At 47.9% G+C, this 142,847-nt stretch overlaps 3 protein-coding genes, 1 non-coding gene and 1 pseudogene across 9 annotated transcripts; 1 reads left to right on the top strand and 4 right to left on the bottom strand.

Moving 5' to 3' along the window:
* Positions 1-35,629: 35,629 nt before the first annotated feature.
* Med9 (mediator complex subunit 9) lies at positions 35,630-50,796 on the top strand. Of its 2 annotated transcripts, XM_076936726.1 has the most exons (3): positions 35,926-38,557; positions 39,569-39,650; positions 49,109-50,796. In XM_076936726.1, the coding sequence occupies exons 1-3, from the start codon at positions 38,410-38,412 to the stop codon at positions 49,323-49,325; spliced, it is 447 nt and encodes a 148-aa protein (XP_076792841.1). In that variant the 5' UTR covers positions 35,926-38,409; the 3' UTR covers positions 49,326-50,796. The 2 variants fall into 2 exon arrangements, with proteins under 2 accessions (XP_034362872.1, XP_076792841.1); XM_034506981.2 differs by lacking the exons at positions 35,926-38,557; positions 39,569-39,650 and adding an exon at positions 35,630-35,900.
* Positions 50,797-51,761: 965 nt separating this feature from the next.
* Positions 51,762-60,307, bottom strand: Rasd1 (ras related dexamethasone induced 1). 2 transcript variants are annotated; one of them, XM_034506979.3, is made up of 3 exons: positions 55,639-60,307; positions 53,084-53,660; positions 51,762-52,962 (listed from the first exon to the last, which is right to left on the bottom strand). In XM_034506979.3, exons 2-3 carry the CDS (start codon positions 53,559-53,561, stop codon positions 52,406-52,408), a joined length of 1,035 nt encoding a protein of 344 aa, XP_034362870.1. In that variant the 5' UTR covers positions 53,562-53,660; positions 55,639-60,307; the 3' UTR covers positions 51,762-52,405. The 2 variants fall into 2 exon arrangements, with proteins under 2 accessions (XP_034362870.1, XP_076792839.1); XM_076936724.1 differs by having other exon boundaries at positions 52,671-52,888; positions 53,084-60,307.
* A 145-nt stretch (positions 60,308-60,452) lies between these two features.
* Positions 60,453-133,653, bottom strand: Pemt (phosphatidylethanolamine N-methyltransferase). Of its 4 annotated transcripts, none has more exons than XM_034506315.2 (7): positions 133,484-133,651; positions 118,959-119,066; positions 73,902-74,017; positions 66,446-66,591; positions 63,818-63,929; positions 61,022-61,096; positions 60,453-60,708 (listed from the first exon to the last, which is right to left on the bottom strand). In XM_034506315.2, exons 1-7 carry the CDS (start codon positions 133,577-133,579, stop codon positions 60,651-60,653), a joined length of 711 nt encoding a protein of 236 aa, XP_034362206.2. In that variant the 5' UTR covers positions 133,580-133,651; the 3' UTR covers positions 60,453-60,650. The 4 variants fall into 4 exon arrangements, with proteins under 4 accessions (XP_034362206.2, XP_034362208.1, XP_034362207.2 ...); XM_034506317.2 differs by lacking the exon at positions 133,484-133,651 and adding an exon at positions 124,033-124,199; XM_076936725.1 differs by having other exon boundaries at positions 60,584-60,827; positions 133,484-133,653.
* LOC117711811 (dnaJ homolog subfamily A member 1 pseudogene) lies at positions 89,015-91,664 on the bottom strand (annotated as a pseudogene).
* On the bottom strand, positions 92,751-92,857 carry LOC117712252 (U6 spliceosomal RNA). The gene has a single exon (XR_004607300.1). It is a non-coding gene; the product is annotated as a U6 spliceosomal RNA (small nuclear RNA).
* Positions 133,654-142,847: the final 9,194 nt, after the last annotated feature.

Here is a 142,847-nt window from a genome sequence, read left to right as displayed (position 1 = left end):
TAGAAACAAACAACAAGCAAAATACTTCAGGCGAAGGGTGTGAGGAGCTGCACTGTAATGACACACTTTCCATGTCTCAGCATGTAACATTATTTGAAATGGGGCCATCGCAGCTGAGGAAACAGATTGTGATTATCCTTGTGGGCCCTAAACCAAATGACAAGTGTCCTTGTGGAGATGAAGCAGACAGACAGACACAGGAGAGTGTTGGGAAGACAGAGACAGAGGCAGACGCGGTCACAGTCTTCAGGGACGAAGGGGTAGGAAGGTCCATCCCAGACAGCTTCCAGAGCAAGACACCTTGATCTTGGAATTCTGGCTTCTAGAACTGCTATAAAGGTACTCAGTGGTGATATAGAGGTGACCTTTCAGACCGACAAGGAAGAAACTTGCGTAAGAAGTGACCAGCCAGCCGGGCAGCACTTGGGAGGCAGAGGCAGGTGGATTTCTGAGTTCAAGGCCAGCCTGGTCTACAGAGTGAGTTCCAGGACAGCCAGGACTATACAGAGAAACCCTGTCTTGGGGAAAAAAAAAAAAGAAGTGACCAGCCAGCGGCACTCACAGGTCTCAGTTTAGCTCCCAGAGTAGCCAACTTTCTCTAGCCCATTTCTTTATTTCTTTTTTTTAATGCTCCATAAAACCCAATGACAGTTGGGACCTAGGGCACCGGAGCTTGTATGATCACCAGACTGTCAAAAGCTCCTGAATGGTTCTTTCAAGGTCCCAGAAGTAATTTGGTTATTTATTTTAAACCAACCTTGTTTGGAAAGTGTTTAAAGCAATTACAATAAAGCAAAGCGAAATTGTATTTCAACTGCTGAAGTATCACATAAAACCAGATGACATAAAGCCCTTTGGCAAATGACTTCATAGCAGGTTGTTTTTTTTTTCCCCCCTGAGTTTGGACAACTACACAGTAAGTTAATTTAAAACCATTTTTACTGCATTTTATTTATTTTGTGTGCAGTGTTTGTGTGTGGGCATGCTTGGATCTAGCATGCATGTGCCACAGCAGATGTCCTGAGTTCAAGTCCCCTGGACCCACGTGATAGGACAGAAATGACTACTGTAAGTTGTTATTTGATCTTCACATGAACAAGATGGCACACATGAGGTCACACACACTGCAAGTGCACACACACACACATACACATTCACCACAAATATATGTGATAAAAATAAATTAGACACAGTTAAGAGATTAACTGTAATAAGTAACCATAAAAGAGATCAATTACAGCAATATGGGGTAACTCAGCAGCATTCTCCTCCTGCTCTGGGGCAGCATTATTAAAGAAAATACGGCCACTGTGGCTGACAGCTTATTTGGTAACAGAGGTAGCTACTGAGTGACTAAGATTTCTGGCTAGAGATGAAGAAATGACTCACTTCCCAGGCAAGACTGAGAGGTACAGGGATAGTCATGCTTCTCGGAATAGCATGTGGTCTGAATCTTACAGATTATTTATTACTACAATGTTCTGTTTAAGATTTTCAGGGCTCCTGTGGGTTCAGAGAACATCTGATGACCAGGCCTCTAGCTTCCGCAGAACCAGAGAGCACTTTGTGACCAGGTCTCCAGATGAGTTGCCTCAGAGGTCAGTGAAGAACTGAGCTTTGGCTCCACTGCCCTGGGTCCCCTGAGAGATGGAGCTTTGGTCCCAGTGGTCCTGAGATCAATATGGGGTAGGTTTCTGATGTCTGAGATGTTAAACATCACTGCAGGACCCAGAGTATGTATTTCTGTGGCCCCAGAGGTTACTTTGGGCCTTTGGCTCTAACCATGGCATCTCGGTAGTAGACTGGCTTCAGTGGGTCTGAAGTTAGGTATCCTGTCTTTGGTAGGTTCATAGGTCACCAGGGTGACCAAGGATTAGACTCCATCAGCTCAGCTCAGTGTTTAGTGTACAGCTCCACCCTTGGTCCTGTTGGCACATAGCCAAGACAGGATCACTTCAGCAGCCCATTCCAAAGTCAACACCAACTTTCTCCAGTCCTCATGGCTGAACTTTGTGCAGCTATAAGAGACACAAACACTAGAATATCCAAATAAAAGAGGAAGTCAGAACAATGGCACTCCAGCGATAGTAAAATATGACAAAGTGATACAAGGAATATGACATCATCACCCATCATGACCCATCACCAACCAACCAGCTCCCCATAAGAGAACCCCAAATTACACAAATGGCCAACATACCTGGGAAAGAAGTTAGAGTCCTACTGTTCAAAAGAATCAATGATCACTCCTGGGGACTCTGCCTGTTGGTGCAGACCCAGCTTAGCTCTTTCCGGTGGACCTCACCCTTCTCTTCTAGCCCATCCTCATTCCTTTGTGTCAGCTGCTCAGACCTAGAAACACTTTGTACAAGGAATCCCCAGTGGGCTGGAGCTCACTCTTCTTCCTCTCCTCCATTGCGATCTCTCCTGTCTCACACTGAACCCTGTAGCAAGCAGCCTGGTTGAAGGTTCCCCTCCTCTGACTCCCATTGCATCCACTGGTACAGACCCAGATCCCCCAGCTCTTTCACCCCTCTCTCCAGACGTATTCTTTGTACTACTGCAGCCTACTTGCAGGCGTCCCTCCTTCCACCACATCTCCAGCTCCTATGGCACCTTGCCACATTGGTGTAGACAGGATCCCTTAGCTCTTTCCATCCACCCCCCTGCCTCAGCATTTACTCCTAGTCCATTTCTATTTCTGCCACCCACAGACTCTTCGCCAAGGAACCCACAGCTACCATCCTTTCCTAAGATTCAGAGAGGGCAACAGAAATCAAGGAATAGAATACTCATCCATGCCCAACAAAGACAAGAACAGTTGTCAGCAGCTAGAATCACCTCGAACATCATAACTCCAAACGCCTAGACTCCAAAACAAAAACATAAACATTAACAGCTAAGATAATATGCCTTTACCAGAACCCTCTAGCACTCCTAGTAAGCAATATGGCTGAAGTACCAGACAAGGACTTCAAAATAACAATTGTGCATATGTTCAAGAACCTTAAAGAAGGTATGAACAAACCACTTAATGAGACTTCGAGAACAGAAATAGCTGAATGAGATAGTGAAAACAATTTAGGGCAAGAAAGTAGAAGCTAACAAAGAGACAGAATCACTAAAGAACACCCAAATTGAAATAAAACTGGAAATGAAAAACTTTGGAAATCAAACAAAACCCTCAAAGGTAAGGCAGAACAACCTTTCACCTGTATCTCTGTCAGCTAAACATTCCTTCACATGTTTACCCCAGCAAAACACCATCCAACCAACTTTCCAAAGAACCCTTAAGTTTCCACTTCAAACAATCAATAAACAGAACCTCATAAGACAGAAAAGCTTCATCACAACGAAAGACACAAACATTCAGGCAGGTGTCAGAGCACAGAATGGGTAAAGATCTTTACTAATTACGCATCTGACAGAGAGTTAGTATCTAAAATATATAAAGAATTTAAAAACCTGAACATTAATAATGATAATAATAATAATAATAATAATAATAATAATAATAATAATAATAAAATGAGGAACAGAACTAAACAGACTTCTCAAAAGACAACTCACATATGGCTGAGAAACACCTAATGTTCAACATCTGTGTAGGAACAGGAAGGAACATCAGAAAGCTAGGAATAGATCTAGCTCAAGATCCAGCTATACCACTCTTGGCCAGACACCCAGAGGACTCTGGATCCTACTATGTTCATCATCTGGATCCTACAATGTTCATCCATGAACATTGCTGTTCTGGTCATAAAAGCCAAAAACTGGAAACACCCTAGATGTCTATCAACTCATGAATGGATAATAAAAATGAGATACATTTATATAATGTAATATTTTCATCAGCTAAAAAATTAAATTTCTGGGTAAATGGATGGAGCTAGAAAAAAATAATTCCAAGTGAGGTAACCTGGACTCCAAAAGACAAATATTGTATGTTTTCTCTTATATGTGGTTATGAGCATTTAAGCCTTCACAGTATGTATGCTATAGTCTGTATAACCGCAGAAGAGGTATTGAGTTAGGAATCAGGGGGAGAAGAGGATCTCCCAAAGAAGTAGAAACAGAATATACAGTTACGGAGAAATGAGGATCCTGGAGAGCAAGGATTTAGTGGAAAAGGGGATGAAAGAAACAGGTAAGGAGGGAAAATGAGGAGGAGTGATTAACATAAAGGGCCCTATGGAAACACTCTACTGTAGAAGCTTCCATATATAGTATACATATGTCACATATAGTCAATATAATCAAATATATATTATATATAATATATATTAAAGAAATCTAAATGGAGTTACCAAATAACAGGGAGGCGATGGCCCACTTATACATCTTTGTCATGAAGTAAAACCCCAGCACCAGGAATGGATTGCATCTAGTTGAATTGTTGGTCAAAGGAGCCTATGGAAACCTCCAAACATCTCAGGCTATTACCAAGGCTATTGGTTTTTCTCCATAAATTAATGGTCAGGCTCTACTGGTGAAGATAATACATAGCTCACTGAACATGGATTTGTCAAGCTCGTGTTTAGTTAGAGGCTTCACCCATACTGATCTGTGTTCGTGGATCTGGAACGACCTCTGCACACTATGAGAGGAGAAAGGTAGCCATCAACCCTACAACGATCTGCAAACCACGGCAACCCACAACAGTGACTTGCTCACAGGCTATTCTGGTTTAATAGTAGCATGAAGATTATAGGAGTAACTAACTACTCCCTAACTGGATTTAGGGCCGACCTCAAAAGATGGAATCCATAGAGGACGCTGCTCAGATAGCCAAGCACCTGAGACAGGGTAGTCCATTGGATCCAGAGGTGGGTGACTCCAAGGAAACTGTCTTCCAGACACAACATATCGATGACATAACATATGAACTCACAGGCACAGAGCCCGCACAGGTTCAAGACAGATAGGGTCCCACTGCAGCGATGGGGAGGTGGGCATGAACTCTTACCCCTAACCAAGAAGCTACACTGGCTTGCAGAGGAAAAATTAGCTTTCTCCAATGGAGTTTCATGGAGTACATTAACCACACTTAAGGCTAGCCGCAACGCTCAGCAGTGGATGGCCAACACAAAAAGAACTCAGTGGTATTATTGTGGACATTTTGTGTCTTATTGTTTTGTTTGGGCATATTTTTTTTTGTCGTAGTGGTCTTTTGCTTGTATATTATGGTTTCTGATTTTGTGAGTTGTTTTTTGTTTGTGTATGTGTGTGTGTTGCAGAGTTTGATACCACTGAGACCACCAGACAAAATTTAAATTTAAAAGATAAAAAAACAAGTTTATTTATAGCAATACTGTGTCAACAGTCACTTTGACAAGCTGAGAGCTGCTTCAGAAGAGGAAAACAGGAACTGAAGATTTTAAAGGTACAAATCACAGTTGCCTCAACTCTGGGGAATTTTTGCTCCATGAGGCATTATTCTGGTTTTTTGTTTGGTTTTTTTTGTTGTTGTTGTTGTTGTTTTTGTTTTTTTGAGCAAGCAGTCATTACGTGAGATTACAGAAGCAGAATGCATATCTGGTCAATGTCTTAGGATAAGAATTACACAATAATGGGAAATGAGCCAGGTGACTCTGAGACCAGTCTCCTCTTTGGATTGCTGTCAAGACTCAACTGCTGATGGAGCTGACCTTAGGGTCGTGGTCCACACACATCCTGTCAACAATCCTTAGACTAAAAGTAAGGTCCTGCTGACTTCTAGGTTTTTCTTTTTTCTACACTGTAACTTAGTTTGAAACTTAAGTTTTAAATGGAGCTAGTTTTTAACCATTTTGTGTGTGTGTGTGTGTGTGACACATATATGAAATGAGTTCATGGTGTAGGCGAATGATCAGAAGTAAAATTGAATGAAACACACTATTTAGTGAAACAATATTTTTAAAAAATCCCAAATTTTCAAAAAGCATGTTTCCACACATAAGAACTCCAAGTAGACATGACCAGAGAAGAAATTGACCACAACATATTAAAATCAGGATGTCAAAAGTACAAAGTCTTGGGGGGGGTAGGTGGGGGCACACCCTTGTGGAGGAGGCAGGAGGGGGGATGGGATAGGGGGTTCCTGGGTGGTGAGGGGAATGGGGTGAGGGGATAAAATCTGAAATGTATTTTAAAGAAATATATATACATATATATAAAAAAATGACACACCCTAAAAAAAAGTACAGAGTCAAAAGTAAGCCCGTTAACCCAAGAAAAAGCGCTCACACACAAAGGCAGCAATGCCAAATCACAAAGATTGATCACCAGCAACCAGAAAAGCCAGAATAGCATGGAATGAGACATTTCCAACTCTAAAGTAAACAACTGTGATCCAGAAATGCCATATTCTACAAAATGATCTTTCAAAAATTGGTGGAGAAATAAAGGTATTTAAAGACAAACACAAATTAAGGCAATCCTGCAGCAAGTCCTCAGTGGAGCAAACACATCACATGGGAAGGCAAACAAAGACCTGCCTACAGATTGACAAGCAAGGCTTGGGAAAGAAGCAACCACATCTGACATGGCAGCTCAGCAAAACTTCAGAACTATTATGGGAGCCGAGAGAAAAAGCAATAACCTAGCAGAACAGAATGCCACCTAACACATTTACAGAAAAGAGCGAACCCCTTTCTACAATAACCTTAATACAAATGGCCTCTGTTCACCACTAAAAAGATATAGATTAAAGAACTGGATTTAAAGAACTATATGCTCTCCCCAAGAAACACACTTAGCCAACAATATATCAAGAAATTTCATATCAAAGTATGGAAAAACTACCAAGCAAGTGGACAATGTAAACTAAAACTCATTAGAAGGGATAAAGGGGCACTAGATTAGAGGTCCTTTTTTTTTTTTTTTTTTTTTTTTTTTTTTTTTTTTTTTTTTTTTTTTTTTTTGCAGACTAGTGGTATTGGGTTTTCTCCTAGGTCCATGGGATAGAACAGAGAATTTGGAAATAAAACAGCCAGGCTGGGCCACTTGAATTGGCAAAGGAGGCAAAAACATGCTTTGGAAAAAGAGCTGTACAGTCAATAAACAGCGCTGGCCAAGCTGGCCTCACCTGTGGGAGAATTAAATTAGATTTATATCTTTTGCTTTGTACAAAATCCAGTTCAAAATAGATAAAAAAAAAAAAAAAAAAAACCTTAATGCAAAATCTAAAAGTCCTGAAACTTTAGAAGAAAATACGGGCTACAGATACCCCTCAAGATATTGGGGAAGGCAAGACCATTTTAAACAGAACACCAGCAGCACAGACACTAACTCCACCATCAACTGATGGAAACAGGAAAATAACAATTCTCTGTACAAGACACAGTCAGCCCAGAGATGGGGAGAAAATCGGTACCCGATACACTTCAGACAAGGAGCTAATGTCCAGAACTTAGAAAGAATTGTGGAAATTAAATGCCAAGGGAATAAAACTGTCAATCAACAAACAGACAAATGAACTGAATAGACTTTTTTTTTTTAAAGGAAGGAAGAAAGGAATGAAGAAAGGAAGGAAAACAGATGACTAGCCAATTAAATATTTAAAAAAGAATCCTATACCCCAGTCCTCAGGGAATGCCAATCAAAACTACTTTGAGGTACCACCTCACCCCCGTCTGTTGGGGTGTTGTCAATAAATCTGACAACAAATTGAAGAGGATGTGGAAAGACAGGAACTCTTATTCATAGTTGAAAAGGATTCACTGTTGAGGATGCAAATTGATACAGCCCTGTAGAAACCAGTTTAGAGATGTCTCAAAAAATAAAACCAGAACTAGCACATGATCCAACTATTCCACTCCTGAGTATATGTCCAGCAAACCACACCCACCCTAGAGATATGTGCATCACTGTGTTAATTACTGTTTAATTCACTATGGCAAAGAATTGGAATCAACAGAGGAACAGACAATGAAATATATATGTGCATACATATATATAATATGTTATATATAATGAAATATAATTACAATGGAATATAACATATATTAAATATAATGGAATATTGCTCAGCTCTAAAGAAAAATGAAAGAAAATAAAAATATTAGAATGTATAATATCCAGTGAGGTCACACAGTCTCAGAAAGAAAAAAACCATGTCCTCTCTTGTATGGTGAATCTAGGGAATATTGTAGGTACACATGAAACAAATGTACCTGTGGGTATGGTATGACATAGAGAAGAGAGAATGAGAAAGAGTGAACACTAGGGGGAAGAAGAGCTGAATGCAAGAAAAGGACGTGAGCTATGAGAGAGAATATAAAATTGTTTTTCTAGTTCTAACTTGGTCATAGATCTCTCTCTCTCTCTCTCTCTCTCTCTCTCTCTCTCTCTCTCTCTTTGGTTTTGGTAGTGGATAAATAAACACCTAAAGTATATTTGATAAAGTATATAAAGTTTACTAAATCCTGCAGCTTTCTTAGTTACAGTTATTATTGCTTGTTATAAAAATACCAGGACCAGAACCAAGTTGGGGAGGACAGGGTTTATTTGGCTTACATATCTTTAAGCACAGCCCACTGAGAGAAACCAAGGCAGGAACTCAAGCAGGGCAGGAACCTGGAGGCAGAAGCTGATGCAGAGACCATGGAGGAGTGCAGCTCACTGACTTTCCCCTCATGGCTTGCTCAGCCTGCTTTCTTCTAGAACCCAGGAGCACCTGCTGGGGTGGCCCCACCCACAGTGGGCTGGAGCCTCCCACTTTAATCACTAATTAAGAAACTGCCCCATAGAATTGCCTAGAATCAGATCTTCCGGAGGGTTTTCTCAGGTGAGGTCCCCTCCTCTCAGATGACTCTAGCTTGCATCCGATCGACATAACTAGCCAGCAGAGCTTCCTTTCTGAGTGCCTATTGAGCTAGCTGTGAGTTGTTTAAACTCAGGGTCTGGTTAATTTGGGTATGTGATGTTCTGATTTATTTGTAAGTTACTTTTCTACAATAAAGTTTTAAAATGTTTAAAAGATTGTTTTCAGACCATGGTTACCACGAGTCATGGTTACTACGCGTGCCTGACAGGGAGGAAATCAAAGCCAGACGTGAGGGATGCTAACTCCGAGCCTTAGACTTGAACAGACAGAAACTGATTGCACAGGAATGCTGGGGACCTAGATTGACCCCCTTGAAACATTTCTAGGATAAAAAAAAAAGACTCATAACCATAAACCTCAGCTCTGACTCAAGCTTGGAATCTTCGGGGGATTCAAAACAAATGAAGGCGATGTTCCCAATTCTCCCTAGGCCAGACTCTCTGGGGCACTGCGGAGTCTCAAGCTCAGCGTGTGGAACCCACTTGATCTTTGTCAAGGCCTATGCCAAGGCCAGGGAGCAAAGCACCCCAGCCCTGAGCTTGGCTGCAAGGAGTGGGGACCAGATCGTCAGTGAAATGCCTGATAGTAACAGAGGAGCCACAAGCCTTGTCTCCATCCAAGTCATGACTGGGAACACTGTTCTGGACCATGTGTCTCTTTTGGGCCTCAACTCTCTAATTCCCAGATTGTCCAAGAGCCACTTCACATACCCTTTTAACAATTTCAAACTCGGGGCCAGTGAGATGCTTCTGTAGGTAAAGGTGCCTGAAACCAAGCATGATGACTTACTTGCTTGATCCCTGTAACTCCTGTAACTTCGATGGTGGGAGAGGATTGATTCCTGTGGGCTATCCTCTGACACACACACACACACACACACCACATTAACTACATGAATAAAAAATTTCAAACTCAGACTTAAATTTAAGTATCATATATACATTCATTGAACTTCCTATTAGCAAATTCACCCATGGAATCAGAAGGCAGACTTGAAGCCAGAAGGCAGCACCCGACTGTTCTGGGCCTCTCTGCCCTCCAAGTGCAATTGCTGACTGGGATTTTACCTGTTTTTGAGCTTTATCTGTAAAATGGTGTCTTAGTCAGGGTTTCTATTCCTGCACAAACATCATGACCAAGATGCAAGTTGGTGAGGAAAGGGTTTACTCAGCTTACACTTCCACATTGCTCTTCATCACCAAAGGAAGTCAGGACTGGAACTCAAGCAGGTCAGGAGGCAGGAGCTGATGCAGAGGCCATGGAGGGATGTTACTTACTGGCTTGCTCAACTTGCTTTCTTATAGAACCCAGGACAACCAGCCCAGGGATGGTACTACCCACCACAGGCTGTGCTCTCTCACCCTTGATCACTAATTGAGAAAATGCCTTTCAGCTGGATTTCATGGAGGCATTTCCTCAAGGGAGACTCCTTTCTCTGTGATAACTCCAACTTGTCTCAAGGTGACACACAAAACCAGCCAGTACAAGTGGGTTACCAGTTAACATGTTCATGATGAAGCTAGCTAGGGCTGGGGAAAGCAAGCTGAGAGCAGTTCTCCGAGCTGCATGAAGAGTGCTGGAGTCAGGGTCCATAGGTCAGCTGGGGTGCAGCCATGTAAGTGCCTACCTTTTTGGTAGATGAAGGAGGCTTCCTTTCTGGGAAAGGGTATGCTCCCAGGCCAAACAGGGCAGTATTCTGGAAGTTACTAAACTGGCCGGTGGAGGAAAGGATTTGTGATGGTAAATTCTGGTCAAATGGACTGAACAAGGAGAATCCTAGAAAATCAACAGAGCTCTGCTGGGTCGGATCTGAAATGTCCCTCAAGGCCCGTGTGCTGAAAGTCCTGTCCCAAGCCTGGGGCAGGACCAGGAGATGGTGGAACCTTTAAGAGATGTGGCCTAGTGGGTGGAAATGAGGTCACTGGGGATGTGCCTTTGCTCCTCCCCTTTTTGGTCACCTGTAGCGCTTAGGGGGCGTGGTCGCGTTTCTTAGTAAGCTACACAACCACAGGCACAAGTCAGCAGCAGCAGCAGCAGCAACTACAAGGGATTGAATCTCCTGAAATTTAAGCCAAAGTAGGTCTTGCTGTCTTTAAGTTGAATTTTCTCAGGTCTTCTGTCACGGTGGTCGAAGCCCAACTGACACAAACATGCTTCTGGTAGGTCTGTGACAATTGGCATATGGGTCAGTAAACTGAGCGATGACCTGCCTGAACATCGGCGGAGTTGGATGAACAGGAATCGAAAGAAGCAGGAACTCAAACATGCTTATGCATTGACTTTTCAAACGTAGGGTGGTGCATCTTCTGCCACTGCCTGCAGATGTCAAACTCCAGGTTCCTCAGCATCTGACCTAGACTGACAGCAAGCCTGTGAAGCAGCACTTGGTAGAGCCAGTCTAATATCTCCATCTTTAATCGATTTATTTAGTGTGTATTTATACATGTATGTGGGTATGCATACATGTATGTTCGTATGCATGTGTATTCATTTGTGCAAATGCAGGTCTGTTCATGGCGTGGCTCCTGCATGGATGACCTCTGCAGTTCTCACCTTCCACCTTGTTGGAGATAGGTTCTCTTATTTTTCCAATGCTTGCTGGCCTGTGAGCTTCTGGGAGTTCTCCCTGTAGGAACACTAGAGTTACAAATGTTCAAGCCACCTGTCTGGCTTTTACATGGGCTCTGGGGATTTGAACTTGTGTCCTTGTGGTTGGTTTTACCCACTGAGCCATCTTCCCAGCCTTAACAACCTCTTGTTACGGCTGCTCATACGTTCTGTTGGTTCTGTTCTTGCTCATGAATACCAAGCATGGGAGTGCAACTTCCATCCACCAGCAGCTCGATTGGCCGCTGATTGTCTTACTTCCTCCAGACTTGGGAACTGTCCCAGCCACTCAGCACTACAACTGGCAGGTGGCAGGTAGTGGCAGAAGGAAGGACCCAGAAGGAGCCACTACAGATCAGCCTCAGTGATGAGTCCCCACAGCACATGGGAACAGGACTGTATCCTTTTGAGTAGAAACCCAATGGCATCTCTCAAGCAATGGCTATAGGCCTCCACTACAGCCCTCTGCAGTCAGCTTTGAGTCAGATTTCATGTCCAGAAATCAAGGACCAGTATCCATGAGACATGTCAAGCATAGAGACATGTGTGTTTGGGGTGAGAGTGGGGGTGCCAGGCTCTACGTAGAGCAGGTCACCGAAGCTAACAAGGAAGCAAGCAAGCATGCTGGGAGTATGGACACAGTTCAGCCCCTGTATGTATGAGGGAGTGCCATTATCCTATATAATCTTTGGCTGGTAGGGGCAGCAGCAGCTAAAAACTTGTTCAGAATGCAAATGTTCAGGCTCAGTCTGAACCAGAAGTGAGACAAGCGGGGCTCAGCACCACACAGTTTAATAAGCTCCAGGGAATTAAGATACAGGTCTCAAGTGTGCAAGCCAAGAAATAAAGACTATAATCTGTCAGTCTCAGATCCAGAGATCATACTCAGAAGGTTTGGGTCTGTAGGCCAAGAGTGCAGGTGAGTGGGAGGGACTTATTATAGTTGAGAGTAGGAAGGGGTAATAGGAAAATGAGGCTGTAATTGGGGGTGTGGGAGGGAAGTCAATTAAAGATATATATTATATATATAATATACATACAGTGTGTGTGAGTGTGTGTGTGTGTGTAGTTTAAATGAAATTAAGCCACTGTAGAGAGAATCTCATATGTAATACCTGTCAATAAAAATGCCCACAGCCAATGAGCTGAGACATAAAATAGGAGGTGGGACACTGGCAGGAAGAGAGAGGATTCTGAGAAACAGTGAGAGAATAGAGATTTGAGCCGGAATAAGAGGGATGTTGAGGGAGACGTGAAGGAAGAAGCAGCCCGGACTGCAGGAGAGGTAACTAACCATGTGGAAGACATAGAATAGTTTGAGTAAGTTAAATATGTTACTAGATAGTCAAGGAATAAGGTTAAGCTTGTGGCCTAGGCATTTATTAATGGATACTTAGTTTCAGAGTCATCATTCCAGGAGCAGGGGCTGGGAAGGAAAAATGGGTTATTTTGTTTTACAAGCCGCTTGGACTAGCGATGCTTCCCCTAAGAGCCATAGACTATCTAACAAATACCCCAGTACCAAGCATGAAAAGCTTCCTTTCGAGATGTTGGTTGGAAGAATTCAAGAGATTCTCCCAAACAATACAGGCTTGCACTTGGTTGTTTCTGAGGTTGAAGGTCAGTCCTTATTGCTGAAACACCATGAACTTAGGACAAAGGATGTGGAGGAGCTGAGCTGGACCTTCTGAGAGCCTCCTCCCAGCGGACCAGCTTCCACAGCCTTGGAAGGTGCTATGGGAGCTGCTGAGGGAAGGAAGCAACCAATAGTCCTACCCAGCTGTAATGCCTTTTAACCATAGCAACGACCAACATGGCAAGATCCTACTGCGTTAGTAGTACTGATATCTTGGCAGAAACCAACAACTGTCTAATTGGATTTAAAGCTTGCTCAACAGGACGGAAATCATACATGCTGCTGTAAACCTAGCCCGCTACCCCAGAAGAGTGAGGTCACAGATCTTAGAAGAGAATCTACTACATACCACTTGATTAAACTAGCCTAATTTGTAACAGTGTTGTAGTTATCCTTATACCCACAGGTAAGAGTGGCTACCAGCCCTTACCACAGAAGCTTCTCTTTGCGGCAGACAGATGTCTGATGATAGACATTACAGAAAAAAATGACAACTAGTCAAAATGCAGAGAACAATGGACCATGGTGTACCCAGCCCCAGTAGATATATCTCAAACACAACTCATGCACCAGACCCTCAGGGAGCTTTGTGGAAGATGGCTACAGAAGAATGTAAGAACCAGAAGACTAGGAATCATGCTGTGAGATTATTATCTCCTAAAAATAACAGAGAAACTTTACCTACAATAATTCAACCATACAGCTGCCTAAACAAGACACAAGCAAGCACAATACCAACAGACATGCTAGCACAGAAGGAAGCAGGGGAATCTCACAGGGCACCACCGTAGACAAAAAACTATAGTCAAGTAAGTGATGCCAAAAAGGAAGAAATAATTTTCCCCAGGGATGAGCCCCTTATCTGGTTATCCAATATCAAGTGGTCAGCCGTAAAATCATGTGTGTGCAAGCAACACAGAATGGACTCTGGAGGCTGTATTTATATTTATATGTGTGTATGGAACAATAAGAATTAAAGAAAAGGAAGCCAGGAATGAATGAATCAGTTTTTTAAAAAATCAATAGTGATTTGAATAGAGAGAGAATTCTTTAATTAATATTGATTTTCACAGAGAACCATTTATTCACAAGGCGTTAATAATAAAGTTGTCAAAATGACACTGCAATCAGAAAGCAAGCTTAAAAAACTGAGCAGTAAACATTCTGACTCCAGATTAGGAGCAGGAAATTTAAATCTTAGCTTTCAGATTTTCTAATGCAAAAAGAAAACGAGCAGCCAGTGAAAGCCAACATGGCTGCCTTGCTGGCTTTTGCTCTCCGGCTGAAGCTCAGCTGCTGTAGGTAGTGTGCGTGCGTGCGTGTGTGCGTGCGTGCGTGCGTGCGTGCGTGCGTGCGTGCCTACGTGTGGGGGTTTGCTCATGCATTTTGAGTGGGGTTTGTTCCCCAGCCTGGGAAAGCAATGAGCCAGATGGAGAACACTGAAGTGGTGATTCCCCCTTCTGAACCCAGCCTGGGCGTCTAGAACAAAGCCTTGTTTGGGCTGCTGTGCAAGTGAGGCCATTGTGGTGAGCATTTCAGTCCCTCCTGATTGTCATTCTTGGTTCTGGTCCCCAGGGTTCCAGAAGCAGAGAGGCTTGCTCCCAGTATCCACCCTGGCTCCCCATTTTCCCTCTCCCTTAGCCTGGTTTTGCCAAACTGGGTCAGGCAGGATGAGGACAGGAGAACTGTTAGAATTGGCTGGTTTGCTGTGCCAAGCGGTACGGGCTGACTTAATCTCCAAACTACAATTTAACATACATCTTGACATTTGGACTAAGGTAAAAGGGTTTTATTCAAAAGCAAATGGTCTGTGTGTGAAGCCGAGGAGCAGGTAGAGGCAGGCATTGTTCCAGAACAATTGTCCTGATTATGGAAAAACTCTAATTTTGCAGCAGGGTAACTCAAACTTTTAGAAAGAATTGCTCTGTCTTTTTTTTTAAATGCTGAGTTGATGGGAGTTCATTTTATTCACTGATACAATAGACCAGATCAACTCCTGAATGTCAGAGCTCTCACGTCCACATGCTCCAATAACTCAGGAGTGAAAGAGGGAGGAGAGAGGCCAGAGAAATGGTTCAGTGGCTGAGAACACTTACTGATCTCCCAGAGTACCAGAGTTCGGTTCCCAACACCCATCAGGTCCAGAGCATCCCAAGGCCTCTATAGAAACCTGTGTTCCTGTGCACATCACCCACATGCACATAAACTAGTAAAAATAAATCCATAAAGGGGAGAGATACAAGGGAAATGAGGTGAGGTTTGAGGAATTCTTCACATGGGGTTATCAAAATAATCCTTTAAAAAAACCTTTAAAGTAGAGGGGTGGGGGGTAGTTTACTCAGTAGAGTACGTGCCATCAAAGCATGAGGACCTACCTTTGATGTCCAGGACCCACATGAAAAAGTTGGGTGTGTTGCCACCCATCTCCTTGGAATCCTAGCACTGGGAGGTTAAGATGGGAGCATCCCTGGGGCTTTGTGCCAGCCAGCTGAGCTCAGTGAACTCCCAGCATTAGTGAGAGACCCAGTCTCAGAAAGTGTGATGAATGATGCCTGAAGAACAGCTGCCTCCACAAACACACACACACACACACACACACACACACACACACACACACACACAGTAGAACTATGCGTTCCCTGTGCTTCCAAGTGGGTCATGATCCTCCACCCTCTGAAGCTGTTGTCTATGCCCATGCTCTGCTTGCCCCTTTGCCAAACAGGGTCATCTCAACCTTCAGATGGAAAGAGAGCTGTCACTATAAAGTGGGGACATGACAGCTCCTAGGTATGGTTGAGGAGAAGGTTTTTATTGTAGATACGAGGGAGAGCACAGCCAGAGGCATCTGGAAGAGTCCAGAGCAGGGAGACAAGTAGACCAGATATGACCAGGAGACTGAACTGGACCATGATAGGAGAACAAGAGAGAGAGAGAGAAAGAGAGAGGGTGGGGAGGGAGGAGGAGGAGAAGGGCAAGAGGGCAAAGAAATGGCCAAAATGGCAGGGTTATATAGAAATGAGAAGCTAGGGGAAGGGAGGCCATGAGCTGGAGATATTTAGGGGTGGTGTTGGAGAGAATTGCTGACAGGAGCCACAACTACTGAGTGAGCCTGGAGGCCAGCATGCACTTGGGCATATTAATAGGCATCTCAATTAGCCATTTGTCCTGAGTTTCTTTCAGACTGGCAACCACGTCCTTCAGGAGGAGTGACAATCCCTTTCCGGTGCTCCTTTAAGATCCAGCCCCTATCGGAGCTGCTCCTGAGTACTGCCCATCTTCGTATTGCTGTTTGCAAGGTGTGTCTGCAATGGAAGAACTGATCCTGTGTTGTTTAGTGCCGAACAGTCCGGGACAAAGAAGTGTGGTCACAGAGTATACAATCCACAGTCAATTCTGGATTCCGAGATGCCACAGAGTGATTAGACAAGGGACTGGTTAAAGCATTCAATATTATTTGAACACTGAGGGCAGAGGCAGAATGCTAGGTCCAGACATAGCTAGAGCAGTTGTGTAGAGTAATGTTTGTGGTTCCTGATCCCTAAGGACCCAGATCAGGTATGTGCACAGTGACTGGAGTCTCTGGTCCTTTGTTGTTGCTTGTGACAGGGTCTCACTGCAGTTGGCTTAGCTGGCTTGGAACTCGATGTGTAGACCAGGCTGTTCTTGAACTCACAGAGATGCACCTGTCTCTGCCTCTGGGTACTAGGATTAAAGTCACGAATCCCCATGACTGTGATATCTAGAGCCCTTGTATCCATAAGTACCTAGAGTAGATAATATGGAACAGTGCCTGGAGTCTTTGTCCCTAAGTACCTGGAACAGGTGTAGGAGCAGTGCCTGGAGTCCCTGGTCCCAAGGTACCCATGCAAGAGTGCATAGAGCCCCTGATCCCTAAGTACCTGGGCCATGTATATGGAGCTGTACCTGTATTCCTAAGGTCCTTAAGTGGCTTTGCTGAACACTGCCCAGAGTCCACACACTCTAATTTCTTGTAGCATCTGTGTGCCACCTCCCTTTAAATAGCTGGGTTACTTTTGCTCCTGAAGCATATGTGATAAAAGATTTTCTTTCTCTTATAAAAAGACTTTTATTTTATGTGACTGTTTTGCTTGTGTGTATGTGTGTTATGAGTATTCTGTGCCCCTCAAATCCAAAAGAGGGCATCAGATTCCCCCTGAAATTGGAGTTACAGATGGTTATAAGCAACCATGTAGGTGCTGGCAGCTGAACCTGGGTTCTCTGCAAGAGCAGTCAGAGTACTTAACCACTGAGCTACCTCTTTGATCCTGTGTTGTGATAGTTTCTAATTAGTGGAGTGTTTCTTAGGTTAACTGCTTCTTGGAGGCTGGGGGCTTACAGGCAGAAGTTCCTGACAGATAAAACTACCGCATCACCTCAATGAAGATGTAGCCTTTCCTCTGTAGAAAAGACTTGGGTCATCCATGGCCACACTATTATTGGCCATTGCAGGGAGGGCCACTCTGCCTGGGTGATCTCATTAAATAGCCCAGCCTGGCCTCAAGTTTGTTTTCCTTCTACTATAGCCTCCCAAGTGCTGTGACTGCAGGCTTGATCCACAACACCCGTCTGTCTGCTTTGCTACATCCTTCCGTGGATATTCTGGCCCTTGGGGCCTTCCCCAGACTTTCTGCTTGGGGACCTGGCCTTGAGTAGCTGTGGCTTAACTGGAGGCAACTCTGTACTGCACAGATTCTACAGTGACTGGCCAGGCTCAGGAGAGATCCAGCACACACAGTGTCCTCCATCAGGGTCTTCCAGTGAGGCTGGCAGTGTTGACAGGAGAAGCACAGAGGGAGGAGCCCCTCCGGATTATGTCCTTTGGTTTGTCACTCCCTTATCTGTCTTTTGTTGGGGTTTTCCTCTCTCCTTTTCAACAGCAGCCCTCTGGAAACCAGTTCCACACATGCCTGGCTGGCTAACGAGTATCCTCTTCCAGGGAACCTTGGTGATCGTGTTTGAATAAGAACCCCAACCTCCTGCCCAGCTGTGTTCAACGAGCAGGTTATTAAAGTGCATTTGAATGGAGGCCTAGGTTTTATAGCTGCATTATAGAAAAAAGAGCCTGGTGTGCCTGCTGACTTGGGAGTCCTTACACAGGAATGGCCGACAGCTGGTCTAGTGCTTTGGCCTTGCTTTGACAGGCCACTTCTCTGCAGAAGGAGCTGTGTCAGTGTCTCTGGGTAGCCAAATAGGAATAGAGAGGTGCCAAAGGTAAGCAGATGTCCCTGCCCCATTACTCAGACCTAACTCATTCAGCACAAATAACCCCATGCTTCCAGGGGAAGATAGCATATGGGGAGAGAGGACAAAGGATGTCTTACATAGTTTGGTCCTAATGAAGTGATGACGTTGCTGACTTAAGACAGAACCGCACCTAAGAGCAGAGGCTGGCTGACATGCTGAAAGTCTTCGTCCTCTGCCCAAGGGCCACCTGCTCCCCAAGCCAGAATATTCCTATTCCTTCAGAGAGGAGAGGCTGACTCAGGAGCCAGCAGCAGCTGCAGGGTCCTCTTTCCCAGCAACATCCACAGGCCGGACTCCATCTGACTGTGTTGCCTCCTCCATCAGGAAAATCTGCAGTCATAGCCATGTCGAGACATAGACATTGAAAGCTGGACATTTACACCATCAGGTCACTAGCATGTGCTGGGCAGGAGCCAGTGCCCAGCCACTATAAGCTGCCGTGTGACCAGCACTGAGTCACTGATATCTGACCCATCAAACCCCAGGCTTCTTCTGGAGAGCCAAGATTACTGCTCACACATGTGTATGTATATGTACACACACAGAGACAGGCAAGTATACAGGCACACACGTGTGCACACGCACATACACATACCCTGTCCCTGTAGCATTATTGTGGGAATTGTGGGAAAATGTTCCTGTCCAGTGCAGAGTTACCTCCCAGGTTCTAGGAGGCCCAGCTCTTTGAGGAAGAGCAAGGACAATTGTAAAACTCAGTGACTGACATAGACAAGATCCGAGCCTCCTGAAGTCACCCTCCATAGTTGCCTGGCCTCTCTCCCTGCCCCTTGTATAAGTTCCCTCCATCGAGAAAATGTGGCTGAGCCGGGCAGTGGTGGCGCATGCCTTTAATCCCAGCATTTGGGAGGCAGAGGCAGGCGGATTTCTGAGTTCGAGGCCAGCCTGGTCTACAAAGTGAGTTCCAGGACAGCCAGGACTACACAGAAAAACCCTGTCTCGAAAAACCAAAAAAAAAAAAAAAAAAAGAAAAAAAAAAAAAAAGAAGAAAAAGTGGCTGAGACCCTTACTCCTGGGAAAATGGACTTAAACAAAACAAAAAGCTATCCCCCCATCTAATGCAGTTGGAGCCACAGCAAAGGAAGGGATATGCTAGTGATGGCCTTCCTCCACAGGGAGCTCTGAGCACCCTGGCAGAAACTAGTATGGGCCAGAAAAGAGCATTTGGAGAGTAAAGACAGCTGTGGCTGTTTGCACTGTGGGGAGCAGACTGTAGACTTGGCCCCACGACTTTCACCTGCGGAAATCAGTACTTTTCCGCTGCCTGTTCCAGACAGAATCAGCAAAGACTAACCTTGGGAAGAATCAACTTCAACACCTGTTTTACCTGCTGCTGCCAGCAACACACCCTGCTGAGGGTACCTGTGGAGAGTCCCTTTGCTGTGCTGTGACTCCTGCTGCCAGTACTGGGACAGGCACAAAGGGTTGGCTTGTTTGCCCCACCATGACTAGATCCAGCCTGGAAGTCTCACAAACTTATTGCCACCCCTCTTCCACCGTGCGTTTCCTATGACTCTGGGTGCATTGCCACTCAGAACTCTGGCCTTGGTGAGTGTGAGGTCCTCTGTAAGGTGACATCTCACTCACAGCTCCCAGGTTCTCAGGAGAAAGGTCCCAAGGGAGTCAGGGAGAGGTTGATGTTCTTTTCTTCATTTAGTTAGTTTGTGTAGCTCAGCATTGTCAGGATACAAATACCAGAGCTACCAGTGGATTTATGGTGCTGGAGGCCTCAGCTTGTGACCCGCAGCCATTAAGCCCAAGGCAAGGTAGCATATCCTAGTGGGAGCACTGGGGCAAAGCTGCTCAGCTCATGGCTACACAGGCAAACAGGAAGAGACCAGAGTCCCACAATCTAGACTGACTAGAGACACCATCTGCTAGTTCCCACCACCTCTCAGGAGGGCCAGGCTGAGGATCAATCTTTCGTGGATCATTTTGATGTAAACTCTGCCTTCTGGGCTATTTTTAGGTCCAGGTCTGTAGTATAGAGTCTGCTCACATCACTGTGAAACAGATCTCCAGATTTCATCTTGCAGATCTGAACTCTGAACTCAATATACATTCTCCATCTCCCCTTAGGCCCTGGCAACCACCGTACTCCTTTCTGACCCTATGAACTTGAGCAGATCATCCATGTGAGTACCACCTCAAGCACATGACAGGACTTCTTTCCTTTATACAGCTAATACCCTCATATACATACACATATATACATATATGCATATATATGTTGTGGTAATTATTTAAATTGTCGGCATCCAATCTGGCTTTTCTTACTCAGCTGCCATGTTCCCAACTAGCCTAGGCTTGCAGCCAGGAACGGCTGTACAGACCCCACAGCTCGAGTCATCCACTCAGGCGGTCAGAGACACTGGCCCTGCCACCCACGAGACGCCAGCGTGGGAGGTGGCTCTGCCAATCTTCCATGCTGTCTCCATGGAAGATTGTGTCTCTCATGGGCTTAGCCCAGACCATCCCGCCATCCACGTGGGCTCGGTACAAATGAGACTCTAATGCTTAAATTATCCAAAGGCTTTATATGTTTGGTAATGCTTAATAACAAGATGCCCATACAATCAGAAGTGTAACCCAATACCCAACCTAGATATAACAACTACCTTTGACTGCAAGAGACACATGCACATCTGCTTCCATGTTCCCCTCTCTCTGGTCTCTCCCTCCATGTTCCCCTCTCTCTGGTCTCTCCCTCCATGTTCCCCTCTCTCTGGTCTCTCCCTCCATGTTCCCCTCTCTCTGGTCTCCCCTAGCTCCTCTTCTTCCTTCTCCTCTTCCTCTCCTTACTCCTCCCACCTTAGCTCCTCCCAACTTGTGGGAAAAATATCCCGCTACACACACACACACACATTCCCATGTCTCTCTCCTTGGTCATACTGGGAATTGAATTGAAACCAAGTACTCTACTGCTGGGTATCTTCCCATATGTTTTTCCCCCCTTTATTTTAAAGCTTTAAGATATGGTCTTATTAACTTGTCTAGTCCTGCCTTGAACTTGCTGTATAGCATAGACTAGCCTTGAACTTCCAAACTGCCTGCCTTGGCCTCCTAAGTAGCTGGGATTACAGACCTAGGCTGCCAGGAACTGCTGCTTGCCTCCCCTCGCTGACTGCATTGAAGCTCCTGAGCAGGTGCACCCCTGATTCTGGGCATGCGCAGCCCTGCTCTGCTCCAACTTTTGGTTATATAATCAGAAGTAGGTTGCTGATGGGTAGCTAGATTTTTTTTTTTTAATAAAAGGTTTTAAAGTTTAGTGTGTGTGTGTGTGTGTGTGTGTGTGTGTGTGAGAGAGAGAGAGAGAGAGAGAGAGAGAGAGAGAGAGAGAGAGAGAGAATGAATGGTTGAGCACATGGAGGTCAAAGGACAATTTGTGAAGCTGATTCTCTCCTTCCACGTTTCCACGAGTTTGGGAGATGCAGCACAGGTCACCAGGCATTTGCAGTGAGTGCCCTACACACTGGCCCATCTCACAGCCCTGGTTTTTTGTTGGTGGTGGTGGTGGGGATTTTTGTTTTTCAACACAGGGTTTCGCTAAGTAGCCTTGGCTGTCCTGGAATTTGCTCTGTAGATCAGGCTGGCCTGATCAGGCTGATCAGGCTGGCTACAGTGCTCCACCTGCCTTTGCCTCCACAGTGCTGGGATTAAAGGTGTGCACCACCAGTGGCCCACACAGCCTCCACGCTGTGTTCCTGGGAATCTGCTCCACGGGTGTCCCTAACAGTGTCCCTAACAGTGCAGAAGATTGCTGGTTTGCGGCAGCTTCAGCTGTGTGAGGGTATTGCTCTCTGGAGTAGCCTGCAGCTTTGTTTGGGGCCTGCTCTGATGTAATGCACTCCACCAGAACCCGAAGCCCTGGCCTTTTTGTGTTTTAAAGGCAGCTGTGCTTCGGTTTGGTCTGAGTTCCTCTGTAGCTGGAGACTCAGCAGTAGTCCAGTGCCCTTCGGCTTGCATGCTGTTCTAGGAGATAGCCAAGCCCCTCGCTGTTCTTTGTTTTTATTTTGTCATTGTTGAGGATGGAACGCAGGACCTCTCATTTGTGGTGAGCACTCTGCCATTAGGCTGTGGGCCCAGGTCTTGCCCATTTTCCAATTATTTGGTCTCTACTGCTGTAGTTCTTTTGTCTACTCCCAATGTTTGCTGCTGTCTGTTATCCTATTTGCAGATGTTCCAACCATCCACAGCCTGCCAGCAGGGGTACCTGACCACAGTGAGCTCAGCAGATGCCCTCAGCTCCAGGTGCTCTCTTTCCTACCCTCACCTTGGGACTGGCAAGCCAGCTCCACAGCAAACAGAACGAGCCCCTTCATCACTTCAGTGGTGCCTCTCTCTGCCAGATGGTTCCTTGCCATGAAAGTCAAAGAGCAAATGCTGGCAGTTGGAGCTTCAAACTGAGTGTCAGCCTCATACCATCCCCTTCCCCACTTTCCTCAGGAGCCAGAGCCTCTGCTCCCACAGGGCCCCAGTCTGTGGAGATGGGGTGTGTGTAGGTATCCAGTGGGACCACAGACACAAGGCTGAGAGAGGCCATTGCATTTCCATACTGGTTTTGGGGAACTTGTGCTTCAACTAAAAGATGGGACCATTTGCCATGATCTCATGTTATATCAGGTGCTTCTGAGGTGAGTGAGAGAAAACCAGTGAGCTCTGGGGCTCTAGCTTGCCCCATTTGCTGGATTTGTCTCTGAAATGTTCCCCAAAGCCTCGAATGCTAAAGACTTAGCCACCAGCCTGTGGCACTATCTAGAGGAAAGGAAAGCTTCAGGAGGCATAACCTAGTGGGAGGAAGTTGGGTCTTTGGCCATGTTCCCTTGATGGGGATACTGAGATCCTGCCTCTTCCACGTTCTTGGCTTTCTGCCCATCATGAGCCTACAGCATTTTCCACTCAGGATCCCTGCCATGGCTCTGTGCCTTAGCATGGGCTTAGCGACACCAGTGTCAGGTGACCATGGACTAAAATGTCTGAAATCATAGATCAAAAGGAACTCTCCCTTCTTTAAACTTGACCCTCTGAGGTTTGCCACAGAGATGAGACAGCCTGTCACTGTTCCTCACAGCTTTGGCAGGGCTGGGCACAGATAGCCCTTCAAACAGCCCTGGCTGGGAACTGCCAGAAGGGGAGCCATGGTAAGAACCCGACACTGTGTGTTCCAAAGGATGGTATAGAGGCTGGAGAGATGGCTCAGTGGTTAAGAATGTACTACTCTGACATGGGTCAGGGAAAGATGGACCCCACAATAGGTGGGAGAGCTAGCCCCAGGGTCATGAAATCAGGAGAGCTATCCCTGGCCCCTCACCAGCTGTAGCACCCAGAGGAGAGGGACTTGCACCCAGTCAGCACAATAGAGCTGACACTAACGGCAGGGGTGAGGGTGAGCTGTTCCTGAGGGTGAGCATGGAAGAGCTGGTTCCACTACTTGGCCACTTGTTGGCTGTTTAGTGTCATGGATGAGGGAGAGATGATGTTCCCCAAACCCCAGGTCATGAGAGCGGGAGCTGGCTCTGCCCTTGCCAGCTGCAGAATTGAGTGAGCTAGCTAGGGTAGTGCTAGAGAGCTCGCCCTGGTGGTGTGGGTGCAGGACAGCTGGGGGGCTGACTAACTCAGCTAACACCCAGGGCCAGGGCCAGGGCCAGGGCTTTGAGTTGGCCCAACCACTCCAACATCTACCCCGTTGATGAACTGCCAGAGCATGTGAAGGGGCCAGTTCTACAGATGCAAAGCTGCAGGATCTCCATGACAGGGCAGCAACAGGATATCCAAGAGGAGCCTGGTGAGGATCCAGTATTGATAACGTGTCCGAAGCCAGAAGCCTAAAACCAGACCAGTGACTCATTGCAATAAACATTTGCAAGTAAAGAAGTGTGGACAAAGGGTATATATATATACTGTGTGACACAGTGTGACACACTACAGCTTCTGCAACGAGATGTTTTTTCTTTTGACGGGGAGGTTACAAGGGTGGAGGGTAGGTATGAAAGGATGGGGAGATGAGTTGGATTAGGGCACGTGATGTGAAATTCATGAAGAATTAATAAAAAGTTAAATAATAAAAGAAGAAAATGTAACACTCTTAATTCCCAGTACTCACATCTGGTGGCTCATAACAGCCTAGAACTCTAGCTGCAGGGGATCCAATGCCCCCGTTCTGGTCTCCATGGATACTCGCATGCATATACACACACTGACACACAAATAAAGACTCACAGGATGTCAGCATATTGGGCAATGACATTAATCTTGATACTGGCAAACCAGGAACTCAGCACTATAGCTGAACATCCCCTTCATCCTCATCCCAGGCATGGCCCACTCTGCACCAGATGCCGTGCCTTTGTCCACAGATCTAGCTTCTGTTGCTCTGTGGAATATGGGTGGGATTGGTCACTTGGAATGTTTCTATGGAGATCAAAAACAGAAGGGAAGGGGTGTTTTTTTCCCCTTGTTGTTTGTGTGTTGGGGGGTTGTTTTTGTTTTGTTGGTATGTGTGTGTCTGTGTGTTGCCTGCTTGTACATTTGTGCACCACATGCATGCCTGGTGCCCAGGGAGGCAAGAGGAGGACATCGGATCCCTTGGGACTAGAGTTACAGAATAGTGGTAAGCCTCCATGTAGGTGCTAGGAATCAAACTCTTGTCCTCTGAAAGAGCATCCAGTGCTCTTAACCACTGAGCCATCCTCACTCCAGCCCCAAGAACAAGTTTTTGATAGCATTTGTTGAGCCAAGCAGCATGTGCCTTTGTCCCAGTGTGTGAGCTCCGTGGGGATGAGGGCTCCATTGCTGTTGTTACATCACACAGTATTAGAGGCAATCTGGGACGATTGTCAAAGTCAGTGTAAAGGGCTGGGGTGTGGCTTGGGGGTAGTAAGCCTGCTCTTTTTATATAAAACTTACTTTTAGCCAGTGCATTGTTCCTCCACCCCACCCTGTCTTATGTGTCTGACTATCTATGTATTTGCTTCTATGTGTCTGTCTGTCTGTTGCTCTACCCCATCCCCATTGGTCTGAACTTTATTTTTCCCCTCTTTAAAACCTAGAACTTTGATAATCTTGAAACTATTGAAGAATTCTAAAGGCTTGATTTTTGTTGTTGTTTAATTTTAAAACGTTTTTCTTCAAAACAAAACACCTTGATTTTAATTCTAGGAAGTGAACACAGCTATGTCCTTGAGCGTCATTTGTGACCTTCCCTTCCTCATGTTTGGCTGTTTGGGCTGTTGGGAGCTGTGCTCAGATAATCTATCTGGGACAGTGTGTGAGGGTGTGAGGAGATGCCCTTGACAGCCTTTCTTGGGCCCTTTGGCCCTCCCTCCCTCCCTTCAGCAGGGGCTTGTGTTTTCTGCCCACGTCAGGGTTACACCAAGGTGCCCGTTTCCAGGGATGCAAACAAAGCTACAGATGTAACCAGGGAGAAGCCCTGTGGTGTGTGTTGGGGCTGTAGTAAAGCCAGGCTAGGCAGTGGCAAGACTGGTCTGTCAACAGCCCCAGCTAAACAGGCAAAGCCCAGGAGACCCGGAGACAAAACTGTCGAGGGTGGTCCTTTCTCTGGTTACCCTTCCCCCAGTCAGCACACAGAACACAGTCTCAGGTCTGGGCCTATATCCTTGCCAGCAGTGACTCCTACAGAAAGCTGTATGAAACATGTACATGGGGTAACTTTCAAAGCTGAGTGTTTTTCCCCTTTGGTAAAAAGAGATCACCAATAATAAAAATTTCACTTTTGTTTAGGAAGCTGAAATGGGATTGCAAAACAGCTTGCAAAATGGAAACCCCAACCAGCATGGTAGCAGGCAGGTTGTAACCTCATGGTCTCAATATGGCTGCATATCTCTAGTCTTCACTGACACATTCCATCAAGGAAAGAAAAGAAGGAAGAATGTCTATCTTTTGTGGTTTTTTCCTAGACAAATGAAAATTATCCTGCAAATGCAATCAACTGATTTCTGTTGCTGATGCTAGGTCATCACCTAGGCACCTCTGGCTGCCTGGAGACTAGTTATGAGCCATGAGGAATGTGATGGTCACAGCTTGCTCCCATGTTGTAATTGTGTTCCTTTGCCTGGGACTGGAGTGGGGGTGGATAAAATATACCAGGCACAGATGATCTTTGACAAAAGGAAAAGCCAGAAATGCCCACATTGTTCTCTGGAGTGTTTAAATCTCCCTCTGCCACCTGCTCCTCTCAATACGTCCAGCATCACCAACCCATCTCAGGAGCACCAGACAGACTCTGGAGGGCTGTTTTGGAAAGTGCTCTGTGTGTGTGTGTGACAGTGTGAGGATGATGGCAGCCCTGCTGTCCTGCAATCCTGGGGATGGCTTAGGGAGCCTCTGTGTCTGCAAAGGTTGGATCTGGTTCCATGAGCCTCTGGGTTCGGCAGTCGCCATCAAGTGCGCCTTGCTTGAATGGGCGTCTTTGCCTTTGCAGAGGCGTGTTGGGGGCTGTGGAGCAGGCTTGGATCTCAGCTTTAGATGTTGGAGGATTGTCTTATGTCCATAGCCCTCTTAGGCTTCAGCTGACCCATGTCAGCCCTAAAGTGGCTTGGCTACCTCCTGCCACCTAGGGTGGCACCGCTTCCTGTGGGTGATGCTTCTCTACTGTTGTCTCACTGAAAAAATCTGCCTTCCTGTCCTGCAAGCTCGTTCTTACTGACCCTCCTGCAGGACTGGCCAGGCTCCTGGGCAAGGCCCTTACCATTAGACCAGATGAGGGCATGCACTTGACTATGGGACATAATGAAGGGAAACAGACAGCTGTTCCAGAAAGATGGATATTGGCCACCACCATCCAGCCTTGTCATTCATGGAATGTTTTGTCTTCTTGACAGATCCATATCTTTATGGTGACACACCCTCCTCATAAGCCCCCACTTACCCCCAACCCCCAGCACAGGGAAACATGGCATTGTACAGAGCAGGTCTGGTGTCTTGATCTCTCGTTCCTGAGGCAAGGGCTGGATCATCCATGTGAAGTGGTGAGTCTGGCTGTATATGATGCCGAATGCTGACATATGCCAGGGCAGGAAAAGAATTGTGGAGAGTGGAAAGGAGGGGAGGGGAGGAGAGGAGGGGAGAGGAAAGGAAAGGAGAGGAAAGGAGAGGAAAGGAGAGGAGAGGGGAGATTGGGAGAGAAGAGAAACAGGCACTGAGTGTTGTGTAGCAGTTTCTTCTGAGACTAAAGCATTCCATCTCCCAGGAAAGCTCTTTAAGACAAAGGTAAACAACTCAAAATAGCTTCAGGAAGTGTCTGAAAATGACCAGATTCACTGCTTTGTCCCTCCGTTCCCAAGGGTAGACAATGGAGACTATTAAGAGTCTCTCTCAGACAAGCCAAGCTGCAAAGAAGACTCAGACCAGATCAGAAGATTCTCCATCCAACTGAGTCACTTGGACCCTCTCTAACTGTTGAGCTGCCTGCAGGCTGTGCAGTGAACGCCAGGTTCCGCTCCTGTAAGTAAGTAACCCTTGACCCATATTCCTGTAACTAACACCAATAACTCATTGATTCACCGAGTTGGCCTTTGGTGATGTCCAGACGCTGGTCTGTTGTGGCTCTCTATCTGGGGTGAGTAGATGTGAGTTTCTCCCAAGAAAAGTTTTGTCATACACAAGGAACAGGAGGGGAGGAAGGGAAAAGAGGAAGAGGAAGGAAGGAGCAGAAAGAGAAAGGAAGAAGAGGGGGAAGTGGAGGAGAAGGGCATTGGAGGAGAGGGGAGAAAGGAAGGAGTAAAAGGAAGGAGAGAGGGTAACAGGAAGAGGGGAAGAAAGGAGGGAGAAGGCTCGCATAATCAAGGCTTGGCTCTCCCTCAGCCTGGTGTGCTGACGGCAGCCTAGTGAGCAAAGGTTAAGTTACCAGTGTGCCCTTTGAAGGGGACACTGGGACTCCATTTCCTCCTCCCTGCTCCCCAGCTGCCATGAATGAGCAGAGTCTTCCATCCCATGCTCCTGCTGTGATGCCTAGCACCACTGCAGGCCTAAAGCAACAGGACCCTGGAACTGGAGGCCAAAACAAAGCTTTCTAAGCTGGTTCTCAGCTACTTGCTACACTGACCACAGATAGTACAAGTCATTATCTGTGTCTGGCAGGTGCGTGCCTTATAATTTCTCCCCGATTTTGTGCTTAGGGAGCCTGGCCCAGCCCAGTGCTCTCTATCACCAGAGAGCAAGTGACCATGACTGGCTTCCCCATGTGGCTTCCTGTCTCCTCTCTTTCCTTACCCAGCTTTCATCTGAATTACTCTTACTCTTTTTGGGCTGCTGAGGCAGAAAGAGCATAGGCTGGACGTTTATGAACAGTAAGTGTGTTGCTCACAGCTCTGAAGGCCAATGGCCCAAGATCAAGAATATGCTGGCACATTGGCTATCTATTACACCCCCTGAGTAGGACACTCTGTCAACATCGGAAAGGGACAAAAGAGCTCCCTGGGACCTCCTTGATAAGGACACTTAGTTTCCTTATCCTTTCCTTTCCCTGTTGCTGTGATAAGATATTCTGTTCAAGGGCACTGTCCTTCACGGTGAGGAAGTCCGAGGTGGCCACTCACGTCACATTCATAATCAGGAGATAGAAACATGGATGCACGCTGGTACTCAGCTCTCCTCTTCCATGTATACAGTCCAGGATCCTGTCCAGAGCACGAGGCCTTCCCACCTCAGTGAACAGTCAAGATGATCCCCCACAGATCTGCTCAGAGAGCCATCTCCTGGGTGATTCTAGATTCCAGTCAGGTTGACAGTTGGCACCAGTGATCACTTGCACTAACCCCAGTTTGTGGACTGTCTTGTCCTGCCCAGTTGCCTCCTAACACCATAGCCTTGAGAGCTAGGATTTCAGTATTCCATCTTGTGATAAATGCATCATCCCAGAACCACCTGCTGGGCCTATGCTTGGCTGTGCTGAATTTCTCAGGCAGGAGGCTACCTCACTCCCTGCACTGAGGATGGCTCTTCTCACACTTCCTTCTCCCTTTGCAGTTGTAGTTATCCCTGGCCAGGTGGTTACATAAGAGTCCCGCTTGCCAACTGTCGCCAAAGCCACCTAGAAAATCAAGACACCAGTGCTAGCTGGCTGCAGGCTAGCTGAAGCTCCTCCCACTTCTTTCAATGAAGAAAAACCAACAACATGCATTTCCTGCAAAATTAAACTGAGTTAAGAGGCCAGAGAGAAGCACGGAGGACAGCACATCCCGGCCTCTCTGAGGAGCCGTTGGCAGCTAATGGCTGTTGGGAGACAAGCCCATTTTCTTTAAGGGTGTGACCCCTAGTAGTTCCACCATGCTCCAGAGCAGGCTCCACCCCCAAGAATATTTGGGCTCTACAAATTAGACTTGATGGGTTTAAAAAAGAGAGAAAAACATGAAATTCAATTGGTAGAGAGGTGGAGGGGCTGGGAGGAGCTGGGGTAGGCAGGTGAAGATGATAAAAATACACTGTATGAAATTCTTGAAGAATTAATAAAAATATTCCAAAAATGAAAAATGCGGTGGGGAAGAAGTGCCCACTTTGGAAACACCTCCAGTGCTGACATTATCTGGGTCTGGTTTCATCCAAGGACAGTATCATGCAGGTGTCCTGTCTCTGTGTCTGCCCTCTCTCTATGGAATACATGATGTCAAGTGACTCATTTAGTCTTTGGAGGCTTTGGCTTCTTCATCTGCAGGGTGAGATGAGAACCCCAGGCATCCCCATCCCCACAGGCTCCTCAGAAACACTCCTCATTCCCTCTCTTCACTCCTTCCACAAGAAAGGCTTGGCCAGGCTTGAAATTGAGTGCCAAGGGGCCAGCCTAGGTCATGTCCTTACCTCTAGATATGGATCACACTGGATCAGGATTCATCCTCTAGTTAGAAGGTAGCCAGACTCTAGCTAGGGCTTTCTGGGCCCTTGGTTTGCCTCAGTTCATCTGTGACATCTTCACAGGAACAGCAAAAAGTGTTCCCGATGTGTCCCTAAGGAGAGTGTACCTGGGAAATGGTAGACCCAGGGACTGCGGTGCCCTCAGCCAGAGCCCTGTGGAGTTCAGAGAAATGGGGGTAGAAGTGCTAGCTCTGTCCAATGGTCAGCCAGTGCCTGCTCCAAAAAGCTCAACTTTGGGGCCCAGATGTTCTAAGCCTCATGTTTGTCCCTTCTGCTCACCTGGGTGTTCCATTCACTGCCCCAACACCTCAGAGCCAGCAGTTCATCTAGATAGAACCAGAAGATGCACACAGATGAGGACAAGCAAACTTAACTGAAGGACAAAGGGCTTGTGGCTCCTAAGTCAGAAAGAACTGTAATGTGAGTGGTAGAGAGAGACGGGGATCCTCTTGAGTCTCCAGCCCTCCTGAAACCCCAACCTGGAGAAGTGCAGACAGTTCAGAGCTGTCTGAGAAGGAAGTAAGCCTGTGTAAAGCTCAAAGCACAGAGCATGATCTCTGGCAGGGTGCCCCATGGCCTGGGAACCCGGCCCAGGGGAGGCTTGAAGCAGGAGGATGAGGAAAATTCAAGCTTCCCTGGGCTCTGTAGCAAGCCCGTCTCAAAAAAGAAGGGAGGAAGAAAGTAAGGAGGGAAAAAGAGGGAGAGAGAGAAAGAAGGGAGGGAGAGACTGTAATAGAAACAATACACCTTCCCACTGAGAAATAACTCTGTACATTTAGAGATAATAAAGGAATAGCTCAACTGAAAAAAAAAAAAAAAGAGTGAACACATGGGCCAGCTGTGGCTAATACCCAAGGAAGAGCTGGCCTGGAATAGATTTTACTAACTTATATACACTTTAGGTACATGCATCCCACATGTGCTGTTATTTTTAAATATCTTTCAAGCCCTGGCCCCAGTTTATATTTATTTAAATAGAGACAGGAGACTGCAAATCTGGCCATTTGGGCAAACTGGAGATTTACACAGTAAAGACACTGCAAGAATTATTTCTTAAGTTAAATTGTTGTTACCCAGGATCAAATTGCTCACCTGGCAGAATATCCTGATAAAAGCACAGGGGACTTGATGGCAGACCAGGACTTAATGATGGTTGACACTCTGTGCCACCCCATCCCACCCCTGCTGCAGCTTCTAGTTTCAGGCATGTTCTTTGATGTAGGTATGGACCTAATGGCTGGTCAGTCCTGGAGAATAAACATTTACATTCTAGCATCCTTAAACAGGCCTTGTGAACATAATTCTTATCTTTGGGGTACTTTGAAGGCAGCAGTCAGTCCCTTAGCTAAATTCTATTTTGTGTAAGCACCCCTTCCAGTCCACTCTCAGCTAGTGTATTCCACTGTGCCTTATAGAGGACAGGGTGCTCACTGCCCTCTCTCCACACGGTCACTTTGTTTTATTCTTGGTGTGCAAGGGGAGGGACAGGCATCCTGAATGTCACACAGAATGTGTGGTGCCCTCCCTTCTTGCATGCCTTTCTCCCTTCTTCTTTCCTTCCTTCCCTTTCTCTCTTCCTCTTCTTTTCTCCTTCATGGTCTTGATGTAGAAGAAACTCCAAGTAATAGAATTAATGTTATAAAGGATTATAATAAATTTGTTTAACAAAGCAATTGGTCTGTCATTTCTTTACTATCATTTCAAAACTGGAGTTAATAATCAAGGGGAAATATTTACAGTGAGTCCAATGGGAAAATACTTTTTAGAAGGGGTTGTCTGACAAGTGAGAAGAAACAAGAAGACAAACAAGAAGATTTTTTTTAAGGGGTTAATAGAAGGGATGAAGGCTGAAGCTTTGGAATGGCTGGCAGACAGAAAAAAAGGTTTGGCTGACCAATAATTTGCATGAAAATGTCTTGGTAAAAGCTCAGGAGGAGTATGGCCTGGGAGCAGAGATGGACCACTTCAGACAGTTGGTTTCTGGAAGGGTCTGCCTTGCTTCCATCCTACCAAAGGCTGTTTGGTGATTTATAGGGACACAGATTGAAGAAAAGCAAAAAAGGAAAACAATGGATAAAAAGAGATTTTTTTTTTTCTGCGCTGATAGGCTTCCACAGGAGTGTTTCTGGGAGAAGTCTGGATGTGGTGGTCTCTCTTTGGTAAGGAGAGGTGATTGTGAGGAATAGAGAGGGGAAAAAAAGAAAATGGCCTTTAGAATACCTCACTAATGGGTTTTGTTTTGTTTTGTTTTGTTTCCGAGACAGGGTTTCTCTGTGTAGCCCTGGCTGTCCTGGAACTCACTCTGTAGACCAGGTTGGCCTCGAACTCAGAAATCCGCCTGCCTCTGCCTCCCGAGTGCTGAGATTAAAGGCGTGCGCCATCGCTGCCCATTCCTCACTAATGCTTTTAACGTTCTTGTTTGTTATACTGGCTTAAACAATGATGTCACTTGTTTTTGTTTTTGATTTGACTACTAAACAGCCTGAAAGGACCCATACCTCACATCCGCGGTGCATGTTGTGTTTCTACAGGAGAGTGCAAATAGAGACCATTTTTCTCTTTTTAAAATGAAATCCTAGTTGAGTAATTAAGACGATGTTTCAGGAGCATTAACTTTTTAAAATTTTTACTTGAAATTTATTTTATGTATGGTGTATGGGCGTTTCGCCTGCTGTATCTGTGCGTCACTTGCATGCCCAGTGACCATGCGTGCCAGAAGAGAGCATCATATCAGATTGGAGTTTCACACAGTTGTGAGCTGCCTACCTCAGCTGGGACTCAAACCAACATCATCTGGAAAAGCAGCCAGCGCCCTTAACTTCGGAACCCTGGAGCACATTTTAATCTGTGGTCAGCCTAGGTTTCTCACATCCAAATAAGAATATCTTTTATATTATTTCACACAGATAATCATCCCCAGTATTATATAGGCTTCTTAGAATGTTTGTATTCTATCATGAGACCACAGATTGGATGATTGATAATGAACAGAGATTACTTACATACACAGTTGCAGAGGCTGAGGAGGTGGTGGTCAAGGGGCCGAGTTTGGCAAGGGGCTCATGTTCCTGTCATAATATGACAGAGGTGTTGTGTAACTAGAGAGCAAGAGAAGGAAGGCCTTGCTTCTACAGCAGACCTGTTCTCTTCATAGGAATTCACTCCTAAAGGAACATTGAATCCATTCATGTTACGCAACTCATAAAGGGGCCACCCCTTGACGCTGGAGTTTTGTTTCTCAAATATGAACTTTGAGGACACATTCCCACTCTAGAAAAATGAAAAAAAAAAAAAAACCTGCTTAGATTTCCTATTTTGCTATGGAGGTATTCAAAGTAAAGTTAAGCAATGATTTAAAGTCATATCATTCCCAAGAGGCGGAGCCTGGCTTGAAGGCAAGCAGGCTGCCCCAAGCCTGACCTCTCATCCACAGATCTGATGGGACATGGTACCCTGAGAAGCCATGGAAACCTGCCCAAGACAGTACAGTGGCAGCTTAACTGGATGGAGCCTCTGACTCTGGAAGAGTCTCCCTATATCTCAGTGGCACCCTCCTTTTCTGACTTTGATGAGCATGGCTGTACAGACATACACTTATTTGCAGTAATCAGCTTTACAGAAGCCAGAATAGGGGGCATTTTTCTGACATCTGTTTTCAGTGTTGTGAAGTCAGCTCTATTCTTTGTCACTAATTATATTAACTATTTTTAGGGCAAACTGTCAATGCACCATACTTATTCATGCTTCCTACATTACCAATTTGTTTTGTTTAGCCGTGTCTATTTATATCTCAAGAGCTTTTAAAGAGATGCCCTCATTCTGCCAAAGATAGATATGGGGCTTGTAATTAAGTTATAAAACACATTAAGGGAGAAAGATGATGTTTGGTTGCTATGAGGATATTATCAATGGCTACTAGATGCTGTTTGAATTCTGAATAAAACCTCACATTAACATTTTGAATCAAAAGTTACAGATCAGGGAGGAGCCTGACATCACCTACCTGTAGATTTTAGATTTACACTTGGTATCAAGGAAGCTCTGTGACCTTGTGATCCTGGGGCTGCTACTTTAGCCCTGTAAACTTTAGTTTCCTTCTCTATAAAACTGAAAACTAAGATATACCTTCCAGAATTTCTTGGTGAATTAAATGAGGGTTGTAGTGGTTTCTCATCACTCTCATTCCACAGCAGTAGTGATAGCTACTGCCTGCTAACACTGCTGTTTTACAATGCATTTCCCCAGATGTCTCCAGGGATGTCTAATCTTTTCTGGCACACCTGGTTCCATTTTAGGCCATTCTCTTCTCCATTCTCCCTCAGGAATCATGGCCTCTCCCCTTAGGTGGAGAGGTCCTGGGTTAGAAGGAAACCCTACAGTTTTCTGTGGTGAGATGCATTCTTCTGTCAAAGATACTTGGTCCCACAAGGGCCTATATTTCCTGACCCCCCCCCCCCCTTTCCTTTAGGTGATTAGTCCCGAGTCATACTGTGAAGTTGTGCTCTATCAGTGGGATGAAGTGCACCTACGTCAGAGATAGAAGATGGTGGGCGTTTTGTTGAGTGGTTTTTTTTTTTTTTTTTCTATCGTAGCTTGGTTCATTTTCAAGAAGAACTAAATCACCTTGTTTCATTTTGTTTCAGTCTTCTTTTGAGCAACACTGAAATTATTCTTTCCTGGATAGTACCTCTGTTTGCAGAACTATCTGCAGCTCTGAAGAAAACAATTCTGAGACCCGTAACTAAAAACCTCAAAACACCATTGTGAAGTTCCACATTCCTGTTCCTTTTTGCTTCCAAGATGTGGATTCTTTGCCTCTCTTTACTGACATGGATCTTGTCACCAAGGACAGATGTCCTCTCCCAGTTGACAGCTTTCCTAATTCCTGGCTTTTGTTAGTCAGGATTAGGATTACTGCTACCTGTATCCAGAAATTTATAATAGAGCTCATTTGCTTGAAATGAATAAATACAAGCCTATCAGAAAGTTCTCCTATTTGGCCCAAGGTCTTAGTCTGATATACATATATAGCCTGGCACCTCCTAGATGCAAACTAAATGGTTGACGAACGATTAGTTTTTCCCTTGGTAGCCATGTGAAACTAGTTTGTATGTCGTGTTTTGCTGTCGCTAGTCCAGGGCCCTCCTGGAGGCTAGCGTGACACAAAGACGTGTAGGTCCTTGTCATCAGGATGCTCGCTGCCGCAGAGCCCCAGTTTCACATGGAGCTCACCAGCGTCATTCGTTCTTCCTGCCAGTCCCGGGGGTCGTCGTTGGCGTTTTAACCTCTCTATGTCATGCGAACTAGAAAAAGACACTGAAATAGATTCCCTAATCCTGGCTACTCAATTTAGCTGCCCCCCCCATCTGTCGCCTAGCAACGCTCGCTCGGGGCGCAGACTCAGAGCCTTTTCCCGCCCGGCCTCCCGGGCGCGCGGTTGTGACGCAAGCATCCCGCGACCCGCGGCAGCCGCAGGACGCGTGGTGCTATGGCTTCCTCTGGGGTGGCGGGTGGGAGACAGGCAGAAGATACGCTACAGCCACCGCCCGAGTTGCTGCCGGAGTCCAAGCCGCCGCCGCCGTCTCAGCCTCTGCCGGTCGCCGCGCTCCCGCCGCCGGCGGCTCCGCGGCCTCAGTCCCCCGCTGGTGCGAAGGAGGAGAATTACTCTTTTTTGCCGTTGGTTCACAATGTCATCAAATGGTAAGGGCCTAGGAAAGGTCAAGACACCACTTTTTGTGGCCTCTGGTGTCCGTGGTTCCGAGCTGCCAAAGCCTATGCGCTCTGGACCAAGCCCCATTTTTTCCCCAGAGGGACAACATAGTCGCCTTGAGAGTTACACTTTATTCCCAGGTGAAGCCCACATACTGTCAAATGCATAGGTTCTACAGTGCACTGTCCTTGGTCCCATCCCAGATCCTGCAGTGACTTGGGGATGGATCTCAAGTCCTTACACACATAACCTGAAGGCAATTTTATACAATAGTTTTAACCTTCGTTTTGACTGTTCATATGAAGCCTAGCGTGGAATTTCCCACTTGTAGCATTATGTGAGCCCTGAAAAGTTTTCGAATTTTGGTGGACCTCAGTCAGATGTTCAGACCCAAGATTTTCATCTTATACACAGTTTAGTTCCCATTTCAATGCCAGGCAGCATCTTACCAGTGTGGCTTTGTTAAGTACTAGGGTTGTACACAGTAAAGCCATTTACCCTTACAGGGCTTAACGGTTAGAAGCAAAGAAAAACAAACATAAAAAAAATTTTTTTAAAGTGGAGAGGGGAGAAGTGGTGCTAGAAAACATTTGAAACAAAGACACAGAAGTTGCTCCAAATGATTGTGTCCCCCTATTAACTTTATTCTAATAGAATATCCAAGGATGTGTCATCTTTTAGGCCCAAAGTCTCCAGTCTCCATGATGGTCTTTGTTTTTGTTGTTCCTTCTATATACATTTGGGTCATTTCCAAGAGGTACACTGTTTTATGCAAGCATTCTCAAGTGTGCTTTGATACACTTAGGTGGTGCAGAACAGTTACTGCCTGGTGCCTTTGGGTGCAGTCAGGATTCTTAGCAGCATTAGGAGATGGACAGCTTGGCAGGCACAAGGACCTGAGTTTGAATCCTCATAATTTACATAAAAAGTAAGAAAATGCTCTACAGCCTTGCTCTTGGGGAAGCATTTTCTCAATTGAGCCTCCTTCCTCTCTACTGACTCTAGCTGTGTTCAGTTGCCATAAAACTAGGATAGCACAGTGGCCATCTGCCACTCTTCAAATGACTGCAGAGCTCTGGTTCTCACGTTAACTCCTCTTGGCTTCAGACAACTCGAACCTCCTGTATATAGGGTAAGGCAGGCTGTCCCCTCTGTGTCAGCTGTTGGCAAATACATTATGAGATGGAAGTGAGGAAAATAAAAACCTCACCATCTCAGGGCAGTGCCAGAGTATTGGGTTATCCAGAGTAACTAGATATACATACAAACATTAAAAACATGGAGAATTAAAATGCAAATGGATACACATTCACCCATACCTCAGGAAGCATGCCCTAAGCCAGGAGAGCAGTTGGGTTGGGCCAGCCTCAGTGACAGGAAGTGAATTTACCAAGAACACTCTGTGAAGTTGAAGGGTCTGAGTTCAAGTCTCTGCTGAAGCTTGCTTTATCATCTTTTCAAAGCTTAGTTTTCCTGGGCAGTAATTTTCTGTCTTGATACATCAGTAGTAGATCTCAATGGTGGTGCACACCTTTAGCCCCAACACTCAGGCCACTGAGGCAGATCTCTGAGTTTGTGGCTAACCTGGTCTACATATCTATTTCCAGCCAACTAGGAACATTAGGTTCTAACTACAGCTGTGTGACTTAGGCTTGGGCCGGTATCTGACTTCTCATAGAACTGGGAGATAACTCTAAAGTGCAGACTGTGAAAGATGGCAGGTTGATCACATGGCTTGTCTAAAGGATGTACAAGAGATTTTTTATTTACCGTATAAGAACAGAAAGAACAAGCAAATGATTGCCAGAAAACAGCTGGCAAGGGCTAACTTACCTACTGACCCTGAAGCATCAGCCTTGACCATGGCCTTCTCCACACCTCAGGGCCCAACAGTGATAGAAACCTCTATAAGCAGTATGAAAGAAGGTGGTCTAAACAGGGAGAAGCTACTAAGGACGTGCCCACAGTCCCTGCTCCCTTCCCTGCCCTACACAGTTGGATAACCACCCTCTTCACCTTAGCAAACAGTGAAAGCATTGTTCTGCCCAGGATTGATCCTTTAGAACCATGGTTCTCACCCTTCCTAATGGTGTAACCCTTTGGTATAGTTCCTCATGCGGTTACCTCCCAAACAAAATTATTTTGTTGGTACTTCATAACTGTAATTTTGCTACTGTTATGAGTTGTAATGTAAATATCTGATAAACAACCCCCAAAGGGGTTGTGACCCACAGGTTGAGAACTACTGCTTAAGAAGGAATAGGCCAAAGTCAGTGTAGGACATAAATAGCATACTTTGGGGCCGAGAAGGGAAACAAGGGTTATGGCCCCTTGGCCACCCCTCACTGTGTGACTGCTAGCCTGGTAGAGAGAATAAGGTGCCTTGCCTCGAGTGTCTGACCAGCAGAAGAGAAAAGACACTGGGAAAGAAAAAGACCCTGGGGAGAAAAGACTTCTTTCTCAAAGAAAAACCAGGTCCATTATCCTACAAGAGTGAAGATGTGGCACTCCTACTCCGAGCCTTTAATGTTCACTTGTAAGGATGTGACTGGCAGTGCTGGCCATGAGGCATGTAAAAGAAACTGTAAGAAAGACAGGACCCAAGAGAAAGCAGCACGCGCAGTATGGTACTGTCTGCATGAAAAAGGTAGGTCCAGTTTGAAAGCTCTGGGATGTTGTGTGAGTTTGTAGGCCATCAAAGACATGAGGGCTGTGGCAAGGGAAGGGGAAGAAGGGACTTAAGAAGCCTGGAGTCGCAGTTCATAGTGGATGAGGCCACTTATGGTCCTGAATTGTAAGAGGGAGAAGGTAGGGTAGAAACTTGCTGGGTAGGGAAGAAATGCTATACTCTAGTACTGACTCCTGAGGTCACTGCTCAGAGGAGACAGGAAATCGAGGGCAGCACCTTTGGAGGTAAGCCTTGATTCTTGGAGGACTAAGCTGCTGGCAAATCTTAACAGCAGGCCTAGTGGTCCAGGGTGATGGTTCTGCCAGCTTCTGATACCTTGTTCTGTGCTTTCCTCAGCAGTCCATGAGCTGTGGCCTTTCCTGGGATGAGTAAGGAAGCAAAGCCTGAAGTAGAGGATGTCACCTTGTTTTAATTAGTAAAAGGAACAGTTACAACAGGTGACTGCTGGGAATACCTTAAGTTTCTTCTCTGGGTTTATTTTAGAGATGTGTGTCTTTTCAGAAATGGAATGCCATAGAAATGGGGACTAGGCTGCAGTGTGCCATTTCCTTGGGCTGCTATCCATCCCATTCTGTGCACATGGAAAAGTCCGGCTCCCTATGGGGGCTGTAAAGAATTCTGTGTGAGATGCAGCCATCTTCACATGTAGGCAGTTTGGTATTTCATTTTTGCAGCAGGCACCATGCTGGGATGCACAGCCCTTTGCTCAAGTTTATAGTGAGGTAAATCCTCTGCTGTGCAACCACTGAAGCAGGGACATGCAGTTTCTGTCTTGATAACCATTACTTGTTTCATTTTTTTAGCTGACTCTTCCAAACTTCAGATAAGGCTACTTCAGTTAACTTGAAAATTCTATTAACCTGAAATGGCCCATAAGTCCGCCACCTGTGAAGCAGAAAGACAAATTAAAGACAGATTGCATAGATGAAAAGTAGGAAGTAATCTGTCTCCCACTCTTCCCTCTCCCAGATCTGTACATAATTCCACAGAAGGCCAGCTGTCCGTCCTTGAAACTTTCCATCCAACATGTGCTCTGCTCCTGTAGTTGGAGGTGAGACAAGTACCTGGGTCTGCAGTGTCTCAGTGAGTTCTCTAGACACTTTCGAAGAAATTTCTAGTGTTGTGGTGTGTGAATATAACACTCCAGTCACTGTTAGCAAAGTTGGAAAGAATGCATCAATTTATGCTTCCATTACCAGTGTATTTCTCTCTTTTCTCCCATACCTCTGCTGCTGCTACTAAACTTTTAACCAGGCTGTTCTGATAGGTAGGTTAGAAATGATAGTTGATTGGTGTCTTTATTATTTAAGTATATCATCTTTTCATATGCAATCTTAATTTTAAGACAGGGTCTTACTGTATAGCTCTGGATGGCCTGGAACTTATGTAGACCAGGCTGGCCTTGAATTCAGAGACTTATGTGTCTGCTTCCTGAATGCCAGATTAAAAGGTGTGCACCATCATGCCTGGCTTACAATTTTAATTTTTTTGGTTTTGCTTTATGTACTCTTCCCTACTAGCTTCCTGTACTTTATTGAGCCATGCTTCCTGTCTCTGCCTTTCCAATGTAAACTCCCAGGTGGTTGACTTTTCTTTCATCTTTGAAATGGTCATGGTGGTTTTTTCCTCCTTAAAATTGTGATTTCATGTAGTCAGATTTGTTCAGCTTTTCTTTGACTGCTTCCGAATGTGAGCCAGAGTCATGTGACAAAAACACCTGTTAGAAAAACCTATGGGAGAATGTCTGTTTCCACTCACTGTTTGGGAGTGTTAGCCCATCCTGATGGAGTTTGGCAAAACACAGTCATATCATGGTGGCTAGGAAGAAGAGAGAAGGGAAAAGGGGGCAGGGAGGACATGCTCCCAGTGCCCTGTGCCTGCCTCCTAATGTCTCTAGAAATTCCCATTAATAGTGTTTAAAATATGAGCCTTGGGGAGACATTTTATATCAAAGCATAAAAGATTCTTGCTTATTAATTAAGGCCTTGAGACTAGGGTATGGCTCAGTGTTGGAGCACTTGCCTAAGGTCTGCAAGGTCCTGGGTTCTATCCACAATGCTACAACAGTAAAACTGAGTCCGGTTTATTTTTGGTTTCTAAGACAGGGTTTCTGTGTGTTGTAGTGTTGGCTAGCTGTCCTGGGACTTGATATGTAGAGCAGGCTGGCCTTGAACTCAGAGAGTTCTGCCTCTGCCTCTGGAATGCTGGGATTAAGGGTGTGGTACATCCAGGGCAAAAGAAAACGTCTTACATAGTGATCACTTTTTCCTAGAACACTTGTGCTTCCAGGTTTTTCTTTTAAGTTTTCGATGTTTGCAGGCTGTTTGTGGAGAGTAAAGAGTAGGCGAACTGTCTCCTCTTCCTCCTCTTCCCAATTCCAGCTATAAAGGTTATGAAATACTGTTGTTCATGTTTGATGCTGCCTTCTAATCATACATTCAATCTCCAGGTGTTTTTTGATCTTCTAGACACCCTAGTCTCTAATCCCGAGGTATTTTAGTCCTGAGCTCTTTATGGTTTGTTTATTCCCGTCTGAAGGTAGTTTTCCTTCTTGTTTCTACTTTTGCTGCCCAGCTTCCTAGTGGTCATGTGCTGTGGTTAGTGGGACATTTCCTTTTAACCTGTACTTCATTCATCCAGGTCTGTAACCTCAGTTTTGGATCTTACATCTTATAGTCACCTTTTTCCCCCCAAGACAGGGTTTCTCTGTGTAGCTTGGCTGTTCTGGAACTCACACTGTAGATTAGGCTGGCCTCGAATTTAGAGATTCACCTGCCTCTGCCTCCTGTGTGCTGGGAATAAAGGTGTGCACTGTCACCACCTGACTTACAGTTGCTTTTTAACTAGTTCCTTCTTTGCCTTTAAAGCCTCTGGAATTCATTCTGTGTGTATTATCACGTTTGTTTTTCTTTTTCTGAAGTTCTCTAGAGGAGTAGTGTACAGTATAATAACTCTACTGGCATTCAGGAGGCTAAGATGGGGCAAATCTCATTTGAGGCGAGGCTACATGGTAAGACCTATCTCAAAGAAAAGATCCTCTAGGGTTCCCTTTTCTTCCTAAACTGAGCTCATATATTCAGCCCTTTATTCATTGGTCACAGCAGACCACATCAGATGCCCTGTCTAGGCATATGCAGAGCCCAGTAGTTACAAGTGTCTTTAACTGGGCAGAACACTGTGGAACCTGTGTGTCTTTAAGGCCATTTCCTACACTGAAGAGTTCAGGGAGCCAGAACCTTCCACGGCACCCTGTAACTTTAGTTTTTTTTCAAACCTTATTTTTTACTGGATATTTTATTTATTTACAATACAGATGTCATCCCCTTTCCCCATTTCCCCTCCCTAGAATCCTCTTTCCTATACCCCCTCTTCCTTTATGCTTTTATACCATTTTGATTACTTGCATGTTTTAAGGTCAGTTCTAGGTTGAGGGTCTAGCAACACAATAGATGCAAATAGTCAAGGAACAAGCAAGACAATAAACACAAATAGTCAAAGAAAAAGCAAGACATTAAACCCAATTACATGAACACTCCCGTGATCACTGTTTCTAAAGGCTTATCAGGCTGACCAAAGTATCTGAGCCTATTTCCCTGTCCTAGCCCAATGTCATTTTCATGTCTGAAGCCTACTTCCTTGTTCTAGCCTAAGATTTAGATTCCTACCTGAAATTACTTCTTTGTTCTAGCCTAATATCAGATTCCTGCCTGAAGCCTACTTTCCTTGTCCTTGGCCAGTGTCATATTCCTGCCAAGCAGCCCATTTCCTTGTCCTTGGCCCATGTCAGCTTCTTGCCAAGCAGCCCCAAAGGCTCTCCCCCTCTCCCCGTTTTTTATTTCATTAACAAGACTGAACCTGTCTTAGGTCGTTCTGACAAGAATGCCTTTTTTACCCATCATGGAATATGCATTATCAAAAGCAATGCTCTTACCTGTCCTTGGCTTGCCAGCCTGTTAAATGAATAACTCTGTCTGGGGGTCCATTATCAGTTTCAAGTCATGTACTTTGGCTGCCAGCCTGTTGATGTAGTTAGAGACAAGTTTAAACATGATGGACAGGAATAAAAGTATTCCCAGGACAAGAAAGGCTAGCCTGATCAAACTATATATGTCATTCCTTAGGTTTGTCCAAAATGGAAAGCCTGACCTTGGGCCATGGATAATTTTATTGGCATTATCTGCAGCATCAAAGCTCAACAGAGCAGCATTCTTTAAATTCATAATCTCACTATGCAGAGTTAACACACCCAGAGAGGTGTTAGGATTATGCCAAATATCCTACAGGTGTCTTTAAACTTTTTTCTAATTATAATGACAATCATTGTGAATTTCAAAAGTAACACTACTCCTTTGTCATGATACTTGGGCTGGCTCCTAACTCTTGAACCCTTGAACCCTGATCCTCCTTCAGATAATTTGAATGGGTTATAGAGCATCATCTGTTGTTCCAGATACCTATATAAATCCTTTTGTATACTCAATACATCAGTAACATTTTTTTTTTTTTTGCTAGATGGTTAACAAAAATAGTTGTCTTAACCCCTTGTGTCAATGCTATTGCAGAAGCAGTGGTGCTAGCTGTTATACTAGCAATAATCAAGCCTGCTACCCTCTTGCTTCTGCATAAAGCCTAACTCACTTCTTCCAGCACTTTCAAGCTTTTTTTCATCAAATCTAGGTTTTCTAATACTCAAGGCAGTAAGACAAAAGCTGGTTGATAGACCCCTGTTACAGACATGCCAGGTGTCAACACACTAACACAATTGGAAATTATATAGTCAATGCAACTTACAATAAATGCTGTAGAAGAGACAAAACCAATTTTAGCTTGACAATTAAAAGAGCCTTGAAACATGCACTAACCCGTTTGAAATCCAGATCCTCTCCCAACTTTACTCTTGCTATCCTAACATATCGAGCTACAGCTAGCTTCCAAATATGTTCATGACGAAGTCCAGATCCAGTCTTCCAAAAGTAGACTGTTATTTCCCATATTGTATTGATTTCTAGACCAGTACATGATTGAGTCCTAATAGCTGGTCACCTTTAAGAAGAATACAAGAGACATTATAATTTCTCTTTTTGATTCTCTATTCCACAAGATCTAAAAACTTGAGGCAAGGCAGCTTGTCCCATCTGGGATATAGTCAAGCAAAGGTGGGTCAGGAGCATATGTCCAATACAGCTCCCCAGTCACCCTTGTCAGGGCACTCAGCAAGTTCACAGGTCAGCATCATTCTTTGTCTCAGCAACAGTATGTCTCACCAATCTTTTTAGAGTTCTATGGGCCTCTTCCACAATATCTTGTCCTTGAGGATTATATGAAATCCCCGTAATAAATTGTTGACAGAAAGTCTCAACTGCTTGACTACAATTGCCAGACCCATTATCTGTTTTTTTTTTTTTTTTATTGGACATTTTATTTATTTACCTTTCAATGTTATCCCCTCTCCCATTCCCCCACAAAACCCCTTATCCCATCCCCCCTCCTCCTACTTCTTGGCTCAAGTCAGCAGGAGGGAACAGGAGAAATGCCAGAAGTTGTAGGCTGTACCTTTCTGAGGGAAGCAATGATCAGCAAAGACTCGGAGACCCAAAAGTTTTGCAAAGCTAGTTCTATAAACAAGCCTAGCTCAGCCTCCATCATTGACAAGTCCTTTCTCTCCAAACATCACATGTCCTCTATGGGTCTTGCCTCAACACAAGTCTTGCTGCAGCACATGTGTCTGTCTCAGCTGACATCATTCTGCCTGTCAGCCCAAGTCCGTGAAAATGGCAAGAAACTGCAGCATACCACTAGAAGTTTTTTGGTGTGTTTCTCTCTATGGAGTCCAGACAAATAGAGCTCAAGTAGGCATTGTAAGGTGGACCAATACATGCTTGTCATTAGCAAAGATTCTTTCATCACGTGTCCTTTCAAAGCGTGCTTTAGCAGAACATCCTCTCTCCTGTGTCTGCTTCAGCAAAACGTTTCTTCATGAGTCTGCCTTAGTCTTTCACCTGTGTCCACTTCAGCTAAACCTTCCTTCACGTGTTTGCCCAAGCAAACACATGGGCAAGAGAAATTAGAAAGAAGACTGGGGATGTAACTTAGTGTTTGTGTGTTTGCCTGTCAATCATGAAGCCCTAGATTCACTTCCCTACTAGAATTGACAGGCTTTTCATTCATGTTTTTTTTAATATTTATTTGTTTGTTTATTTATTGTTTTGAGATAGGGTCTCTCTATATAGTTCTGGCTGTCCTGGAACTACTATGTAGAGTAGGCTGGGCTTGAACCCATAGAGAAATGCCTACCTCTGCCTCAAGTGCTGAGATTCAAGGTGTGCACCACCACACGCAGCATGTTTTCTGAAGCTTCAAAGAATGAAGAGAGGAAATGCTTGTAAGAACGATTATAAATTCTACTTTCTGAGGCCTCTTTTTGTATATAGTGAAGCTACAAGGGACATAGACTGGAAAGGAGGAGAAAAGCGAGACCTTCAAATTCAGCTTATCTCATCTGAGTTTGGAACTAAGTGTCCCAGCCTGTCAGTCCTGAAGTGAGCTATCCCTGCTGTCTCCCTGCTTGTTTGCCACCTTTTGGTCCACCCAGTTAGTAGTCTGTCAATTTGGGAGCTTAAGCAATGTGGTTTTAATTAAATTGTCATACTTTTACCAGATGTCTTAGGTTGCTAGTGTACCCACAGGAGAGCCATCCTTGTTGACCCAGCACAGGGAGTTCAAGTGTGGAGCTCGAGCATCCCTCCCGCCTGCTCATCGCAGGTCAGCGAGACCTCTTTTATGGGAACAGGGCGTTGCTGACCTGCCTCATCCCACACACGGGCTCCTCGCCAGCTGAGAGCTGCTGGGCTGTGTAGGAAGCACCCACAGGTCATGTTTGGGATTTGCTGTTCGGCCCTGTGTCCACCTTGTGCCCACTGTCTCCCTCAGCTGTGTCCTGGAGCAGAAAAGGTGCCCTTAGTACCTGTCTGAAGACTGCTTGGAAGAGCTGCTTCCCTGCTTCTGTGCCAGGTGTTTGTAGACTCACAGTACCCAGGCCCTGCTGGCCTCCATGACATGGGCAACCTCCCTTCCAGCAGAAAATACAGTAAAAGAAAAGCTGCCAGGGAAGGGGTCCTGGGAAGTGAAAGTTAAAAGTACTTGGAATGACCCCTGCAGCCTCTCACCGTTGAATCTGTCCTGTGGGTATTGGGGTGGAGGGCCACCACAGTTCTTAAGAGGCATTGTGACCTGCTCAGACTTGGATTTCTAAAAGTGGATAGGACAGAGGGTTTGGGAAGAGGAGAGGACTCTGTGCCTGAGAAGCAGTGGCAATGGTTGTCTGAAGTAGTCTGGAGGAGGGGGAATTAGCTGGACACATAGCTGGGAGAATCAGAGAGGGCAGCCTCAGTGGGTAGGGGCTGCTGTCCCCCATGGATGAACACAGAGACAGGCAGATGGCTGTTCCACTGTGGATGCTTGCAGGCTCCTCAGACTTCAGGGAGAAAAATCTTGATGCTGGAGGAGGAGCTAGACTTAGGAGAGGGGGGTGTGAACGTTGCTGAGAGTGAGCAAACAAGCCTGAAGGCATGCTGTAAAACAGTTGTTTGGGTTTTTTTTCAAACTTCTTTAAGTAGCAGAACCTTCCATAACTTGAAGAGGATGGAAACAGGCAATCCTGTGGCAGATGAAAGCTAGTGTGGGAGGTCCAGAGCCACTGGATCAAAGACCTGGTGGGTGCTGGCAGAACTCCAGAGAAAACAGACCACTGCGAGACAGGGAGGAGCCACGGACACAGTCAGGGGAGGCATCTGGGAGTTTTGCAGACGTGCATGTTTATGTTTGGGATGGGGTCTTAGTGTGCTGCCTCAGTCTCCCAAGAAACTGGGATTATAGGTGTCTGTGTGCCTAGCTAAGGGCATTCTGGCAGTATCTGTCAAAAATTATATAAAATCTTTAATCCAGATTTCTCCTGGTATGGCATCTTTCCAGAATACTTGCACAGTTATGTAAAGATGCAGGTACACAATGTCCATTGTCATTTTGATGAGTTGCAAACATTACAGATAATCATTTGTAAATAATTTCACAATGTAATGAAATATATATTAATGTGGAAAGACAGGAATGAGAGCCACATTTGATATGCTTCTGTCAGAATAACAAAAGTATACATAGGGTTGTCTGTAATTGCACATTTTGAAATGATCTACAACAGTTTATATCATATGCTAACACAGGTGTCTCTGAGACTTGGAACTAACAAGACTTCACTTTTTAAACATATTTATCACTTTGAATTTCTTCCCTTCAGCATCTACTAAATAAGAGAAAAATTGCTCTGGGGAAAGTGAAAGCCACTGGAGTCAGTGGTGGAGGAGAAGCTGTGAACAGAGGAGACTGAGGGGCTAGTCCAAGGTGGTCAGCAGGGACAGAGTGCATGCTTCTGAGGCGGATGGACAGTTGATGGAGAAAAATAGAGGCCCCCAGATCAGGTTACCAGAGATGAGGGGCGTGACTGGCTTGCTGGCCCATGCCTTCCCTTGCTTTTGCATTGCTGGAGGACACACTGCCCATTGTTGCCAGTTTGCTTCTGTGCAAAAAAGAAATTGGGAAAAATCAGGGCATGTTCTTAGGTGCACCCATCTTTCCTAGGCTTTATCCAAGAGCCTGGGACACATGTCCAAGTGCCTATGCTAGCTGCTAGGAGGATGCTCTGCTCTTCCTGCCCCCGTGGCTATAGTATTTCTGCCCACTCTTTAAGAAAGCACAGTAGAAGGGGCCACGATGCTCTGACTTTGTCCTTGTTTGTATGATTTCCATCGATCCTGACCTAGTCTCGCTCTTTCCCTTCTAAAGTTGGATGGTGACTAACACTGAGCACAAAGGCAGGCCCATTTAGAGCTTTCTGCTTTTATTCCCTCACTGTCAAGTCTGACCCTGTTCTTTAGGCCTGGGGATTTCACTGTTTTACAGTCATCCTGGCATAACAGGTTCCCTCTTGGTTCGAGCAGGTTCCTGAATAGATGCTTCACCCCAGACTTCTGTGCTCTTTACCACTACCAGCTAGGGCAGGTGAATGGCCCACTGCAGAGGTCTGCAGCCCAGCTCTCCTCCCTATGGGTTCTGTTTCTTGTCTGAAGGCTATCTCCTTTCCTCAAAGTTCACCCTGTAAAGAATGGGTATCTGGAATTTGGAGAGTTTCAGAAGTGAGTATCTGAAACATGGCCCACCTGTTCTTTCTGAATTAGAATTCTTTGGGGCTGGGTTATGTTTACTTCAAGAATTATTATTACTATAAACCTCCTTCCCCGTTTTAATTTTATGAGTTTTTTGTTTGTTTTTATTATTTGTTTTCTACACTTGTGATGTAAACCAGTTTTGTTAAAAGCGTACTTTAAATTCTGACAGCAGATCAGTGACGGTCCTCAATCGCACACTGAGCAGGAATTGGTCCAGAGCTCCTCTGCTTCCTGCCTCGGGGCAGTGCCTTCCTTCCTTCCTGGGGTTTGGGCTCTTTAGCTTTAGTTTGATAGCAGGCGTGGGGAATCTGCCATGCCAGGGCTGTGAGAGGTCAGGGATGACCTACCTGCCTTCAAAATGACCTCAGTCCAGAGGAAGGTGTCTGCAGAGCTGTGCCAGAGGAGAGCCTGTGTCTGCTGAGCATGTTCCAGTAGCGTATAGCTGGTTTAAAGTGCTTAACTAGCTTTATGGGAGTTCATCTTTATGTTAACAGGCCTAAGCAAGCGCCACAGCTCAGTGAAATGAAGGCCCTGCTAACTGGCAAAGCCTCCTGGTTGGCCTACAGATGGCTCAGGTCAGGTGAAATGAGTGTTTCAACAAGTTTGTTTTTCTTTGGTTTTGGAAGGGTCACCTGATGATTGGTAATGGTGATTTGTTTAGCACAGCTGAGCCTTGCTTTCCAAGCATTCATTCTTTTGGCAGGTGGTGTTTTGGAAATGTTATTGGGTTTGTGTATGTGGTGTGTGCACACGTGTGAGTGGTGGGGGAGGCGGAGGCGGGCACTTGTGGTGCCTAGCTTTATCACTCTTCCCTGTGTTCCCTTGCACAGAACCCGAGACTTGCTGTTTCAGCTTCTGAGGTCTGCCTGTTTGTACACCCCCATCTCACCCAAGCCTGAGCTGGGTTTATAGGCGTGTGTGCCCCTGCTTTTACACGGGTGGTGGAGCTCCAAACTCAGGATGTCATACTTGTGCAAGTGTTCTTGATCCACAGGTGTTTGAGCGTAGTGTCCTATGTGTAGAGCTAGGTTGGTCCCTGCCATCACAGAGAATTTAAGTATCTGACTTGTCAAGTGTGCTAGTCGGGAGTGTTTTTATGAGCTTAAAGCTAAAGAACAAAGCAAATAAAAGATCAATTCCTGTCTTCTGAGGAAGGCAACCTAGTCAGGGGACAGACATATCTAACAACATTCTAGAAGGTATCAGAGGGTGTAGAACAAGGAAGTCATTGTGGAGATGAGCTACACATGCTAATAACTGACTGCCTTCTACTCCCCCTGTCACCCAGCATGGACAAGGACAGCCCAGATCTCCACCAGGACCTGAACGCCCTCAAAACAAAGTTCCAGGAGATGCGGAAGCTCATAGGCACCATGCCTGGCATCCACGTGAGCCCTGAGCAGCAGCAGCAGCAGCTGCACAGCCTCCGAGAGCAAGTCAGGACCAAGAATGAGCTTCTGCAGAAGTACAAGAGCCTTTGCATGTTTGAGATCCCCAAGGAGTAGGGCCAGCTTCTGGGAAAGCTGCCAACAGACTGAAAGCTTCACACCTGTGCTGTCCAGCTCCTTGGGAGCCCAGCTCTAAACTGAGGCCACATGTGGCTGGTGTGGGGCCTCAGTGGCTGTACTCAGCCTTGACTATCTGTGCCCTGGACCCCATCAGCAGATCTACAGGGCACAGAGGGAGAGGGAGTAGCTGTTTCCTTCTTTCCCTCAGCTCCTCCCACTCCTGATAGCATCAGCACAGTATCAGGTACATACTGTTCCCATTAACAGCAGTTTCATGTAGCATTTGCATAGAATTCATGGGGTAAATTAGGCCTGCACTCAGATGGCATGGATTTATTATAATTAAAGAAGGCTGTGAGAATATGAACATTGTTTTGAAAGGCCAGAGGGTGGGTGGCTTCTCCTTGAAAACAGTTCACTTCCTTTTTTGTTTGAACTACTGAATGAAACTATATCTCTGGGGGCGTCAGCCCAGAGCTCTGCGAACCAGCCACCAACTCCAGCCTCCTGCTCCTTAGCCTTATCTCCCTTTTATCTCCATCACTTCTGGCAGTGCTCAGAATAGCACAACACTGCTTGCCTGGGGCCCTTTGTCCTTCCCACGCTGGCTCAAAGAGGCTGTTAAGCAAGTGGCTCTACCCTGATTCATATGCCTTGGCTTACCTCGTCATCTCCCCTCTAGCCGAGGAGTCAGTCACATTTGCCGCCCTGCACATGGTCCCTGTACATTTCTGGTTTGGAGCAGAGTAGCTGGCAGAAGCAATTAGGGCAGTTTCTCAGCCAGGGGTATGTATGGCTTTAAGGGTATGGGGAGCTAAGTCTGGAGGTGCCATAGCTGTCTGTGTTCTACTTGTTGAGTGTGCCCAGTGAGTCCCAGGTAGAACACTGTGTTCTCTGTCTCCCAGGCACTGTTACACTGAGGGCACCACGGCTCTTTCCTTCTCTCAGGAGGAAGGCGAGAAGTACCCAGTATTGTTTGGATCTTGAAATGGGCACAACCTGGGCTGACCAGCTTAGGACTTAGCAGGTGCCTGCCAACTGGCTTTGTTGGCAGGAGCGCTGGCTGGGGATGTGTTTAGCAAGCGTTCTGGTGCATTGTCTATCCAGGATGCTTCACACTGGGACCTGGAATGTGTGAAAGAGGGTTCTGACTTCCAGTGGTTTGGGCAGAAAAGTGGGCTGTTTGAGTAGAGGGTGCCAATTAAGCCACCTCTGCCTTAGGACTGTTATTTAACTGAATCAGTTACTTTCTGCAAAGTTGAAGCTGTGGCTGGGCCAGTTTTAAGGCTCTGACCGGTCCTGTAAGCGCAGAGCACATGGAATTCGGGAGCTTCAGATCTTCCTGATAGGGAAGAAAGAAGAAAGAAGGCTTCCTCAAAGGGCTGGAGGCTTGGAGGCTTCTCTGTTCCAGTGTGTTGACCTGTCACATTTTCAAATTCATAATTAAAAGTATGTTCTGCTCTCAGGACACATGATTTCCCTGTTGTCTCTGTCTCTCTCAGTGCTAGGAGTCAGACCCTGGAATTGCAGGTCTTTATAATGAAGCATTAGAATGGTATGTTGAGTAGGTGGTGCGGAGGAAAATGTTCACTGTGCTCCTCCTTCCACCCAGCATGTGCATCTGTTAAACTAGCACAGCAGCCTACATGTCTCCTGCAGGGAACCCTGGGAGCCCAGCCATTCATTGTTGAAAAGTGAGGGCCTTTCTGAGATTTGAGGAGGTGCAGTTCCTTGGAAATGGTCCTTCCAAAGCAGAGTTGACAAGACCTCACTCCCCCCAGGATAATTTTGAACATCCCTTGAAGGTCAAGAGCCTCTTGAAAAGCCAAGTATTGCCTCAGTGGCTATAGCAGTTGTGCTGACTCCTTAGAGTCCATGTTGACCCCTGCACAGAGTGCCTCTGTTTGTCAGCTGCAGAATTGGAGGCTTGGAAGGTGACACTTGCCCTAAGTTGACAGGAGTGGCAAGAAGATCTGGGTCAAATATTATGAGCCCTTAGCCATAGAAAGAATGGAAAGTGCAGAGGAGATGGGCCCCACCTGCTTGAGTGCTTCTGGGACCTGCGCTACAGGCTTTCTACTTTCCCTGTCTATGTCCTGGGGCAACCCTGGGACAAGGGATAAACATCCAGGGTAGCCATCTTCCACACACACCTCTCCAGCTCGCCTCCTTAATTGTGGTAATCAGAGTCAGAGTTTCAAGTGTGACAGCTTCCTGTCGCTGGCCATGATTAACAGATGGGCTGTGTGGAGGAGAGTATGACTAGTCTCCAGAACAAGGCTCCCTGTTACTGGCCAGGCTAGGCAGCGGGTAGACAGAAAGCCAGAAGTTAGCATGCTAACTTGGAAGTGGGAGACCATTTTCTGAAAGCCAGGTCCCTCTCCAGTTCTTGACCACTGACACTGAGGCAGGAAGCCTAAAAGCAAAGTACCATTTTCCATTTTAAAATTATTTTATTTTAAATTAAAAAAAAATAATAAAGACCTCACACAATAGAAATGTAGAGATTTTGTTCATGTCACATTGACACTGGAACTATTAAAGTGCAAGTTACGTGTTTTGTTTTTCTTTTGGGTAATTGCACACACACATGTAAACAAGTCCCTTGGCTATGATTGAACCCCCACCTCGAACCAAAGTTTCCAGTTTTCTGAGGACAGAGGTGGCTGACAGCGGTCATGGCAACACCAATCACAGACAAGATAATGCCCTGTTAGTCCTGGCCCTGACACAAGCAGGACAGTTACTTGAAGTCTCACAGGCTGATGAACTTCTCACATTCTCTCAAATCAGAGAAAAATGACAAGTACCCCTCTGCTGAGTCCTGGCATCCCAGAATCAGAGGCAAAAGTCCCAGTCTTAGCTAGTTCTCTTTCCTTTCACAGCAGATGACTGTCCCTTACTGGCTTGGCAGCGTCTCCCTGTGCACAGGGCTGGGTCTCAGGGAGGGAGGGAGGGAGAGAAGGAGGAGGCCAACTGGAGCTCCTGTGGCACAGAATGCGCAGGCTAGCCTGGGAATCCGATTTGACTTTTGAACAAAAAGGGTCCTCAGGTTGTGTAGCTGACCCTGGGGGCTCCTAACTGATGACACAGCGCTCTTTGTCCTTAGCCTGGCTGCCAACACTGGTTTTTTCACGAATGTACATGAGGTCGCTGTGCACGCTGGGTCTGCGAGCAAAGGGCGCCAAGATGCCAAAGGCATCCCCATGGTCGCCCCCGCCTCCGCTGCCCGCACGCAGTAGCTTCTTGTTCCTCAGCGCCTTTTTGTGCAGTACGTCGCAATACTGCACAGACACCTTGCGGTGCAAGTCGGGGCTCATCTCGCTAGGCAGCTTGGCCATGGCAAAGAGCGCACGGAACATCTGGTCTAGGCTACTGTTCTTCTTGGCCGAAATCTCGAAGTAGGCACAACGCTGAGGGTCGTCACCCACCAGCTGTTCAATCTCCCGCTGCTCTACTTCGCGGTAGAAGTCCCTGTCACCTTTGTTACCGCAAATGACCAGCGGGACGTCCACATTCTCTTTGGTTTTGTTCTTGAGACAGGACTTGGTGTCTAGGATCTGCTGTTTGAGCCTTTGCACCTCTTCAAATGAGTCGCGGTTGTCTAAGCTGAACACCAGAATGAAAACGTCTCCTACAGAGGAACGAGAGGGAAAGGTGAGGGCAACTGCCAGGCACCGAGGCGCGCCCCCAGGCACGACACACCAGCCCCATCCGCTCCCCGCAAGACTCCGGCCCCATGGTCCCCAACTCACCTGTGAGGATAGAGAGGCGCCGCATGGCGGGAAACGGATGATTGCCGGATGTGTCCAGTATGTCTAACTGGTAGACTTCACCGCGGATCGAGTAAAACTTTCGGTGGAAGTCCTCGATGGTAGGGGTGTAAGCGTCCTCGAAGCGGCCCGTGAGGAAGCGCGACACGATGGCCGTCTTGCCCACTTTGGATGAGCCGAGGATGACCATCCTGTAGCAGTTCTTGGCCGGGATACTCAGTTCAGAGTCGCTCGGGCACATCTTCTTGATCATCGCGGCCAGTTTCATTGGGCAGAGGGGCCCTGGGGGCGGATGCGTGGCCGAGAGAAGGTAGAGGGCTGCAGAGGACTCCGGAGTGGCGGAAGAGCTTGGCCTCGGGACGCGAGAGCTGATCTGGGCTCTTGGGTACAGACTCTGGCGTTCTGCGCCCCACACCGCTCTTATATGCAGCTGGCTGAAGCCCCGGCTGGCACCTCCCATGCAAGGTGCGTCACGTCCCGCCCCCGGACGCTCCCGGCTCCTCCTAGAAGCAGCGACCTCCGCCTTGGAGCCTGAGGCTCAGCTCCAGACCTACGTGCGCTGAAAGGAAAACAAATCCAAACTACCGCCTCGCTTCCCACTGCTTTGGCCACAGAGGTCCTGGGATCCCCATTCTCTCAACACTAGTGCACAGACGCTCACTTTTCCTGAGCCTCAGTTACCCCAAAAATGTGACCTGGTGATAGCAACAGGTTTGCTGGCCATTTGCTCCAGCGCCGTTCCCGTAGCCGCCCCCCGCCCCCCAACCCCCTGCCCGTGGTGCTCTTCTGGGCTCAGTGTCCCGTGTTTGTGGGTTTCCTAAGTTACAGTCCGCGCTTTGCACTTTCGCCACCAGAGGGAAGCAGGGAGCCCCACGGACACACTGGGATTCTTAAGGTTGTGGCCACTCTAGAGAGAGGCAGGAGGCTGGCTGGGGAGCCAGACTAGGGGCTTTGTCATGGACTTCCATTCCTGTGCTCTATTCTCCCAACTAGAGATAATCTGGTCGGTGGGGACCTCGGTAAAGGAGAGTCTGTCCTTGACTTCATACTTAGAGACAAGCCCTTTAAAAAAAAAAAAAAAAAGAAAGAAAGAAAAGAAAAACAGGCCAGCGTCCCCTACAGTCTCCTATAGCTTTCTGGACTTTTCCCTCTCGTGGGCCAATGATCGTCATTTTGCATTGAGGGAGCAGACGGAGACCAATGATCTCAGAGGAGACCTGGGAGCACAACCTCTCTGTAGTTCAGTTTCCCTTTCTGGAGGATGACACCGGTTCCTTAATTGTGAAAGAATAAGTGCAAACACTTTCCAAGACCAGGGCCTGGTAGGAACAATAAAAGTATCGTATCAGGGAGGCTACCCAAGGGAGGAAGCCAGTAGCAGGTTGATCAGTAACCAGGCTGAGCAATGCTGGAGGAGAAATAGGTCTGCTGCTTGAAACTGATGACAGTCTATCTTTGCTTTTATTCTGCTTTGACCTTGTCTGATTTAGGAGAGGCCCAGAGACACACCGGCTGACACCATTCAGGCAGTCTTGGTGTCCCACAGGCAGGGCTAAGATTATTCCCACCTATGGAGATGCTTGTGCTGTGTTCCCAAGGTTTCATCCCTTCCTTGTGACCCAGGATCTTAAAAGAAACCCAGTCTCTAGATCAGCAGTAGGCATCCTGCCTGGGGCCCACAAGACCTAGGTGTGTTGATTTGGTGGTCCCTGTGCTAAGTGATAATGCCCTCCCTGGAGACAGCACTGGAGACAGAGAAGCAGCACTCTGTATTTAACGGATGAGGGACGAAACCACTGGGAAGCACGATGCTAGCCTAGTAAGTAGGCCACCTGGCTCTCAGTTGTCCTTTCCTCCCCTCTGCCTGTGCCCCACAACAGCACCCACTACAGAGGCTGCTGCTGTTGTCTGGCCCGTTTCAATCTAGTGAGAAATCCATATTTACTGGCCTCCCCCCTGCTTCTACATCCATATCAATTGAGTAACCGGGACTCATCAACTCGATCTAGGACAGGCCAGTTGGGGTGAGTCCTTTACCACTCTTGCTTCTTGCCCTTGTTGCTGCTTCCCTCCCTTCTCCATCTGGGGTATCTGCCCTCATCTGTGAGGAGGACCTGAGCCGGCCAAACACAGAGCTGCTGTGTTCAGTAAGAAGCATAGAGCGATCACTGCAGGAAGAGTCCTCTTAGCGGGGTATGCAATGGCTGCCCACCCCAGACTGAGTCCCTATTCTTCTGGCTCTGGAAGGCATTGTGTGGAAGGCTGGGGCTCTGACTCAGGCTGGGCAGAGCCAATGTCACCATTTCCAGTCCAGGGAGATCCAAAGAATAATAGAGGGACGGACAGCAGGATCCAAGGTATGGCCCGGCTCTACCCACAGACACCCAGGTGGCCAAGGCACAGCTTAGATTTTGGCTTTCTCTACTTCCACGGTCAGTGTCATGGCTGGGTCTGACATCACACCTCAGTCCCTTCTAGATACAAGGTGACTGACTGGCAGAACTGGTGGTTTCCTGACTCCCTCGAGGTTCATTTACCCAGCTCCACACACTGTGAGGTGGACTCTCTCCTCCAGGCATCACAGCCGTCTCCAGTCGCATGAACACTGCGGGGTCTGGAAGACAGGCAGTACAGTCCCACACTATCCCAACTACCATCGTGCCCCACAGGACACTGCCCCACACGGGACAGCATGTACAGCCCTTTCCCAGAAACTCTGGAAGCCACCATGGAGCTTTCTTACCACTCAGGCTTGTCACAATGCTGTGCTTCCTGCTCAGAACTCTTACCACCTGATCAAATGCAGAGGGGAGCCCAGCAGAAGACAAGGGTCTGTGAGCCGGAAATGCCAGCCACAGCCCCATCCAGAGGCAAAGAGGATTCAGAAGGTTCTTTGAAGTTGGGTCACAGAGAAGGGTACCAGGTACCACCATGTTACCCACAGGGGCCAAGCCCACTCCTGCCAGCAAGAGCCCACAGCTTATCTGTGCTCCACTTCCTGTGTGGTCCCATCCCAGTCATCAGATCTGGTGGTGGGGAAGCTTCCCAGTACATGGTGGAATCCAATCAGAGAGGCCCTGGACAAGACAGCTTTAGTGGCTTCCCAGGCTCTGAATGAGACAGATTCCAGAAACAAAGCAAGAACCTTGAGCAGCTCCTGGTGGCAAGGAAGGCATGTCTGAATGGTGTCACTGATGGGGAGTACTGGGAAGGAACCCACACTGGCCTCTCTTCTCTAGTGCTCCTCACCCTTGGAGTGGCAGAGGCAGGAGCCAGGAACTGTTACACACCTGGGCCTAGTGCTGTCAATCTCTCATATGCCACCAGCATCCATCACCTGTCTCTGCTATCAAAGCAGAAAGACCCCAGCCATGAAAGAGCAGTGGGGTACACAGTATCCCTTCTCCCCAACCCCATGAGCTAAGTCCTACTAGCTGGCTTGCAGAGGCAAGTTAGCTCCTGTTTCCCCCAACCTTCCTACGCACCCCCACATCAGCCTTCAGGGATCCTTTGGAGGCCAAATCAGAATAAGTGATGTTAGGCCGAGGGCCAAGCAGTGGGAAAGAGACACCGGAACTTCCCACCCCACCAATGAGAGTCTGTCTTCAAGGGCAGTTCATTTGGGCTGGACTGGCTTCACTGGCCTAGGGCTAGGTGAAACAAGAGTGCCTTAGCCCAGCATCTTACAAGTGTCAAGAAGGAGCTCATGGTCCCTACCCCATAGCTCGGTCCTTTAGAGTTGTCTCACTGCTGGGCCTTGGCATACGCCATTCCTGGTGGATTAAAAGTCCTAGAATAACTGACCTTCAGTTTGTTTTCTTTTGCTTGTTGCTCTCAACATCAATGCCATATTGTCAGACAAGTGCCATCAGACCACATACCTCAGTGAAAGACCAGGTTCAATGCCACTGCCATGAGAAAACAAACAAACAAACAAACAAACAAACAAACAGAAAAACCGTGTCTGACTATATAGATTCCGTCTCAGAAAAGGAAGCTGCTCACCAAAAGAGGAATGTGAAGTGATGGAGACGTCATAAATAACTGTTGAGGTCACATTCCTAAATGTATACCCCAAAGCAATGGAAAGATGTATACACAAGTGTTCACAATGGTGTGTTAGTCACAATAGTCTTGAAGTGAAAACCACCCAGTGTTCACCCACTGAATAGATAAACAAGATACCATCTACCTACAGTGGGGTGTACTGCTTACAGTTCAGCAGTAAGAAGGAAACGGCTCCTCTATGGCTTGAGTACCCCAGCGAAGCACCCACTGAATCTGGAGCCCCCTGGAAACTGTCAGAGAACAAACTTAGTCCCTGTGGAGTCTAGTCTGGTAGTGGGAGTGAGCATGGTCAAGCCAGGGCGCAGGGTAGGACTGAAGTCTGGTGGGACTAGGGCTTCATTAGAAGAGCAGCAGAGAGGTGAGCCAGGATGTGGGGTCTCATCATGCAAGGCACTAGGTCTCCACCAGCAAGGAACTCACCAACTATGGACACCTGCTAGAGTCTGGTGGTTGAAAGTCTGGGTCCTCAAAGGGTGCTCTTGGGAGGTGGCAGACCTTTAAGAAGTGGAGCCTGGTGGGTAATCTTTAGGCTATTGTGAGAGTGACTTTAAATGTGGTTGTAGGGCCCCAACCCCTTTCTCATTTACTCTTTACTTCTTGGCCATCGGGTGAACCGCTTGCCCTACTATGTGCTCCCAACACTATGCAGTGGCTTCATCTGGGCTCGAAGCAACACAGCCACTAATCAGGAGGCAGCCTCAGCTCTCTGGCAACCAGCCCACTTCAGATTTTTGAGCCTCCTGGCGGGTTCCACCCCAACCCTGTCTCCTGCTGGATTCCAACTGACACCTGGGATTCAGACACATGTGCTCAGTCCTGCTGGGTGTATGAAGAGGACACCCATGATCTGTGGTCCTCAGAAAAGTATTTAGGTCTCATTCCTCTCCCCAGAGTCCTCTGCAGCCTCTTCTCCCCTCTGAAATCACATGACCTCCATGTCTGCCTTGGCTATTGCCTCCACCCAGTTGTCAGGGAGCTAGGGCTGCCTCCTCCCTCTGCCCATACCCACAGCCTGGCAACTGAGCCAGCAGATACATGCAGGGATGCCAGTGATAGAGCCAAGCCTCTCGGTGCGGAGGACTGGACAGGTGGACACCAATGGCGAAGGGGGCATCTCTGCCCCATTTAGTGCCAAGGGTACCAATGTTTCTCTGGCCCAGCCTTACCAGGACACCTGCCTGAGCTTCAGGATAAGACATACATGGTATTATCTACAGTGAGGAAACAGGTGAAGTCTGCTTGCTTCCATGGTCTTGGTACCTTTTGCCCAAGAAGGGGTATGGAGGGGGGGCAGGGCTCAGGATGACAGCCCTAGACTCTGTCAAGGGCCCAGGGCAATAAGGCTCTGAGGCCACACTAATAAAATATGTGGTTCTTGTCTGCCCAACTGGAGTCTCCAGCAGATGCTGGAAGGGGGAGCCCAGGCCTCCTCAGAGGGCCTGGAAACGTGAGGCAGGAGACTTGTGCACAGTGAGATGGTAAGCCTGGGGCACATGCAAAAGTCCATGCAAGCCTTGGCCAGGGTCCTGGGTGACAATAACAGGATGTCAGGAGAGGGCAGTAGCCTTAGATGCTGTCTCATGAGCCCCCAGGACTGGATAGCCCAGGGCTGGAATAGGCATAGGCGGATCCTCTGGATACCCAAATCTTACAAGGTTTTCTGGGCCAGTGAGGCACCCTGGCAAAGGAACTCAGCTGAGACTAAAGAGATGAGGGTCTCTGGTGAGCTGGGACAATCATCCCAAAGTCCAGCAAGCTTAGGTATCCCTAAGCCATCCATCAGAAGCCTGGAGTCCTGGAGGTCAGGTGGTCCTAGCTGCTAATGGCCACACAGTGACAAAGAGTAGAGGAAGGCTGTTCTTTGGCTCCCTCTGATGACACTCTGATGAGTGTCAACTCGTGACCCCACCTTCTCGGTCACTTGTGCTCTGCCTACACATCCCTGTAGTGAGAATTCTGGAATTTTTTTTTTAAATACAGAAATATAAGAATGTGTTTTTGTTTTAATCCCAGGTATGGGTTGGACAGTCTGCTCCAGATTGTCCACAGCAGCTGACTATGATGTGTCTTGTGCTCTAGCAGGAGTGTGATTTTGCCAGCTGCAGATAGTTTTTGCGACTGTGTGATGTTTAGAATTCTGGGGGACTTTTCAGAGGATATATAAATGCTAGAGCCCCAATAGGTGGGTTTGGTGGGTTGTTGGTTGCTGTTTGTTAAGTAGTCAAGTGTGCAAAGAAGAAACAAAAAGAAATCAGATATTCTAATGGTGAAGATAAAACTTGCTCCAAAGAACTGGATGCCCCTAATCAGCAGGAAGTGGTCCAAGGATAACACTGCTCCCTTCCCAACCCCTGACTTTATTCAGGGCTCCCTTTTCCTTCCTATTATTTTTTCCCTCGTCTAGAGTTAGAAGGTTGAAAGGATAGAAGACAAAGGGTGGAGAAGGGTGCAAGAAGAACCCACACCATAGCAGAAGCTCTCACCATCTCTCCAGCAGATTTTACCCAGCTCAGATGAAGGTGGGGGGCGTCCGCGACAATCTTGGTGGAATGACAGGACTATTTAATTTGATAGGCCTCCGTGTTGTGGATTTGATCTAACACTTGTAATATGTTAACTGGGTTCCCAAAATTGTATGAGAATCCACACGTAAGATGCTGGGGGTCCCTGTCCCCGGCTGGCTTTGATTGCCACATAAAGTTTCTAGTGGCCAATGGCTGGCCAGGGAGACAGAGACAGGACTTTAGGATTCTCGGGCAAGGGGACCAAGAACTGCCGTGATGGGAAAGGAGAAGGGCCAGGCCTGAGAAGTGCAGGACAGAGATAAGATAGCCAGCTGTAAGAGTTGGGAATCATGGCCCAGGAGGCTGCAGATGGGTATACCGAGGACCGCACTACCACCAGGGTGATGTGAGTAACACTAATCACCTATGACAACACCTCCACTCTCAGGTTGGTGGATGTTGAACTGGGTTCTGGGTATCAAAGGCATGCCCTGGGAATGCGGGGACATGGATGGCAGGTGACCAGGGTGTCCGATGCCTAGGAAAGGCTGTGGCTGCAGCCAGTTCTATTGCTGAGGTCTTCTGAGACAGTTCTCTGTGAATCCTAGACAGCACCAGAGGCTGCACTGGAAAGAAAGGGCCAAACCAATCCAGCCCAGAAGCCCTCAAGGGATGTAGTCTTTTGCCCTGCCCTGCCCTGCCCTGCCCTGCCCTCCCACAGCCTTGAGCTCATGTCTGACCCCACTCCTGGGACCAGGATAGGAAGGGGACCAGAGTGGTTCTGAGGTCACAATGCCTTTATTAGTGTGTCGGGGCATGGTGGGGGTGGGGGTCTCAGCAGTCACATGGAAGAATGCCTGAGGCCCCCATGACTGGTTTCCAAGGCACAGTGGCCAGTGCTGCTTTCCCCAAGAAGGGTTGTTGCTTGGGGCAGCCGGGAGGCCAGTCCGGCTTTGCAAAGATCCCTCATGGCCCTGTTAGCTCCTTTTGTGCAACCTGGAGGCTTTCCGTCGGTAGATCTCAGCAGTGAAGGGCCTGTGGGCAGGGGAACGCTCCAGTAGGTTGTTTCAGGAAACTGCTGTACTCCAGCACCAGAACCTGGTCCCCCAGTGATAGGACCCATATTTCCACTGTCCCCAGAGCTTGCCTAGAGGCTTCAAAGAGCAAAGAGGGGCCTGGAGGGGCTGGGGCCACCTCCTTGCCTGCCTAGGTCTCAGGTGTACCCTCCCCACTCCCAGCCTCTCAAGCCTGCTGAAGCTTGCCAGGCCACGTGAAGCAGTTCTGAGTGAGCGGCTTGCTCTAACTCGCCCGTCACATCCATCTCCTACCCCACCACATGTCTACTCACTCTTCATACAGGAGAGCGACCACATAGACAAGTGCCACCAGCACCGTCAACAGCAGGCCTGTGGGGCTGGCGTGCCTGAAGAAAGACATACATACCATCGGTTGCAAGGACTTAGCCCCTCCTGCCAACATAGTGTATGGTCCCTGAGCATGCTGCAAATGCTCTGGTGGGTGAGCTAAGCCTGGTGGTTCCCCTTCCTAGCTCTGGTTTTCTAGAGAGCCACAGGGAGACGGAAGGGAGGAAGGCACCTTGTGAGGTAGTCCACGCTTCTTTGTCTGCTGAGATTGGGGCTCGGGGACAGGGAACATGTCCACTGCCCATCAGACAGTGTTCTTAGGAAATAAGTCTCTTGTAAAAAAGCCAACCCAGGGCCGCCGTGAGCACATGGCCTCTCGGGCAGGCTTTGCCACCTGAGCTCTGGCCCATATACAGGTGCAGCCGGTAGCCACTGTCTGGGCTGGCCTCGACTGTGGGAAAGATCTTCCCACAACAGAGCCTTCTCCTCTGAGCCAGCAGTCTCACGCTGGCCCTTGCCATGCTCGCTCCCTAACACCCACCTGGACCTCACACTAGCCAGTATGTCCATGTGTCTGTCCAGGAGGGCAGGGGCACAGGACACAAAACCCACCCACCCTGTGGTCCAGCCACCTGGACTGCACTCCACGACCCCAGGCCCTGAGCTGAACGTGCAGCATCCTAGCCCAGAGACAGGAGTCCTTGCAGAATATACACAGCGTTTCTGTCATAGCTCTCTGCAGGTGACCGGTCTCTGACCTCACTCTGCCAATGAATACAGACAGCCTGTTAGTGACAGCGGGGAGGAACCCAAGCATGTCTGCCTCAGGTTTCCAGAAATAGCTGCTGTGGAGCTGTCCCCCAGTTTATTTCTATAGTTACCTCTGGCTCCTGCAGGGCCTGGACTGCTGCATCTACCTCAGCAGGAAAAGAATGAACCAGAAGGTACAGAAACAGGCCTCAGGTAACCATAGGATCTGCTCTCCTTAACTGACCCCATTACATATCTTGCCACCAAAGGGCAAAGGGCACAAGAATGTCTGGCTCCAATAGGGCCCCTCTGCCTTGCTCACTCCGTAATGCCCGCCTGGACCTCACATTGGCCAGTCTGCCCATGTGTCTGTCTGGGAGGGACAGGGACACAGGACTCCTCCACTGCACAGTACAGATCACGAGACTCATCCACCCTTATGGTCTGGCCACCACCTCTGCCACTGCCCCAGGCCTTGCGTGGAACTTCTCCCCCAGCTCTTTCAGGTCTCGACCTGTGCCTTTCCCAGAGCTTAGCTGGGCTCTAAATTAGTCCTTTGTCTATGCTGTCCCTTTCAACTTGGAACTTGGAACAGCTCTTGGTGTCTGTGTCCTGACCTCAGAGGGCCTATGGCCATGATGTCCTCCTGGCTAAATAAGCACTTTGTCCCCAGACACAGTTCAGCTGTGGTTCTGGCCACATGGGGGTCAGGAAAGACCCTGGAAGATGGCTGGTTAAGGAAACCTCACTGCTTAGGGAGAGCCCTCAACACCTCGCTGGGTGTGAGCGTGACCCCACAGCTCACTACCACACAAAAAGTCAGCAAAGCTGGAGGGCTATGCCTTGGGAGCCAGGAACTTAAGTACCAAGACCATCTCTGACCCAGATGTACAGTACAGCCTGAGGTGTGCACAGTCTCCAACCTCAGTTTCCCCACGACTCATGGGAAAGGATGGACTCACTGGCCTGTACCTTCTGTCATGATTCCTAAATGAAACAGGTCTTCAATTGCCTACAACAGCCACTCTGTGGCTCCAGCAAAAGGCTGTAGGAGGCCCTGACAAAATTTCCCCTCCCTTGATCCAAGATGCTGGGGTGGGTGAGAGAGCTCCCAACTGCTCTGGGCAGCCAGCTCTCCAGCAGGGGTTAGGTGCTATGGGCAAATACGCCCTCCTCCTGCCTCATCTAGCAGTGCTGGGCCATGGTCGGTGCAAGTTCAAAGACCTGCTGGGAGGTGGGGATGTGGGCATGAAAAGTCCTGTCAGCTGGCTCCTTATACTCGCCCATCTCCATGGAAACCTGGCCACTTATTGTCACCTTGGTCCAGCCTGACTTCCTAACAACCCAGGAGACACAAGACAGCTCCACTGGCAGATGACCGCACTGAGCCCAGATCAAGGAGCCCAGAGTACCCCAACTCCTTGTTGTAGGCTGGAGAGAGCAGGGGCCCAGGGCCTCTTCCTCTGTCTGCTAGGGACTCCTATCTGGGAGTAGGACTTGAGAAGCAGGAGGCAGGCAGGCTGGGGGAGGCCTGATGAGTCAGCGTCTCCTGCCATGTAATGATCCATCTGTAATTAGCCCTCAGATGAAGGCCCCATCCCCAGTCTGCTGAGGCCCTGCACATCAATATTGTTTGGAGGCAGCTGGAAGGTGTCACGTGTTCCTGGGAGCCCTGACCTGGTCACTCCAAGCTTGGAATGACCTTTACTCTTGGGCACCAGGCACTACCGGTGATATAAAGGGACATGTGTATGGCTCTGCTGTAAGAGGGGAGACTGACGGGCAGGCCACTGATCATCGACTTGGGGCACGGGAAACTCAGAGGAGGCAGGAAGGAGTTGAGAGGAGGGAACACCACCAGTTGGGTTTGGAAGAATAGACTAGAAATGGATTGGGGCATATTCCAGTCAAAGGAGCAACATGCATGCAGCATGGCAGAGGAACGAAGTGTGCTGGAATCAGGAGGCTGCGGGGGGAGGGCTCAGTCTGTGTCTGGACACCTAGGGGTCCTGAGGGCAGCAAGTACTCACATAAGTGCCCAGCCTAGGTAGTTAGCTGTACTTCCCCAGTACATGGGGTTGTCTAGCACGCTGAAGGGAAATGTGGTCACTCTGGACTCCTTGAGGATCCCAAAGTAGTCACCTGTGGATGAGATGGGGTAGGATGTGAGGGTCACTTAGCCTCCTATGTCCTTGGTCACACTATTACTGAGGGAAACCCCTAGTGAGCCTTGAAGGACCTGCACGCAGGTGAGGTGCCCCAGGAGGCTCCAAGTTAGTAGTGGGATCTGAGCCCACAGCTTCCAGGACTGGAGCTTTCCCATGAGCTCCACAAGTGAGCTGGGCACTGAGCTGTTCTCAGCTTGGTCCTCTCTTCTTCTGAGCCCCAGCACACTGGTCTCCTCCCGCTTCTCCCCAGGAGATGCCTCTGTGTCTACCTGTCCCTCCCTCTCTTTAGAGGCCTTCCCATGCTCTGTACAGAGCTCTCTCCTGGGCCTTCCTCCCTCCTCCAGAGCCCCTTCCCACCTGTGTCTGGACTCCCCCGTCTGCCTGACTCTGTCCCCTAGCCTCCACCTACCCTTCTTATCCCCCAGGCCTCATTCTTTCCCTTGGGCTGGCTAAATGCTTGGGTGACAGCATTTGTTTTGTTAGCTTATCACAACTAGAGTCACCTAGGGGGAGGGAACCTTAACTAAGAAAATGTCTCCATGAGATTGGCTTGTGGGCGTGTCTGTGGGCGTGTCTGTGGGCGTGTCTGTGGGCGTGTCTGTGGGGCCTTTTCTTGATTAATGATTTATGTGGGAGAGCCAAGGCCCAGCTCACCGTGGGCAGTGCCCTCCCTGGGCAGGTGGTGGTCCTGGGTTGTGTAAGAAAGGCAGCTAAAAGCAAGGCTGCTTTTGGTCATGGGGTTTATCACAGTGACAAACTAGGACAGGTTATCAATGACTCCAGCCTGCCCACCACATGCTTCCTGTCACTCTGGAGGTCAGCCCAGGGGAGCTGACATAAGGAGAGACCATCAGATGGCCAGTCATCCATCCACCTACTGCATGCGTAACCAGTCCACTCTCAAGAACAAAGCATCTGGTCCAGGTCTCTACCTGGTGAGTGTCTCCACTAGGCCAGGGCAGCCTTTCCCAGCAGCCTCTCCTTTGTCCCCCACCCCCACCCCATTAGAGCAGAAAAACAATGCAGCTTCATCCTGAGCAGAAAGTAGGGCAGCTAGCCCAACAAGAGGAGCCCCTGCAGGAGGGGCCTAGTAGAAATTGGTGCTGTCATTGTCAGGGACAAAAGGTACAAGAGTTCAAGAGGCTGCCCAGGGACCACTGGGGAGAAGCAGGAAGCGGGGCAGTGGAGCCTGACAGGGGTGGCACAGAAACCTGCTTCGGGCTGAGTCACAGGAGAGGGACCATTCTGCTCTACTTCCAAAGCATACAGGACCCTCTGCTTTCTAGGCCATTTCTACCAAAAGCCACATCAGTGCTGCCTGCACCCTCAGACACTCTTCTGCTCATTTTCCCCATCTGGCCCTGACCATCATGGTAGGTGCCCCAGTCTGCCCTCTGCCTCTTCGGTGCCGCTGCCCGCGCCCTCTATCTTGACCTCCAGCTTGCGATCTGCAATCCCTGTCACCAGGCTGGCCTCACTCTCCCAGGATGGCTCCCAGCAGCTCCTGCCTGAGCAAGCACTGAGCCACCAGTGACAGCACTGTCTCTCCTAAGCACACGTCAGAGCTTCAAGTCTGCTGCTGGGCAACCTGGCCCAGGCAGAGGCCAGGCCAATGTATATGTCCTGGGAGGCTAGGTGACAGCAGGAGAAGACCAACAGGCCCTGGTGGAGGTTAAGGCCCAGGGACTGGTCTTTGTATAACAAGAAGCTAGGAAGGGCTAAATCTGGTGTCCCATGTTCAGAGCCAGCTCTCTTGTCCTTAGCCCCAAGGACATCCTGGGAGTTGGAACAGGCACCTTAGGAGATGGGGCTGCCACCTTCCATGCATCTGTATTCTGAAGGCCCCTTACCCTCAGCCTTCTCTGCAGAGTCTGTCTTGAGCTTGCCCTCTCTGCTTTCAAGATGATGGGAAGTCACTGTAGTCATGAGGTGAGAAGGTTTTTGGCCAGACTAGACCACTTCGGGCTCCCAGACCCAAAGCACCAGAGCCTCAGAGAGTGGAGGATGGAGAAGAGACCACATCCACGTCTACCTTTCACCCTACCCTAGACCTGTGCAAGCTTTGCCTGTAGATAACATAACCAAGATCCTACTACCTGGTAGCCAAGTGTGCTAAGCAAACCCAAGAGTGGTGATGGGGTAGAGGGTCTTAGCCCTGTCTGCCCCTCACCTGAGTTCCAGCTGCACTGTGAACCCTGTATACCTGAGCATCTTCAGAAGGACTGAGGGTCTTCTTCAGGGGGAGCTGGGTCCAGGACGGCACCCTGGGGCCCATCAACCAGGACTAGGGTCTATTCTTGTCTCACAGGAAGCAGTTTGATACCCTGGAGTCTAATGAGCTAGCAAAACTGAAAGTCCTAACCATGACAGGTGGGGCCTCCCAGTGCTTCTCGAGGCACATTAGAGATAGCAGCCAGCAACCACTGGACTCTGCTCCTCCCTGAACCCCAGTGTACATGCCCAAGGTCATCCCATATCTCAGGGGCTTACCTAGAAAGGTCCCAGTGAACCCCAGTGCATAGAAGCTGGATAGCACAAACACGAGTCCCCAGCCCAGGAGTGCAAGGCCCAGGAAGTAGGTGGTGTGGTTATCCAGGCCCTCCATCTTGGGCTGGCTCATCATGGCCTGTGTGAAGCTGTGGAGCAGGGGACACGGAGAGACAGCATGTCATACATAGCATGTATGGTGTGTACACTTCCTTTCTTAGAGTTGTCAGCCCCAGGGTCATATGCTCAATAGCCACAGAGGCACTGCAGGTAGGGCCTCGGCTCCTGCATGAACTGTCTAATTTTCAGTGTCATGAAAACAGGGTAAGACCAAAGGCCCAAGCTGACCAGAGTTTTTAATCTTTTCAACAAGAAGTTACAAATTCTGACATTTATGCAGATTGTCCTAAATTTTAGAAATAGGCCACTCATGAAAGCCATTTATGGCTTTATCCATGTTAGCAGTGTTCAGTCCGAGGACCATCACATTCAGGTCCTGTCACCTTGCACTATGAATGAGAATTAAGCTCATTGAAGAACAGGTACATGTGCAGTACATGGTACACAGCAAGCCTAGCACCAGGGTCTGGCCTGGCTTACGCAGGGCAGGGCAGGCAGCAGGCCCAACACTTAGATCCGAGCTTGGCATATCCCATGTGCAGTAATACGCACCATTCATTCTCCTTGTAGACCCAGGCCTGATGCTGGCTGTGCCCCACACTGCTGATTTGCTTGCCCTGGCTCCTGTACAGGCCAAGTCACACCTGGGAAACTTAAGTTTTAAATCCCATCAAAGGCCCTTTATATCCTCCCCCAACTAGGCTTTGTGGCCAAGTTCTGGCAGGCCCTGAGTATGAGCAGAGAGACTGAACAATGGCAGTATCAGTGGGCATGGAGGGGCAGGTTCTCTGGCACCCGGCACAGGAGAGGGTGGAGGTTCAGGGAAACAGGCTGGTAATGGATCTGGGCCTCACCAGGAGGGAGTGGCCAGTAACAAGCGAAAGCACTGAATGTGCCAGGGGCACCAAAAGAAAAATGGGTAAGGCCAGCCCATTTCCATTCTGTCCACAATCACAATGCTTACAGGAGACATGGAGATTAGCTACTCACACATTGCAACTACATATACTTCTCTCTACAGGTCCCTTTAACCCACTGATCCACCCACCCACTTGCCCATCCATCTATCCATCCACCCACCCATTTGCCTATCCACCTGTCTGTCCATCCATTTTTTACCCACCCACCCACCCACCCACCCACTTACCCATCTTTATCCATTCAGCCCTTCCTCAATCCATACACATACCCATCAGCACATCCACCCACCCTTCTCCTTCCATCCTTTGACCTAGTCACTAGAGACCCAGATACCTACTTATCCATCTACCCATGTAACCATCCACCTTCACCCAGAAGCTTTTTCTCTTCCAGCAGAACACGTTCATCACTGGAGGTGGGTGCTGTAATTCTATTCCTGGACCACATTAAACTCTACCTCCTTGGAATTCTTCCTACCAATCTGATGTTCAGCTCTTGGAAACTGATGTTGGTTCTCGGCACATGTCAGGAGGTAGACGAGAGAGAAGGGAGGAGGCCAAAGGCCATGCAGCCTACCTGCCGATACCTGCTTCTTGGCTACACTGCATAAGGGCCCACGGCACAGAGAACTGGGTTGGTTCTTCAACAGGTTGGGTGGCTCCAATGGCCTAGTGTCCTCTAGCTCCATCTACTTGAATAGAGGACAGAGAGCCTGTGGGTCTCTTTCTAGCCACCTGTCTTGAGTCCTCAGGGACATCCATCAGTGGCCACACAAGAGCCGCCAGCTACTAGAAACTTCAGCTGAGAACTGAGGGAAGAACTTACATGATGGGGACATAACAGAGAGACTACTCCAGAATGAGAAATGGCTAGAGCTTGGCGCCTTAAGGCTCAGAAAAAGTGCAGTACAAGAGGTGTTTGGAGGGGGCTGCACAACTGTGATGTGTACACAGCAGAGAGCAGAGGGCCCACAGACTGAGGGTCTCTCTGGAGGGAGACTGCTGGAAACGACCTTCATGCCAGTGACTTCTGGCCTAGCTGGGAAGAAAGGAGATTGCAGACAAGGTCTGGAGCCCATAGTAGACATCTCAAAGACTCAGTCCTGCCTCTGTGCCTAAGAATGGTCCACCCCTGGCTCTGCCTGTATCACTGGCGGACCTTTCCTCCAGTGGGTGTGCTAGAAGTAGGGCAGAAAGGCAAAGTGCACCATGAGTTATTTGCTCCAACCTGCTGAGATGGTGTGTGTGTGTGTGTGTGTGTGTGTGTGTGTGTGTGTGTGTATGCATGCATGTGTGTAGGTGGTAGAGAGTGGGGAGTGTGTCTCATTCTAGCTTAGTGGCCTACATACCATGTGACACTAGGCTCACTAGAACTGATGCCTGATTAGTTGGCTGGTTACATGCTTTCATATGCTATTCCACGGGGAGAATTGACAGGGAACAAGTTGCTATGGGGCCACACTCCATAGCAAAGTGGGGTAACCAGCAATTTTCTCTCAGAGCTACTCTGCACTGGAGTGTCAGGGATGAAGATTCATTCCTGGGCCTTGGGTTCTGTTCTCTTGTTTAATTCTTATGTGTATGAGAGTCTTTCCTGCATGTATGTCTGTGCACCACTTGTGTGCCTGGTGCCTGTGGAAGCCAGAAGTCATATTCCCTGGAACTGGAGTTACAGATGGTCACAAATCACCATGTGGGGGCTGGGAACTGAATTTGAGTCCTCTAGAAGAATAACAAGTGCTCTTAGCCACTGAGCAATCTCTCCAGCCCCTTGAGTTCTATGTTTTAAATTGGATTGAACTTTCCATCCGCAACGAGACTGGAGGCTGCCTGTACTCTGCTCCTCACACCAGACCATGGCCACTTGGGTGTGCACAGCTGCAGGGAGGTTGTCCTGCCCCTGTGCTGCCATGGCTCCACCAGTGGGCTGCATCTGCAGACAGCCATATATAGGGTGGTCTGAACTCTCCCCCCTCAGGCTTCTCTTCACAGTCCAGCCCAGTCAAGTAAGATCAGGAAACTAGGCATCTGGTGGGCTTATTAACACGGAGCACAGTAAACCAGCTCAGCCACGTTATCTCCTCAGCAAGGGCTGGAATCCACGGCTGCCACGTTGCACTAACCAAAGCCCCTTCTCAGTTTCCCTAAGCCCAGCAGCATCCCAAGTGTCATACACTGCGAGGAGAGGCAGCAGTGTGGGTACAAGTCAGGCCACTGGCTGGTCCTGCTTCTGTCCTGTGAGCAAGCAGGTCCTCAGCCTTGTCACGTGAGAGGAGTTGTACACCACTGTCATTCAGAACTCCAGGCTGTGTTGGGGTCTCAGCTGAGAGGACAGATACATTGCTATCTGGGTATCATTCTAGCTGGCCTCCCTCCTTCCTCTCTGAGATCAAGAAAACATAACTCAGATTTCTTCTCTGACTCTCCAGCCATGATCAGGGATCTCCACTAAGAGACAGCAGGGAAACAAGGTTCCAGTGGTTCCCTGGTGTCCAGTGACCCTAGTCATCCACACTGTGCCCAGGCGTTTCTCTAGTCTGTGGCCCATGAGTGGGCTGCAGCTGAGGCTGGCTGCAGGTAAGGGCTGGGGGTGCTGGGGAAGGGGTTTCAATGGATGCCTCCCAAGCCATCAGGCTCCCTCCTCACTGGAGGCACAGCCAGAGCACTGCAAGAGCAAACAGTGCTCTCCCAATCACTTCCTTGAGTCTAGACTTTGCCTTAACCTCCAAATAACAAGTTATCTTATCCTGCCTGCTCTCTTTCCAGACCACCAGCTAGTACAGGCCAGCTGACACACAGTGAGTTCTAGGGACTTGCAAACCATTGTGGAGCCCTGGCCTCACAAGAAAATAGGCTTGACCACACATGTATTCTCCTACCATGCTGACTCAGTGGGACACATACCATCTGGGGTCATATCACCCCAGGTGACGAGGACAAAGCCTCCAGAACAAGGGTTGGCACGTGGCCCGACAGTGTAGCACTTGCCTAGCAGTATGACACCTGGGCTCGGTCTCCAGAGCCACAAACAGAAATAGGCATTAGGCTGTGCTCAGGAGACTGGGTAGGTGGTATTGTAGAGGATGGTGGGAGGTGGCACCACCTCACAGGCATAGGGCTATCATCTAGGACGAAGAAAATGTTAAAGAACCAGACAACAGGGGGGCTGCACAAGGCTGGGATCCACCAAGTGTCAGCAAATTGTGTACTAGATCTTAGCATGTGTGAACTTGAACATCAATACAGAACACACACCTATATGTGAGCTACAGAGAGATACTAGGTAGAGACTAGATTAGAAAGTGTATAGCCAGGGGACCAAGGGACAGGGTCTTTCCAGTCCTCTGCTGCAGTCTAGTGATTAAGAAGGTGTCTAGTCCAGGCACAGAAGCACCCTCACCTGCTCTTGCTGGGGATCCGTGTACCAGCTAGAAGATATTTTTCTATGTGACCCAAGCTGGTTTTGACCTCCTGGGTTCAATCATTAGTCCTGTCTCAGCCTCTCATGCCAGACAGGGACCATCACGCTTGGCTCACTGTACCACCCACTGACCCCTCTCCCACGGTGGCCCCATCCTCCTGGCAGGCATCCTTGCCAATGTGCCCATCCTGGCTCCTACTCTCCCACCAACAACCTCCTGGAAGTGACTACCAAGCCATTTCAGAGGAGGAAGTCGAAGCTCACGGAGGTAACCTGCTCAGGGTCACCAGCATTAAGGGACAGAGCTGAAGCTGACCAGGGACTTTCTCCAGGCTGGCTTTAATTCAAACTAGAATCCAGAAGGATCTTCAGCCAGGGATGCTTAGAACCCCCTCCTATATCCGCCAATGCAAAATGCTACCCTTCTATCATGATGGCCACTGTCAAAGAGACAGGGAGGTCAGTGTTGGCAGGAGTATAGAGAAACTGGAGGACTCTCGAGCTGCTGGTGGGATGCAGAGTAGAGCAGCCACTGCAGAGAACAGTCTGACAGGTTCCTAAAACATGAACAGTAATCCTGTGCAAAAATTCGCTCCTAGAAACACTCTTGAAGAAACTAAGAAGATACTCAGATACTGGCATGCCATGCCCACAGCTGTACTTCTCACAGGAGCTACAAGGATACTAAGATTCGGCACATTCCAAGCCTACTCCCATGACCCAGCCACAGGAAGTAGATCCCAGAAGCCCCAGGGCCTGCCCACTCTGCATTTCTAACCAGTGTCCACCCCACTTCTCCAGGGCCCCTATACTCCAGCTTTGCAGATGCTGCTGGGGTGTTCCTCAGCGTCTGTAGCTGCAGAGGAAGCAGCAGAAAGGGCCTTGTTGAACCACTGGTGAATGAGGCCTACTGGGAAGGGATTCTGCTGGGCTCCTGCTCTGCAGGGCAGTAGCAGGCCTGTATCTCTGACCCCAGTAGCCTCTCCCCTAGGGGTCCTGCATTATGGAAAGGAAAACAGACTCCATCTGAAGCCTGGCAGAGGACTCAGAGTGAGGCAAGGAAGCCTGACATGTTGCTCACGCCTCTAACCCCAGAACTCAGGAGGGATTGCTACAAACTCAGGGCCAGCCTGGTTTATAAAGTAAGCTCCAGATGGCCTGGACTACAGAGTGAGACCCTGGCCAAAAACAACAAACAAAACAAACCAGAGTTTGAGGTTTATGAAGCCAAGCAGAGCCCAGAGCAATTAGACGACCTGTCTACAGATGGGAGATTTTAGGGACAGAGAAGTCAAAGACCAGCCAGGCTGGAAGCTGCTGTGTCAGACTGTGTTGATTTTGGTCTGTCAGAAGACCTCATCCTAACAAAGACATTTAAGTATAGACTCCTCAAAAGGACTGAATGAGGGCTGAGACCCTATAGGACCAAGTGAGAAGTGTCCTGAGGAGGGTCTTCTCACAGCTGAGGGGCAGACAGGGCACTGGGGATAGGCAAAGCTGGGCGGAGTAAGAGCTGAGGTGACCCTCTGAGGTTTCCAGACTGAAAACATCTGGACAGGGGAACAGCCTCTGACTTGGCAGTATCCAAGTTAGAATGTACATGGGCTCTCTAGGTTGTCTGAGGAGCATGAAGATATCTTTCTGCCAGGTACCTAGTGGCACCCATTTCTAAAGGAGCTAGGAAGGGAACAGCTGATTGGCCAAGCTCATAGAGACAGCATTCCCAGACCAGACTGACTTCATCATGTTGGAGAATGGTGAGCAGAATGGAGGAAATCAGAGGGGCAGCTTTAAGCCACACTTTTACCTTGTCATGGGGATGGATGAGGCCACCCTACAGAAGAGTCTTTATGTGCCAGCCAACCCAGGATATGTGTCATAGGATCCACCCCTCTAAGGATGACAACCTTTGTAGTACTTGTCCAGCCTGGAGATTCTGGGTAGCCTAAACCTGCAGGGCCAGGAGGCATAGGCGAGGTTCTGGCACAGACAAGCTGAGTGAGAGCCTTGCCCCACCCCACACTCCTGGCCCGCAGGACAGGGAAAAAGGCCACAAGAGTCTTCAGACATGGTGTCCTGCCATGCGAAAGCTTGGGCCAAATGCTTTCAGAATGGGAGTATGAAAGAGCTGGGCCCACCACTCCTGTCCCTGCCTGGCTTCCCACACACCAGACATCAGATAACTAGACAGCTACCTCATGGTGCATCCTGCACCCACAGAGCCAAGCCAGGATAAGTGGAGTGGACAGGCCAGGTGTGCACGCCCTATCTGGAGGACTCGCCTCAGCGACCAGTCCACACAGGGTATCTTCTCAGTACTATCAACTTCTAAATTGCAACAGCAAGTCAGGAATGAGGACTCCTCACACCACCTTCTTATTTCCCAAAGCAGTGTGCAGGCTTCTTGCAGCCTGTGTGTGCACAGGCCTGTGGTGAAAGCCAGGGGATGAGAAGTGGACCTGAGGCTCAAAGCAGCCATTTAAGTCTTGAGCCACATCTGAAAAATAGATCCCACTGCCCTTCTGCACAGCCTAAGACTGTGCAGTGCTCAGCTCCGCTAGGCCCACTCAGGAGTTCTGCTTCCCTCCCTCATCACCTACACTGCTTTGGTCATTTTCTTTGATGGCAGGAAGGAAATATGTCCCAAGCCCAAGCTTCTTAATGATGGTCTAAGCATGATTCCTGGTCCCTAAGGAATCTTCGCCAGAGTGTCTATGCCCTGTCTTGGTATATTGTAGAAGGAGTTCTGGGGATATAGGCAAGGGGAAATTTCAAAAGGTTCTGTCCCCTGTGCTCCAGCTGTCCCTATCATTGGACAATGAAATGTCACATCCAAGATCACAAGGATGTCTCTGCCAACAGAGATCTGGGACAATAGCCTGAGGCCTCTGGGAACATTCTGATACAGAACTCCCAAACACTAGTCAACCTGCTGGCCCTCCCTCTCCTGACCATGACTTCCACACAGACAACAGCCTCATGGTGGCCCAGGGCTTACCAGTGGGAGCGGAGAATGTTCAGAAGCAGGATGATGCCGCCCAAGGCATAGCAGGCTAGGTGGGGGGACCCGAAGGCTCTGCTCAACTTGCGAGTTCTCTGCTCCCACCTTGCTACCTGCATGAAGGGCCAAGAACAAGGGTGAGAGGTGAGGTGTTTGCTGGTACCGGAAGGGCAGAAGAAGCAGGCCTGAATGCCCAGGCCCAGTTCCAAGGAAAGTGAACTGTAGATGGTGCAGCAACTGGGGTCAGTTGGGAGTCTGCTACAATTCAGGGCTGTGCACAGGATTTTTACCTTCCCTTAGTGTAGGCAGGATGGGGTGGTTAACAGGCTGGCAGTCATGCCTAAATGTTGGGGCTCAGTTTTCAGGCCATCCTGGAAGCTGGGCATCCCATATCTTGCAGTTCCAAAGGCCCCTGTTATTCAGGAAGAGACAAGCTACCACCAACAAAGAAGCCCTAGAAATGGTGCCAGACACCCTCCTGTCTCCACCAGGAACACCCACAGGGTCATTTCAAGGGGCAAGACAAAGGGAAGGCAGTCCTTTACCCTCACCCTGCACTCAGCCTGGCCTCTCCCAAAGGTACAGACTGTACAGGTGAATGATTTTTAGTCTTATAATCCTTTTATTTGTTTCCAAGTCATTGCATCTCAAATCTCAGTGTTCAGTAGCCAGGCAGAGGAACAAGCAGGCAGCTCTCTCGCCTCTCTGCAGACCTCACCCCCACACACATCCACATCCAAGTTGTCAAGGTTGCCCCACTGGCTCCTGGTGTGCTTTGCTGGTCCAGGTGCTCACTCAGATGAACTCTCTGCTGATGCAGAGAAGGGAGGAAGGGGTGGGCAGGATGCCAAAGGGCAAACACTCACTCTGGTGCTCTAGTTTTGGGTGCAAGTTATCCACCCCCTTCTGTGTCCTAAATATAAATATGTATGTGTGTGCACATGTGCATGTCTGTATGTCCATGCATATATGTGTGCATGTATGTCTGTGTGAATGTGTGTGAGTGTGTTTGTGTATTTGCAGATGGCCCTCAACTCAACTTGTAATTTTTCAATTTTAGAATGATAGAAAGATGATGTTTGCAGTGGAAACCACACTCTAAATTTGAATTGAGTTAGCCAGGCAGTGGTGGCGCACGCCTTTAATCCCAGCACTTGGGAGGCAGAGGCAGGCGGATTTCTGAGTTCGAGGCCAGCCTGGTCTACAGAGTTAGCTCCAGGACAGCCAGGGCTACACAGAGAAACCCTGTCTCGAAAAACAAAAACAAACAAACAAACAAATTTGAATTGAGTTCTTTCCAGACAGTGACATGTGATCCTCTCACAATGCTGAGCAGTGAGGTACAGCCATCGGCCACAGCATCCTCAGAGAATTGACACAGCCTCCACAGCGGGCTATGCAGGCAGCATTTTTTGTGTATGTTCTGAGGAGCTAGAGGAGGGGATACACAGTCAATAAGTGACATGAACTAGTTAACAGTTTATCATAAAATAGGTTGTGCTTCTGCCCAGCTCAGCTCAGCAGGGAAGGCTGAACTGGGATACCTATTTGGTGAGATGTGTTAAATGCATTCAGTGGGGTTTTTCTTTGTGGCCAGCCATTCTATATAGCCACAGCAGCCCAGACCAGGCAGCCTAGCCTGTTGCTCATGTATGCCTGAAGCTCACACAACCTCCAGCAGGCCTCCAGTGAGTTCACATTCCCCAAACCCCTAGTATGTGAACCTAGACTGTTACCAGATCCCTGCAATGTGTAGTCCTGGTCAGTGTCCACTAAAGTGGAAACCTAAGGGTCCTTTGGAAAGTTGGTTGGATGGTGTTTTGCTGGGGCAAACACATGAAGGAGTGTTTAGCTGACGGAGACACAGATGAAAGGATGTTCTGCTAAAGCAAGCACATGAAAAAACACGTGATGAAGGACTCTTTGCTAATGACACATGTATTAGTGCACCTTACATTGCGTAGTTGAGCTGCATTTGTCAGGACTCCATAGAGAGAAATGCACCAAAAAAACTTCTGGTTACCACTTCTTGCCGCTTCCTTGAACTCAGGCTGATTGGCAGAATGATGTCAGCTGCACATGCTGAGGCAAGACCCATGGAGGACATGTGGTGCTTGGAGAGAGTACAAAAAGGACTTGGACAGTGACGGAGGCTGAGCTAGGCTTGCTTATAGAGCTAGCTGGCTGTGCAACACTTGTGGGTCTCGAGTCTTTGCTGATCACTGCTTTGCTGAGAGAGGCATAGCAGAGAACTTCTCCTGGCATTCTTCCTGGTCCCTCCTGCTGACTTGAGCCAAGGCTGAGGCCTGGCCGTCGATAGTGCCATCACTGCTGATTCATGTTTGCTATCCTGACTCTAACAAACTGGACTGCTGGTGGATCTGTGAAATGTTTGCGAGTGGATCAAGTTGCCGCTGCTGACCTGTGAACTGAACTGCCAATTTTCAGACAACACAGATGACAGTTGCTTCAAAGAACCTTTCTAAACAGGTCCATTTCCCCTGTATCCTTTCTTTCCCACTACCTCTGGTGGGTGGTGGAATAACACAAAGGTTAAAGCATTTATTAAGAACCAACATTAAAAATAGGTTTTGAAAAAATTAAAGTTACAGTCCACAGGAAAGAAAAGCTTCATGATGCTCCTATGGGGTGCGAACTATGATGTTGGAATCAGCTTTCAGAATCCCATGGTGACATGTCCCTGCCATTCTGACCATGAGACTCCCAGATTAAGAAAAGGTTCCAAGAAGAACCAGTGCAAGCCAGTACATGACTGTTTATGTTGAATTGCAGCATGCTCAGATCATGGAGTTAGGATTTTGGGGGCGGGAGTACAGAGGATTGGTTGTTTTGAGAGAGGGTTTCTCTGTGTAGCCCTGGCTGTCTTGGAACTCACTCTGTAGACCAGGCTGGCCTGGAACTCACAGTGATCTACCTGTCTCTGTTCCTATAGTTCTGGGATGAAAGGTGTGAGCCCCATGCCCAGTTCTTGGAGTCAGTCTTTACAAGCCATGTGGCCTTGGGCCATTTCCTGCTGAAATGACTATACTTAGCATAGTTACTGAGGATCCCAGGCCTAAGAATGTGCTTAGCTCAGAACCAGGGAAATGCTTGGGAAAGGGAGATGCTAGTATTCATTTTACTGTCATATAGAATGGTGTCCTCCAGGGTCCTTTGACTGGGATGCTGTCAGGGGTAGAACCAAGGAAGGGCAGGGTCTGCAGGGTATCCTGTAACTGTACGTTTAATGTCCATATCCCAAAGCACAGAGTCAGTCACCAGCTCAAGAAGGCTATGAGAGATATCCTCCCACACCACCCATCCATTCACATATCCACCCACCTACTAATGTATTCATCTACTGATACAGATCCTGCCATCCACCTACCAATACATCCATACCCATCCACCCATCCAATCATCCATCCATCCAACCATCTATTCTCTACCCACCCGCCTATCCACCTGCCCATCCATCCATCCATCCATCCATCCATCCATCTACTCATTTATGGCCCCATGCATCCATTTGTCCATCCACCTGTCCATCCATCCATTCATACTCAAGCATCATTCCACCCCCACACCCAGTACTTACTGGGTCCCTTATAGGCTGGTAAATGTTAAAAAGTAAAGTGCTTTGAAAAGAAAACAAAAACATAGCATAACAATGGTGCTCTTGTTTTTACACCATGGGCGTAATTAAAGCCAAATGTGCCTCATTTACTGAAAACACCAGCATGAGCTCCTCCCCCAGGGAGCCACTGGCACAGCGGATTTGACTAATGAGAGCAGGCAGAAAGAGGCCTTGGCTGGCTCCTCCAACTCAGTGAGCTAGAAAGGCAGAAGAGCTGCTTCTGGGACTACGTCATTTTCTGGAAACATCTTCTTGCTTGCTTTTCACAGCTCTAAGGAAATCCTGGAAGTAAAGGCTAGTCAGGGTAGGTTTTTTTTTTTTTTTTTTTTTTTTTTTTTTTTTTTTTTGTTGTTGTTGTTGTTGTTGTTTTTAAGATTAATTTTGAATTTTCATCTGTGAGTGTGAGTGGGTGGGTGGTGGGTGTTATGTGTGTGGATGGCCAGAAGAGAGCGTTAGAGCCCCTGGAATTGGAACTACAGGTGGTTGTGAGCCTCTTGACACGGGTGCCAGGAACTGCACTCCGGTCCTCTGGAAGACCTTAACTGCTGAGCTGTCTCTCCTGTCTCAGGGTGAATATTCCAGTGGGGACTGGAAAGGAAGACAGGTTCCCTGTGTTCACTGAAGAACTAGCCGCTAAGCATCTGGATGGTGCCAGGCGGAACATCAGGCTATGTGGAGTACTTAGGCTCAAGAACCAGCTCCTCTCCATACGGCCTAAGGGTGATTCGTGATCTCTCTGCTTCGGTTTCCTGATTTGTAAAATGGAATAATGATCTGCCCCAGGGTCATTGTGAGAAATAAGGAAGTCACTTCACTTGAACTCCCTGGAGTATGTGTTGGGAGTGTGGTGTTCACTAGGGGAGGTGCCATTGTGTTTCAGTTTGATGTCTGAGCAAGATGACATGAAGATGATGGTCTGTGATATAAGAAGAAGTTCAGAGGGCATGTGGCTCCTGTCTCCCTCATCCAGAGGCAGGCTCCAGAGAAATACAGACTTCTGATGGGAGACCTAATGCTACCCCACCCATTCTCTCACCAGACACTCAAGGCTCTATAGCAGGGGTAGCATCTGGGACACCTCTGGCCCAGAGGGGTTGAAGGCACAGCTGAGGCTTTCAAGGCCACTAGGTGTCCTTTGTCCTAGAGGACCTGGGCCAGAAGCATGAATGAGAAAGCTCACCCTAGGTGTGCATGCTTCCTAGTATAGGACAGAGGTGTGCATGCTTCCTAGTATAGGACAGAGGTTGGAACTTACCTGTGCATTTAGCTAGCTCACACACACACACACACACACACACACACACACACACACACGGTACACACATTGGCAGGGTCTGAAGCATCACTCCTCACTCCACCTGTGTGGTGCGGCCTGGGAGCTGAACAGCACCCAGCAGCACCCAGCAGCACCCACCATGGATCTCATGAGTCATGCAGCTCCTGGCCCAGAGAGCAAGCAAGACCCAGGTCTCCCTATCCAACATGGCTTCTCGCTGCCTTCACCCTGATGTCGCCTTGCTCTCAGTCACCATTCCCAACACTCAGTGCCACCTGTCACTCAGGTACTGAGGGCCTGGCTCCTTCCTGAGTCCTATCTTTGTCTTGCCAGCTCCTACTTAGAGCTGAGAACCCTACTGTCATGGAACCCAAATGATTATCTCTGAGGAAATTATCCTCTGCTTCCACCACCCTGATGAGGGACCCAGCCCCCTCCCACTGTGCAGTGTCACACACGCACTGGACTGCCTGGAGAGGGTCCCAGTCACATTTGGCAATCAGGGCACAAAGCCCTGGCTAATTTAATACTGGCTTTCATTTCCAATCAGCCCACGACAGGAGCTCAGTTTCTGTATAAGGGGCTGTGGCAGAAGGCAAAGGAGATAGGACTCCTGGGGTCGTGTAATGCAGAGACTGTGACAGACACACACACACACACACACACACACACACAGAGAGAGAGAGAGACAGAGAGAGACAGAGAGAGACAGAGACAGAGAGAGAGACAGAGAGACAGAAAGAACAAGAGAGAGGGGGAGGGAGAGAGAGAGAGAGCAGGAGGCAAAAACCCTAAAGAAGTCCAGCAGACTGCTAATTCAATTTGGATTCTAATTTGGCTACAGAACTGCCTGTAGCACTTATGAGGATGGAGCCCACTGCTGGGGAGGGGGATGACTGGCCTCACCCTTGAGAATGACTCTGCCAACAAGTGGGAAGACATTGTGTAGACATTGATTGTCTACACAATCAATGTAGGCACACTCCAGGATATTGTGCTCAATGAAAAGGCAGGCAGGCATGGGAGGGTCTTACCTGGCTTCCTTGTAGAAATTAAGAGGATAATCAAATAGCCACCACGATCTTGAGAAAGAGAACACATACTTCCTGACTTCGAACTTCTTACAAGAAACAGTAATCAGGACAGTGTGGCACTGGCACAAAAACGAACATAAAGTCCAGAAAGAACCCCCCATATGCTCATCAACTGCTTTCCCACCCGACACCAGACCAAACAAACAGATGTGAGTAATCAGTTCAACACCGTGCGGAGACAATGTGCGGATGAGGCAGGACAGGCCGTCAGTGACAACTAAGGGGCCATGGGAAAAGAAGAAAGACCTTCATCCTGGGATCTATTTGAGTTTCCTGCTGGCTGAGTCAAGAATCCTCCACACAGCTAATGAAGCCAACAGAGACAGTGCTTTCCTAGACACCTCAAACTAGGTTGCTAGAAATAGCAAGCTGTGCTCAAACAGCCAGAGTGCTATGGCCCTGACTACTGCATCAGCACCCCTGGCTGTCCTGCAGAGTGCTATGGCCCTGACTACTGCATCAGCACCCCTGGCCGTCCTGCAGAGTGCTGTGGCCCTGACTACTGCATCAGCACCCCTGGCCGTCCTGCAGAGTGCTGTGGCCCTGACTACTGCATCAGCACCCCTGGCCGTCCTGCAGAGTGCTGTGGCCCTGACTACTGCATCAGCACCCCTGGCCGTCCTGCAGAGTGCTGTGGCCCTGACTACTGCATCAGCACCCCTGGCTGTCCTGCAGAGTGCTGTGGCCCTGACTACATCAGCACCCCTGGCCGTCCTGCAGAGTACTGTGGCCCTGACTACTGCATCAGCACCCCTGGCCGTCCTGCAGAGTACTGTGGCCCTGACTACTGCATCAGCACCCCTGGCCGTCCTGCAGAGTGCTATGGCCTTGACTACTGCATCAGCACCCCTGGCCGTCCTGCAGAGTGCTGTGGCCCTGACTACTGCATCAGCACCCCTGGCCGTCCTGCAGAGTGCTGTGGCCCTGACTACTGCATCAGCACCCCTGGCCGTCCTGCAGAGTGCTGTGGCCCTGACTACTGCATCAGCACCCCTGGCCGTCCTGCAGAGTGCTGTGGCCCTGACTACTGCATCAGCACCCCTGGCTGTCCTGCAGAGTGCTGTGGCCCTGACTACTGCATCAGCACCCCTGGCCGTCCTGCAGAGTGCTGTGGTCCTGACTACTGCATCAGCACCCCTGGCTGTCCTGCAGAGTGCTATGGCCCTGACTACTGCATCAGCACCCCTGGCTGTCCTGACTCCAAACAATGGGCTTCCAGAGCCACCTCACAGTTGTATTACAAGAGGAGAAGAAATAGATAAACCAGCTCATACATTTTGACTTAAGTTTTGCTTAATATTCAACCTTGTTGTAAATTACATCCTTTAAGCAATGTGACTTTAAAGGAATCCTATATAGAACTACTTTTAAGAAAAGATTGCCATCTCACTTAGTAAAATATTTTTTTAAATTTGTATGTATATGAGTATTTTGCCTGCATGTACAGTATGTATGCCATGGAGGCCAGAAGAAGGCGTTGCATCACCGGGGACTACAGTTACAGACTGTGGTGAGCTACCATGTGGATGCTCGGAATCAAGGCCAGGTCCTCTGGAAACTCAGCGGTGCTCTTAACCACTGAACTAGCCCTCAGCCTCTGTATAGTCACTGTGAAGACTCCTGAACGTGATCCTCTCCTGAGAACCCATACCCTGTCCTCAAATATATAATGTCTTTCTACCAAATAAATATCTCCTCCCTGCCTCCTCTCTCTATTCCTTACCTTCTTAAATCTAAAAAAGTGGTTTATCTTATTCTATGTAATAAACTCAGTAACTTTGGTGCTTGTCTCTTTTTGTGCAGTGGGTATACTGGCTTTTTGTCAACTTGACAAAACCTAGAGCCACCTCAATTGAATAATTTCCTTGATCAACTTGCCCTGTGGCCATGTCTTCAAAGAATTATCTTGTTTAATGATTGGTTCAGAAGGCACAGCCCATGGTGGGGGCAGCACCGTCCATAGGCAGGTGGGTTTGGGCTACATAAGAAACCTAGCTAAGCACAGGCCAGTGAGGAAGACAGTAAGCCTCATTTCTCCATAGATTCTGCTTGAGTTCTTGTCCTGACTTCCCCCAGTGTTGGATAGGAAGCTGAAATAAACCCTTTCTTCCCCAAGTTGTGTTTATCGCAGCAACAGAAAATGAGGTAGAACAGTGGTTGGGGCTGCAGAGGAAAGACAAGACAGAGGAAGAGATGGAAGAGGAAAAGGAGAGACATGTCTTGGTCCCTGAGACTCTGGGGCCAACAGCTTCACCGTGGGGGTTGGCAAGGCAAACAAGCAGATGTTTATAGAGGTTTCTGGTAGCCTAGACACCAACCCTACAGCTGGGAACTGCTGACAGCTGCCAGGCCTTTCTTAAGTCTCCCCTAGGAGGGGAATCTGAGTTATGGATAGCCTGGTACAGGGCATAGCTACAAGAAAAGTAACCTTCTAGGTGTCTTAGGGAGTGTCTGCTGACCTGGAAGGTCACAGGAGTGTACTGAGGTAGGACCTCATCTTTGCCTCTAAGCTGCCAGCTCCAGGAAAGATCCAGGCGGAAAGAGCCAAGAAGCACCTGGCTGTCTCAAGAATCCCCCAGGGGACTAGAAAGATGACTTGGCAGTTCAGAGCACTGGCTGTTCTTCCAGAACCCCTGGGTTCGATCCCCAGCACCTACATGGCAGCTCACAATTGGCCATAATTCCAGAGATCTGACATCTTTTTCTGGCCTCCAAGGACACCAGACATGCATGTGGTGCATAGATACGCAAGCAGGGCAAATCACCCACATACACAAATTAAAAATTAATTTTAAAACTATTTTTAAATTCCTCTGAAGGAGAAGAGATTGGTTCTGGGACTCATAACATGGCTTCTCCTAACTCCCAGCCCATTCTCTCCTCCCTGCAGGAGGGCATCAAGTCAAAGCATACGTTGTCGGCTTTGAGGTTCCTTGGGTCCCATGAAGGGAGATGTGGGATGCTAGAAATGATGCTGGTCCCCACCTAACAGGGAATGGCTGAGGGACACACCACTCTACAGTGTTTCACGGCTCTTCCAAAAGTAGCTCCCCAAGAGCCTTGGGCTATGTACCACGGAGACCACAGGCCGGCTGATACTGGTCAACATTCTATGCATGTGGGGTGTGTGTGTGTGTGTGGGGCGGCTACATATGCACATATACATGCATGCATTTGGAGATCTTCAGAAGCTGTTCCCTGTGTCTTTTGAGAAGGTCTCTAACTGGCTTATGGCTCACTGATTACCATAGGCTGGGTGGTCGGTGAGTTTGTCTCTGCCTCCTCAGAGCTAGGATTACAGGAGTGTTCCACTCTTCCTAACTTCTGACATGACTGCTGGGATCTACCTCAGCGCCTATGCTTGTGCAGCAAGTACTTTCTGGGCTGAGCTACCTCTCCAGATCGCCAGCACATATTCTTTTAAAGATTCCTGCTAAATCCGTTGAGAGGGGGAAAGGAGAGGTCAAAAGGTTGATGCTGAGATTTACCTGCCCCTGTGGCTTTTCTAGCACAGTGACCTTGTGTTCTGAAGAGCTCTTTTTGATTGTTTTCTTTATTCTAAATAAAGCACAGCCCACCCGTGCAAAACCACTGGAAAATAACCTAGACATGACTCTTCCACTGTTAACCAAATATGGTGAAACCCGGTGGCCTCTGCAGTCAATATTGACATGGACTTCAGCCTGCCTTGAGAAGGAAACTTCCAAGTATCTGGTGAACAGTGGAGTGGTTGTCTGATAAGCAGCCAGGCATCCCAGGGGGTGGGCAGCAACACATTCATCACCATCCAGCCAGTGGTGCCTGCTGACAATGGCCTTGTGGGATGTTTTGTTTTGTAATTGCAGGCTTTTTTTTTTTTTTTTTTTTAAATGAGGAAAGATAGTTAGATTTTCCAAGAGGATGTTTTGTTTTGTTTTTTTTTAACTTAAGGTCAGATTTAATGGAGACAAAATTCAGTTTTTTTAAATAGAGTCTTGTTATCCTGCCTACGAAATGTAGGCATGGGGGTTGGAGCCATGACTGAGGGAATGGCCAACCAATAACCTGCCCAACTAGAGACCCATCCCATGGGCAAGCACCAATCCATAGCACTATTCATGATACTCTGTTATGTTTGTGGACAGGAGCAAGATGTTCTTTGAGAACTCCACCCAGCAGCTGACTAAGGCAGAGGCAGACACCCACAGCTAAACAGTGGATGGAGCTTGGGGACTCTTATGGAAGAATAGGAGGAAGGATTATAGCCCCAAAGGGGATTGGAACTCCACAGGACGATCAACAGTCAACTAACCTGGACCCTTGGGGCTCTCAGGGTCTGAACCACCAAAGAAACATACACAGGCTGGACCTAGAACTCCCCACTCATATGTATCAGATGTACAGCTTGGTCTTCATGTGGGTCCTGAACAACTGGAACAGGAGCTGTCCCAAAAGCTGTTGTCTGTGTGTGGAATATATTCTTCTAGCTGGGCTGCCTTGTCTGGCCTCAATGGGAGAGGAAGCTCCTAGCCTCTCAGAGACTTGAAGTGCCATGGTGGGAGAATACTGAGGGTGGCCCCACCTGCTCAGAGGAGAAGGGGAGATAGAGAAAGGATTGTGGGAGGGGGTGACCGGGAGGAGAGCAGTGAGTAGGATGTAAAGAGAATAAGTTTTTTTTTTTTATTTTTTTTATTTTTTTTTTTTTAAAAGAGTCTTGCAATATAGCCCAGGCTGGTCTCTAATTTCTAATCCTTCTGCTTCAGCCTCCCACGTACTATCACTACAGGGATGTACTACCGTGCCCAGAAAATGTATCACAGTCTATGAATTCTGACAAATAAATGCAGTCATATGCACACCGCCAAGACAAGGAACAGACTCGTCCACTCCTTGAAAAACAAAAAATCCCTGGAATAACTGGGTTGTCCTCGCCTGTCCCTGGCCTGTGTACCACCCCTTTTTGTTCTGTGTGCCCCCCAAAATGTAGTCATATGGTCTGTGGCTCCTTGATTCACATGATGTCCCTGTGATATGTGAGTAGATTCGTGACTTGGCCCCTGGATGCAAAGGATTCCACAATGTACACACAGCGTGGGGGTGGGGCTGACCCAGAAGCTGGCTACTTAAGTTGAATATAGGATGCTATTATGCTAAACACAGGCGCAGCAGACATCTGCATACATAGTTGTGAGACTATGGAGTATCATCTGAGTGCAACCATAGAACCTAGGCTGCTAACAGGATTGCTGAGCAGGGAAGGCGAGGTCCTTCCTTTAAGGTCAGGACTCTGTACCCTTCTCCCTTCTCTCTGCCAGGGTTCCTGTGCCCCACTTACTCACCACCCCCACAGGGGAGGTAGGAAGGTCCCAGACAGCTACATGGCAAAGACTGATCCCTGACCTGGCAGGCAGGACATGCCACATGCCTCACCTTGGGAGACTCAAAGGAAAGCAGCAAATCTTCCTCCCCACAGGCCAGAGGCTGCACAGGGACAATGCTGCCTGAGTAAACTAAGTAGACAGTCTTGGCCAGTTCCTGCTCTGAAGCTCTGGGTAACACACAGGCTCAGGCACCCAGTAGTGAGTTGTCGTATGAAGGAGGGCAGGTGGTTCCCCAACAGTGGACCTGTCACAGAAGGATCTGAGGAGCTGAGCCCCCAGATGAACCATTAACTAGGAAGGTGTCAGAGCTATCCGAGTACAGTGTGGCCCTTTCATATGAGGTTCCCAAGTAAAGAAAGGGGCTAGGACCAATTCCAGGGAACCAAACATTTTGTCTGTTCCCACCATCCCTACACTGTGCTTGTCCAGAGCCTGTAGCATCCTTTCCTGCCTCCAGGGCAGGCTCAGGAGCCAGAAGGCACTGTAAATCTGCTTGTAGGCACTCCTGCCACTACCAGGAGCACCTGGCATGCATTCACACCAAGCAAACAGGTTTGGCTGAACTGGAGCTAAGACCAGCTGAGGGGGCTCTGGGGTCACAGAAATAACTGAATAGCTATTTCTCCTCAGCATATCTATGGACAGTAACCGTGCTGTGCACAAGCCTGCAGCCATATGAAGCTCTATGGGAAGCGGGTGCCAGGCACCAGGCTAAATGTTACCTTCAAGAGCCCCACAGGAAAGAGGTTCTGGTACATCTCTGAGTACAGTGGCTTCTCCAAGATACCTCAAATCAGCAGAGAAACCTAATCACACCAAGGGTCTTTTCATAACCCTAGTTCTATACGGAAGACATCCCCATGACCCAAGCTTTTCACTGGAAGTTTGAGGGAGCAGGGACAGGGATAGGGCAGGTACCTAAGGATCACTGGTCTCCACAAGCAGGGCCTCCCCAGAGGGAAGGCTCCCAAGAGATACTGGAATCGACAGTGGCATCTACAGCATAAGAAGACTCAGACACTGTCGGTCTTCATCTCCAGGGGGCCTGGGTCCCTGCCATAGATCCCACAAGCCACAGAGACCATTCATCGGGTCTTAAGAGTCTTCTGAAACTAGGGATGCTGGAACAGCAACAAGGGACCTCAAGGGGTAAATATTGTGATTCCCTGTTTCCCAGGGATGGATTCTGACCTTCAGAGGGAGTAAAGAACCTGCTACAGAATGTATAACTCTAGACATCAAGGGTTGTTACTCAGGTGCCTGAGGCTATCTAGTCCAGCACTGCCCACGGAAGCCAGGGTCTCTGCCATACAAAAAGGTTTTCCCTGAGGACTGAGCTTCTGGACCTGACTGATGCTGGGTCAAGCAGCCTGGTCATGACCTCCTCCACTAGGCCTAAGCACTGCCTGCTTGGTGCTGCCTCTGAGAAGGTCCTTCCAAGGCCAATGAAGCTCTCTGAAAGCCAACACTTGGCTACAAAGGCACAGCTAATCCTCTTATTAAGGTGAAAGCAATGTGAGTTAGTGGAACTCCTGTAGTTAATCTAGAAGCAGGCGGGGCTGGACCATATCCATGGGCTCCTATGTCACAGCCAGGGAGGCTGGCCCAGGACAAAGAGGGCCAGCTCAGGTAAGCTGAGGCATTGGCCCTGGCACCCTTGGCCCACTGACGCTTCCTGGAATTACCCCAGCCCTCACCTGCTGCCACCTCTCTGCACCTATGTGGCCCATGCTACCACATCCAATAGTGACACAGGCTGGGGGTGGGGGTGGGGGTGTACCTTCAACACATGGGCCTTTGGATAACCTGTTTAAAGCCAGACTGCTCTGTAGCCTGTGGCCTGGTGTGTCTCTCCTTTTGCCTATCAGACTGTGAACACAGGACTACAGGGAGGTGGGATTCCCCTCCAAGAACCTCATGCTTAGAGAAGGGAAAAACATGAAGCCTTGCCAGCCTCAGGGAGAACTTGTCTCTGGAAAAGAGATGCCATGTGCTGATAATTTTCAGGCCTTACAAGAGAGACTGAAACAAAGACAATGAAGGACCACGTGCCAAGACTGCTGAGCTGTAGGCTCTACCTAAACCTGGCCCTCTACCTAAACATCACCCTCATATGAGGACCTTGAAAATGGACTGACCAGGAAGGGGCCACTGGACCTCCTTGATCCTCTTCCAAGTGTGGTCATATTAAATAATCCTTCTTTTTCTACCTTGCACTATTATTCATTTGTTAAATTGGCTCATTAAGGACAGGCGGTTGGACCTGGTTTATTGGGGTGTCTGCCACCTGAGACAAGGTGACCCTGGAGGGATATAAAGACAGGATGTGGGCTACAGAGATGGCTCAGTTTTTAAGAGCACCGGCTGCTATTCCCAGCAACCCCATGGTAGCTCACAACCATCTGTAATGGAACCCAATGCCCTCTTCTGGTGTGTCTGAAGACAGTGCACTCCTATAAATAAAATAAATAAATGCTTGCTTCAAGCAGCTATTGGAATCACTTTGAGACTTTTTTTTTTTTAAATCTCCCCACCTTAGCCAGCATCAGCTGCTTTCAAAACCTGTCTTTAGTGGAGCAGAAAAAGGAGGATTTGGACGTTGTTTTGGATTCTTGAGAAAGTATGGCTGCAGGTGGGTTTCTTCCCCAGTGATGTAACTCTGGCTTTGCTTTCCTGTCTGTTTGGGGACTCAACTGAGCTGCTGGGGTTCTTCTGTGGAACCATTTGGCTATTGTGTCATTTGTAAGGCATTCCTTGACAATTTGAAAAGTTTTTTTTTTCCCCAAGCAAAGCTGTAATTCTGCTGAACTGTTTGTTTGAACATCTGCTATGTGACGGGGAGAGTTTTGAGCCTCTATGTCTGAGCCACCGAGTTCTGTAAACAGTTCATTTGAGACAGAAAACCAAGGGCATTTGTGTGTAATGATAAAAAATATTAAGACTTTACTGCCTCTGTGACTGTGACCCCAGGAAGAGGTATACCTAACTAGTCTGTCGCCAACTTAAGATGGTTTCCTAATGACAGCCATGAGGCAAAAGCAATCTCTGCCACAGAGCTCCTGAAAATAGCTAAGTTTTTTAAAATCCCACTTGCATCTCTTTGAACTCACTGAAAATTGGGATTATAGTTACTGCCTCATTTGAGTTCTCATCAGTTTATTAGAATACAGTCATACATTTCAATAACTGGATTTAAGCATGTGAACATGTGGCTGTACACATACTGTTAAAGCTACTCATAATTTGCTGTGCTACCAGCATTAAATTACAATTACTTTGGAGCCTAGGTCAATGGTTTAAAGTAAGCTGGTGACATATATGAAACATCTTCCTGAATTATAGTACAAATCACTTCTCCACATACAGGTCTCTTCCCTTTGATTTCTAAGTTACTTAGCTTTGGGATTTGCTACTCAAGGGTTTACTATGGTCCAAAAGAAGGGACAAAATATGTAGCAAGGACTGATCAATGTGTGTGTGTGTGTGTTATCACAGAAAGAATGCAGTCTAGAAGTGCAAGCCCTTAAGAACAGCTTATAATAGCAGACTTCTTTAGGAAGGCTTCAGTTGTATGCATTTTGTAATATACCACCTCCAAGAAATAGCTGAGACAATACAAGGCAGAGGTAACACAATGAATCCGCTTCATGTAACTAGACAGACTGACACAGTGCTACTATTTTTTTCTGATTACCAGTTAAATACAGAATTTTAATTTCATAGCAATGAAGGGACAGTGAAGTCAACATAAGCACCTAGAACATCAGTTTAACCTTTTCTTCATGCACAACTGAGTCAGTTACAAGGCATAACTAACAGACACTGAGGAGCTTTTAAAGCCGCTTTACAGGTATTGGACTTCCTCTTGCACACTGAAATCAGTACACATACATGGTAAAATCAGAATGTTTGAGTTTCTTTTTCACCTAACTTTAAAACACTGTTATAGTTGATCTAAAACAAAAAACAATAGCCACACAGTAAACATATTATGATTATAATCCTACACTCATTTCACTACTGTATATAAAATACCATGAGTGAGTGTTATTCACTGGCCCCAATAAAAAGGTGTGGCACAGAATGCCGCCTCTGCAGTGATGTTCATCATCCTTACATGCTTCTTCATTATAAGGGCACTGGCTTTGATTTGAATCAAAGTCCAAAAGCTCTACCTAAATGATTTCTTCATTCTCTTCTACATCTTTCCTTTGGAAAGGAGTTTTTCCAGTAAAGAGAGTTTATCATGAGAGAAAGCCATTTTCAGTAAAGTTCACCTTAAATTCAATGATTAGGCATTCTTCTTTACATGATCAACAGTACTGACATGTCTTCTTTCAGCATTTACTATCTCCATGCTCAACAGGACCTGGATGAGAATAATGCCTGTGGTTCACTTGTCAAGAAGGATACTGGCTTTAGAAAGCTAAACAATGCTTCAGCCAGCTTTAAGTCCATACTTTTGTAAAGTTCTCTTCAAGTAAAAATGGCACGGTCCTTCCTGGCTCCAGTCCTGGTTTATGGTCTCTTTCAACATGAAATGTTATCTTCTGGCTTTCTTTCATGCTTTGTCAATATGAACTTCTAAAATCCTCTTCTCTTGAGCTATCTTTCTTCCATGGCATCTTTTACTTATGTCTTTGGGACTGATTCTCCATGACAAGCCTGAATTTGCTCAGCCATTCCTGACCCAATCTGATGAACCCATATTTCGTGGCAGCACCTCTGCGGCTGGAACAGCCCTCTCCTTACTGTTCCTCTCCTCCCCCCTTGGCCTTCACATTCAGCACAAATCACACGCTTTGCGGTGAGCCAGTTTTCTCAATGCACTATTACTCAAGTCCTCTGAGGTCACTGAGGGCCTGTGCACACCATTTTTACCTCTCTTCTTGGTTTGCACCCTCCCACCTACTCTGAAGAACATTCAAAGATGTCCACGGAGAGCCGAAATCACCACCACTCCACCCTCCTACCTCTCTCTCCACCACCTACTCTCCTTTGTCAAGTTTTTAATTTGTCCTTTTTTTTTTTTTAACCAGAGAGAACTTCATAAGGTAATAAACCCATTCAGACTTTTATCCTTCATTTGGATTATTATCAGGGTGGTTGTCTTAGTTAGGGTTTTACTGCTGTGAACAGACACTATGAATAAGGCAACTCTTATAATGACATTTAATTGGGAGTGGCTTACAGGTTTAGAGGTTCAGTCCATTATCATCAAGATGGGAGCATAACAGCATTCAGGCAGGCATGGTGGAGGAAGAGCTGAGAGTTCTACACCTTCATCTGAAGGCTGCTAGTGGAAGACTCACTTCCAGGCAGCTAGGAAAAGGGTCTTAAAGCCCAACCTCACAATGACACACTTCCTCCAACAAGGCCACACCTACTCCAGCAAGGCCACACCTCCTAATAGTGCCACTCTCTGGGCCAAGCATATTAAACTACAACAGTGGTACTTCAAGACCTTTTTCAATTCTGAATGCATTGGGTTTGAACCCCAAACATCACAGGGAGCAGTGTCTTTCTTTCCTACAGCTGGTAAGTGGGCTGGGTAGAGGAAAACAGAAGCAGGGACATGGCTCAGTTTGGCCAGCCACTGCTCACTCTAGCTAGTCACTGCTTGTTCCCTGCCTCTCAGCTCCTGGGAAGGAGTCAACACTGGTCAGCCTTCAGAAGAGTTTTCCCAAGAGGGAGAAGATCATTAGAGAGACAGCTGCCATAAAAACTTGACAGAAGACCTGAAGGAAAGCCTTCAAACACCCAGTTCAAAGAGGCCTTCTGATCCCTACAAATTTTCAGGGCTGGGAGATGGTTCCATACCACGTGTGGCCTATCTTGTGTGCCAAGGGCCAAAGAGACAGGCACTAGGTAAGACTATAAACTTATCCTGCAGTTGCAAGGGGTCGGGGGAGCTGGGCTTATTTTTTCCCACTGAGGCCTGAATGCTCTGTCACAGAGGGACCTGTCAGGTCTGTATTCTAAATGACAGGCTGAAGGAGGAGCATGGCCTGATTTCTCCCAGAGTGTCCATCTGGTCTCTTAAAGCAGTAGGTCCCAGATTATGATGGTTGGTTTTAATGTCAACTTGCCAAAATTAGAATCACCTGGTGTCTTAGTCAGCGTTCTATTGCTCTGAAGAGATACTGTGATCAAAGCAACTCTTATAAAAGAAAGCATTTAACTGGGGCTTGCTCACAGTTTCAGAGGGAACATGGTGGCACACAGGCAGGCATGGTGCTGGAAAAGGAGCTGAGAGCTCTACTTCCAGATCCACAGGCAGCAGGCAGACACAGAGCCACTGGGCCTGGGCTGGGCTTCCGAGCTCACAGCCCACCCCAGTGACACACTTCCTTCAAAACAACCACATCCACTCCAACAAGGCCTTACCTCCTAATCTCTCTCAAGTATGGCCATTCCCTAAAGACTATGCATTCAAATATAAGAGCCTCTGGAGGCCGTTCTTATTCAAATCATCATATGAGCCTGGGTAGGGAGCCTCACCTGGAGGGCTGTCCTGACTGCCTTGAATCACATGGGGATTAAAAGGGCATGGCAGGTGGAAGAGGCGTGCCCTTTGTGGACCTCCCTCCCTCCACAGAGCTGACTTATCCCGTTGCTGTGGCACTGATGTCCTAGCCAGTGCTTCCAGGTTTCCATCGTTGGCTATAGACCAGCATCAGCTCTCCAGGAACCCCCCAGGTTCTCTGTGCTAGAATGGAAATGGCAAGGCTCTTGGCCTCATGAACTAAGCAACTACCAGGTGAGACAGCCACTGTGGAACTCCTCCAGCTGCCATGATTCCCAGCAACTACCAGGTTCTCAGCCTCTAAGGTATGAGACAACTGTTGCTACTATTTTCAGGTAAGCTAAATTAAATAAATTACCACAGCAGTTCTGTTCTCTGGAGAATCCAGACTGAGACGCAGACCCACCCTGTATGATATATATATATATATATATATATATATATATATATATATATATATATATATAGAGAGAGAGAGAGAGAGAGAGAGAGAGATAGAGATAGAGATAGAGATAGAGATAGAGATAGAGATAGAGATAGAGATAGAGATAGAGATAGAGATATGGGTGTTTGGGGGAGTCGTTGTGTGTGTCTACTTTAGTTTGTTTCTTCCTTTAAGGAGAAAGCAACAATGCTAAAATTTGGAGATTTTGAATTTGATACTAAAAAGAACACTGAGCTTACCTCAGGCAGGCCTGTGTGAAATGTTAACAACTGAATCATTAATTATGAATGTCTTCCCTGAAGGAATTTTGGAGCTTGATACTTTCAAATATTCTTGAAAATGTGGCAAGGAGAAAAAAAATATTCTGTTAAATTATTGCTATAGTTTTCTTTTTAGGAATGTCTTTAATATACAAGTGATAAACGTAAGATATTCATTAAGGCTATGACATACAAAATGATAAGTATGGATGGTTGCCAAAAAACATTATTATATTTCCTTTTTTTTTTTAAATATGGAACACTTCAGGAATTTGCGTGTCATCCTTGCGCAGGGGCCATGCTAATCTTCTCTGTATCATTTCAATTTTAGTATATATGCTGCCGAAGGGAGCACATGTTTCATGTTTCCTTTTTATAATAAAAATTACAGAGGAAATAATCTCTACAAGCAATAACTTTGAGGATCCCAGCTGGCTTGCTCTGTATATAACACATAAAGGCTACTTCATTAAGTCTTACCAAAAGGAGAGGAACTAAGATCTTAGTGAAAAACAGTTAAAATATGCTCTAAGCTAGAAAAATATCTAGGCTGCTTTTTGCTAGCAAACATAGAATGTAAACTTTATTTAGAATTGGCGTGTGTGTGTGTGTGTGTGTGTGTGTGTGTGCGTGTGTGTGTGTGTGTGTGTGATAACTTCTGGGCATTGGTCCATATGAAAAAAACATATAGTTTTGCCAATGTTGAAATGAGTTAATTATGCTATTAAGATAATTACTAATTGATAACACGTTTTGTTGTAAATAGTGTTAAAGAATTAAAAATCGGGCATCATGGTATCTAAGTATGTTACCAGGAATCAGTTTCCTTTTGACAGTTTCTAGGCTCCTTGATGGGAGGTTTGGAAATGGACTAAGGAAGTTCACACTGTTTTGAGAGTAGGGCAAAGTCAGGCTCAGTGATGGACACCTATGTGGAGGGCGGAGGCTCATGGGAAAAGACTGCTCACTATCACCACCCCAGAGGGGAAATTATGTTCTTTTAACCGAGAGCTCAAATCGAGAAAAGCAGGTGAAGCTGGGGTGAGGATCCGTGGGCAACTGCAGGGAAGGGATGAGAGATTGAGCAGCAGTGGGGGCGATGGAGCTGTGGCTGATGCCCGTCTCTCTGGACTCAGCACCCATAGTTTGGGCTGTATACAATGTACGCAAAGGGAAGGCTTTGCCAGCCGGGTGGGCAGGGCTGTTTATATGTTCATTTTTTTTTGTTTACTCGCTAATTTTTAGTTTGTTCTCTTACAGAAAAGGTTCATCTCCAGCCTCCACACCTATTAGTGCTTGCCTCCTGTCTAGCTACTGATTTGAATGTCCACTGTAAAATAATAAAGATAAAAGCAGGATTGCTCACAAAAGGACCAGACTCTTTATTAGACTTATGAACACAGTGTTAGCCGTGTTTGGAAGAAGAATATTCTTAGGATAAGTGCAATACATTATGTAACTGTTAGATCACAGACCATCCACCTGCCTTTCTCTCCCAGAAACCTGGCACTGCCCCCACAGGCTGTCCCTTAGGAATAAGGACAGGAACGTGCTGTGACTCAGGAGAACCAGGCAAGGGCAACTTTTAACTACGTCCTGACCTAGAGCTTGCCTCTGTGCCAGGAATCACAGACACCGGGGCCATGTAGTATAAAGGCCGCTCACCCACTCTGAAGACCTGTGAGACTCAGAACCTCCTTTATTTTCTGGTTCTGAAGGCTCCAAAATGGCTGCCTATGACTATGATGCACTCTCTCCTGACACTTGGGGATCTGAAGGCTCTCTCCCTCCAGACCTCTGCCATCCATACCTGACCACTGTCTCTCCTAACAGCTCCTCTGGGGAGTAAGGAAGGCTCTGTCCCTTCAAGGCCTGGTATGATGCGACACTGCTGGTGTGATACTTCCTCCCCCTCCTAATGCTCTCCCAGATTAAGGCCTTCATTGCTGCCCACGACATGCCCACAATTCCATTTTGAGTTTGGTTCGCTCTGGCTTTCTGTATATTTCGGAGCTTATTCTCCCTATTCAGCTCTGACAGTGGCACCGCCTCCTCCTCACGTAACAGCAGGGGTCAGCACTCCTGTCTCCACCCTCGCCTGAACAGCTCTGTCCCCTTTGTTCCACGGGGCTTTGTTTCCATGGTACTCTGGAGCTCAGCCACTTGAACCCTTGGCCTTACTCCAGTAGACCCTGGCGGTTTTATGCTGGAAGCTGTGCAGTCCTGTGAGTTCTGTGACTTGCTGGATGCTGGATCAGCTGTGTGTGTACTCTCCTAGAGGGGGGCTACTATTTTTAAAGGACAAAGATATTTCAAAAAGACTGTTTATCTTCACTATACTGTGTCTTCTATTCTGACTTTTAGAAACCCCGCGGCTTAGTTATTTGTCAGTTATTCTTTTAGAAGGAGCAACAAACCCTCATCCCTTCTGACCCAGAGTCAATTGGAAGAAATATCTGGTGTAACTAGGAAGCATCTGGAGAAAGGAAGTCAGAACTTCCCCCCACAAGACCTAAGTTTCTACTCACTACTTATCGTTCATTAAAATTCTTCTCCTCCTCCTCCTCCTCCTCCTCCTCCTCCTCCTCCTCCTCCTTCTTCTTCTTCTTCTTCTTCTTCTTCTTCATGTATGTGTGTCCACAGACAACTTTTGAGGGCCATTTTCTTCCCCCTCTGTGAGTTCCAGAGATTAAATTCCAGTCATCAAGCTTGCAAATGTCTTTTTTCCTTGATAAGATATTTAGAGTTCTGACCTAGTAAATGACTTAGAAATGTAACTACACCTTGATTTCATATTTAAAAGTGTTTATGACTTTGCGGATTTCAGTTCAGATTTCAATGTAAATAATTAACTATTAAGTTTCCAGTTTTGGTTGCCAAAATTATATGAATATTATATTATACTTAATTAAAAGCATAGATTATATGAATATTATTACTTAAGAGCATCACCTGGTTAATGGTTTTTTTTTTTTTTTTTTTTTTTTAGGTTTGGTTTTTATATAAACCTTAGAATATTTGTGAGTTAAAAACTAAATGTAGGGGCTCAGTGGTTAAGAGCACCGACTGCTCTTCAGGAGGTCATGAGTTCAGATCCCAGCAACCACATGGTGGCTCACAACCATTTGTAACCAGATCTGATGCCCTCATATGGGTGTCTGAAGACAGCTACAGTGTACTTTGAGCCAGAGTAAGCAGGGCCTGCAGTGAGCCGGGCCTGGAGCGAGGGAGGCCTGGAGAGAATGGGGCCAGAACAAGAGGGAGAAGGGAAGGGGGGGGGGGACTAAATGTAATTCAACCTTTGAAGAATTCAAAATATATGTGATGCATGCTGGGAACACGTTTAAAATTGTGTCTTCTTTCTTAGTCATCACCATTTCATGAATGCTGGAAAGGCAAGAAGATTCTGGGAAAGGGAACTGATCAGTTGCTAGGCTCTTCAACTGTACAGTGGAAGATACGGATGACTGCTTAAGGAATGTCTCGGGTGTTCCCTGCACTTGGCTGCTGGAGACCTGGAAAGCCACAAGGCAGTCTGCAGCCACAGGCAGCTACCTGTCATCTTCTCATCCTTGAAAGATTAAACATCATTTAGTTGATGCTGTTGAGTCTTTTTGGATTTCCTTGGGTCATTTGGTCTGTTTTTACCTCAGGTATAGAAATTAATGAAATAAGACTCACCTGTTTTCAAAAGTCTTAATGTAAAGACATCAATATGAAACTAGAAGGTAGTTGTGTCTAAAGCAAGACTTTCTTCAGGAGATTTTCTGCTCAGTGCCAGTATCACAACTGAGCAAAACCACAAGAGTTCATATTTTATTAAAATTGTTCCTGTTTTCTGATGTTTGTGTTTCAGGCCTTGGGTTACTTATGAAATTGCTTTAACAAACTCAATGTTCATATAAGCATCTCTGTTCAATTAAAGTGCTGCCTGGGCTGGAGAGACAGGTCAGTGGGTAAAGGCACCTGCTGCCCAGCCAGCCAGCCTGAGTTCCATCCCTGGGACTCATGCGATGGAAGGAGAGAATCAACTCTGGAAAACTGCCCACACACCATGGCATGTATGCATGCTGACACACAAACAACCAGGACAGATCTTAGCAATGGGGGACAATAAGGACAAACTGCCAGATGGTTCATAACGGTGTCTTCAGAGAATATTGTTCAGAGAGAGGGGGACATTGTCAGAATGCAAATGAAGTCATATTGGCATGGTAGCACCTGCCTGTGAGCCCAGCACTTGGGAACTTGGCCCCAGCTGAACTTACTTCTGAGAATCTGGCGAAGACAGCCCTGCTGCTTCATTGTGCCTGCACCTGAAGAGGACCAGGATGTAGGAAGAGTGGATGTGGACACGCCAAGGTAGAATGGTATCCAATGGCCCTCTTCCTGCCCTGACAGCACACACTTTCTCTCAGGGAGAAGGGGGTTTCTTTTAGCTGACAGATTATGAACCCACATGAAAATAGGAAGAACCAACCTCCAGGTACTGGCATCAAAAATCCTAGAACATTTTGTATTTGTTGACATCACAGACTCCAGAACATGCCCTCCACTCCTCCTTCATAAGGGCATTTTCTACATCACCAAAAAAAAAAAAAAAAAAAAAAAAAAAAAAAAAAGTTCATTATCACAAAAGAGAACATTTTGAGCAAAAAAAAATTTTTCTGGGATGAAGGAATCAATAATGTGCTGGTCCCTAGAAAGGACAAGAGGAGCCTAAGAGGTTTGTCATTAAGTCTATGCCTATGCCGTGGTTCCAACCTGTGGGATGCAACCCCTTTGGGATCAAACGACCCTTTCACAGTGGCTGTATATCAGATACCATGCACATCAGATATTTACACTATGATTTATAACAGTAGCAAATTTGCAGTAATGAAGTAGCAACAAAATAATTTTATGGTTGTGGTCACCACAACATGAGGAAATGTACTGAAGGGTTACAGCATTAGGAAGGCTGAGAACCACTTGTCTAGAGGAAGAAATGAGGCTGAAATTCAGAATACAAGACAAAGACCCACACTGGGTGGCTGGTACTGAGGCTATTCCCAGGAATGGCCCCATGGCTGCTACCCACTGGGATGCATGTCCACGAGAAGACTCTTAAACCTATCCTGAAAGCACAGTAATCCAAGCAAGTAGAAGGTAGGGACTGCTTACCTGTGGCCTGGCCAAGGGGCTGGGGACATGAGGGACTAAGCAGCCTGAAGTGCTCAGATCTGAGCTAGATCTGTCAGTCCCCAGAGACACATCCACAGACTCATGAGCTACAGGAAACACTCAGAAGAGCTGTGTGGGGCCTGCTTGCCCAGCAGCCACAGCCACCTCTCTTCATGGCAGCGTGCCACCAACCTCAGGGCTGTGTTGCTGGCAACTTCAACCGAGTTCCCACCCTACATGCTCTAAGCACGGTCCCCTGTAGAAAAGCATGACCAAGGAGAATACAGTGACAGGAAGGGTCCTTGGTGGCCCCCAGGGCTCATACTTTGGAAGCAGCCACAGATTCCCAATGAGCTCCTGGTTGCTGAATGGCCGCGATGATAAAAGCTGTCTCATTATCGTCACAGAGACACCTGGAAATGCAGCCATTGTTTCACTGGCTATGTAATGTCTGAGGCCCCAGCCCATTAGGCTTAGCTTTTCTGTCCTTGTAAAGAACAGAAAGACACAGATGTGGGACCTATAACTGATGCCTCCAGTACCATCTACACCAGCGAAGGACACGCCCTTCTAGAGTGCCAGGCCGCCTCCTGCCGTGCACATTGTGTGTGCCCAGAAGCCTCGCACATCCTCGGGCACCCAACGTTTCCCAGTAGCAGTTCCGCTGTTGTGGCAATGGACGTCACTGGGCATGCGCCCTAGGAGCTCAATGGTCAAGGTCATGCCTGCTGGGCCAACGGGAAGAATCTGCAAGCTACTTATATCCCCAGAGCACAGGCCAGGCTCAGGCTCAGATGCACACACATACTTACACACTTAGCCTCCTCCACCCACACCTGTTTTTAAGACAAGAAACCATGTACCAGACAGTGGGTGTGACCTCTGCCCTCAGGAGGCCTCCTCTTTGTGGGGCAGATTCTACATTCTGATAATCGGAGTGTCATGGTCCAGGAAGAGGGACTGAGAGAAAGGTTGGCAGAGGGATTAGGTAGGGCAACCTTCACAATGAGACCTAAAGACTGAAGAGAATACTTCTCGAGTGACAGAAGAGCCTTTGGAGCAGAGAAAGATCACGTACAAAGGTCCTGGTACAGCCTGCCCATCTCATGTGTCCCATAATTCTGACTGTAAGGCCATGAGCTATACTCCTTCTGGAGGGTCTAAGGGCCACAACCCCTGGTTCATGTAGCTTCTCCCTCATGGTCTTCAGGGCCTAGGCTATGGCAAGGAAAGGAGAATGAGAAAGGGTTCTCTTAGCACACATAGCTTCCTTCTCCCTTGGGCCAGCTCCACTCTCTGCCTGAAGTTATCCTCTGCAGACATGCCCTCATCCTGGCATCTCCGGCATCCTTGGGTCTCCACTGCAGGTTTCAGGGATTCATACAATGGCCTCTCAGGGGCCCTTGGGGAAACTCTGACCCTATCAAACACTTCCTAGCCTTAGCAGTGGCTCTCTAGAGCTGTGTGTGGCTCAAGGTTCCATGACCCCCTCACTCTTGCATCCTTCATGCATCTAAAGCCAGCACCCAGTGACAAGTTCTGCAGCCAGCTGAGGATACAGCTTGACCCCACCCTGGATTATGGTTGCACTGGCCTTTGTGCAATGATGACCCTGGGAAGACACTTTTCTGGGTGTTAGTCTCACAAATTCACACTTCAACAAGATGGAGCCTCAGTGGGTAGGGTTCTCGCCCTGGAACACTTTATTGCTGTCTAGTTCGGAGCCCAGGTTTCTCTTTAACAATTACAGGTTCTCTCTTGTCAGCAGTCTCCTTGTACTATACTTCAAACTTGGGCCCCTCACCAAACTTCACATTTTCTTACCTTTCTGCTCCACTTTTTTTCTCACAATAGATCTGGATGAGAGCACTGAGCAGTAACCATAGTAACCATGATGCAGCCTGAATGATAAACTTCATCTTGAAATTTCCTTCAGCAAACAAATTGGTCCATTTCCTTTACATTTGGCCTCACTCAGGTCCCAGAACACGGGCAGAATGCTTTCAGATCCTTTTCCAGAATATCACATTAATAACCTTCATCCCAGTCCTGTCTCCTTATCCTTTGCTCTCCTTCTTAACCTATGGGTATCTCTCAGCAGTCTTTCTTGCAAGCTCCCATCAGAGTAGCCTGTAGCCTTTCAAGGGCATTACTAGCCCAAAGTTCCAAACTCTTCCACAGTCCTCCCACAAACCAAAGGCCTAAGAACCGCCCTGTCAGAGTTACCATGCAGTTATCCCACGTCTCAGCGCCAGTGTTCTGTATCAGTTACTTTCTTTACTCATTGCTGGGATAAAATGTCTGACAGATGTAATACAAGGAAGGGTGTATTCTGGGGCTCAGTTTGAGGGAATGGTCCACCATGACAAGCAAGTTGGCTAATCACAGCCAGGTAGCAGAGAGAGGTGAGCGCTTATTCTCCGTTTCTTTCGACTCAGTTCAGGACCCCAGCCAATGCAATGCTGTCCACATTCAGAATGCATCTTCCCAACTCAATTAATCTAAGCAAGAAACTCCCCCAGACACACCCAGAGCTTTGTTTTCTACATCCTGTCATGTTGTCAATCAAGACTAATCACTGCAGTGAGCACGTTGCACTGGAGCTGCTGCGGGTTTGTAGTGATGTGGACTGACAGAGTGGTGGCAGGGCCTGTTTAGCAGCAAGCTGGGAGCTCATGGACCATAAGATGCTCAAGCCCTGTGCAAATAAATGTCCAGAGGTAGGATAACCAGTTCTGGCCCCCTGAAGTGGACTCTGTCTAAGCCATGGTCCAACCTTCTGCAGTGACAAGCATGTTTTTAAAACAACCTCTTGAGTAAAGGACATAAGAAAACCCACATAATCAACTAACCAGGGCTCATAGGGGCTCACAGAGACTGAACTGAAGTCAGGGAGCCTGTATGAGTCTGACCTAGGTCCTTTGCATATATGCTACGGTTGTGTAGCTTGGTGTTCTTGTGGGACTCCTAACAGTGGGAGCAGGGGCTACTTTGGGGACCCTTTTCTTCCTACTGGGTTGTCTTGCCCAGCCTTAACATGAGATGTGCCACTTGACTCCAAGGGGGTCATAACCCACAGGTGGAGAACAATTGCTCTAGAGACTGTGCCCTCATGGAGGAGAGGTGACAGGGACATGAGCATGGGGAAGTATGTACCCTGGCCCACAGCCATGAGAACAGAAAAGTCAGCCTGCTTGCAGAAATCCAGTCTCCACACCACTTCACAGTGTGGTGTGACTGTCCCTGAAAGCAGTGTCTGACAGCTGGAGGCTAGCATCAGCTGAGCACGGGGACTCTCTCTTCTCACTGGGTACAGTCGAAATTCTAAATATCACATTCTGTGCTAATTAGTAACCCCCCCCCCCCCAACAATACACACAATGTTTCAGAGGACAAGGATGCTCCAGGATGTCACCCCCAGGGAGGCCACAAAATGTGACAGAACAGCATGCTCTCTCCCTATTCACAGCCTGCTGCAGCTCAGGCTCTCTAGGGGGATGATCTGCAAAGGTCTTCTGCAGTACTTATCAAGTCGGGTTTAAGAAGCCCCACAGTGCTTTGCAAATATACAGCTAGGACAGAGTCTAGAGGCCCCAGTAATACTCAGTATGCACAAGCCACACTGAGGCAGCCTACTTTAGGACACAGGGCCTCCATTCTTCACAGATACAGTCCCCTCCCTGTCATAATCAGCTCCACGTCTACTGGAGACCCATCATAGGCCTGCCCACAGAGCCCATGAGTAACACAGCACTGCTTATAATAGTAAAAGTTGGAACAAGTCAAACAGCCACCAACCAGGGAGGGGATAATGCAAGAATTGGAGGGCACCTTTGTGACACAATATTGATTGGGCAGCTACGGAAAAGAACAAGAGGCAGTACAGATGCCAAATGAATAACCTGCAAAGCCCACTGACAGCCATAAGAAAGCCCGCGGGGCGGACAGCACAGCCTGTCTAGCACTTAACACACTCAAGTGTGTGTGCAGGAAAAGATCCAGAATGGCATGCAGAACTCTGCCACACCAAGAGGGAGGTCTTAACCCAGGTATGTTAGGGCCCACCTTTAATCCCAGCACTGGGAGGCAGAGGCAGGCCAGCCTGGTCTATGAAGTAAGTTCCAGTACAGCCAGGGCGACAAGAGAAACCCTGTGTTTTGATTTTTGTTTTTAAAAAGTAGTAGTTCTTTTTGTGCCCTGAGATACCTCACACAGATGAAACCTAAGAAGGATCCCCAGAAACTGGCAATAGGGTGCAGAGGAGAGATTTAAAGGAGACACATTCACCTATGCCTTGGGGTACTATTAGGAGACTTTTTTTTTTTTTAGGCTTATTTATTTTGTGTATGTGAGTACACTGTCATTCTCTTCAGACACACCAGAAGAGGGCGTCAGATCCCATTACAGATCGCTGTGAGTCACCATGTGGTTGTTGGGAATTGAACTCAGGATCTCTAGAAGAGCAGTCAGTGCTCTTAACTGCTGAGCCATCTCTCCAGCCCACTATTGAATGTTTTTATCACATATGGGTTATTAGTTTAAAATTTTAAATGAAGTTACTGGGGGAAAAAAAAAAAACAGACTATTTCTGACAGTGTCTGGCAGATGGCCAGCTCAGAGGGCTGCCACATGTGTGCATGCTGTCGGTCCTGCCAAGGGGACCACTGAGGGTGAGCACTGCTGTAAGGATAGCTGGTGCTATCCCTGGTCTTGCTGTTTTTACTTCTTACTGTGTTCTAAAAACTGACCACGTGGAGGAGGGCAGCATGGAGCAAAGTGCCTGGATAGGAGGGAGTGGGCACCAGGCCCTGCACAGGGAGGCACAAACAGGGTTCTGAAGATCATGGCACCAGGCTCACCAACACAGCTGCGTCCAGTGGCACCTGACATAACTGGGAGCTGCTAATGACCTTCTGCAACATGGTAGGATGGAAGAGGGTGGGGAGAAAGAGTGCCAGCAAGAAAACAGGGGGGACAAAATAGCCTGGGAGTTCACTAAAAGCTGGGTGCTCCCAGAGGTGAATTAGACCTTTGTGTAAAAGCCGTGGCTGACAAGTGACCTCATTAGCCTGTTTAGACTTCTTGTGTCTTTTGTCTCTTAACAATGAAGAACTTGCCCCCGAAGGGTGATGGTCACTTCTGATATCTCCATACTCTTCCAGTGTAGGAAAAGAGCTTTCAGAATTAAAACATACTCATGGTCTGCAGGGATCTTAGGCTAATCTAGGTGTCCATAGAGTCACTCCAGGCAACTCAGACGGCTCCCATAGGCAATATGCAATCATGATGGACTGGTTTCTCTCATGGAAATGTGTTTGACCCACAATTAACAAGGGACAAGACCATGGCGTCATTTTTTTCTTTCTAAATATCCTGCTGCCATTTTGACATGGAGACCAAAGGTCTAAAATTAGCATCTCACACCTTATTTTCCAAGCTCCCAGTGGAAGAGGTGTAAATCCACCTGAGAACATTGTCTTCTGAACACAGAACATGCTGCTTCCCCAGTGGCCTCTCCTCTCCAGCAGGAACCACAGGTGGGGGCAATCTGCTTTGGTAAACCCAGGGCAGCACTAGAAGCCCTGGCTGGAGCAGTCTAGCTTCTCCCTTATCTCCCAGAATCCCCTGCTACAACAGTCCCTCCCAAGAAGCAGTTCACTGTCAAGATCACCTGTCCCACTGCCGATTCGGAGGGCTTTACTGCTGCATTCTTTGCAGACCTAGGACCCAAGGCCAGAAAAACTTTATGTTACTGCCTCCCTGTCCAGGCAACAAAGTCAGATGCAAGGACATAGAACAGGTGCCAGATATGACCCTCATAGCCTGGAAGCTTGCACCCCCAGCCCAGGAAAGAAGACCCAAGCTACCCCTTCTACCTGTCATGAGGCTAGCAAAGAGGAATACAACATACCCTTAAAGTGGCCATCCTATGCTAGGCTGTGGACATATAAGACATTGCACATCAGGACTCTGTGTCTTCTCAGCTGTCTGTGAGCCTCCCTGCTCCCTTGGGAAGATTGGGAGGAGTCAAGAGACTGAAGAGGAAGGTGAACACTCATAGGTACCTATCATCAAAAGCCAGTGGCTCCCCTGGTAGGCTGCCTATCACCAAAGGCCACATGGGTCCCCTGGTAGGCTGCTAGTGCCTTGGTCTCAGAGAGATCCTCAGATAAAATTATAGGCCACCCCCTAACTCTAAAACACCAGTATCCTTTCAGCACACTGAAGGGCCTCATGTGTACCTGATTTCCAGTTCCAGATCAATCCAGACATTTCCCAGCATCCCATGAGTGACCACCTCCCTGGAGAGCTACTTATAGACACTTAAGGTCATTCACATGATCACATGAGGCCCCAGGCTCCTCCAGAGAGCCAAGCAGTATCTAGGAACTTCTATAGATAACTCTCCATGATTCCCCTGACATCTGCTGCCATCTTAGAAGATATAGCTCCTGGCTGTGTCAGGTGAACACATTGCCTCGTCCCTCCCTCCCACTGGGCACATGCCCAGGCAGCAGATGAGGAACACCAGGCTGAATGTCTAAAGCTTATTTGAGTGTAGGCTTTGGATCTGTGACCTGGCCCATGAGCAAGAGCTGGCCAAGAAGAGAGTCAGGAAACCAGATTAGAGCCTTGTAGAGAGCACCCTGAGGCTATCAGAGCCCAAGTGCCCTCAGCCCCTCCTCAGTTCTCCCCTGCATCCACACTGCTTCTCTCCAGAGCACCTTACATGGAGGAGGTTTAGTTTCAGAGTAAAGGAGATATCGGGCATTGAGCCTGCCCTCTGGAGCCAGAGACTATGAAGTCAGACCCTCTGTTCTTTGGCAAACAGTGTGAAGTTGTTGACAGTTCACAAAGGAGCAAAGATGTTAACATAACAATGTTTATGACTTTTCCAACCCTGTCCCACTTCAGGGAAAACTGTCAGCTTCCGAGGCATTAGTATGACATTTTAAGGTTACTCCAGCTCTACTGGCAGGGGTGTGGCAGCTTGCTTCCCCTGGCACTGACCACATTTAAAGCCAGCAGTCATGTGCTGTGAGTCTTGTGGGCCCTGTACCAAAGAGCCCTTGAGCTACAGTTTCACCAGTTAACAACCAGGAAGGCTTCACAGGATTTTTAAAAGCACATACAACCCGAAGTGAAAGGCCAGGAAGGAAGGGTACAGTTTCCAAGTGTTTCCATGCACAGGAACCCACCCTCAGGCACCAACCCTCTCTGAGAGCAGATAAGGCACATGCAGGAGCCATAAATGGCAAGCTACCATCAACTCTAGGCACCAGGAAAAGGAAAAAAAAAATGCCAAAGAGTTCAGAGGCAATTAAGGAGACCCTGTCCAGACCGCAGGTTCCACACAGCATGGCCAGACCCTGGTCAGCTTCACTTCCCTAAAACTTAAGAGCATCTTTGGAAACTCAGCATTCCTCTTGAGATTGGCCCACCCAGGAGGGCCCAGGCAAGGTGCCTAGTGCATCAGGTATCCTGGCCACGCTGGAACCACTAAGGGCCAATCCCCACTCTGGGTGGGTTCCTATGGGCCTCAAAACACTTGCAGATCTCTGAAGGATGTTACCTCTTCTAACAGAGGCAGATGAGCCACACAAAGCAGGGGAGTGGGTTGAGAAAATAAGGGACAAACTCTGGTTTTCTGGAAAGATCCTACAGCAGGCACCCTGCTGCTAATGGGAGAATCGGATGCACCCAAAGAGTGGCTCTATTCATCATCCAAGAGCAGGATGGGGAGAGAGCAAGACTACAGATCCTGAAGACCCCAGGGGCTCAAGGGAGGCATAATTCTCTCCTCCAATGCCTCACGCCCTCCCCTACCTCCCAACCCCCTCCCCATACTTCTACCCTTGCAGTCACGGACACCTGCCCCCAGCCCCACAACCTCTAAGTAGCCTGGTGCTGACCCAGGCTACCTGCCCAGCACATTCCACCTAAGACACAGCCAGCAAGAGCCATGCTGCCTTCTCAGCTTCCCTAAGTGGGTCAGGCAGAAGCTCAACCTATTATCTTTGCACTAGGCTCTGAAGCTTTTGTTTCTTGGTCCCGCACTCATTATGAAAGGTGGGGAGCTTACAAAAACATACACATTAAACAAGAGGGAACAGGAAATGAGACGTGGAAGATGAAACACTGGTGCCCACAGAGCTGTGGAAGAGGCTGGCCAGACAGCCAGCAGCCTCACGAACCAAAAAGCTCAACCTGCTATGAACCTGGTGACCATGGAGGCCAATCAGCACACGCCCTGGATGGGCTAGCCTCCTGTCCACTTCTAATACCCACAACTCCTCCTAGAACAGTGTTTTCCACAGGGAAATGACCAGGAAATGGGCACTGACTGAGCAAGGCTCAGGCTGCACCTACAGTGCCTCTGACACAGAACACAGAGGCCGAGCTATGGAACACAACAAGACTGCCTGGAAAATGAAGCAACGAAGGAGAAACCACTGAGCAGGAGAGCAAGGGAAGGAAGGACACACACCTTCACAGAGAGCTAGCAGGAGACAAGGAAGGGACTCAGACAGCAACGGATGACATCCTTACTTCCTGGCAGAGGCAAGTACTTCCTGAGGCCTGGGCAGCTGTGGAAAAGTCTGTGGAGAAACCTCTGGCTCCAGGAAGAGAAATGCCAAGGTGAGCCGAGAGTCAACCCAGCTCCTCCTGAGGGCTTGCAGAGGAAATGGCACCTTGATGTTCAAAGAAAAGCAAAATCAGCCAAGGGGTCAACTATGGGCGGCCAATTAACACACAGAAGCATGCCTGATGGTCTGGGCCAGGAAGCAGAGGCCCAAATGATTGACACTGTGGTGGGCTTCCTGCTGGGAGACAATCAGAGCAACAGGAGGTGCTGGCTAGAGCAGAGGAAGAAGCACAAAAATGAATTGGTACCCAGCTAGACAAAAGGCAGAAGTGACCACCTACCCTCCTGGTCTTTGCATCCTTCACCCAACAGCATAAGTCAAAAAGCCAACTCTGGGTGTAGCCCTTGGCACAAATAATCTGACTTTTAATAAACAAATACCCAAAGTAGAGGTCATCCGAGGAAGAAACTGAGGCCTTGAAAAGGCAAAGAACTTCCCCAGATATATACAGAAAGTCGGCAACAGATGCTGTCCCAGGTGCCTGCCCAGTCTGCCCACAGCCCCTACGTACAGGCTACCCAGGGCCCAGAAGACTGGGAGGAAGATCGGGGAAAGAGGTCATAGTACCAGTGGCAGAAGCACAGTCACTGCAAATGTCAGCACTGTTAACCAAGCGGGCCCATGAGGAAAACGGCCACAGAACAGAGGCGGTGCCGTGACTGCCTTGCTTACGGTTTCCCATAGAAGCAGTCTGCTGTGTCCGCCCAGCTCCCCCTTTGCCAGTTCCCACCTCAATGACCTGGCTTCCGACCCACTACATCCAAACAACTCCACCTTGCCCTGCTCTAACCGGCACACGGCCACAACGGCCTTTCACCTAGTCTGGCCTGTGTGAGACATGACAAGGGAATGCTCACACCTCTTCAGTACCTTTTGGTCCACGTGCTCCCCTGCTTTCCTGCCATTCCTCATTTGCTCCCAGGGCCCAGGCCACCCCACAGGATTAGTAGGACACATGTTCCTCCCCGACCCTGTTACCAAACCTTTACTAGGCAACAGTGAGGCAGGACAAATGACACCCCCAGTTGCCCCTGCCAAGCTGGGGCCTGCCCAGCGCTGTCTGGGGTACTCCCCGCAGGGTATTTCATCAGCTTTCCCTACAGGCTGGGCAGGGTGTTGTGTAGCAGTTTCCTTCAGATTAAAACCTCCCATCTTGGAGAGACACTCCTTTACTCCAGAGGATGTGAGGTGTTAAAGGAGAGGTGAGATAACAGGACGTTTTATGACAGGATGTTTATGGGGAGGTGAGACAGCAAGACATTCTAAGGCAAGGAGAAACAGGAAGTCCCTCAAACAGAGCAGCTTTTCTAGGCCTTTCCTTCCCAGGTATATATAAGCCATAAAGATTGCTGAGAGACACTCTCAGACAAGCTGGGAGTTTTAGGAGAGGCTCACACCCACGGAGCTGACTGGAAGAGCCAGGACAAGCTGAACTGCCTAAGAAAAACAGAGACTAGACAGAGTGCCTGAAAAGCATTCAGACCAACTAAGCTGCCTGGAAAGGACACCCTCCAAGCTACTGAGCAGCTCACGGGCTATGCAGTGTGTTCCAGGTTCACAGCTTTCATGCGATGTCACCCATGCTGTAGTGGGCTTTGGTGATGCAGCTGTGTTGGAGTCATTTCTGCTCCTGTAAGTTACCCCTCACCCATATTCCTATAAGCAACCCCAATAAACCTTATTAGTTCACCAAGTTGGACTTTAGTGGTACCAGTACTTTGCTCTATCATCGGTTTCTTATGTAATGTGGGTAGGTATCTGTTCATGTCTCCCCAAGAATAATATCACACAATATGGGGGCAGGCTGAGAGTGTCTGCTAATGCTGTTCACAGGTAAGGAAACCAAGGCACAGCTCCCAGGCTCAGGCTTTGCCTGCAGCTACTCGGCAACAACACCCAAGACCCATTAAGTAGGCCCCAGAGGGGCGGCAACAGCGACAGAGAGACCTAACTAGGATACCCATCTGTGTGGCTCTTTTACTGCCCTCCAGGCTGAGACCCCTTGGCCCTGCCCTTATTAAGGCTATCAGGGAAGACACATCTGGGAACAGAAAGCACCACCTCAGGTCAGGCCACCACTCACCTCTCATCAACCTCCCTGGCTCTCAGCCCACACCCGAACCACATCCCTAACAAGGATCAATAGATGGATCTGCAGAGGACAAACACCTGCCCCTGCTCCATTGCCATACGTGGCAGAAGTGCTCCTTGTCCCCATGTCCTCCCTTCTAAGGATGGGACACACAGTGGGGGCTAGTAGGTTTGAGTTCTGCCCTAGACACATAGGCTGAGTACCTCAGAGAAACATGGGACTCTACCTGAGTCAAGGTCACACCCCTGTCTGCAGAGGTCAGGGGCCCTGCATACTCTGCCTGGGAGAACTGTTTCCTTCCTTGAAGCCTGCACCTTGCCTACCCCAGGGCTCACCGAGGTGGCCAGAGACCTCTTTTGGAAGTGGCAGGAGGTGAACCCACTGTATAACCCCACCTGCCTACACACACAGATGGCCTCTGGGTCCCTTCTAGGCAGACAAGAAGGGCAGGCAGAGAAAGGTAGATATAGTCCCTCTATGACAGGTTTGAGGTAGGTACCTGGCCTATGTATGTAACTGGTGCCCTTGTCAAAAAGACAGGACTTCCAGAGCCATAGCATGGCCTCTGAGCCTAGGTACCCTAATAACTATACCTGCAGTAGGGTCCCCTCACAAGAATATGCCTCCATTGAGCTACACTCCCCAAACATTCAGGGAAAGCCTAAAGTTTGGTGTGTAAAGTAGCCTGCAGGCTCAGGGGACAGAGAGGAGGCCAGCAAGGCAGCCAGAGCCTCTCGAGCTGGAAACAGGCACAGCTGAGCAGTTACCTACGGTACACAAAGGCCCAGGTTAGAGCCCCAGCACTGCAAACAGCAACAAAAGCTTACCAAACAACCCAGCTGATGACTATGAGTGTTGGGAATTACATATGATCATTTCCCAGGGGCCCATTTCACCCACAGTACATGCAGCCAGGTAAGGTGAAAGAAGGAACTGATGATGCCACTGGCCCACTATGTCCAGGGCCAGGACTCCCCCTTCCCACCTTCTGTACTCCCTATACCACAGAGCAAGCCAGACTACAAGCCCCCATACCACAGAGCAAGCTACACTACAATCCCCCACATCACAGACCAACTTGTCCCAATTGCCCTACCTTGCTACCATGATGGTCTGAACTGATAAGTTCCAGGTTCAGTGAGAGACCCTCTGGGATGACATCCAATGTCAACTTAAACCTCCGCCTGCACATGCACACACAGACACACACACAAAACAGAATGACATGATCCAGCAAACCCACTAGTATTCACACAGTCAAAGGCTGCGCTCCTGTTCACTTCTGTACTTCTCACATCAGCAATGATGAATAAATGGATATGGAAAGGAAGCACACGACACCATCTAACTGCACAGCAAGAATGGACTCCTGGGCCGAGGAGACAGCTTGGCTGGTAAAGTGCTTGCCAAACAAGCATGAAGAACTGAATTGATGCTGAGGCAAGGAGGAAGCCATGTAAAACAAAACAAAGGAGAACAGTGGTACACTGTGATCCTTGAACCAGAGAGGCACAAATAAGCAGATGCCCAGGGCTCACTGGCCCCTTCGTAAGCCTACTCAGTGAACTCTAGGCCAATGAGAGAACTTGTCTTAAAAACAAACAATGTGGATGGCTCCTGAAAAACAATACCCAAGGTTGCTCTCCAGCACACACAGACACATACACACAGACACACACACACGCACGCACACACACACACATACACACAGACACAGACACAGACACACACAGACACACACACACACATACACACATACACACACGCACACACACATACACACACACATACACACACACACGCACGTGCACACGCACACGCGCACGCGCACACGCACACGCACACGCACACACACACACACACACACACACGGAATCCTTTTATTGCTAGAGAATAGAGTATAGCTGGAGGATATTATGCTAAGTGAAGTGAGCATGATTTTACTTGTATGGAAGCTAAAGCAGACACAGTGAGAGGAGGGAAGGAAAAATGAGAGGAAGAAAATACAGATAAGGGGAGGGTGGAGAATGACTGCCTGGTGTCAAGAACTGTCCTTTAGTTGTCTTTTACAACAGCTTATCACAAGTGTATAAAGAAGTGGAAGAGAATTAGAAGGCTCTCAGCATGAGGCAATGATAAATGCTTAAGGTGATCCAACTGTTGCTTAAACCCTGTGTGATCAGCACACCCTGCAGACATACATATATGGAAACCTGGTGTGATCAGTATGCCCTGCACACACACGGAAACTTGGTGTGATCAGTACACCCGGCAGACACACATGGAACTGTCACTCTACTCCATACATATTTCAGCTCGACTGTGCCAAACAGAAGACCCAGGGGTGGTCTGAAACAAAGGGACAACAGCCAGGCTGGCTCTAGGCTTGCAAGGGCTAGGAATGTACCTCATGAATCCCCAAAAGAACCTTGTTGAGTCCACTGAACTAGCTGCAAGTTCCTTTTACAGATGGGGAAGAAAGATGAGAGAAGATACCCAGGAAGCCTGTGTGCTCCCAGCACAGAAGGGGAGATTACTCCTGGCTCCAGCCCTCCTCAGAGCCACCACAGATTGACTCTCAGGAAGGAGGGTGCCCTTGAACCATCGATCCTTCCCATCCTAGGCTTAGCCCTGGGTATCAGTGGATGGCTCCCACCCTTCCCTGGGCTTTCAGGAACTCAGCCTAAGAGGAAGCAGAACCACATTTACCATTAGCAGTTCCCATGGCCAGGGCTCAGCCCCACAATGGGCTTTAGGGACACGTAAAGGAGGAGGCTTAGCCATATTTGCTTAGGGCCAGAATCAGGGATGTCTAGCTGAAGAAGAGGAAGGGTAGTCAAGCAAGGATGTGTAGGAATCCCTTTAGGGGGAGTCAACAGAACATGCAAAGGCCTAGAGGCACACTGAGAATGATCTGTCTGAACTATGGTGCTAAGTCAGGTGGCCAGAGCTCCTGAAAGAGTGCCTTTTTAAAGCTAAGTCTGGGTCATGAAAATATCTCTCAGACAGGTAGTTCTCAAGCTGTGGGTCACAACTCCTTTGGAAGTCACAGAGGTTGAATACCACATATCAGATATTTATACTATGATTTGTAACAGTAGCAAAATCACAGTTATGAAGTAGCAACAAAAATTAATTTTATGGTTGGAGGTCACCACAGCACAAGGAACTGTATTAAAGGGTCACAGCATTAGGAAGGTTGAGAAACTATTCTCAGACCATGCTACAGCAGCTAGGATCGGGGCAGAAGCCAGGAGCATGGCTCATTAGAGGAACACCAGCACATGTAAGCTCCTGAGTTCAATCTTCAGAGAAGGAACAGGGAGGGAAGGAGGAAGGAAGGGAAGGGGGGAGGAAGAAAGAAGGGAGGGAGGGAGGGAGGGAGGGAGGGAGGGAGGGAGGACATTGCAGTAGAACCGCCTGGTCTGCCAGGGATACAGATGAAAGTGAAATACTAAGACCTCCCTTCCTGTGTCTGAGAGGTCATCTGTATCAAATCGCATGACCAGGCATGCTGTCCACCATCTTGCAGGTCTATTGATGTCATCCATGCTTTGGTGTAGGATAGCCTTGAAACACCAAACGAATCTTATACACCGAAATAGCCAATACAAAATAACCATGGAAGGAAGACACCCGGGCCCCATCGAGCTGGCATGCGCTAAGATAACAGAAGCCAGCAGCTAAACCGGTGGCACGGAACAACCCTCCCTCAGCACGTTTGCCCAGCCTTCTTCTTGTTCTTTGCTGTGTGTCTCCGAGCAGTCCTGGCACGGACTTGAGAGACACTGTTTTGGGCACTTCACCCCACGTTGCTAGGATGCTGGGTTCTAAAGTAACCCCAATGCTGGAGGGATCAGCACATCCACCATAAGAGGATGGGGTCAGTGAGTAGGCTAAGGCTGCTTCCAGCTAAACATGCATCCACTGCATTTGAGCCAACACTGACAGGGTGCGGCTGTGTCACTGTTAAAGATCACCTGCAGCCCAGTATGAGGCTGGGTCAACGCTGATTCTGGAGGGCCACAGCCATGAGTACAGCTAAGACAAATGAAGGGAGACTTGGGAGCGCTGTAGTGCATCAGGTGGCTATCAATCAAAGGTATTAGTGGCTGGCTGGTGTGAGCCTGGTGACACAACCAAGGCCTCCTGCTGTGTGAGGCCTTCAGCTGCCTTGAGCCATAGCAACTAGCCAGGCCGGCCTCTGCAGCACAAAACTAGAGAAGACACCTGACCTGCAAGCACCAGCTCCAAGCCTAGTGAGTAGGTCATGCCCCAGGTGCCAGATTTCTAAGCCAGGTGGAGCAAGAATCCCAAACTGCCCACTAATGTCCCTGCCCATCACACTCACATGCACACTCTCACACAACTTGCCTCTAGGAAACAGCTTGGGTGGTAGACCAACAGGCAGGATCATCCCTCAGGGAACCAAAACCCCTCTGACCCCCTAACTTCACATTCCCCTGCAAGTTTCCCTCATCCCTCAATGCTCTTCCTCTTCTAAAAAGCTCACCTCAAGACACGCCATCCATTCGACAGACTGGACGACTTATCCTCAAGCCTGACCTGGTACTTGTGCTCTCTCCTAAGTGCCTCTGGGAGCTGTGTGATGAGCACACCCTTGGCTATCCGGCTTCTCTTCTGGTATCCATGCTTATCTAGCCAAGTGCTTACTCCAGGAGAGCACAGTAATATCCCAAGATAACCCACCACAGGCCAGGCCTGGGTTTAAGAGGCAGGTTTCTACAGCTAGACAGACCTCAGTACCCAAACCCTCACATGATCATGGAGTCAGCAAGGCCAGAGCCAGACTGCAAACCTAGGCTGCCCCCAGTGGATGCAGAGGGAAAGCTTCTCTGGCACCACAGAGGATCCCTCACAGAGATAATTGTCACCTGACAGGCTGGGAGCAGAAAACAGAAGATGTGGAGACAGAAGACAGAAGGGCACTGAAGGGCAGAGGGACCAGGGCTCTTGCTGGCCACCACTGGTGCAAAGCACACCTCTACCACCCTGTTATCTACTCCAATTCTAGGTAACTTCTTCCTGTCACCTCCCTCTCTCCCTGTCACTTCCTCCCTCAACAGCATCTCCTCTTCCCTGTCAAATCCTTCACTCTCATTATCTCCTTGTCTTAGTCAGGGTTTCTATTCTGTGATGAAGCACCATGACCAAAAAGCAGGCTGGAGGGAAAAGGGTTTACGTGGCTGACATTTCCACATTGCTGTTCATCCTTGAAGGAAGTCAGGGCAGGAACGCAAACATGGCAGGAATATGGAGGCAGGAGCTGATGCAGAACCCACAGAGGGGTGCTGCTCACCGGCTTGCTTCCCCTGGCTTGCTCGGCCTGCTTTCTTATAGAACCCAGGGCTGTCAGCCCAGGGCTGGCTCTACCCACAGTGGGCAGGGCCCTCCGCCATCACTAATAAGAAAATGCCTCACACCTGGATCTCATGGAGGCATTTCTTCAAAACTGAGGCTCCTTCCTTTCTGATGACTCTAGCTTGTGTCAAGATTATACCAAACCAGCCAGTACACTCCTCCCTGTTGCCCCCTCTCCTACACTAGGTACCTCCTCTTCTCAGTGTCTATGTCGCTGTCATCTCCTCCTTGTCCACTGTCATCTCTCCCTCACTGTGACTTCCCCTGTCCTCTCTGTGACCTCTCCCCTGCCTTCCCTTCCTATCCTGTCATTCTCACCTCCATAGCGCCACCTACTGTTCAGAAGCCCTAAACTCCTTCCAAGGCACAGTCCCAGGACTCAAACATGCTACATACAGCACACCAAGCTGTTCCCAAGTTCTGTAAGGACAGTCACCTTTCTCAAACTAGCTCCCCAGACACAGTGACCATTGCCTAGGCCCACCCTAGAGACCTTTAGGATAGCCTCCCAGTTAAAAGTAGGTACCCTCCAGAGCTAAGTTGCTTCAGCAGGTGTCTGCCTGCAGCTAGGCTTACCCTGTGGTAGTTATGGGGCCCAGGTTGCCTATGGGTAGCTGGTACAACTAACACTTCCTCAGAAGAGCATGATATGTCCTTCAACCTTTAGGGAAGAGCAGTTGCTTCTGACCTGAGGGAGTGGCTTGGGTCTACAGCAGCAAGAGTACACAGAAAGGAGCCTGTGAGGAGCTCTGCCCTCTTCACACCAGCTGCCTTGACAAGAATCTTAACAGCAGCCTGTCCTGCTGACTCCAGACCCAGGGCCCTGGGATGGACTGGTTCAGGGCCATGCTCTATGATCCATCAGTCTGCCCTGGTATCCAAACAGCCTGTCTCCATTGGCTGCTGGCTGCTGTCGGCCATCTGCTCCATTTGGCTAATGGTAACAAAGCTTGTGTGACATTTCCTCAAGTAAACAGCCCAAGCTCAAGGCCACTGCTGGGATCCAGGCCCTGGCCTTCCAGGGCTCTGACCAGGCAAAGCGTGGCCACTGGGGCTTCACGGAGCCATCTACCTCATGTCTCTTGGAATCTGTCATAGACGCTGAAGTGTTTTCCTTCCCAGGTTTGCCCACGTAGTGTGAGCTCATGTCAGATGGATACAGAATGTGTCCACTGGATGCTACACAGAAGGTGAGTGATGAGCCAGTCCATGTTCATGAAAACAGCAGCGCTTCCTGGGCATTGACTACACCAGGCACAAGGCATGAGCCCTGAAGAGGACCCTGGCTGGTCCGCTCAGATGCAGGCCAAGCAGCAGCTGCTACCTAGAACACAGTGCATGACAGGCTGGGGACAAGATGGAAAAACAAGTGCTTTGGAGCACTCTACGATGACAGGATCAGTGTTCCTAGCAGCTGTGCTAAGGGATGCATGAGATACAGAGTAGGCATTCAGACCACTCGGGCCACTGCATTAGTCTCCAAAGACAGCGTTACTGACCTCTGCTGGGCAGGAGCCAGGGCTGCTGTTCCTCCTACAGTGTGTTGGGTAACTGGCCCCAAATGTCTGCAATCTAAAGCCAGAGAAGGCAGGTGGAGAGGGAAAAAGACCCAGGAAGCGATCTGCCAAAGATCACCACAGGCTACAGGGACAACAGTCTTCTGGAAGCCCTAGAAAAGTAGAGGACCATATATCTAGTAAGGGGCTGGGACCAGGGTAACCAGGGATATAAGTAAAAAGATACCTGACACAAAGGGCCCTGGCCAGGCTAAGAGCTGTACCTCTGCCCACAGTGACAGTCCTCCTGAGCCTTTAAGAGTCACCAGCTTAGAAGCTAGAGCAGTGCAGATGGCTGCTACAGACACAGGGTCTGATACCACGTGATGGTTCCTACTGACAGCTGCAGTCTGGGACTGTAGAATGGCTGCCTTGGCTGAGCCCAGTGTCTGCAGCACTGGAGGAAGTATGTCACTGGGACTGGGCTCTGTCATTTTAATGTCTCGTGGCCCTTTCAGTATGCCCTGTCTGCTTTGTGCTTGTGGTTTTAGATGTGAGCTCTCGGCTTCCTGCTCCTGCCACCATGCTTACCCCTTGTCACCACGCCTCCCCGCCACGATGGGCTCTAATCCCTCTGGAACCATCAGTCAAATAAACTCTTCCGAAGGTTGCTCTTGCTCGTGTTCATCCTTCACACCATCCCCTCCTCAGCTGCCTGGGTCAGTAAAGAAGCAGCCCTCCTGCTGGCCACACCAGCTCCACAGCAGGACCGGCCACACTGCTGCTATTGCAAGGCTGCCAGGCTTTTCCTTGCCGCTACCCCCACTTCCAGGGCCCCATTCTGCTGCATGCCACCATCTGGGCTTCTAAAGTGGGCTGGCCTCCCAGCTCACCCTGGCTGCCTCCCCACTCCTCTCATATGCCACCTTAAAAAAAATCAACTCAGTTACTACAACTTTCCCCCAGAAACCCAGCAATTTCTTATGCAAGTGTGAGGTTTCGGTCAAAGGCCATCCCTTCAGATGGGGCCTTCCCCAACGACACTTCCTGTCTCTTCCTCTTACCTGCTTTGTCTCTAAGGGGTTGATTTGTATGTTTACTTGTTCACTGCCCTTCCTAGGATGCCACTGCACCAGGGTCAGGTCCATGCACTCTCACAGGTACCCTCAATAAGTATCCAGACAATAATGGACAAATCTCTTTGATATGGTTTGGGCATGATTTCAGTGTGTCCACTAAAGCTGACATGTTGAAGGCTTGTTTCCCGGCATGATGGTGTTGGGAGGATTGGAGCCCTTAAGGGGGGTGAGTGTGAGGTGATTAGATCATGGCCGACCTCCCTGGGAAGGGAGTGGCATGGGTCCTGGAGAACTGTTATTTCTCTTGAGGGTGGATTCTTATAAAGTAAAACTCCCCACACATGCCTGGCCTCTTATGCATGTGGCCATTTCCCTTTCTGGTTCTCCATTATATTTTAAGATGTTGAGAGAGACAGGATGCTGGCACCACAGAGTTGGGATCTTCCAGAGATTATGAATTAAACATCCATCTTCCTACTACACAGTTCTTAGTACCAGTTATTCTGTCAAAGCAGGTTCTTAACCTTCCTAATGATGTGACCCTTCAATACAGTTCCCCATGTTGTGGCGACCCCAAACATAAGACTATTTTTGTTGCTACTTCATACCTGTAATTTTGCTGCCATTATGAATCATGATGTAAATATCTGATATACAGCATATCTGATGTGCAACCTCTGTGAAAGGGACGTTTGACCCCCCAAAGGTGCTGTGACCCACAGGATGAGAACTGCTGTGTTAAAAGCAACAGAAAGTGCTAAAACCCTCCTCCAACCCATTTCCTAGTGTGAGAACAGCAGAGCCTTGCCAGGCAGAAAGCCTGAGCAGTGAGCTATGCCCGGAGCTGCAGTCATAAGATACTGCACCGGTCTTCCCGCGTGCCCCTGCTCACAATGCAGTTTCCTGTCCCCACAAAGCACAGAGCTAGGCTTCCAGCCCCTGTCCTCCTGCATCCAGATGCCACCTCAGCTCCTCCAAGCTGTGCCTGACCCAACCATAACATGATGCCATTTTTCTCATTCCAAACTGACCATGAAGAGCTCACTCCTTCTTCCACTAATGACAATACATCTTTCCAAGGCATAATGCTCAAAATGAGGCAAACCAAAAAACTTATGACAAAAAAAAGAAAGAAAGAAAAGAAAGAAACCGCTTATGATAAATGCACAGACACAAGGCTTTTGTCTCCAAATTTAGGCTGTTGGGGCTGTTCCTGTGGACGAAACTCAGCTTCAAAATTAAGTGTGCAAGCACTTAGGAGGCAGAGGCAGGTGGATTTCTGAGTTCGAGGCCAGCTAGTCTACAGAGTGAGTCCCAGGACAGCCAGGACTACACAGAGAAACCCTATCTTGAAAAAAAAAAATTAAGTGTGCCAAAAATACTGCCTTAAGGATCAGTGGGAGATAAACAAAGGGAACTTGGACATCAATAAAATACTCCCAATGCCCACTGCATTTGATCAGCTGTTCTTTCTGTGTTCAGGTCCCACTCTGGCAATTGCTAATCAGCCCAGGCCTCCTAGAAGAGAGAACACAAGCTCCATCCAGCCATGCAATCCAGCAGCTTCCTGCAGGAGAGTCCTGTGCACACCACATCTAATGGAGAGTGAGTTAGGAGTGAGGTATCTCCTAGCCAGGCCAGAAGCCTCTTTAATGCCCTGTACTAGCTTCCTCTGACTTCTTTAAAACATCAGAAACATGCTCTCATGGCTTAAGATCAGTGTTTGTCCCCTAGAGTGCCCTGCAGCCTGGCAGGCTAGCTCCTCGGGCAGGCTAAGGGCACAGAGCACCATGTGTCTGGCCTTGCCAGAAAAAAAGCTATCAGGAAACCAGGGCCAGCACTGGTACACTCTAACAGTACACTCCAAGGCCGTGGTGTCTCAGGAGCAAGGGGAGGTCACAGTGGTCTTGTCTGACCTCTGTACCCCTCCCAGCAGCCCCTTCCTAAGGCAGGTCCAGCATGTTCAGGACTGCAGGAACAAACCATTCAGAAGGTGGTGGCTCTGTGCCAAGCAAGCATCCCTGCCCCCACCCACCAGGTGGAATAAAAGACCCAAGCCATAAACCAGATGAAAAGAATACAGTGTTCCACCCTGGTACAGCTGAACTGACAATAGTCTAGGATCAGTATGCTGACGCCAAGCACAGCCTGCTACAGACTAGCTCCAAGGCAATCACAGGATATCCCAGGCTCTGCCTCAGTGATCGCTCAGGCCTCCATTCCCATTAGTCCTTGTGTGGTAAAATCCCAGACAGCCAACGCCCTCCAGTGAGAAGGCCGGCTGCAGGTGGGAGGCCTCCCCCATGCAGTAGTCAGCTGCAGACTTTTGGGATACCCTAGGTCACCCTGACACTGGCCCCTTGGCCTCCACGAAGGCAAGAGTCTCCCCTCATTCAGTGTACACTCACTGAGTGCCACCCTGAGAGGGAAGAAGAGAAGAGAACGGTAACAGGCATGGAAAGGCAGAGAGGATAGCCACCGTCTAGCCCACTGTCTGTGTGTCTGGGCCCACTGTCCGTGTGTCTGGCTTGCTGGTAGCAGTGATCCCACCCCAGCAGGCTCACCAGCTAGCCTATGTCAGCACAATAGTACTCACCACATTCCAGAAGAGCGGGTTGAACACAATGCTGAGCACAGCCGCCACAAAGCTGGGCTCTGTGGGGTCCACGTATCCCAGCAGCCAGCTCATAACGAAGAAATTGGCCTGCAAGGACAGAGCTGCCATCAGCAGGAGGCCTGTCTAGCAACACCCAGAAGCTGCCAGGACCTGTGAGCCCCTAGGATGCAAAGACTCCTGGGAACATAAGGGAACTTAGGATATTCAAGTGCAGATACAGTCACTGCACTTAAGTCTCATAAAACAGAAGATAAAAGGCTGAAAACTAGTCAGCCGTGTCAACTGTCATGAGAGTGCTAGGCTAATGGCTGCGGAGGTGCTCATGGGCACTGCATGCAGAGATCTGTGGCTCTGAAGACAGGTTCCCAAGAAAGAAGTGATACTAATCCTGGATGTGATTGAAATCCTCTTGGATGAGGGTTCTCATGAGACTCAAGGAACACTCAGGTGGCCAAAACACATGAGAAGGGAAGCTCAGCCTCAGGAGACAGCGGAAGAGCTGGTGGCCACAGGTAATGGCCACCTTTCTCAGAGCCTCAGGGGGAACAGCATGACTGCAACTGCGCAAGTGCTTCCACATACAGCACGAAGAGAGCAGGTAGCACCACTCCCGCCAGTTTACATTGACAACGACAAGTCAGAGACAACCCAGGGTGGGAGAGCACTTGTCTAGTATGTACAAAACCTCAGCTTCTATCCCCAATACCACAACCAAAACAAAAACCCAAGATCAACTGAGATGCAGAAATAAGGTATGGCCTGAGTGTGGGGGGCTCCTAAATCACAAAATTGAACAGCTCCATTTATACATAAAAGCCCTGAAGTGCTTGATATTTGGGGTGAGTTGTCAGTGCTGGGCTGGGCTATGCTATGTATTCTAGGATGCCTCGCAGCCCCCGAGCCTGGCTTCCGCTCAGTGGAGGGTGGTAACTGCTCCCTACTGAAGCAACCAGAGATGTCTCCAAATGTACATTAGAAACAAACTCCCTGAGTGGAAGGAAGCTCTGCCCCCAGGAGAGGAAGGGGCAGCCAGCTGCTTTCTGCACCAACTTCTTTCCTCCTTGGGCAGTGAGTTGGCACTGAGGGGTGAATATTGCTGGGTCCTTGTGCTCTTCTCTAAACATCTCCAGTTTCCAGTTTAGGAAGGATCTTGAAGGCCCAGAGCATTGAAAATATTGTATTGTCTTCCCCACAGGCAACTGAAATAAAAGTCGCACCAAATTGTAAATAGGGCTTTGTGCATCAGGCCTATGGCCTTTGTCAGACTCTACTCTCATGGCATGCTTAACTGTTTCATTTCAAAGGCTGTTTCCACCCCCCACCTGCCCCCCACATTAGGGGGAGGCAAGGAAATAATGTGCTACATTTGCTAGTATCCCACACACAGAGACCCGTCCAGCGCTGCCCATCCCTGGAGAGAAAGCAGCAGGCTCTACCCATGTTCTTACGTCACCCAGTAACCGTCTCCTGGGAAGACTCAGCCTGCCATCCAGCTGGAATTGCCCAGTGTGACACAGGGGATACCGGAAAGTCACTAGGCATGAAAGGTCTTCCTGTGGCCTCACTGCCCAGTCGGACCACATTTCTCACCAGGATATGGGATCAAAGGCAGGCTAAGCACTTGCTAAATACTCAAACCCAGTATTCAGATACCCATATCCACCAAGACCTCTACAGATGCCTACAGTGTAGCTAGCACCAAAAACTACACGTATTATACTGTTGCTGTTCTAATATACATGCACCTCCAATAGAAATTTTGCAAACCAGGCACATCAAGAGGTTAACAATGACTACTCATTAGCTAGAACCAGAGCTGGGCATGGTGATGCATACCTGGGATCCCAGAACTCAGAAGGCAGAGGCAGGCTGATCTCTACAGGCTGGGCTAGTCCATGAGCTATCTACTCTAGTGAGTTCCAGGTCAGCCAAGGTTACAAAGTGAAACTGTCTCAAAAAACAAAAGCAAGAGAGGGAGTGGGAGACAGGAACTAACACAGACTAAAATAAGTGGTGTGAATTCTCCCTCTCTTCTCTGCTCCACTCACCTTGTGGAGACCACAGCTGCAGGCTACAGGTGTGGGATCATCCTGCTCAGCAGAAAACAAGCCAATAGGGGTGCACTAGTGTGGGAGCGGGGACGTGAAGAACCTCGGTGAGTTCACCAGGGTGTTGATAAATGAATGACAGAGAACCTGCTCAGGAACCTGCAGGGAGAATGAGCCTGAGGGCACAGCCTCATCCCAAGCTGCTGACAGCTCAAGAACACTCAGGGAATACAACAGGCAAGCCTGCGCCCCTGAACAAAGTCTCAGGAATCCCTGGATGAGATGAGGGCCTCAGCACAACTTTGGGTTGTGGGAAGTAAGGTCATGTGTTCCTAGGGCACACAACACCGGTACAAGAGGAAGCCCCGGATCGACCCTCAAAACAGACCATGTGCCTTACAGGAAAAGGAGGGGACTGGAGCTGTGTATAGCCCTAAAGCTTCTCGAATCTGAGCCCAAGAGAGCCAGTCTTTCTTCCCTTTGACGACAGGTATTAAGCATCCCTGATCACAAGGCCCTGTGCTGGGGGTGGGCGGGGGCTGCAGAAAAAAGAAGAGAGGAAGCCGGCCTAGGCACAACAGTCCTGACTTGGCCTGACACTCCCAGTGCATGCTGATCTTACTTCTGTCAGCTGGACCACATACCTTTATCCAGCAGGAAGTCTGTACACATCCCAAGCCCTCCACCACAGCCTCCCGCCACACCCTTGTCTCATTCAGTCTAGTCAGTTCTGAGATTCCTTACATAACCACTCCATCCATTTCCTACCCTCACCAAGGCTCCCCCGGGGCACTGTAAAGACCTTCATGAGCTCCTGTCTTCCGCTTCCCTTCTGAGCCCTCCTAGATGGCAGCTCCTCCCTGCTGCCACCCTCACTCATGCCTCCTCACCTGCATTTGGCTCACTCAGCATAGCACACCAGCAGGTGGGCCCCATATCTCCCCACAGAGTGGACGACCTCACCTGCTACCTATCTCTTCACAAAGGTTCTGTGCATGCTGGGAATACCATCTATTCCTCTATACACTGAGCAAACTGCTGCACATCCCTCAAGACCCAAATGGGAAAATCCCCTACTTCTGACCAAGGCACTCTATGGTATTCCTGGAGTTCAGCCTACATGATTATCTGATCATCATCCCTGTCTTGCAGCTGCTCCTCAGGCTAAGGACCATGTTTTCATTAATCTTTGTGTCTCCATTTCTGACTGCCAACGCTGGCAGAAAATAAATATTTGCTAAGTGAATAGAACCCCTTCTTTCATCATCAATACAATTTGAAGGCTAATGGCCATCTCCAAGGGGCTCAGTGGCTGAGCCACTGTGTGGCCTCCTCCAGTCCGGCTTTGGAAAGAGACAAGAAATTGCCAAAGCAGCCCCTGGAGGGAGTTTTGCAAGCTGCTGGACAACTGGACAGTCAACATGACTAACAGGCCCCTCTGGACATAGAGGCATGGCTTCTCGTAAGACCACAAGACCTGGAATCACCAGCTACCCAGGCACTTTGCTTCATAAATATATATGTCTGCAGGGCTGAAAGATGAAGCAATGCTTTACAAGAGTTGCTAGAGGTGAAATGCCAAGCCAGCGGGAGGGGAGGGACTTCCCAAAGCAGCTTCGAGTCCTCAGGTGGGGCCTGTTTGCTCTGAGGTATGCACATTAGGGGTGAAGGAGTGCAGGGAGGACACAGGCAGGAGGACCAGCAGTCCTGAGGCTCTAGCCTGGCCTGAACCCACCACCCACTTTCCCTTGCAGTCTACTCCCTTACCTGTGTCCTCCTCTAGCTGGCCTCCCTGCAGCTCCCACAGGAGGACACTCTAGGCCTACAGGTCCTATAGACCCTAAGTGTATTGGATGTGAATGCACACCCATACATATGCAAATAAAATAGAGAACAATGTCATTTTTAAAAAGTAAGCTCACCATATTAGGGAAGGAAGGTGAAGGAGAAACCATTTTGCCTTTGCAGTGGGAACCCTCTCCTCTTTCTCCATGACCTCCAGAAAGAAAAATATTCTCAGTCTTTAAAGGATTGTCAAGAATTCAAATCAATGTCCTTCTCCCAGTGCTGAGCACCATAAAGGGAGCCTGTCCTAGTATAAGATGTTAAAAACCAAAAACTGAGCAGGCCTGAGAGCATTTCTAGGGCCCATCACTGAGGTCAAGGAACTGAGGTCTGAAAGAGGACTTATCATTGACCCCACCAAAGATGAGACAACCAGGAGCTTGGAGAAACCTGTGAAGCCCAGGCTGTGACGGCCAGGACCAGCATAGCCCTTCTGGACCCTAGGCAGGAAACCCTACAAGATGTGGACTTCAGCCACCAGGGGAGGGCCCAGCACCCACAGTAGACAAGAATAAAAGACAGTTTCTGGATCCTGGATCCCCAGTATGAGACAGGTAAAGTAGGCGGTGAATCACACGTTCCTTTCCTGCTTTGTGAGAGCTAAGACAAAAGAAGAAAATTGAGACACTCGAAGATCAGCTAGTTAACATGGCTGAACCTGCAAAAACTGCCATCCAGCTGTCTCTCAATTAAAGCCAAAGTGATCCAATCCAGAACATGACCACACAACCAGGTCCCAGTGCCCTGGTCAGCCTGTCTCAGCAGGGGGGGAGAGTTCATCTGGAAGCCAGGTCACCTTGAGGGTTACTGTTGCCTGGAGAAGGAGCTGCTTCAGAGGAGAGAGTGACTGATGCAAGGCAGAAATTAGAAGCAGAGGAACATGCTCCCAGCTCTCCACACCTGAGACATGGGGCACCCCTCCCAAAGCCCACTCAAAACTGGATTAGCCAAAATTAACCCCAAATCCTTCTGACATGAACAGAGAAGCCATGGCTTTCTCCCCTAAGTCCTGCCTCCCAGCCAGTGTCAGATGCTCCATGCGAGCCACCTCAGGGAAGGAGAGGGGCCCCTCCAGTCTCAACCTGCCTTAGGAGGCCTGACTCCTAAGTTCTCCCTTGAGGTGAGAGGCCTAGTAGAGGCTAAAGAGAGAATCAACCTACCATATGGAGATGGGAGCTGGGCTCCAGGGACAGCTCAGGTCACCTGTCCCCGGTGATGAACTCAGCTGCAGAACCCCCACACGCTGGAAGGAAGGAGGCACATAGCAGTTCTACTGCACTGGGCACCTGGACACACTTCAGAGCAATGTCCTGTAGTTAGGGAATGATTTGCAGGGGGTCAACAGCACCCAGGGTGCAAGCCACATTGTGACATCCAAACAAACAGCAAGCGCCCAGGACAGTCAGAGTTGCATTGATCACCTGAAAGTAATGGGCCACTCTGTGACGTGTACCATACACATCAAAGGATAAAAGGGACAGAGTAGGGCTGTCTCAGAACAGGGACAGGCTTCTTCATCCCACAGAGTGGCCCTCTGCTGCTGCATACCCTTCCCCCTCTTCCCAGCTGCTCCAGTGTCCGGGAATTGCCAGCAGATCCAGGAACATCCGCTGTGCAATCCCACAAGAGCCCTGTGGCCTGAAAGAGAGAAACAGGTACTCTTTGCCTAGATCTACACTCCCAAGAGGAGGAGGCGCCATCCCTTCTTCCCCATTTCATACACTGTGACACGCCTGGATCCGAGGAAGGACCCGGTGAGCTCACAGTAACCACCAGGACCAAGCTGAGGCCAGGTTCCTTTACAGAAGTGGGTTAACAAGAATGGCCACCCAAGACTACCCACAGACAGAGTGAAGAGCAGATGTGAAATACGGGTGTAAAGGTGTATCAGGATACAGAAGGTTGCCCTAGTGTCAAGCCACCTGGACTCTTTGTTCTACTATACCCTAACTAAGAAATACAGATGTGTCACCTCTCACCCTCTTGGCAGGCATATGTCCTAAAGCAAGAACCAAAAGACACTGACCCAGCAACATTCAGTAAAAAAAATAAATACAAGTTTCAAGCTGTCAGGCATGGCTCAGTGAGTGATACAGCACTCATCTCGCACGTTTGAAGATCCTAGGTTCATCCCCAGTAACAAGGAGAGGGACAGTGCAGCCGTTCCTTCCCTCTTCCCTTTTCAGATAGGTGGATGGTTCCTTGACTGACTCTATTTGGCAGGTCCTGACAGGTTGGTGCCAAGTGGCAGGCTGGCTCCCTTATGGCACCACAAAGTCTTCCCAGAGGGGTACATGGCTAGAACCTGACCCCACCTCCTAGACCACCTCTACTCAGTCCCTCAGGAGTGGCAGACCTGGTTCTGCACCCTCCCAGCATAGTGCTTTATTACAGATTGACCCAGCCACATCACACCAGCTTAGAGGTAGAAGACAGGGAACAGTGGTAGGGGGAGCAGGAAAAAACATCCCAGTGTGCATGAGGGAGGGGCATATGAAGCTGACGTGGAAACATAAGGGTTCTTTGGAAAGTCAGTTGTGTTGGATGGTATTTTGCTAAAGCAGACACTCGAAGGAACGTTTCGCTGAAGTAAACACAGGCGAAAGGATGTTCTGCTAAAGCAAGCTTGTGAAAGGACAAATGAAGGATTCTTTGATAACAACATGCTGGTCCATCTTACATTGAGTAGTTAAACTCTATTTGTCCAGACTCCATAGAGAGAAATGCACAAAACAAACAAACAAACAAACAAAACCAAAAAAACAAAAACAAAACTTCTAGCGGTGTGCTGCAGCTTCTTGCCTCGTCTGCAGACTTGGACCCATTGACAGAGTGATGTCAGCCGAGACAGACTCACATGCTGAGACAAGACCCGTGGAGGACACATGATGTTTAGAGGTGGTATAAATAGGACTGAAGGAACAATGACAGAGTTTAGCCTGCTGGGAGAGCTAGCTGTGCAATGCTTGTGGGTCTCTCATCTGCTGATCTTCACTTCTAAGAGACACACAGCTGAGAACTCCTGGCACTCCTGGTGATCCAAATCCCTCCTGTTGACTCGGCTGAGGCCTAGCTGTTCCTGCTAGGTTGTGCCTCTGATGCTGCTACCCCAATACTACCGAACTGGACTGCTGGTGTATCTGTGAAGTGTTTGGGAGTAGACTGAGCTGCTGCTGCTGACCTGTAAACTGAACTGCTGATTTCCTGACAACACAGAATGGAGTTGCTCCAAAGAGTCATTTCTAAACACGTCCACTTCCCCTCCCCACTCCCACAGCCCATATCCTTTCTTTTCAACTACCTCGGGTGGGTTATGGGTTAGAAGGAAGGTTAAAGAATTTAAGAACCTTCATTAAAAGTAGGCATTGAAAAAATTAAAGTTACCTGAAGCATCATCCCTAGCTGAAGATCTATTGTCAGCTGATGATGCTCATAGCTACTGGTAGGTTGTCCATACCCCAGTGGAAGGCCATACACCCATGTGCATACAGACAGCATTAACTGGACTCAAGGTGTAATTAATAACAATATAAGAAGACATTAAGTGGAGGGGGAAGATGGGATGGAAGGCTAGAGTGAGTTGGAGAGAGAAAGTAATGGATAGATGAAAATACATTATATAAATGTATGAAACTTTCAAAGAATAAAAAAAATAAACATTTTAAAGAATTAAAAAGGGCTGGTAAAAGTTCATGGATAAAAGAGCTTGCCAGCTAAGCCTGACACTCAGAATTCAATACCTCCAAAGTTGTCCTCTGACACAAACATACATACATACATACATACACACACACACACACACACACACACACACACACACACACTTATTAAAAACCAGAATAGAATTAAATGGGAAAACAGTAACAAAAAAAAATCAGACAAGATACAAACTGGAAATTTCTTTTTTTCTTTTTCTTTTTTTCTTTTTTTCTTTTTTTTTTTTTTTTTTTTTTTTTTTTTTTTTTTTTTTTTTTTTTGGTTTTTTGAGACAGGGTTTCTCTGTATAGCCTTGGCTGTCCTGGAACTCACTCTGTAGATCAGGCTGGCCTTGAACTCAGAAATCCGCCTGCCTCTGCCTCCCAAGTGCTGGGATTAAAGGTGTGTGGCACCACCGCCCGGCAGGAAATCTCAAAGAAAGTTTTAAACCACTTTGTGCATCAAAGTGAAAATACAATGTATCAGAAACCACACAGTGCAGCCAAGGCTGAACATAGAAAGAAACAGTTTATAACAACATGGAAGTCTCACATCAGGGATGAAAATACTGCCCTTAAGAAAACCAAACTATGGACTGGAGAGATGGCTCAGGGGTTAAGAGCACTGACTTCTCTTCAAGAGGTCCTGAGTTCAATTCCCAACAACCACATGGTGGGTTGTGGCTCACAACCATCTGTAATGGGATCAGATGACCTCTTCTGGTGCATCTGAAGATCTGAAGACAGATCTAAAAAAAAAAAAAAAAAAAAAAAAAAAAAGAAGAAGAAAAGAGAAAAGAAAGCCAAACTGAATGGAAGCAAAGGAAGGAAGGAGAGAAGGCAGAAGTTAACGGCTCCTGCCTGCCTTCAACCTGAGAAAGGAGCAGCCTGGAGGTCCTGTGCCAGCCTGCCAGCCTCCCACCATGATGGGCTGGCATCCCTTGGAACCAGGAGCCAAAATAAACCCTGCCTTCCCAGAAGAAGATAGAGATGGGGTAGGGCAGTTACCAATAGCAGCAATAAAAGGATTATTCCTACGCCTTAAAATGATAGGAAGAAAACATTAGAAACTACTTTATGCCCATAGATTCAACAATGAATATGAAATGCACCTTTCCTTGAGAAAGATACAAGGTGCCAAAATTCATTCAAGAACAATAGTGTAGTGTGCCTTTGGGGGGAAAAAAGTGATCTCATAGTTTAAAAGCTCAAAAGAAAGATTTCCAGGTCAAATGGTTTTACTGGATGAAGTCTACCAAAGACCTAAGGAAATAATACCAGTTCCACAGGGTCACTTCCAGAATATGCAAGAGGAGGGACTGTTTCCCATCTGCTCTATGAGACCAGCAATACCTTAATATTAAAACTAGATGAAGATATCATAGGAAAATAAAAGCTACATTTCTCATCAGCACAGTAGTAAAAATCTCCAAACTAATCCAGCAAATTTTTTTTTCCAAAGGATAACATGCCAGAGGCTGGAGAGATGGCTCAGTGGTTAAGAGCACTTCCAAAGGTCCTGAGTTCAATTCCCAGCAAACACATGGTGGCTCACAACCATCTGTAATGGGATCCGGATGCCCTCTTCTGGTGTGTTTATAGATAGCTACAATGTACTCACATAGATAAAATAAATAAATCTTTAAAAAAAAAAAAAAAAAAAAAAAATTGGATAACATGCCAAACCAGTCAGATCATCCCTGGAGCTCAAAGCATCAACACAATTCACTGTGTTAGTAGCCACACATCAGGTCAATAGAAGCAGGACTGTATCTGATACTTTACAGAGATGTTAAAACTTACCCAACATTACAAAGAGCACCAAAGAAAGTTCCCATCCTGGTCTGTTTTAATGGGAAAAACAAAACGAAATCTAAAGACAAAACATATGTGCTCAAAAACATCAAAAAGTAAGCCATCTAAAATTATGGCCTGATATTTGTTTAAATATAAAACTGAAAGGGATCTTGGTTTGGCTTAGTTTGGTTTTTGGAGAGGGTCTCATTACGTAGCTCAGGCTGTCCTAAAACCCAAAAATTTTCCTGCCTCAGCCTCTGAAGTACTGTAATTAGAAGTATGCACCACCATGCTCAGTTTGAAAAATAATTTAATCCCAGTATGAGTATGGTGGTATGCTCCTTTAATTCCAGCAGTCAGGAGGCAGAGACAGGAGGATCTCGGTGAGATCTCTGTGAGGCAAGCCTGGTCTACATAACCAAGTTCCGGGGCTAGGTAGTAGAGTCCTGTCTTTAAAAGAAAGAAAGAAAGAAAGAAAGAAAGAAAGAAAGAAGCTTGGGATACTGTCTGTGGCACATTAACACCAAGGGCCACACAGATGTCTGTGGCTGCAGCCTGAAGCCATGTTGATATCCATAAGCCTCATTGCCACCAGGGGCCATGCTGATCTGAGTGGCCTGTGAGGGCCTTCTCTGGATCCATAGTCATACTACAGCAGGGGGTCGTGTTCCTGGTTTGTACTGGTGACAGAAACCATGGAGGCCCATGACCCATACTCCTGCCAACTATGAAGAGTAAGGAGGCTACTTTTGTTATGGTGTTGATGACTGCCAATGCACAGCTGAGAGGGAGGGACATGCAAGGCTTCTGTGACAATTCCTACTTTCCCAACCCCCACCAAAATTAACAGCCTAGACTGGAAGCCACTGAAGAGAACACCTAAAAAGTGTGAGCAAGATGCTGAAGACCAGTAGCTGCCCACAATGATGCCTTCTGGTGGAGGTGTCGGAAAGAAAGAACTTAGTTCTATTTTAGGGGCAGGCCACTAAGAGAGTTTGACCATGCTCCAGTGAGTATATAGATAACACAAAGTGGACCTTTTTTTGTTTGTCTATTTGTCAGTTTTCTCTAGAGTCACAAAACGTATGGAATATCCTTCTATATTGAGGGAATTTATTATGATGACTTCAGTCTGTAGTCTAACTTCTCAACAATGGTCAGCTGCGAATTGGAAGTCCAAAATTCTAGTAGTAGTTGCTCAGTCCCAAGAGGCTAGTTGTTTCAGCTGGTCTTCTGGAAAAATAGATTCCAACACATGTGCTGGCAAGTAAATGCAAGCGAAGAAGAGAGAATCTTCCTTCTTCCAATGTCCTTATGTAGTTATCCAGCAGAAGGTGTGGCCAGATAAAAGATATGTACCACCATGCCTGGATCTGGAACTTGTTTTGTCCCAGGCTGACCTTGAACTCAGAGATCTCCTTGCCTTAGTCTCCTGGGATTCATAGCCACTATGCCTCAAGATCTCCATGCCAAGATCCAGGTCAGAAACTTGTATCTGCCAGCCTCAAGATCTGGATCACAGGTGAGCCTTCCAATTCTGGTTTATAGTTAATTCCAGATAGACAACCAGGAATAGCTATTACAGATACCCTAAGTGGCTCAGAAGAGCTCCCACATGTGGACAGACCCTTCTCAGTTTACTTCATATAACTGCCAGGCAGAAGAATAGAAGGATCTCAGTCTATGATATTAGACAGGCCAACTTCTTGCCCCAACCAGTAAGTTTTTTAAACTAAACACAAAAACAAGACTGCTGTAATAGCCAAGGGGGCTAGCAGGTATCTGGCTAAGGACCTGTTCTCAACAGCTGAGCTGTTCAGTACAGTACAACAGCCACCAGCAACAGGAATTGATGATATTTCACATGGTGAAATATCCTTAAATACAGTTAATAATCAAATACAGACATCCCTCAGTGTTCACTCAGGACTGCTTCCAGCACCCCCTGCAGACCTGACACTCTAGGAAACGGAAGCTCTTCATGTTAAACGGCACAATGTCTGCCTAGAATCTCTGCATCCTCACATGCTCTAAATCATATCCCAACACAACAGAGACGCTGTATAGACAGTTACTGCTATATGTTCAGGGAATGGTATCATGAAGAAAAATCTGTTCACGTGTGCACACAATTTTTTTTTCAATCCAGATAAAGTAATATGCAGATAAGGAAACTTCAGATATGAAGGGAAACTGTATTTTGGGAAAATCATTTTTGTTCTGTGTGTTTAGGGTGGTGCATGTGGAAGCCATTGGCTGACTTTAAATGACTTCCTCTATGCTTTCCCTTCAGTGGAAAGACAGGCTCTCTCACTGAATCTGGAGCTCGCCAACTTGGCTACACTGGCTAGCCAGAGAGCCCCAGAAGTCCTCGAATCTCCACCTTCCCATCCACAGGGTTCCAGATACACATGCTGCACACTGGCTGGTCAGTGCTGGGGCTTGGCCTCTCTGTGTCCACCTCTCCAGCACTGGGATTGCAGGTGCTGTGACTAGACCTAGACTACACCTTTATGTGGATGCTGAGGATCTGAACTCGGGTCCTCAGCTGTGCACAGCAAACACTCTACTGAACAGGCCATCTACTCAGCCCCTCTTTCATATGTTCCTTTAAATAATGTGGATACTAAAAAATACATTGCTTTTGTTTGCAGAGATGATGGGAATCAGAATCAGGGCCTTGAACACATTAGGCAAGTGTTCTCTCTATCTCTGAGTCCCGTTGCCCCCGATCCCAGCACAAAACTCTAAATTATATATGGGACACACAACTCTTCCATTAGACAGCATTGAGAACCTCAGCTCAGGTGTCCACGGGTGAAGAAAAACCTTAAAGTTCTCTTAGGCCAGGGACTAACACATTTTACTGAGATTTTGACAGGGGAAGCTCTCCTGCATAACAGAACCTTAATGTGTGTAATGACTGAAGTAGCTTGAATGAGAACAGCCCCACAGCCATTCTCAAGCATGGCTGAATGTTTATTCCAGTTTGTGTAACAGTTTGTGAAGGATTAGGAGGTATAGCCTTGTTAGAGGGATGTGTCACTAGGATCAAGCTTTGAGGCTTCAAAAGCCCAACCTATTCCTAGTTAATTCTCTCTGCCTCCCACTTGTGGATCAAGAAGTAAGAACTCAGCTACTGCTCCAGAGTCATTCCTGCCTGCTGCCACATACTCCACCATCGTCATAGATTCTAACCCTCAGAAACTGCAAGCCCCCAATAAACTCTTCTATAAAGTGATTGGGTCACATGTCTTATCCCAGCAATAATAAAAGTAACTAAGACAGTGATATTATTGCTTTCATTTTATTTTATTAAGCAAAATCTCTTGGAGGGGCCGGAGGGATAGCTCAATGGTTAAGAGCACTGGCTGTTCTTCCAGAGGTCCTGAGTTCAGTTCCCAGCAACCATCTGTAACTGTGGTCCCATGGGATCCAATGTTCTCTTCTGGTATGCAAATGTACATACAGACAAACATCCATCCGTATTCATCAAGTACATAAATAAATCTGAGAGAAAATGAGAGAGAGAGAGAGAGAGAGAGAGAGAGAGAGAGAGAGAGATCACTTGGAAACAAGAAGCTCAACTGTGCTTGTGACCAAGCTGTGATAGAAAACGCACAGTGCTGTTCAACAAAGGTCATCCTGACCTATCTCCTGAAACAGCCCTGGCTCTCCAGCTGAATGAGACCGGCACATGCAGGACAGGGGAACCCACTGAACAGAGTGGGAGGAGGACAGGAAGGCTGAAGCCTTCCAGCCAGGAAGACTTGGCTCTTGTCTCTAGACCTATAACACAGGTCTTGTTTCCATCACCCTGGGGTAAGCCAGGAACCCTTGGGCAGTGCTACAAATGCCCCCTGCAGTGTAGCTTATCTCCAAGCATCTTCCCCATTCCCAAGTTCAAGGTTCCCCAGCACTTCAGGCAGTATTCTTCTCTTAGATGACACACTGGGTTAGAGAGCATGATTCAGAAGAGCAGAAGCTGGTGTAACACTTGCCTCACATGCCCAGGAAATAAAGGGGGTAGTATGAGAGTATTGGGGGGGGGGGGGGATTTGCCTTATGCAAACTCTGGAGATGAACTTAGGACTTGCCATTCATCTAACTGGATGGAGGATATGTTTCAATAACAAATATGCTAAAGGAGAAAACTCTCCAACATCCACTGCCCATCCTTCCACCTTAACTGTCCTTCGTGCTCTTAACACCAGTGGGTAACTGTCTCCTGTTTCTTCCTGTGTGCCTGCTGTCCCTCCACCAGGAATTCTCACCCCAATTCCTTATCACTCACTGCTTACCTTTCCATCCCCTCCTTCGAATGCAAGGCTGCTTCTCTTCACCTGCTACTCTACAAAACAGTTTCCACTCCATTCAAGACCTACTTCTATGCCTGTAGTCTCCTTTGCATGAACAAAAGCTCAGCAGTGGCCAGCCCTTGTCTGTTCCAAAAACTGGACCTCAGCAGTCTCTTTGTGATATTGACCATATCTGAGAATGAATGAGTATGTGCACACTGGAGTGCATTCACTTATTCCAGGCTGCTTCTGGCAGAGACCTTAGGCTCTGTGAAGTATGGCTGGTACAAGGGAGGGAACACGCAGAAGAGAATCAGATAGGATCAGTAGCCTGGGGAGATGGCAGTGAGTTTGTGGTAGTCAGTGGGGATCGAACCAGGTCCTAAAGTGGCACGAGGGGTCCTGCCACACATCCACACAGCAGGCATTCAAAGGTAGTTAGCTGCCTACTTTCAACCGCACTCACATTCTGAACATCAACGCAACTTTGACTACACAACTCCAGGAACTCACAAGCAAAAAATCCCAAACTCACACTTTCCCAGAGACTGACAGTCAAAATTTCCCAGCCCTACACAATCACAGACACAGGTTACATCACCCAAGCTATGACAAACTGAGATGACACAACTGGCTCACCCCCTCCCCCCCCCAAACCCCGCCACCACTACTACCACCAATCGCGCGTGCGCCAACTTTCCTTCAGGCTCCGCCCAGCCCATCGTTGCTTGGGAACAGGGTAGTCCCGCCCATCAAGCGTTGAAGGCAGCGCCTGTTAGCTCCCGCCTCAACCCTCCCCTCTCTGTAAAGCCGAGCTGTACCTTCCTAAGGTCGATATTGCCGAGGCCTCCACAGCAGTCGTACCCCGCCACAGAGCTGCTTATAAGTGTAGTTGCCGGACTCGTATTTTCTTCCATCACGCGAGCCCCCTCAGGAGGTGCCACGTGGGGACCTGACCCCGCCGCATGGTCGGAGAGCGGGCCCCTTGGCATTTAGGGAAACACGGCCGGCCGGGAGGTTTTCCTGGTGTCCCTAACGTCTTCTGGCCTTCTGGGAAATGTAGTTTTCGGACACTGCCTCGTGGGGGCGTACTTCTAAGTCTCAGGAAGCGGAGAACTACAAGTCCCAGAGCACTATTGGACAGAGGGACTGGGGCACTGTCCCTTAGAACGAGGCTCCTACCCTGCTACCTCGGGACAAGTGTCTTGCTCCCCCCATTCTCCAGGCTACCTCGCTTCCCACTGAGATAAAAACACGGACATTTATAGGAAGGAAAAAGAGGCTCTCCAGAATCTGGTTGTAACACTTTTGCCAGCTTAGGATCAAGGATTCCAGCAAAATTAAGTTACTGTGAAATTTGCCTACGTAGAGATTGTGTTCCTCTTATATGGATATTTTCAAATAAGAACGTTCAATTAGCAATAAAACAACCTTTAAGGCCTAAGAGTATATATGGCCTGTCTCCTTTTTCAATTATAAACCTATACAATCTTCTAGGATTCTCACAAATCCCATTTATAGCAGAAAATATGTCTTGGTCTCTCTTGCAACCCATAGTTTATTTTACCAGATTACAATTCTAACCGTTAGTATTCTGACTAAACTCCACCTCCACAGTTACCTGGCAACAGCCAGGTATGCTCCGCCCCACAGTTACCTAGCAACAGCCAGGTAGGCCTGGTCCACTATAAAAGGGGCTGTTTGCCCCCTCCTCTCTCTCTTACTCTTTTACCCTCTTACCCTCTTGCCTCTCTGTCCCCTCCCCCCATCTTCCTCTCTCTCCACGTGGTCATGGCCGGCCTCCACTTCTCTTCTTCCGCTCTCTTCTTCCATCTTCTTCCCCCCACCTTTGCCTTATCTCCCGAATAAACCTACCCCCCCCCCACCCCCCCTGGAACCGTGTGGTCTGGAGTGGTCTGTTCTGAACTGCGGTTGGACGTCTGAGATTACAACTAACACTAAGCATACCTGGAGCCACCCTATGATCTTGTTGATCAGTGGAAGGTGTTTCTTAGCAACCCTTTAAGATGTAGCTTGAAGTCAGACATGCCTTTTGTTCCGGCAGAAGGCAGAGGCAGGCTGATCTCTGAGTTCAAGGCCAGAGTGGCGTACAAATCGAATTACAGGACAGTCAGAGCTACACAAAGAAACCCTGTTGCAAAAATAAACAAACAAAACATGTAGCTTGAGAGTCACCAGAGTGACATATATGGCTGCTGCTAGGACACCTGAGTGTGGCTCTCCTCTGAGAAGCCCGTACCCACGCCTTTCAGTCTTTCTCCTGCTGAGCACTTCTTTTATTAATCCACATGTTTATATTTATATTAAACCTTCTTCCCAATAAATTCTGCTTTAAACTGGCTTCTCCTGCAATTCTTTTCCACTATGAGAGAAAGTCCCTAAAGGATAGGAAGCTAGCTTCTTCTGTAGACAGGACTAAAGATTGGAGCAGTGTACCAGAGACATAACTTTATGTACACCCCTCTTCCATCTTGCTGTAACCCCAGGCCAGTGTCCCGAATCCCCACCCAGAGATAGTGCTGGGCCAACCACAGCTTCCCGACACCAACACTGCTCCTCTGGGATCCCCAAAGCCCCAGGAGCCTTTGACTCAACCAGAGACCTTTTTCCCACTCATTCCTTCATAGATTTTCTTATTCACTCCTAAGTGTTTGCTGAACATGCCTCTTGCTGGTGGTGCTTTGGAGAGCAAACCTAAGATCCCTGACCTCGATGCCTCCAGAGATAAAAGACAAAACAAATGGGTATAGCTTGAATGGTATAGAGAGAAAGGCTGGAGGCTGGGTCAGATAGTAAGGAAGGTCCCTGCCCTAGAATGCTAAGAAGAGGTGCTCAAACCAGGAGGCAGGACAGCATTGGGGAAGCTTTGAGAACAGGGAATACAGCTGAGCTCTACACAGTGATGGAATGTGGGGGACAAGTGGGAGGCCAGGTGAGTGGGTGCCAGGAGAATCCCTTTGTAGCTCGTTAGATATATGGGGAAATAGAATCCAAAATTCTAAGATTGGCTCAGGCACTCAGCCAACCCAAGGCCAGGCAGGACATCACCCACCTCAGTTACTTCCTAATTCTTTGTGGATCATTTCTCTGTACCTTGTCTTTGCAACCCCGGCAACCTCTTCCTCTCCCCACCCCATACTCCCACTATCTCCTCCACTCTCACCCCACACCCATACATCAAGCATCTCCTGAGCAGGTACCTGGCCACCTGTGAGGTGCTCCCAGTCTTCCCAAAATGGCTAGGATGGGACAAGCAGACCAAGAAGGCAGGAGGAACACAGGTGTTGAAGGACACACAGTAGCTCTGGAGCCAAGCCCAGCTTTCTCTTACTTAGGAATAAAGGGAGTACACATTTTAAGACTCATCACAAAGGAACTGACCTATGGGAACCAGAACTGGACACTGCTGGAGTGGGCACAAAGTGCTCAATAGCTCTTCTCTGAGTGACCACTGCTGCTCACAAAGATCAGGAGCCTGGCCTGCTCTGTGTTACAAGAAGGCCTTCTAATAGGCAGAGAGCTTCTATCTGGAGATCTCCTAGCTGGCATCCCCCGCATCTACCAGACATGTTCTCCATCAAAGATCCAGTCTTCTCAACTATTAAACACCTTTAGCTATTTTATTGAACTGTGGTTGTGAATTTCTGTTTGCTTTTTCAGGGGACAGAGAAAGGTAAAGGTTAAAGGTCATGTAAGAACTGATGAAATCTATTCCCTCCACCTACTCAGATCACCCCACCAGAGTGACTCTTCTCTGATGTCATGGAAGCCAAACTTGCCACTTGAAATGCTATGGGGGTTCAAGTCACAAACCGAAAGATGATATTTTGAGGCAAAAGCTTTTGCCTGAGGCCTTTGGAAGCCTCTGCATCTGAGCTTGCAGAGACATTACCCAGTCAATCTCCAACAGTGGGAATTTTCTTCCATGGCTTCTTTGATGAATGAAGAGCACTCTGTTTGCAGCATGCTCTGAGTGATGAGAAGCTCACCACCTCAAAGTAGCTTGCTCCTCTGTTGGGGTGTGCATAATATGTGGTTACTCCAGTCTCCATTCTTGAAGTTTTAGTTCTATTTTTAGAGTTCTCTCTGCTTTTTCATACTTCTTGAGAAGCCATTTATCTAGTTGGCTCCAGATAGTCCCTTGATCCAGAGTTTCTTTCATGATGTCCTCCCTTGGTGTAGCATCTCCTCTTAGGGAGTCATAAAAAATAGGCTTTTACTGATCAAGCTATCATCGCTATTTGAACACCATTGGTGCATTTCCCAGCTTACAATCTATTTTCTATCCATAAAATGAGCTTCCTGTCTTGAGCACACTTGTTCTACAGTTGAACAGGCTCTGCAGGGGTCAGGATTAGGTGTGGTGGGAAACTATTTCTAGAGCAGAGAGCATCTGGAGATGCATGCCCTACAGAGTTCCCACATGTTCCCTTCCACCTTGGGCTTGGAAAATGGCCCTTTCCCTGTTACCTACATGGTGGCAAAAGGGCACATGAGTGAGTTCATCTGAACCCCATTCTCCACAGTATCAACCAGCTGAGGAGCCCATCAGAGGCATTGTTGCTAGTGGGCTTCTCTGCCCCTCAGCCTCTAACTCACACTAATCCTTGCTTCCCGTTGGCCTCCTGGTTGCTCCTACATGCATTGTGGTGGGTGAATAAAAATGCCCTTCCCTTAGGCTCCTATATCTGAATGGTAGTCAGCAGGGAATGGCACTATTTGCAAAGAATTGGGAGGTGTGGCCCTGTTGGAGTATGTCACTGGAGGTTGGCTCAGAGGTTTCAAAGCCTGCACCAGGTCCAGTGTCTCTCTTTTTCTGCCTGTGGATCAGGACATAGCTCTCAGCTCCTTCTCAAGCACCCTGTGTGCCATGCTTCCCACCATGATAATAATGAACTAAACCTCTGACCCTGTAAACAACCCCCCAATTGAATGCTTGCTTTTATAAGAGTTTCCTTGGTCATTGTGTCTCTTCACAGCAGTAGAACACTGTCTATCTTAGCCATGTGCTCACACCGGGGCATCTGCACATGCTGTTCCCTCTGCTGGGGTGCTCTTCCCCAGATTTCTCATAGAGCCTTTCCTCACCCCTCCAAACTCCACTTAGGTGCCACCCTTCCACATGCTGTGCATGCTGACCCATCAATGCACTCTGTCCCCCTCGCCACTTTTATTTCTCCTCACATCCCTGTCACTGGCTAGCTCCACAGAACTATTTCACTTGCCCTTTATTCTGGGCAGCTCCACCAAGAATGTGCACTGCACCAGGGCAGTGGTTTGCTATCTTCCCTGGGTACCTCAGCCCATGCCTAACACAAAGCAGGCACTCAATAAGCAATGATGGATGAACAGTTCTGTCACTCTTAGCGTAGGGTCATGGGCAAGGCAGCTTTCTGAGCCATAGTGACTCTGTCTGTGGAATGGGCAATATGGCCAGATCTATCATCCAAAGTTGAAAACCAAAGTTACCTCTTGCCACTGAAATGTCGGCCCTTCCACATTTGGCCGTGTACTTTGGGGAGGTGACCTGCTCTCTCTGACTCTCGAATTTCTAACTGTGGAAAACTAATCAGAGCTCTGGCAGAATGCTTTTCTGGTTCCCAGGGAACATCAGCCAAATCAGACCCTGTACTGAGCATGAGACAGACTTCGGTCTCATGGCAGGACCCATGGCATGGCTCACTCTGATACATAGTGGAGCTACAAACAGGGAATTACAATCCTTTCCTAGGAGATTCTGTTCCATACAGTTGCATATGTGTGGCTGGTTCATTTCGGGGTGCTCTGGTTTGGTACACAGAGCTGAGAATCAAACCCATGGTCTCTGCTAGGCAAGTGATCAATGCTACACCCCAGACTTTTTTTTTTTCTAGAAGACATATACCTTAAGGATGTTCTATCTCAAAGTTTTTGAAGCCACAATAAAACACTCATGAGTTATTCAGTGGGCTCCCTGCACCTCCCACCCGATTTGCCTTCGAATTTCTTGACATATGTTTTATCTGCTTCTGATTTTATATTCTGTTTTTTTTTCCCTAACTGTTTGAGGTGAGTTCACTGGGAATTCATGAATGGACATTCTGTCAACTCGCAACACAATGCTCAGGACTAGAGTTTACAGAGACACAATAGTGTTGGCTAGCATAGAGCCATACCCACACTGAGATGGTCCTGATCATATGCAGTTCTGAGATCCACAGTGCAGGCCAGAGATAGCTGCTTTATTCTGTCTTTATCCCTTAGAAATATACTGGTGGACTGGGTATAGTCGCACATACCTTCAATCTTAGCACACAGGAGACAGAGGCAGGTAGATATCTGTCAGAGGCCAACTTGATCTACAGAATGAGTACCAGGGCAGCCAGGGGTACATAGTGAGACTTCATAACAAACAAGTAGACAGACAGAAAGACAGACAGACAGACAGACAGACAGACACACACACACACACATAGAGAGAGGGGGAGGGAGAGAAAGAGAAGAGGGAGGGGGAGAGAGAGAGGGAGAGAGAAAAATGTACAGGGGAGGTAGGCCAAGGTGAGAGGCTCAGAGGATAAACTTGCCACCAAATTGATGGAAAGACTAGGTGCAATTTACAGGATCTACTAGTGGAAAGAGAGAACCAGATCACAGAAGTTGTCCCCTGACCTCCACATATGCACTGTGTCATGTGTGTACATGTATACATGCATGTGCATGCACATGTGTACATACACACTAATTAGCCAAATTTGATGAAGGAGGAGGAGGAGGAGAAGGAGGAGAAGAAAGAGAAAGACATTAAATATATGTGTGCTAGTACTTGTCTATACTCCAGCTCTTGGGAGGCTTAAAGCTGGAGAGCCACAAGTTTCAGGCCGGTCCTCATTAAAGAATGGACTCCTGCCTCAAACATATTTTAGAGGTTGAAGAACGTCAGAAGCTCTGGAAAGCTCCAGCCAGAGATTCTGAGGTTTGTCACAACTCACTGAGTAATCTGACTTTCTGAGTGTCCCCATAGCCCAGCTGCCCTGTCACAGGCTAGGAATGTACCATTTCTCTTATGTATGCTTTTGTTTGGGGGCTGGGTTGGATTTTTCTTAGTGGTTTGGTTTGTGACAGAGTCTCAGCCCTGGCTGGCATAGTATCTCCTATGTAGCCAGATTGGCCTTGAACTTTTGGTAGTCCCCATGCCTTAACCCTCTGAGTTCTAGGATGACAGACACGTACCCCATGCCAACCTGTGCTGTTCCTTTTGGTTCTCAGACACAGTGAGTGAAGGGTATCCATCACCAACCCTCCCGGACCTACACTTGGTGGGCACACATTAATGTTGGCACAAGCTGCTAGCAGGAGAAAGGAGACCACATGTCCTGGGGCTAAAGAGACATCTCTGCAATGTCCCAGTAGTACCAGGCTGCTGGCTTCATGGGTGACTTCAGGTATGACCCAGAGGCAACCTGCAAGGAAGGCCTCAGACACTGCAGGGATGGGTCCAAATGCTTTTAGCCCACCTGTCCTGGTCCCAACCTTGCCAGGTTCCCCTGGGCCCCACTTCTTTACCTGTAAGTTAAGTGCCCACATAGAGTCTGTTCAAGGCTGAGTGTGTTGTTCAGAGGCTTTAAGTTCAGTTCCCAGCACAAGGTGGGGAAGAGTGTGCTCAGGCTCAGGGTACTTGGCATAAGGCAGGGCAACTTCCCTGTGGTTTGGTTAGCCTGGAAAGAGTAAGATATTAAACACTCCTGTCTCTCACTCACGAAATAAGGCTTTAAATGCATTTCTAGATGGCTCTGAAGAGGCCAGCTGAAGGCAGCTAGTGTGTACTGAAGCTTCCAGAAAAAAAAAAAAAAAGCTACAACTATGTTAAAGGTTCTACAAGGCTGATTGGCTGATTACAGCTTTGTAGGTGGTTGTAAAGAGTTGGAATGTTGTGAATCTACAACCAAATTACGAGGCACTATCTTTTGTCTCTGTAGTAACCGTTTGTTGCATACTCTTATCTAACATAACGTCCTTGTGACCCCTGTGAAACCTTTTGAAGTGTACTGTTAACAGACCACCAGTTTCTACCAGCCTGAAGCTAAGATTGCATCAGATAGCATCGTGAACAAGAATTTCCTAGAAAGAAGTTGTATCTGCAAGGGCCGATCGGCTGATTAGACCTTCAGTGATGTAGAAAAGTTGGAATGTTGCAGGTCCAGAACCTAATTACGGTTTATCTGGGACCATCTTTAGCCCCTAAATAGCTATCTCTTGCCTATCTTTGTGTCAGACTTAACATCCTGTCACTAGCAGGTTAAAAACCTTTTTGAAAATGTATTAAAAAAAAATCTCACTTTCCACCAAAGAACATCGCCGCTGATAGTGTCTAAAGCCTATATAGCAAAATTCTCTTTATGTCCTTATAACCCACTACCTGGCATGTCCACCAATGTATTTGAAAGGTGTCTTGATTTGTGGATTTCCTTGTTCTGTTACCATAAAAAGTTCTGAGCCCAGCCCCTCATTGGAGCATGGCCTGTGGGGAGAGCTGAAGCTGTGTTCCAGGCCATGGTCACTTATATTTGGCTCCAGAATAAACGAGCCCTTCTCCCTTTTGTGATTAGGGTTGCAGTTTTGTGTCACCAGCAGAGGTTTTCCTGTTTCCCTGTAACTGGCCTACCTGAGCTTCCCACCAATGCATTTGAAAAGCACCTTGTACACTTTTTAAATTTCCTTTTGTTCTGCAACTATAAAGACACCATGAAACTGTTTTCACATTGGAACATTTTATCTGAGGTAACCTAAACCCACATTTCCCAGCCATGGTCACAGGCATCTGGCTCCAAAATAAACTGTCTCTTGTTCCCTTTGAGGCTGGAGCCAGGTTTACATGGACACTAGACAGTCACTAGTAACGTCAGAACTGCAGCCTGTGTGTTCCAGGCATTGCCTCCCCCCATACCCCACCAAGCTGTTGATAAACATTATCCCTCTGGACCTCCCAGGAATCTAGTTTACCAATCAGAAAATGAGTCTCAGCGGTCTAAGTGACACCCCAGTAACCAGAAAATGAGTCTCAGCGGTCTAAGTGACACCCCAGTAACCAGGAAGGGTTGGAAGCAGGACTCCAATCCTGGCTGCTGAGCGCCCTGTGTCCCTGCACCTCTAGGCACTTATGGACTCATACTGGGCTTGTAAGTTGTTTTAGTCAGGGTTCTCCAGACTCACAGAACGTATGGAATATCCTTCTATATTGAGGGAATTTATTATGATGTCTTACAGTCTGGAGTCTAACTTCTCAACAATGGTCAGCTGCGAATTGGAAGTCCAAAATTCTAGTAGTAGTTGCTCAGTCCCAAGAGGCTAGTTGTTTCAGCTGGTCTTCTGGAAAAATAGATTCCAACACATGTGCTGGCAAGTAAATGCAAGCAAAGAAGAGAGAATCTTCCTTCTCCCAATGTCCTTATGTAGTTCTCCAGCAGAAGGTGTGGCCCAGATTAAAGGTATGTACCACCACACCTGGATCTGGAACTTGTTTTGTCCCAGGCTGACCTTGAACTCAGAGATCTCCTTGCCTTGGGATTCATAGCCACTATGCCTCAAGATCTCCATGCCAAGATTCAGGTCGGAAACTTGTATCTGCCAGCCTCAAGATCTGGATCACAGGTGAGCCTTCTAATTCTGGATTGTAGTTCATTCCAGATATAGTCAAGCTGACAACCAGGAATAGCCATTGCAGAAGTTAAGGCTGAATGAGAGATGGGATTCTTGTCCAGCAAACATTCTGGCCCAGCCATTGCACTCTCAAGCTGACCATGTTTCCACTGCAGGTATCAGGCCTGACTGTGTTGCTTGCCTCTTCAACTATATACAAAATATAAGTGCAATTGATTATATAGGCTTAGGGGTCTGTAGGATGAAGGAATGGGCTCTCGGTGCAATGACTGACATACAAAGTGCTTGGTTGTGTTATTCATCACCTCTGTCCCCACCACCATGACTTCAGGGGAGGTGATATGTCCACCCAAGGGTTCTGGATGATCACGTTAGCAGAGGTGGCCCTTGGAAGACAATGAGTTCACTGCACCTTACCCTGACCACAGGGTTGTTCCCTGTCCCTTTATTCTAGCCTGGCCCTCACCCCACTCTCTGTGGCTATCTGGAGAAGGCTTTCAGACAGACACCAACTAGACAAGTACCTCC

The sequence above is a fragment of the Arvicanthis niloticus genome, chromosome 6 (assembly GCF_011762505.2).
Source record: "Arvicanthis niloticus isolate mArvNil1 chromosome 6, mArvNil1.pat.X, whole genome shotgun sequence".
Classification (NCBI taxonomy): Eukaryota; Metazoa; Chordata; class Mammalia; order Rodentia; family Muridae; genus Arvicanthis; species Arvicanthis niloticus.
Note: the sequence above shows the minus strand (reverse complement) of the source record. Positions and strands in the feature narration are given on the sequence as shown.

Coding starts and splice junctions, on each gene's coding strand:
- Rasd1 (XM_034506979.3), bottom strand. CDS start 53,561: ATGGGAGGTGCCAGCCGGGGCTTCAGCCAGCTGCATATAAGAGCGGTG. Junction 52,963..53,083: donor GCGCCTCTCTATCCTCACAG/GTGAGTTGGGGA, acceptor GTTCCTCTGTAG/GAGACGTTTTCATTCTGGTG.
- Pemt (XM_034506315.2), bottom strand. CDS start 133,579: ATGGAAGAAAATACGAGTCCGGCAACTACACTTATAAGCAGCTCTGTG. Junction 119,067..133,483: donor GCAATATCGACCTTAGGAAG/GTACAGCTCGGC, acceptor CTGTCCTTGCAG/GCCAATTTCTTCGTTATGAG. Junction 66,592..73,901: donor AACATTCTCCGCTCCCACTG/GTAAGCCCTGGG, acceptor CCTGCTCCACAG/CTTCACACAGGCCATGATGA.
- Med9 (XM_076936726.1), top strand. CDS start 38,410: ATGTGGCACTCCTACTCCGAGCCTTTAATGTTCACTTGTAAGGATGTG. Junction 38,558..39,568: donor GTACTGTCTGCATGAAAAAG/GTAGGTCCAGTT, acceptor TCCCTCTCCCAG/ATCTGTACATAATTCCACAG. Junction 39,651..49,108: donor CTCTGCTCCTGTAGTTGGAG/GTGAGACAAGTA, acceptor CCTGTCACCCAG/CATGGACAAGGACAGCCCAG.